At 32.7% G+C, this 144,179-nt stretch overlaps 1 protein-coding gene across 1 annotated transcript; it reads right to left on the bottom strand.

Moving 5' to 3' along the window:
- Positions 1–67,012: 67,012 nt before the first annotated feature.
- Positions 67,013–124,793, bottom strand: LOC143388537 (cadherin-10-like). Its single transcript, XM_077107902.1, is given in 12 exon segments — positions 67,013–67,503; positions 71,286–71,421; positions 71,424–71,539; positions 74,535–74,643; positions 79,477–79,598; positions 92,464–92,600; positions 96,242–96,495; positions 98,342–98,529; positions 116,883–117,050; positions 117,439–117,558; positions 119,817–120,111; positions 124,638–124,793. Coding segments are annotated over 12 exon segments (2,292 nt in total).
- Between the last annotated feature and the right edge of the window lie 19,386 nt (positions 124,794–144,179).

Here is a 144,179-nt window from a genome sequence, read left to right as displayed (position 1 = left end):
TACTTATTTATTTTAAAGCCAATTATTAAATTATTAATATATTCAATGGCAGTTATCATTTCTTATGTAAAATACTTACCTTTCAATTTAGTGTTCATTGTTGTTTCTAGATGCATAATATCTATAAAAAACCTTTTAAAATTGAAGATAAGCATGCACATGTAGATCTAGATAGATTTATGTTAATAGTTTTTCTAAATACATCATTATAAGACCAAACGTAGGCAAAAAGGAAGATAAATACACTTGGTTTTTCCCTTTGACACCTATTCATTATATTTTATTGAACTTACTTAAAAGTATATATTAAGGCTGACCCAAAATATGAAATTGATTGGTTAATCTGATTTTCACTTTAAGCATTAAAAATATCACAATACACAGTACTCATATTTAAACGACAGTTCAAATCACTGTAAGCATGTGATTCTAACTTAGAGAATTCTGACATATTTTAAGTTATTATCTGTGTATTTAAAATAGACTGTGAGGGAGGAATACACTGACAAAATATTCATTAGCTATATTAAATGTAATAGTAAACACACATATTTTGATTGGAAAAATATATTCCTAAAATTCTACAGAAGAATATAAAAAGTATTAACATGTCATTTCTTGCTACACTGTATAATATAAGAGTGGGGAAGAGTTAATTAATTAGGTTCATCTAGTAAAATCTGTATTTTTAGATTATTTATAGAGCTAAATAGTTAACTTTCAAAGCAAGAGGCTAATTTTGGAGTTGCTGATATGCTCATGGTTGTATCATACTATATCTATGCTTGCACTTGTAACTTGAGATGGCCTGGATGAAGTAACTATGTGTTGGGACCTTTTACCTCCCTTGGGACCCTGGCCATTATTGGGTGTTGGCTGAGGTGGCCTCATGGGTTCTTCCAGAGCATTTTCAGATATGTGACCTGACTGGATTGGCGCATGCGGACTAAAAGCCCCGCCTAATGGTTTAATCTGAAATCTGCCTAGGCCCCTTAGTGATAGTGACATACCTGCTCCTCATTGGTTCTTGCTACTGTCTCTTCTTACTCCCTCCTTTTATCACTGTATAACCTTTTCCCTGACACAATAAAGTGGAGATTGTTGCACCTTCACAGTTGACTCATCTCCCAACTCTTGTGATTGTGGGCCAGGTTGGGTGGCAGGCCAGGTTGGGATACTTACCCTCTCACTCAGCCCAGGAGACACTAGCTGGTCTAGTGCACTTCACTAGGAGGGCGGTTCTGACAGCTGGTGCCTAGGAGATGGCAGGTTGGTCTCCCACATACCCTTCTTGCAGGGAGCGACAACTATGCTCCTTTTTCTATTATATCATCTCCAACCCCTGACAGGATTATGAAAATGTGGAAAATTCACTATCATCTGTGCATAAAGGAGCAATTACAGAACAAAACAGTTAGGAACAAGATTGGTAACATGTAAAGCGGAACTTTAAGATGTCATCATTGAGCCTACACATATTTTCTCTACTTCATCTGCACTTTTGCTTAATATGCCACTGATGGTATATTACTAACTTTACTTGAAAACTTGCCTATATCTAATGATTGATCAGTGAGCAGATATAGATTAGCGTTCTTTTTACTTAGTTTTATCCTCTACTTATAATGTAGTGTCTAGTCTATAATTAATATATCAATTTACCCCTTGTTAATTAATTCAGAATATGGGTAAGTAAAGAAATCCATGGGTATTTCTTCAAGCCAAATAGAAATCTTATTTATGGAATGATTCTTAAAATGAGTTTCTATGTTATTTCATTATCAAGTGTTTGTTACTTATAGAAATGTTTTTTCTTTATTTCATAGTTAACAAATAAAAATTAACTTTAGAGTAACTAATAAAATATGCCATGTAAGTCATTAGTTTTAGAAAAATCTTGACACCAGGATTATCTATTTTTCTAATTTTTTTTCACATTTTTTGTAGAGTTGGAACAAAATTAGAAATATATACATGCTGAATTTACGTTTGCCTTTGACAATTTTAACTCTATTTGCAAATTTTATAATAAATAATCAAACTCACTGGGAGTTCAAACAACATACTGTCTTAGTCCTTTTGGTACTGTTTTAACAGAACACTGTAGTCTAGGTTATTTATAAAGAAACAAAATTTATGTCTCACAATCCAGGAGATAAAGAAGTCCAAGATTGAGTTTCCTGTATTTAGTCTGGTGAGAACATTATTGCTTTGTGCTTAATGGCAGAAAGAAGTGCAAGGTAGCCAAATTCTTTCTGAATTGTCTTTTCTAAATGCTGTAATTCCATTAGAAGCTCTCATAATCTAATAAATGATAACACAACTAAATTTTAAAAGCATTGCATTGACACAACCTGAATTTTGGAGGGAACTCATTCAAATCATAGAACATACCACAAGGACACATACTTCACGCTGCAATGTGTAAAATGAACAATATAATAACTTGAAAGATGGTTACATGTTGGAAAATGTGATGACTGTTCAACATTAAAACAAATTACTTATTTTTAAGTCGAGGCTATCTGGTGTTATCAGTACAATAAGTGTCTTTTAAAGACATGTACTTGAACTCTTATATTTACATTATAACTTCCTATATTTTTTCTAAATTACTGCTAACTTCTAAGAAATCATTATTTAAACAAATTGCTGTCCTATAATAGTTATCTTTTCAATCAAAAGAATTTTAGACTATATGATCTATAGTTGATCACATAATGATAACTCCATTAACAGATAAATTCACAATGCTCTCAAGTATAACATATGCAAATAAGCAAGTAAAAAATAGTAAAGTCTTCAAATTAAAAATATGACTGACAAAATCTGTTATGTCTCTCAGTCAATGTGTAAGATGTCTTCATATAGATCATTAGCCCAAATTTGTGTTTTAGCATATCTTCATTATATAGATTAAAAGCTGCCTAATTTGCCTATATATGCAAAAACATTGAATTTGCTGACTGCATCTGCTTAAAGTTTGGGACATCTCAAAGATTTCAGATTTTTTAATGAGTATAAGGGGAAAAATCCCTAAGAGCTACTATAAATTTATAAGAGTGGATAAAGCCAAATATAGAGGACTCAAAAACCCAAGGTAGCATAATATGGTAAATAAATTAATAAATACAAAAACTGATAGGAATATTGAATAAGTGGTTCCTGGGAGGGAGGAAATCAACCCCTAAAGAAACAAAAATTAGAAAGAGAGTGTTTTTTGGCAGAGACTGCACAACTATGAAGAGACAGGATTAAAATATTCTGTGTTAGAGAATTCTGAACAAACAGCAAAAGCAACAACCAAACCCAGAATTCCACATATAGTGAGACCATCCTTTAAGGATAAAGGAAACATAAAGACATTCTGTATCTTCAGCTTAAATCTCCTGAATTAAGATAGTAGTAGTTCATGTATTTCAATGGAAGTCCAGTATGAAGAATTGCACAATATCATAATTTGACCTCAGAAATCACTTATGGAAGGAAAGAGATACCTAAGATGGAAATCAAGCTGGAAGAGCAGAGGAAGAGAGGTAAGAAAAATAATATAACATATAAATCTTGAGTAAATTGATGGGTGGCATATAAAAAGAGAATGGAGGAGGTTGGAAAAAATATTTTTGTCTATTTAATTTTTGTGATGTTTGAAAGAATTTATCATAGGTGAATAAAAAATGAGAGAAACACCTTTGTAAATACACTCATTTTTCATATATCTTTAGTATTAATTGGCTTTAAAACAGCATAGCATCATTTAGGAAAGAGTAGATAATTTGAGTAACCTGAGACCAACTATGATTGGTGAAAACTTAAAAGGAGCCTTTTCATCATAGAGGAATTCTACGTAATGACAAAACATTTAACTCAAAGTAAGACTTAACAGAGCTTCACATGCTTAATTAAATAGCCTCAATAAAAATAAAGAAAATGTTAGCAAACCGCACATGGAAACTATAAACCCACAAAGTAGAATATTATACTAAATCTCCCTCAACTATTGATTGGGAAAACACAGAAGTCAGTGAAGATACAGAAATTTAACAAACTTGTCCTATGGATTACGCTATTAAATACTAAAGAATCTGTACTGTAAACCACATTTTCTAATGACAATAAGATTATGAAAATAATCTTCCATATATTTAAAAGTAAATTATCAATTCACATACAAACATGTAGCTATATTCTTCTAAATAATATATTAATTGAGGCAGAATACCAGAGAAAAATTTTAAATTACTGAGATAAATAATTTTTAAAAATACTAAATATCAAAACTCACTGGAAACCATGCGTAAGATAAATAGCAAGAAGTTTTATAGCAATACTGAATATTAGAAAAGAATAAATATAAAAAGTTAATAAGTTTCAACTTAAGAGAAATGAATATGAAAATGTTGAAAAATCAAAGAAGGTAAGGAAAATACAGAACCTGATGTATCAAATTAGGCCTAATTTAATCCTTTGAAAAATAATAAGGGCTGCAGCTCTAGCTCAGTGGCAGAGCATTTGCCTAGCAAGTATGAGACACTGGGTTCAATCCTCAGCACCACATAAAAAAATAAAGAAATCAAAGAGAGGCATACTGTCCATCTAAAACTATATAAAGGATTTAAAAAATAATAATAATATACTAAAAACTGAGAATATTAAAAGGAAAAAATATATGTCACAACTAAATAATAGCAAAAAATATGTCACAACTAAATAGTAGCTCCATATTTTGCAGAAATAAAATTAAACATAATAAAAAATTAATATACTTGAAAATTTAGATGAAATAACATAGAGAAAAAGTTATATCTTACCTAAATAAATCTGAGACAAGTAAAATGATGTAGTATTTTTACTACTAAAGATAATCAAACAAATTTAAAATCAACTCAAAATAAAAAGACCAATATGAATATATTATAGGTTCTTTTTTCAAAATTTCAAGAAAAAAATTGTTCCAATTTTATTTTTTCTTCAAAGAGAGAAAGCCCAAATGTTTTTACCTCATTATAATAAACAAATATATGAATTATATGTACATATAATATGCATATTATATATGGAATGTCTGAGATAATATATTATGAAGTAGGGTCCTAATCAGAAATAGAATATCAGTATATCTGTAGAAAATATCACACACACACACAAATATGTATGTACATTATATGTACACACATGCCCGCATATACACAGCCAACTCATAGCTCAAGAAAGAGTATTTGATAAAATTCCAGAGCCACTCCACTTAAGGTGTCTTATTCTGAGGAAATGATAATTAGTCTATATGTGCAAAGGACATATATACCAGGAAAATGTTCAAAGTATTAATTGTAAAAATAAGATACAATTAATAAATTTAAAATAAATGTGTATACAAGTAAATTTAGTGTTATTTTTTTGTGCATGGTTGATAATTCCAAGAAAAGTGAAGACATAAGTTCATGAACTATGGAAACAATAAAAAAAATTTGCAAATGTTATATATATATATATATATATATATATATATATATATATATATATATATATATATATTCTTTAATATTTATTTTTTAGTTGTAGTTGGACACAATACCTTTATTTTATTTATTTCTTTCTATGTGGTGCTGAGGATCAAACCCAAGGTCTTGCACATGCTAGGTGAGCACTCTACTGCTGAGCTACAATCCCAGCCCCTCAAATAATATATTTTTTAAAGAAAATATTTTAAAGTTTATGTAAGGGATTTATTAAAATTATTAAGAGAGTTTAGTGAGAAACTATTCCTTGGATCTATACTGTCTTAAGTACAATTTTTTCTTCAAAACTTCCAACAATGCAAAAATGTCAATTTAATCTCACAAGTTCAAATTGATGACTACAGGAAAGAGATACCTAGAAAGAAATTTATTGAAGTGTAATTGATACCTCTAACAATATACTGTAAACCTTAATTGTATAAGGTTAACTGAGACAATTTAACAGAGGCATAGAAAGTCAATGACCAAAAAAAAAAAAAAAATAGTCTACCATTATATTGCTATCTCCCTCAGATTGTTTCAGGATTTGTTATTTAGCCTAAGACAATTATGAAGTAAATTTATTAGCTTTTAAGACATTATATTAACAACCAAAACTTCAAAATAATATGCATCCTTATTATAAACATGACTAAAGAAAAATTGTACTGCCAGATTACAAAATTTTAATAAACCTACAGAAAATAAGTCAGTAATGTATTAATAGGTAGATAATCAATTGACCAATAGGGCATATTAGAAATCCTACAGAATCATACACACACACACACACACACACACACACAGAGACACCTCTATTTCACATGTATAAAATGTAGAATTACCACATAATAAGCTTTGCAAATCACTGGAGAAAGGAGGACCCCATTTCCTCATCCTTGTCCCACCCCCACCCCATTTTCAAGACCTTCTCAACTTACATAGATTTGATAGCACCTTCACTGTAAAGTCACCAACTTAACTCTTTTGAATATATATATGTGTACCTGTTGTTTTGGGACTAATGGACACAGTGAGAAATTATTTATTATTTCATAAGATTTGATAACTTTCATGGCAATTTATAAATATTATTTTATATATGTAATATATATTATTAAATATCTCCTTTATCTGAAGTGTTGTCACAGTGAAGAACTTTTCATGAAGTCTCAACATGTTTTCAACTTACATTTTCTTATGTTTTCTCTTGCTTAAAAAAAAATCCAAGATTTCAGCTAAGTTCAAGAAACTACAACAGTTGTTTCATGTGCTTACATGTTGAAATGATGCTGTATAAAAAACAGCTCCAGGGATCACAAGACAGCCTGTTCAAGCCATTAGCATCATTCGATGGGGAAACAAATGTCTGTATGTTTCCCTGTCCCGAGTTGTCCATGCATCTCATGTGAATTTCATCCCATGTGAATTTCTTCCTAAGAAACTCAGGGTGTGACAGGAGGATTAACTAAAATCCCCAGTAATGTATGGATAGAATACTTTCCAGTATCATGGTGCTATAAAAAGAAAAAAAGAAGAAAAAGAAAAAAAAATGCATGTTCTTTGAAGCTTAGGGGGCATTCTTGCATGCCACTGAAAAAGCCTAAAGAACTCCTGTGAAATTCTCGGTGGCCAGAGCAAAGAGGAAATGCTGAAGAAATAGAGCCTGCACTTACAGAATTTGTTCTCAACAAATATTTCAAGTTTTTCTATTATTGAAATAGATTCCACAAAGAATGCATATAAGGTATTCTGAAACAACTGAATGCTGAAATGATTTTGTAAAAGCTAAAAGAAGTAAGGTGGGTATATCATTAATACAAGAACATTCACGAAAGGTCAAGTTTGAAAAAGTCAGCTAGATATCAATATTGATAACATAAATCAAAACACTCAGAAATGCTTCAAGAAAGGAAAGCCAGCATTTTTATCACATAAAGAACTAATGCTACATAGCATCAGCATTCAAGTAAAGCCTGGGAATTCTCCTTTTACTAGTTGAAAAACCATGTATATGAAGCAGTTTGGGGAGAAATTAGAATGGTAAGTGGAAGATGCAAGTGGATTTATCAAAGAGAATATAGCATCTGCCTTCCTTATTACTGGAACCTAAATTCTCCAAGGAATAATGCTAAATTGCTAATGTTAAGTGAGTGCATACTATATGTCAAACAATCTCCACATATTAAATACTTAATCTTTGCAATAACTCCATAGGCAACATTATTACTATAATTGTAGAATTAAGGAAACTAGGGCACATGGAGGTTGAATTAACTTTCCCATAGTTACTTTAAGCAACTGTTATAGCTGCTTTTCAATTTCGGATATTTTCCAGAGTATGTCCTCTTAGCCTTTATTTGAAAGTACATTCAGTTGTAAAACAATCTTTATTTATATTAAGGGACAAGATGCTTTCAGCAACAATCAGTGACTGCAATAGCCATTAGAATTTCCAAAGAAACAATCAATAAGCAGGACAGAAGATTCAACTAAGTTTATTCAGTACAATATTGAGAAAAATTGAAAATTGGTTTTGCCTGTTAGTATGTAACCTAATCCAAGCATTTTATAAGCCCAATTCCCTATTAAATATCAATTCCCTATTAAAATATTTTATCAAAGCCAATGTAAATCTGTGCAACCATATTAAAGTTTAAGTAGAATGTTGACAATTATACTGAAGTCAAGCTTACAGAGATCTATTTCCCCTAAGAGAGTATGTTATTTGCAACCTAGTGTTTCTTCTTAAGGAGATAAGCCAATTTTGTTTATTAATCCTAAAGGTTGCATCAGGAGGAGAAAGGGGACAGAATCCTTGAAAAATATTAAAACTAGATTTGATTCTTTTCAGAATGCAAGAATCCTTTTAAATTCTGGTAGATTTCTGACAATTCTTATTAATTCAATGACATGCTCATAAGGCTCATGATTAATTAAAATTCAAAAGAATTATGTTATTGCAATTTTATATTCATTATTAAAAAATAAAAAGCATCTGTGAAGATTTCTTCTATGCACTCGAAGTAAGATTTTGAGGATTCCAGTTTTGCTGTGGTCACAGTTCCTACAAAGCATGAATTTGCTCACATATGGAAAAGTGAGCAAGAGGATGAGGCATTATAATATTAATTTATTTATCTGACAATGTCAGATAACATTAGAGGACAAAAAAGTTATTTTAAAAAATAGTGTAATAAGCATGTTGTAAAGAATACAAACCTTCTTTTTGACAGGAGATATCACAAATATAAAGGAATCAGACAAATGGGTGAATATAGTTAGGAAAAAAATATGGTTCTTTTTTGTTATAGTCTCAGCAGCTTGATTTCCTGAGTATTTGCTTTTCTGAAAAACTAGATTGGACCCATAGATCTTCCAATCTCTCAAGCTAAAAAGGTAAATTTTTTATTTGCTGAAGTAGTCAGCAAACGTCAATGTGTCCATAAGACAGAGGAAAGCAGAAATGATGCAATTCTACTTAAAAAGTTTCACTTCTGAATTTTAATGAAAAATAAGTATTCCACAAATGTTAGATAGCCCTGGCATTTACCCTAGGATAAGGACAACTGTTTCTGATAACCATCACATAGGTAGAGCTTTTGAGTCAGTGGAGAGTCCTTCAAGGCAGAACAGCAGTGAAAGATGTCTAGACTCTCACAGTGGGAATCACAAAGCACATAAATTATGTTTCATGCCTCACAGCTGGAAATGTTTAAACAATTCAAGAAAAGTGAACTTTACTATATTTACAGAAATGAAAACCAAAATGGACAGGCTATTCTTGGATGGATTTTGCGTACTACTATATTGATATAACCAGATATATAAGTGCAGAGGCAGGCAATGTTTGTTTTGACTTAAGTTTATCACCTTATTCCTCTGAAGTATTTAAAGTACTCAAAGTTGCTTGTGTAATTCTTACAGAAAGTCAAAATAACATTGAGAAGAAATCTTCAGTTGTTCTTTTGTTTATTAAACCTGCCTTGTTCCAAATGGAATTTGAGGAAATATTGTTTTGCTTACTTACTAGTATTTCAAGTTATAAATGATAGGTTAATTGCCCAAGAGTTTATACTAACAGTAAACTAAGAAATGGGTTGGTAAGGATTTTTCTCTGTACATGCACCTGTAAATTATTATGTGTAATCCACTTAGAAGTGATAAAGTAAAATGGACACTTTTATAGAGAAAAAAAAGCAGTTCTATTTTTATTTTAAACATTGATTATAACTTTTTAAATATCACCTGTATATATGACTAAAAAATTTGAGTCAGAAGTATATGAAATATATATTGGCACAGTTTTCAATAGTGTTTAAATGCAGCAAATTTTGAGCACTATAAATACTTTCTGAACAACTATAAAAAGATAAATAAATATTTTACTATGATGGATATCATACAAAATGAATTCCTTAAACCTTTATATTTTTCTAACATCCTATTTTTTAAAAAATATATTTTATTTAATTCAATGCTTTTCTCACAAATATAAAACTACTATTTTATCTCTTTAACTTGTTGTAATATACTTACTAACAAGATGCAATTTTAATTTTTTTCATACTATACTAATGTTAGTGTTTTAACATCTAGTTGGCTTTAAAATTTCAGACAGTCAGTTTTTAATTTGTTTGGCCAGGACTTAATATTCTCTAGAGGAAGCAAATTTGACTAGTGAACTGAATTTGAGACTGATTTATATGACAAAATTACAATTTTAAATTTTAACATGTTGTATCATCTGACCATTAGAATGGAGAAGTAGTAAATGTATTATATCAAAATATAGAATAAATGAAATATATTTTATTCATAGAAGAAGAAACAAATGTAATTCACTTAAGACCAGTTTCTACTCAACTTCACCTGGCAAATGTGTCTTCTCAAGTTTAGGGATATAACTTTCTTAAAGATGTAACCTCTCGTTAAATGTCGGAGTATTTCTATCTGAGACATATGACCAATATATGATTTTTAAACTTCCTTTTTCTGATACATTTTGCTCTGTGTAGGGAAAAAAAGCATATTTATATGTTCAGGATTATATATTATTTTGCCTGGGTGTTACATTCAGATGTTATAATTCTATTTTAGGAAAGCATCCCCACTAACTAGAAAAATAATCACATTTAAACTATAGTTAAAGATGTGTCAATTTTGAAAACACCCTTGCATTACCATTTTAAAAAGAAATTGATGTTAAAAAGAGTGACAATCTCTAAATTTCTATTCATACTGTGGATTTTTGCAATATTTGAAGTTTAAAACCAAATATGATTTTACTGCACACACTTACTTGTTCTTTTAAATATGGATGAGATTATTCTTAAATTAAAAATACATCTTATTTGTTAATTTTTGGGCACATAGATTGCCTTAATTTGTATTTGGTATTTTAATTGTTAAGATTTAAATTTCTGTAAGATAGCAAGTCAATGAATTAAACCTTTAAGATAAGCAAAATTATGAAAAGTAATCAACACTGTTTCTCATCAGTTTCTATCAGTGTTTACTTTTCTTAATTTTTTTTCAGAAATAAAAACTGAAACAAGATGGGTTTATTGAATCCTTAAGTAAGACATATTTGTTAAGCAAACATATAAATAACTGATATTCCATTTATAATTCCTCCACTAAATTGTAATTCCTCTACTCTCTGACATTGGCATAACTCATTCCCTTACCAAGGTAGATTATCTCCTATGTACAATTTTCAGACTTTTTGAGGAGATTAAATCACTTACTAAAGTTCAAAAAGTAAAATTACTATCAGAATCATTACATATTAATTTTAAATAATTCATTTTAATGAAGACTAATTATGGAAAATTGAAGTTTAATACTTTAATTTCAAATGCTATATTGCTGGGAAAATATAATAGTTTAACTTTGGACTAAAGAAAGAAAGAGGAATTAATTATTTTTGTTATACTTCTATGTATACTGTATTGTATTCTGAAGTAGGACTTTAAAAATAATCTTGAAACTTCTTAGACTATTAGCTATACACTAAAAATAATACTATAACTGCTGTCATACTTTTCTGGTGTATAATTTAAATATAAAATTATTTTTAGCAAAGATTATTCACAACTATGCTGAATGAGCAGTGGTTGCTTAATTCTTAACCATAAAACACCTATGCAATGTTGATGTCATTACCTTTATTCTTTCTGTTGTATGAAATCATAAAACTCTGAGTAGACAACCTATCCACCATACTCACAGGTTCCTGCTGGACCTCCAACATCAATAATCCTGATAGCTAGGATACTCCCATATTATCTTTCCCATAAAGTGTGTTCCCATTTTAACTTTGAATACACAAGCCATGATCACAAAATTTCTAGGTGTCTCCTGGAATCATTAACCTTGCTTTTAATCAATATGGGGATTTATGCTATCCTTGACCTTTCCATGACTTCTGCCAATGGATACCTGATCTAGTCAGCTTATGTAAACACACACTGATTTCCAAAGTAATAAAAGTAACCAGCATTATTATTATTATTATTATTATTATTATTATTATTACTACTACTACTACTAATAATAATAATAATAATAATAATAATAATAATGATTTTTTTTGAGATGAGGTCTTTTTTACATTGCCCAGGCTGGCCTTGGATTACTGGATTCAATCTGTCATCCTACCTCATCATCCTGAGTAGCTGAAACTCATCATATCCCACTGAACCTGGCTAAGAAGCATGTTCATTTAGAGCAAACATCAAGAGGAGTCCTGAAGAAAAGATCAGAAAATGTCAGACTAGTGGCATCTGAAACATACTGGCTACACCCTGAGATTGAATCAAATCCACCATTGTACAGCTGCACAATTAGGGAAGCAGTGGGAAATAGGTGGATTCCAACTCAGGAGTGAGCAAACAGGTGGAAATCAGAAATAGCTGTTTTTCTTTACTTTTTTAATATAAAATAAAGTTAGAAAAAGAATAAAAAATTTACTACATCAGCAGAAGGTGAATGGTTGCTTAGTTGAGGAAGAGAAGATCCCTTCTGGAGAGCTAGAAAAAGGAATTATGAAGACTTAAAGAAATGCAGCCTGCATTACCAGGGAAAGTATGCAGTCTGAACTGAAAATAGATTTAAATACTTCATGGGGAAAAAGGATGGGATAAGAACATACCTCAACTTGCTGAGCTTCCCTGCATATTCAGTGAGAGCTGGGAAGTAAACCAACTTCAAAGAAACTTGTTTTAGGCTGTATTAATGGGAGATTGGAAACCTCTGTTTTTATTTATTTGTTTACTTTTTTGTATCCTATATTAGTCCAGCTTTTTGTCATTGTGAACAAACTACCTGATGAGAACAACTTAGAAGAGAAAAAGTTGATTTTGACTCAGAGTTTCAAAATTTCAGTCCATGGTCAGCTGGCTCTACCACACTGGACCCAAGATGAGAGAGAACATCATAGCAGAAGACATAGCAGAGGAGATATGCTTATCTCACCACTACCAAAATGCACACAGACAGGAGAAGTGACCAGGAGAGACATGATAAAATTCCCAAGGGCATGACCCAGTGACCTACTTTGCCCAACCATACCCCATCTTTCTACATTTACCACCCAGCTCTGTAGACCTTTAAAATTATTAATGCATCAAATGCATTGACCAGGTTATGGATCTCATAATTTAATCATTTCTCTTCTGGCATTAACACAAACCATAACATATCTCCAAAGCCCAACAGACACATTTTTAATTTCTTGCCATTTCTTTGGTGCGTATTCAGACTAAAACACAACCCAGGCTCAGGAGTGAGACTGTTTAGGAGCTCTGGACTATAGGAGGTTAATGGCAGTTCCTTTGGGAATTTGTAGTCGATAACTACATGGCATGGGTATACACACACACACACACACACACACCTGTCAAAGTCTGTCACAGTTTTATCTATATACATAGAGGGATTACAAATACTAGGATTTATCACAGAACTTTCAGGGTCACTTTTGCTGCCCTAAAAAAAATGGCAAGATAAAGTCTCTATTAATGGTCCCTAGGACAAGGAGTTTCCCAGAGGGAACACAAAGCCACAGTTCCAGCCAGGAAAAAATCTGACCATAAGTCTGCTGGCAATCAGGGCAGGCTTTTTAGACCTTTTTGAGAGCTTTTAGGTGCCAAGAAATGCCACAGAAATGCTGAAGCTGCCAAGTTCACATAATAGGTAGGTAAGTTACTATGAACAGGCACATTAACTTGAATTCTGAGCATCTTTTAAAGCTGAAGGCTAGAGGTATGAATAACTAAACATACAGCTCAGTAACCAACATGAAGATGGCAAGTATGATCTCTACTTCTGACCTGGAGACTAAAGAGACCATATAATAGATTACTGGACATTATTCTACCTCTAAATATCTAGTCAAATTCAAAGCTGAAAGCCCCTGTAAATACCTCTCTCTGCAAGGAGTAATTTTAGACCCCTTAATGCTAACTTATTTTATTTCAATGGTATTGTCTTCTGTGTTGATTTGATAGCTTATCCCATTATTTGACATTGTAGACATTAATTCAAATTTATGTGTTTTTATAACATTGTAATGAGTTAATTGGAGTTACTCACCCCATCATCATTCTTTTATCCTTTTTTATCCCTATTATTTTTTTTCTCTTCCCTCCTCCTTCGTTTTTATTGTTTTAGTGTGTTAATTTATTTGTTCCATTTATTAATTCTCTTTTATATGCTCTAAAGTATATTTTTTCTCTCCTTGATTTTCTTCTGTTTTCTTTCTCTCCCTTTTCCCCTTTTTACTGCTTGTTCCTCTTTTATTTTCTTGCCCTATATAATTTAGTACCATTTTTACTGTATTTAAAGTAATCTTCACTAGGAAAGAATAGGGTTACCTTAAACTAGGTAGAGGGAATTGATGGGATGGGAGGGGAAGGGATGTGGGGATAGGAAAGATAGTTGAAGGAAACAGACATTATTACTGTATGTATAAATGTGACTACATGAACAATATGATTTTGCAACATGCACACCCAGAAAAATGAGAAATTATAACCTAGCTATGTATGATACATTAAAGTGCATAAATGCATTTTATTGTCATATATAACTAATTAAAACAGATTTAAAAATAAAAAATAAAATAATCACATAGCCCAATATTTGAGCTATTATAGGCTATTGCTCCCCTTTTCAACTTCTGAACTAGTTTAGCAGTAGAGGTTACCTTTGATCATTATCTCACCTCAAAATGATGGTAAGGATTGACAATAGTACTGTGAATACATTGAGTGGGTACTTTTACACTAATATATACACTCATCCATGACAAATAAATAAATAAATAGAAAGGAGAAAGAAAGAAAGAAAGAAAGAAAGAAAGAAAGATTGACTAAAAAACACAAAAGGTATTCATTCCAGCAGATGTACAATTCCCAAATAAGAAACACAATAAATATGAGAAAACATGTTAATAAGATGCTTCCAAATATTCATAACTCTCCAATAAAGGAACAGATATGTCCCAATAAAATATCAGTCAGTGATTTTAATGCACCATTCTTACTAACAGGTCATCCAGACAGAAAATCAACAGAGGCTCTACTGTTCAACAATACTCATGATCATATAGACTTTACAGAGTTATAAATAATATTTCATTCAACAACTACTGGATATACTTTATTTTAGACAGAGCATGGCATTTTCTTCATAATATATTGTATATTAGGCCATGAAAAAAGACTTAGAAAATTAAAAATGGGGAATTCTTTCATCTTATCAGACAATAATTGAGTGAATTTACAAAACAACAGTAACACAAACCACTGAAACTCAATCACCTCATAGAGATTTTAAAATACATATCTGATTGCTGAGTTTCTCATCAAAGAAATCAGGGGAGAAGTTAAAAATCTTATAATAAAATAAAAATTTAAATATAACAAAACCTGTGGAATACAGTAACTGCAATTCTAAGAGGAAAATGATAGTTGTGAATGCCTACATTAAAAAAAAAAAAGATCTGAGATATATAACCTAGTGTTGTATCTCAATGTCTTAAGAAAACAAAAAATCTACAAAACCAATAGAAGAAAAGAAATAATTAAGATCAAGCTAAAATTAATTAAAAGGTGAATTTAAAAATACAAAGGATCAATTAAATGAAGATTAGGTTCTCCAATAGATAAACAAATTGATAAACCCATGTCAAAATTAACTAAAGTAAAGAGAAGATCCAAGTTAATACAGTTAGAGAAGAAAAAGATATTATAATTGATATTACTGAAATCCAGAAGACCATTATTGAGTATTGCTAAGAGCCACAGCCAATTAATATGATGCATGGCATTTTTGATTGAAAGGTGATGCCAGCTTGCCATTGAGATGATATGATTATGTTAAAAATTACATTCATATGGATATCGGACTCCTGATGTTCACCTCGGCCTGCTGCGGGACTCCTGGAGAGTTCCCATTGGTTGGGAAAGTGCAGTAGGAGGGAATTCCGGGGGAGGAACTTGCTCTGGGGTCCGGGAGGAGACTGGGAGAACACCGCGTGTGTGGATCGGGAATCTTCCCGGGCGCGTACGGGGTAGTGGCGGCTTTTTCAAAAATAAAATTTGTTCCTGTTTGAGTGGCTCGTGATCTTGTGCCCAGCCAGACTGCGGCAATTGGTGGCCTGTATGGGGAACGCCTGAAGCTTGGAGGTGAGTAAAATTGCTTGCCCCTGAGGGAAGGCAACAGAATGGGTGACCATTTCAAAAAACAATGTGTTGTTGTTTTGATTTATTTTGTTTTTGTTTCAAGCTGCCTATCCCTAGAATTTTCTCAGGCAAACTGGGAAAAATGGTTGACTCAAGGTTTGAAGTTGTTCAGCCCTGAGAAAGAGAAAATTGATACAACTATTCTTTGCTTCGTTTTTGTTTCATTCTGTTTCGGTTTTGTTTTATGTTATCTTATTGGGTTGTGTTACCTTTATAGTAGATTAGAAACTAGTAAAAAACAAACCGAAAGACTGTTAAGTAAATTATTACAGGTCCAGACTGTGGTAGAAAACATGTCAGGTCTAGCAAAAGAGAAGGTCTCTCGAGCTAGTCAGACAGAGGAACAACCATCAGGCGGGGAATTACAACAGGAGGCTGCTACTAACTCCATTCTATCACCAGAGGGCATAATTCAACCAACAGCTCCACCTACAGCTGAGCGGCCCTCAACTCCTGTAGTTGATGGACAAAATCCTGAGGCAGGAACCAAAAGATTAGCATGCCCTGTACTTGAGCAGGCAGAAGGGCAACGAATTCACCATGCTTTAGATTTCAAAACAGTGAAGCAATTAAAGGAGGCTGTAACAATCTATGGCCCGCAAGCACACTTCACCATAAGTATGGTCGAATCTATTACCAACTTGGACATGACACCAGCAGATTGGGCTAACATGTGTCGATCTGTGCTAAATGGAGGACAATATTTGTTATGGAAGGTTGCCAATGAGGAATTTTGCACGGAGACAGCTAGGCGAAATGCAGCAGCCGGTTACCCTTAAAGAAATCTAGAAATGTTGTTAGGAAAGGGACCTTATGAGGGTCAATGGCAACAAATTGAATATGATCCTGGTGTATACGCATAAATTGTTGTAGATGCGGTTAGGGCATGGAAAACTTTACAGGAGCATGGAGATTTACAAGGACAGTTATCTAAGGTAATACAAGGAACTAATGAACCTTACGCTGAATTTGTAGATAGGCTTATTCAGACAGCTTCTAGAATATTTGGAGATACAGAACAGGCAATGCCATTTATAAAACAACTGGCCTATGACCAAGCAAATCGTTGCTGCAGAGAGGTCATTAGACCATGGAAACATGAAGATTTAAACACATATATTAAATTATGTAGAGACATTAATGAACAAGGGCAAGTCTTAGCAGCAGTACAACAGGCTTTAGATGCCTGGCCAGAAACATGCTATAATTGTGATCAAACAGGACATTTTAAAAGGAGTTGCCCCATAGGAGGAGGGTTTAACAAAGCTATGTATCAAAGGAATAGAATACCAGGTATTTGCCCACGATGCCGTAGAGGGAGACATTGGGCTAATGAATGCCATTCTCAAACCACCATAGAGGGCACTCCGTTATCAAAAAACGGACAAGGACCAAGTGTTTACCCAGGATATCATGGAGAAAGGCATCAGGCTCCATTGCCAAAAAACGGACTGGAGGGCCCAATGCTCCGGGGCCCAAAACCACAAATATATGGGGCAATGGAGGAACCCAGCAGCACCATCAAGATAGTGCCCAGGACACATTATCCATTAAATCCCTCATCAGACAAACTAGTGGGAGCGCAGGGTTGGACATCTGCGCCTCTGCAAGAGCAGTTCTAACTTAAGAGATGGGACTTCAAATCATTCCTACAGGAGTAAAAGGACCTCTTCCCCAAGAAACAATAGGCTTATTATTGGGATGCAGTTCTTCTACACTAAAAGGACTCATGATAAGTCCTGGTGTAATTGATCCCGATTATGAAGGTGAAATAAAAATTATAGCTAGTTCTCCAAGAGGTATATCAGTAATTTCACCAGGAGATAGAATAGCACAGTTATTAATAGTACCCAGCCTACATGATAAATTTTCCAGTTGTACTGTAGAAAGAGGTACCAGGGGATTGGGCTCCACAGGTGTAGATTGGGCTATGCTGTCTTTAAATTTAGATTCTCGCCCCATGCTAAAACTAAATATTCTAGGACATGAATTTAATGGGCTGCTGGACACAGGTGCTGACCTCAGCATCATATCTCGTCAAGAATGGCCAAAACATTGGCCATTACAACAAGCCACTCAAACGCTTCGAGGCTTAGGAGTGGCGACTAATCCCCATAGAAGTGCAATGGTATTAGATTGGAAGGATCCTGAAGGATGTGAAGGAACTGTACAGCCCTATGTATTGGATCATCTTCCTATAAATTTATGGGGACGAGATGTCATAGATCAATTAGGTTTGACATTAACAAATAACATCAGTCCTAACGTGCCACTACTAGGGCTAGACAAGGCTTTAGGAGAGAAAAAAGATTAAGAGAACAAGAACAAGGTATGACAGCACCAATTCAAATAGATCAAGAAATAAATAGACATGGATTGGGTTTTCAAAAAGGGCCACTGAGACAATCAAAATTACTTGGAAATCAGACAGACCAGTGTGGGTTCCTCAGTGGCCCCTGACTAAAGAAAAGATACAAGTAGCCCATGACCTGGTCAAACAACAATTAGCGGAGGGACATATACACCCTTCCATATCTCCCCATAATACTCCCATTTTTGTCATTAAAAAGAAATCTGGTAAATGGAGATTATTACAAGATTTAAGAGCCATTAATAATTAGATGGTTATTATGGGACCTGCTCAATCAGGGATTCCCCAATTGTCTGCTTTACCAAAAACCTGGTATGTTTTAGCTATAGATATTAAAGATTGTTTTTTTTTTTTTTCAATTCCAATTCATCCTGAGGATAGTCCACATTTTGCATTTACTATCCCTGCACTAAATCATGAAGGTCCTTATCAAAGATATGAATGGAAAGTACTCCCTCAGGGGATGGCTACTAGTCCAACTATGTGTCAAATTTATGTTAACAAAGCAATCCAACCACTTAGAAATCAAAATCCTGAACTACAAATATTTCACTATATGGATGATATGTTAATGGCACATAAAGATAAAAACACATTGCTAGAATGTTATGCCACACTTACAAATTTATTAAAAAGTTATAATCTAGAGATAGCAATAGATAAATTCAATTAAATTTTCCAATTAATTATTTAGGAGTTCTGTTATCCTCAACCATGGTCCATCCACCAAAAATTCAAATACGAGTAGATCAACTCCAATCACTTAATGACTTTCAAAAGTTTTTGGGAGACATAAATTGGATAAAGCCTTATCTAGGCATACCAACAGGAGAGCTAGGACCTTTATTTGATATCCTAAAAGGTCCATCAGATCCAAATTCACCCCGAATGTTAACACCTGAAGCAAGAAAGGCATTAAAAATTATTGAAACATATATGGAAAATATGCACTTGGATAGAATTGATATAAGTTTTCCTTTATTACTTATTGTACTACCAACAAAAAATATTCCTACAGGAGTATTTTGGCAAGAAGGTCCATTATTATGGATACATTTATCTTATTCTCCTAATACTATTCTTACTAGATATCCTGAGGCTGTAGGACAATTAATACTCAAAAGAATAAAAGCAGCACAGGTAGTGTTTGGGATTTCTCCCAATAAAATTATTACTCCATATACTATGGATCAAATTGATGAGTTAGCTAATGAGTTAAATACTTGGGCAATAATCATGTGTAAATTTAATGTTTCTTTTGATAATCACTTACCATCTAATCCTTTGTTGTCTTTTTGGCCTAAACATCCTGTTTTTTCCAAAAATGACAAGAAAGACCCCTATCATGAATGCACCAAATATATTCACTGATGGGTCAAATAATGGTACAGCAACAGTAGTTACCCCTGATCAAACTTTTACATTTTTAGTACCCAAACAATCAGCTCAAAAGGTAGAGCTTAATGCAGTATTACAAGCTTTTATGATGTTTAAAGATTCTGTATTTAATTTATTTTCTGATAGTCAGTATGTAGTTAATGCTATAGTATCCCTTGAAGATGCTGGTAGGATTTCCCCTTCTTCTACTGTTTTCTCTTTGTTTTCCACTATACAAAGTCTAATCTGGGACAGAAAAGATCCATTCTTTATAGGACATATCAGGGCACATACAGGGATTGCCTGGAACCCTTAGTTTGGGCAATGAATTAGCAGATAAATCTACACATGACATACATATTTTCTCCACAATAGAAGAAGCTATAAATTTTCATAAAAGGTTCCATGTCAATGCTAATACTTTACAAAAGTGTTTTAAAATAACTAAAGAACAAGCCAGACATATAATAAAACAATGTCAAAATTTTGTGACATTTTTACCACAAGTTAATCTTGGAGTCAATCCTAGAGGACTGATACCTAACCATATTTGGCAGACGGACGTCACACACTTGCCAGAATTTGGAAAATTAAAATATTTGCATGTTACAGTTGATACTTCTTCTGGATTTTTGATGGGCTCCCTTCATGCTGGAGAAAAAACTAAAGATGTTATGGCTCATTGCTTACAAAATTTTGCCACTGTGGGCGTTCCAAAACAGTTAAAAACAGATAATGGTCCTGGTTATGCTTCTACCTCTTTTAAACAATTTTGCTCATCATTTGGCATTACACACATAACAGGAATTCCATACAATCAACTGGGACAAGGCATAGTTGAAAGAGCTCATCAAACTATTAAAATGTACTTATTAAAACAAAAGGAGGGAATTAGAAAAGGGTATATATCCCCCAAAGATAAACTTAAAAAAACCCTCTTTACTCTAAACTTTTTAAATTTGGATTCATCAGGGCTTAGTGCTGTGGAAAGACATTTGAATCCAAAAAATGTACATAAGCCTAAGGTACTTTGGAAGGATATTCTAACAGGACAATGGAAAGGTCCTGACCCAGTGATTGTCTGGAGTCGGGGCTCTGTTTGTGTTTTTCCACAGGGAGAACAGCAGCTGATTTGGATTCCAGAGAGGTTAACTAAAACAATTTCTACAAACCAAAAAGAAGATGATTTGACTGCAATCCATAACAGCTGATATCCAGAACTCCAGCTTGGCTATTCTTACATCTGCGACAGTGATTAACCAGGATGTTTTTTTCAATATTTATATTATTATTGCTTTTTCCCACATCATAAATTTCTATTTTATTTTTGAGCTCATACAGACCTAGGTTAATGTTTTTCTGATCAGTTTTATTTTTTGACTGTGGAGTTTTTAACATTGCAATGGAGATTTCACCTAGATAAAGCTACAAGGCCTTTACTATTGTCTTATGTGTTGTATGTTACGTGTGCATACTTCTGTTTTGTGTTGTATGTCTGTATGTGCATATGTCCATATATCATATATGAGGAGTGCTCCTGAATAAATGGATCCAAATTTTTTTATTATTCACGTGATTTTAATGGTTTAATTTGAATTCGGTAAACAGCTGTTGAAGATTGTTTTAATATGTGTACAAATAAGCAGGTTAACAGATCTGATTGTTTACTTTCACCTTTCCTTTTCATTATAATTAATAATTCTGTTCAGGATAATGTAAGTTGTTCTAAAAAATGTTTTCTTAGTACCTGTTGAAATGTTACATTTTTTTTTAACACCATTGTCAAAATTCCTATTTTCATCCCAGTGCCGGTGAAGACAAAAATGAAACCAAACTACAACTTCTTCGATAATTATCACAACAAACTGTATAAACTGATACATCAATGAATAATAACTCAACAAGTAATGCACAATCAATGAGTCGATTTATCTTTGGAGGAAATGGACTTATTGATAGATTCCTCCGCTTTGAACTGCTTACAGAACTTGCCTGGACTATGTATCACTTGTATGCACTGTGATCTATCTGTTGATGCAGCGAATTATGGCAATGCTGGCGTATCTTTTCTGAAGTGTCACCAGTGATGCAATTTTTCCTAAGGAGCCGTCAATTGATTTGGTGTTGTGGCATTTCTGTATCCTCCTCCATTCTAATAGTGATGGTCTAATTTTGGGGGCCAAAAGAGGTGAGGCAAAGAACCTCACCCCCCCCACTGGTGCATAGGCCTATCCACAAGTATGGCTATATACTGGACCAGTAGTCAGTGACGGGTATGATCCAATTGCAGTGGTATCAACCTAAGACAGGAGGCTGACGCCTAAAGGTCAGTTTTCCGATGACGGGTAAGGACCATATGTTGAATTGGACAAACCTAACAGGCATGGTCCCTAGCCACATTGCTTGTTGCTTAATTAAACAGAAGCGGGGAGATGCTAAGAGCCACAGCCAATTAATATAATGCATGGCATTTTTGATTGAAAGGTGATGCCAGCTTGCCATTGAGATGATATGATTATGTTAAAAATTACATTCATATGGATATCGGACTCCTGCTGTTCACCTCGGCCTGCTGCGGGACTCCTGGAGAGTTCCCATTGGTTGGGAAAGTGCAGTAGGAGGAAATTCCGGGGGAGGAATTTGCTCTGGGGTCCGGGAGGAGACCGGGAGAACACTGCGTGTGTGGATCGGGAATCTTCCTGGGCGCGTACGGGGTATTGGCGGCTTTTTCAAAAATAAAATTTGTTCCTGTTTGAGTGGCTCGTGATCTTGTGCCCAGCCAGACTGTGGCAGAGTATTATGAAAGTCAATGTCTAAATAAATGAGAAAATGTAGAAGAAATTCATACATTTCTAGGCACATATGATTTACCAAAGAATCAAATGTATATAGAAAATTTAAACAGACCAATGTAAAAATCTAAACAAATCACTGCTTAGTGGAATTGCAACAGCAATATAAGAAAAAGAAAAAAAAAAGATATCCCCAATAAAGAAAAACCCAGGACCTTATGGACTCAAAACTGAATTTTACCAGATCTTTAAATTACTAGCATGAATGTTTTTAAATTATTTCTATTTCTATTTCATTAGAAAAGAAGAGAATTCTTTCAAAACGATCCTACAAAGCCAGCTTCACACTGATTCCAAAACAGATGAGGGTACTGAAGAATAGAAAATTACAGATCAATATTCTTTATAAGGACTGATGTAAAAAATCTGTAAATACAATACTTGAAAATCAAATTTAGCAACACATCAAAGACATCATGCAACATGAGCAAGTTGGTTTCATCCTAAAGATAGAAGGATAGTTCAACATTCAGAAATCAATTAACATAATATATCATATAAATAGAATCAAGGACAAAAATCACATGAGTATCTTAATGGATACAGAAACAAAAAAACTTTGACAAAATTAAACACCACTTCATGATAAAAATCTGAAGAAACTACAAATAAAAGAAACTTACGTAGGGATTGGGGTTTTGGCTCAGTGGTAAAGCGCTCACCTAGTGCAGGTGAGGTACTGAGTTTGATCCTCACACTACATAAAAATATATAAATAAAACAAAGGTATTTTCTACAACTACAACTAAAAAATAAATATTAAAAAGAAGAAACTTATCTAAACATAAAGTCTACATATTACAAACTCAAACTGACTTATACAAAATGGAAAAAAAACTGTTTTCCCTAAAATCAGAATCAAAACATGAATGTCTACTTTTGCCTCTCCTATTTAATATAGTACTTGAAGTTTTAGCCAGAACAATTGAACAAGTAAATGAAAGAAAAGAATACAAGTTGGAAAGGAAAGTCAAATATATTATCTCTGTTTGCAGTGGATGTGATCCTATACTTTGAAAATCTGTTAAGGTCTGTAAACAAGTCAGGATGGCACCTGTTATTTTGCCAGAGAAATTTTAGAGTCTGTAAACAAGTCTGCACGGTGCCTGGCATAATGCCAGAGGGAGTGGTTTGTGAAGTAACAAAAGCGAGCCATTAAGTGTGGAGATTCCTTATTGGTTGACTGCTGTATCTATTTTATGCTAATTAGATAGGCTGTGTAAAATGTATAAATACCACTCTTATTCTACAATAAACGGCTTCCACTCCTGCTGTATCAACGTACACAAGTTATTCGTCACCCCCCGGTTATTCTGCTGCAGCCAGACTGCGACAAAAATCTTACCAGATTACTTCTAAATATGATTAAAAGCATTCAGCAAAGTAGCAAAGTACAAAACCAACATAAAAGAAATCAAGAGCTTTTATATACAAAAATAACGAACCCACTGAGGAACAAATCAAAATAGCAATTCCACTCATAATAGCTTCAAACCAAGTAAAAGAAAATACTCAAAAATAAATTTAACCAAGGAGGTGAGGACTCTCTACAAGGGAAGTTACAGAACACTGACAAAAGTAATAGAAGACATTAGACGATATAAAGACCATCTGTGTTCATGGACAGGCAGACTCACTATTGTTAGGATGGCCATATTATCATAAGTGGATTACAGATTCACCAATCACAAAAATCCATCATAAAATTAAGATGAAATAAAAATAACAAAAAAAAAAACCCAGAATATCAAAGCAATACTTAGAAAAATAGAAATACTGGAGATACAGATAGCACCATGTTCAATTTCAAGTTATAATACAGAGTCATAGTAACAGAAACAGCATAGTATAAGAAACACACACACACACACACACACACACACACCAATGGAATATAATAGAAGACAAAGAAACAAAACCATACAAATACAATCATCTGATTCTTGACAAACCAAAAATATATGTTAGGGAAAAGACAACCTTTTAAGCATATTGTGTTACGTGAAATGCATATCTATATATAGAACCATGGAACAAGATCCCTATCCGTCACCCTAAACAAAAGTCAACTCAAAATGTGTTATACCTAGAAAGGGGGCCAGAAACTTTGCAATTACTTCAAGAAAATATAGGGGAAAGACTCCAACTTACAGGCACAGGAAATAGTTTTCAAAATAGGATTCCTATAGCTCAGGAAATAATACCAAGAATCAATAAATGGGATGGTACCAGTTTTAAAAGACTTCTGAATAGTAAAGGAAACAACATTGAAAGTTCTTACCAAATGGGGTAAAATCTATGCTTCCAAGAGAGGATTAATATTCTGAATACATAAATAACATGAAAAACTCAACATCAAAAAAATGATCATCCATTTAATAAATTAACTGAAAATAAAATTATTAAAAGAAGAAACACAATTGACCAGAAATTATATAAAAAATTCAACATTTTTTTCCTCTTAAAAATGCAAATCAAAACTACTGAAGTTCCATTTCATTCCAGTCATAATGAATAGAAATCATTAACCATAAAAACAACAATTAATGCTGATGAGGATTCGAAAGAAAAGGAGCCAGTATATAACTTTGGTGTACAACAATATTATAACAATGCACAATAAATATGTATATTATTTATGCACCCATAAAAAAGAGGATTCTAGAGAAAATGAATTGATTAATTCATACATGTTCCTCCTTGCTCATTTTATTCTTAATTTTAGCTATGGACATTATATCTTTCTCTATATTTTTTAAATAGGAGAAGTTTTTACAAGGTAGGCAAACAATATAATGTGACAAACATTATTGCGATTGACATTGACATGATCTCTTCTGGATTTAAGATTTTTCTGTGTAGGAAAAGAGTGATCCAAGATCTCTGTTTTAGGTAAATTTGTTCTCTTTTCTGACATCTTTTGGGGAAAAAAATAGGGATCAGGCAGGAAAATTAATGCACAGAAGGACAAATTGGGCTAATATTTCTTATAGAAAAGACATTTAATTTCCCTTAATGTGACTAACTTTGGTGTTGTCTCTCTTTATCTTTGAGTCAATTATGTTGTAACAACCAAGACCAGCATGTACACTAGGAGACAAATTCAAGATGGCCACTGGACTTGCAGTGGTTAGGCTTGCTTCCAGGACACCAAGAGGAGTGTTCCTGATTATAAATGATCTAGGGTATTCGTTAGGAATAAAATTTTTACTGTTTGAGATCATAATCCAAAGTTATCAGTTTATACATTATTCCACTGCCTAGAATGTCATCTGCTTACCTGGTGACCATGAGAGATCACAGAATGAGGACTCAACATTTTGGAGGACTCAACATTCTTTTCATTACTGAACTGCTAAGCAAGATTCTTTAAAGCATAGGAAAAAAAGCCAGTGTTATTTTTGAATAATGGGTCATACACTGTGGAGATCAGTGAAAAAATAAATAGAAGACTTTTCTCACTTATATTGGCAGCTATACAAAGTATTGCCTTCCTGGATAAATCAAGTCAAAATTGCATCAGAATAGAATATATTATTGACATTTTATAGTCATTTGCACAGCAGTATCTATCTAAGTAATCATTCTGGAAATTGCAAAAAAAATTGAATATGGAATTTCATATATGATAATGCTGAATTCTCAAATAAGCATAAAACATATGATGCTTTACGTAAGTGATTCTGGAATAGGTATAGTGTCTTATAGAGTCATGTGGAGAAGGTTAAAATTGGATCCGCTCCTCAAATATCAGGATAGATATTTCAAGTGGAATTAGATTTAAGCATAAAAATAAAGATAGAAAAGTGAAAAACAAAAACCTTGGTGACACACTCATAGATAAGTTGGGAGTATATGATATTATTAAACTCTTATGTGTTTAATGAGAAAATAGTGACAAATTTGATCATATACATTCATGTTAAAAATCATCACATCGGATTAAAAATACAAACCACATACAGAGAAAAGGACGCACTAAACACTTAACAGCACTTTTTTTATGCTAAGAATGTGCTATACCACTGAGATATCCCCACATCCCAAATAAGATCTTTTTAAATATAGAATAAAAGATCAACAGAAAGAAAATGTGCATAAGCTATGGGCAAACACTGCATAGAAAAATATATTGCAAATAATATGTTCATATGTGTAGCATTTGCACTCAAAATACAAGTTTTAAAAATTTAAATCCTAAAAGAAGAGTGCAAATAATTTTATTTTCTGAAAAAAAAAAAGAATTTTAGAGTTTTGAACCCTAACCACAATGGGTACAAGTGATCATAGAATTCTGAAATTTTGAATATCTTTAACAAAGTCTACAAAAGCAATTTCAATTATCTTCCCATCAATGAAATTAAATAGAAAATGAATTAATTTTAGATAAACATGTCCATATAATGAACATTTCAGTGAAAAAGAATTGGAGATATTTAAGAATGCATTTTAAAAAATTTTTGCTATCATAAAATTTAAAATAAAATATTGGCAATAACATTATTTTTAATTTAAAAATAATCTAAGAAATGACCACATTTATGATGAAAATAGTTATTATTAAGACAATATTCATATAAAATATGATATATGTTTATTAGAAAGAGAAGTAGGGCCTTACCTCTTTTACTTCGAATTCTATTTCAATTTTTATTTTATTGTCAAGAAGGGTTTTAAAAATAATTTGCATGCTGGGCTGGGGTCATGGCTCAGTGATAGTAGTATCCTCAATATTAAATAGAGTTTGATGTTATATTGAGGAGACTACTACCTTAATATTCATTCTCCTTCTCAAAACTTTATACTTATTTAGTGATATTTCATGCAAAGTACAACATGTGAAATCACAAAAAATTTGAGAAGCTACCATTGTCACAACCAGCAAGACAATTCATTCAGGGGTAACCAAACCTGTTGATGAAGGAATGGAGAAAAGACAGACATAGAGAAAAATCTGGGGCTTGGTGGTTCAGCCAGCCTCTGATGGAGGAAGACTGACCATGAGGAAGCTCAGTACATTTATTATATAAGTTTAACATTAAAAGGCTTATTGTGGGAAAGTTAATTCAAAGCAAGCTAAAGCATTAAGGTCATGAGTTTGAGCAACCCGGTTATTAGTGTCAGATTACACACATAACTTTTTACCCCTGAGCAGCTGTCATCTGAAACTCAAGGTTAAGAACTGAATAGCTCTGTGCTGGGCACAGAACCCCCATTGATCAGGGCATCACCATAACAACTGGGCTATCTTTTCTTCACCTTCACCCCAAAAGTTCTCCAGGGGGGCATGGCCTCTGTCACAGGACAGTTTAATACCCACAGTTCAGTCACTGCTCCTAACATACCATAGTATTTATGATAATAGGAGTCAACTGTCCATTGAGCACACATCCTGGGAATGTTTTTGTTACTTGGAAATAAAGCAAATAGCACAGCCCACATCAAAATGAAAGTGTTAAGAGTGAGAACTCTTGCTCTATTTTTTTTCAATTTTAACTACAAATGATTTATTCATACCTATATTGTTCTTACATTTTTAAATTTATTCAAACCTATACTGTTCTAACAATTTTTTTTATTCTAAAATGGCAAATGTGAATCTTCCTTCTTTTATCTATTGGTATATATTTAAATACATATTAAACCAATATCCTAAAAGTCAGTGGTCTAATCAAAGATCCACTCTCATTTTCTTTTGTGAAACACAATCTGCATTTAAAAAAATCTCCTCTGCAATTCATATATCAAAGAAAGTCAATGAAGGACTTATCTTAGAATTAATGACAAAAACACCATAATATTAGTTCTGACATCAATTGCTGCCTTTAGCAGTGAATTTCAAGTCAGTCAACCATTACTTCTATTTAATGAAAATAATTACCTCTGCAAATCTCAAATCCTCCAACTGAATGAAAAGAAAACAAAACTGGATTTAGGGGGAAAGAAATCTTGTGCTTAAAAAAATTAAAACATAAATCCCATTATGCCTCAGCTTCCCATAGATAGGATGTCCTAACATCCCACCTAAATTAGGTGTCCTATATATGGGACACTGGGATATAATGAGTAAAAAACGTAAGGAAGAAAATGTATATATATTTAGTGTACATGCAGCAACTTGGTATTTTCTCAAGATGCCATGCTTGATTGATTATATTTACATTCTAAACACTTCTCCTATCCTCCTAATGTTCTTTTTTTTTGAATCATAAACAGTAGTTGTTCTTAGCTATGATTTTCCTTTCCACAGTTTGAGTTACATTAGGTCAATCATGTCTCACACATATTAAATGGAAATTCTAGATATAAACAATTTATAAATTTGAAGTGTTATAACAATTTTTTATTTTATTCTTCTTGTTCTTAATCACTTTAATAATTTATAAATTAAAATTTATAACATGAATGCATGAATAGGAAGAAACAGTATATTAGACTTTAGTACTGTCTGAGGTTTCACACATCCATTTTGTGTCTTGGAGTGCACATTCCATGGATAAGATGGGACTACTAGAATTTAATTAAAAAGAATCTCAATATTTATCTGTAAAAGTGAGGAATCATAAAAACATATCCCAAAAAACTATTAATAACCTAAAATAAAAAGCATATTATTTTAAATTATTAAGACCCACTATACTAATACCCATCAGTTTATTCAATGAATAAATTATGCATAGAGTTATCCATGTTCCAAACATTTTTTTTTTTTTCTGATTGCATCATTGTAGAATTGTTAAATAATAGCTCTGTCTTCTGCAGCTTTCTTCTGGGGTCCTATATCTTCTCAACACTTAGATGGACTATGGGCTTAATTAATGACCTAGTTATCCCCAACTTCCACAGTCACAAATTCCTATTGATGCTCTATGTTGTGACACATTATCTGAAGCTATGTTCCCCCCTCCATGACATGGGCAGCACACCCAGCTGTGTGTGTGCTTCAAAGTTTTTAGAAGACTCATTCTAAGGCTGGCTTTTTAGATAGTTTCTAAGTCCTTTCTGGAAAATCCAGAGGAACACCAAATGTAACTACCTAGCTTTTTAAAATCTGCCCTCTCTGAGCGTCTACATTTATTTGGATCTGACCATCTCAGGTTTATACGAAGATTTTCAAATGGGGGTTGAACCTCATTGTGCTCTTCTCTGGGTTTGCTTCATAAGACCCTTACATGTCATCTTCTAAGAATTGTTGCAACTGAAGGAGAAACTTCAGAACACAAAAGTCTAAAAGCTTTTTTTATTATTATTAAGGACATTTTTCTCCCTTTGTGAACTTTTCTTATAGAAATGAATGATTTATAGGACCAAAGACACCAAATCAATTCCCGAAGTTAAATATGATAAGATAATGTAATCCTCAATGAAATGCCATTTACTTTTGCTTTGGGGATTGACACAATGATTTTAATATTTTTATGAAAGAATATTTTCTGAGAGTATTTGTAAATGCATGGAAGATAAAAGCAGGCCTATTTCAAATAGGCCAAATGCTGAACACATATTGTATGCTAATAAGGAGATTTCAGCACTGACTCAGGAACAAACAAGTACACCAATGGAAAATAATACAATACTTAAAGCATCTACTAATATATAAGGTATTTCTGTTTGGCAATATGTGTTTTATTGCTTTTCCCATATGAAGAAGAAATTTTAAATGTGACTGCATTCTTACTCCATCTATTCCAGGAGATTAAAATTTGAATGCAAAACTGAAAAACAATGTAACACTTATCAATAATTTAGAAAAAAATTTGCATACATTATACAGATAAGATGTTTTATAAGCAAACCAGAAAATTCAAATTTATAATAATATAGTCATATTAGAGACCACAAAAATTACATATTCCATAGTCCAGTGTTATCTATTAGAATTTTTTTGAGTCAAGGAAATATTCTACATCTGAGCTTTCAATATAATAACCAGTAGTCACATGTTAAGCCCTTGAGTTGACAGTCTGACTGAAATACCAAATCTGGAAAATGGCTTTTTTTTTGGAAAATGCCCTTATATGCATGATACCAGTGTGTTAACTTTTAAAAAATGGCATGTTATTCATCTAAAATCAATAATTGCTCATTTAAATTGGTAACTGATTGATTTTACAACAAAATATTAAAAATAAAAATCATTCAAAAACACATTTGACATCTAAGTACGGTGGCACACACCTGTAATTCCAGTGCTCAGAAGGCTGAGGCAGAAGGACCTCAAGTTCAAAGCCAGTTTCAGCAGCTTAGCAAGACTCTGACCAATGTAGTGAGACCCTGTCTCAAAATAAAAAGAAAAAGGGATGGGGACTTGGCTCAGCAGTTAAGAACCCCTGGCTTCAATTTCAGATACAAAAAAGAAAGCATTCATAGAAGAGCACACCTATCTTAAAAGTAAATGGGGAAATGCAGGGAGCATCAACCTTCATAGGATTCAAAAGTATCAATGTGAAATACTTATTAATTTCTCATTCATCAAACTGAGGAAACAATACAATAAAATCCATGTTAATATACAACCAGTAGGGATTAGAAGGAGATATGTATTGGCAGTCATTTATTTCCTACACAATATTCATTACAACTTAAAAGCAATGTGTTATTAGGTGTTAACATGAACTTGAAGGTAACCTTGATTCAGAAAGTGCAACAATCCCACTTCCAAAAATTCATCTCAAAAAGAAAAGCACAACTTATAGTGGCAAATATGCAAAGCTATCTCCGGTACTAAGAAATAAAATAAAAGTAAAATAACATTTGAAAGAGTGAATATTTATTATTACCAAATTTACTGAATTAATTGTAGGGACATTGATGTAATTGAAATCTGAGATTAATTGGAATGAAACTCATTAAGGAATGAGTTGAAGAAATAAGTAATGGTCAGGAAATTATATTTACTACTTTCCTATTTTTATGAAACAATGACAAAAATTGCTGCCTGTGGCTATTTGTAATCTAGCTTCCACTGAAATATTTAAAAAGTAAATCTTACTCCCAGAGATTGATTTGCTTCTAGTAGAACTGACTCTCTCTCTCTCAACCATCCCCTGCTCAAAGCTCCTCCTTCACCATTACTAGATTCTGAATGGCCATTTTTGAAATAAGCTTAGTCATCAGATATTTTTTTCTAAAAAGCCACCAGAAAATATCTCATTATGCCCTAAACATTCTTGCTTCCCTCAATCACTGAAGAATTTTTAGCTCTCACAGTACAACACATTTAATTCGAAACCTCTTCATCACATTTATTTGCATATCTCTTATCCCTTCCCTAAAGCTCCATACTCAGGATTGCCCTTGATCTCTTAAATTCGAGGTCTATAATTGGAGAAAACCACCTGTTCCAAACTCTTCCTTTAAAACTGTCAATACTTTCTTGCTATAAATGTTGCTATTAAATGTTTTTTTAAGTGGTGTCTGTTGTATGTGTGTGTGCACACACATAAGTTATGCACACACACGTAACTTGATACATCCACATGCCACTAAATCTGGAGTTGGTATTAACATTTTTAACCTATTTATTTATTTATTTATTCTAATTTGTTACACATGACAGTGGAATGCACTGTGACCATGATATATAAATGGAGTATAACTACTCATCCCTCTGGTTGTACATGATATAGAATCGCACCCATCATGTAATTATATATGTACTTAATAGTGTCTGATTCATTCCACTATTCCTCCTACCCCCATTCCCACTCTCTCCCTTCACTCTTCTCTGCCTAAAGTGCCTCTATAATTCACTATCCCTCCCCACCCCCACTGTAACTATGAATTGCATCTACAAATCAAGAAAGTATTTGGCCTTTGTTCTTTTTTTGGGGGGGTGAATTGGCTTATTTCACTTAGCATATTCTCTAGTTCAATGCATTTACCTGCAAATGCAATAATTTAATTCTTCTTTAAGGCTGAGTAATATTCCATTGTTTATATATACCACATTTTCTTTATCCATTCATCTGTTAAAGGGCATCATAATTTAGCTGTTGTGAGTTGAGCTGCTATAAATATTGAGGTTGCTCTGTCATTGTAGTATACTGATTTTAATACCTTTGGGTACAAACCCAGGAATGGGATAACACGGTCAAATGATGTTTCCTCTTCAAGTTTTCTGTGAAATCTCCAAACAGCTTTCCATAAGATTTGGACAAATTTGAGTCTTACCAGGAATGAATGAGTGGATTTTCCCACACATCCTTGCCAACACTTATTATTGCTTGTATTTTGGTAATTGCCATTCTGACTGGAGTGAGATGAAAACTTAGAGTAGTTTTGATTTGCATTTCTCTAATCACTAGAGATGATGAACATTTTTTTAATATATTTGTTGATAGATTTTATTTCTTTTTCTATGAAGTGACTGCTCAGTTTTTAACCCCATTTACTGATTGGGTTGTGTGTTTGTTTGTTTTGCTGTTATGTTTTTAAGTTTTTATATATCCTGGACATCAGTGCTCTAGCTGAGGTGCATATGGTAAAGGCTTTTTACCATTCTGTAAGGATCTCTCTTCACATTATGATTGTTTTCTTTGCTGAGAAGAAGCTTTTTAGTTTGAATCCATCCCATTTATTGATTCTTGATTTTACATCATGTGCTTTAGGAGTCTTTTAAGGAAGTCAGATAATACACCAACATGGGTGTTGATTTAATGTCCTGCTCCTTCCTGGATTCATTTATTATTTCTAGAAGTTTTCTGGTGTATTTTTTGAAACTTCTAAATATAGAACCATGTCATAAGCAAAGAGTGATAGTTTGAGTTCTTCTTTTCCTGGTCATATCCCTTTAATTTCATTCTCCTGTCTAACTGTTCTGGCTAGAGTTTAAAGAACCATTTTCAATAGTAGTGGTAAAAGAGGGCATCCTTGTCTTGTTTCAGTTCATAGAGGAAATACTTTCAATTTTTCTCCATTTAGAATTATGTTGGCCTCAGGTTGAGCATAGACAGCTTTTAAAATATTGATGTATGTTCCTACTATGCCTAGTTTTTTTCTAGTGTTTTTGAAAATGGGGGGGATGGTTTCCTGAATTTGGTCTAATTTTTTTTTTCTGTCTCTATTGAGATGTTCATATGATTTTTAAAATTATTTTAGTCTATTTATGTGATGAATTATGTTTATTGATTTCCGTATATTCATCCAACCTTTCATCCCTGGGATGAATCATGGTGCATTATCTTTTTAATATCATTTTGCAGGTGATTTGTTAGAATTTTGTTGAGAATTTTTGCATGTATGTTCATGAGGGATACTGGTCTGAAGTTTTTTTTCTTTGATGTGTCTTTTCTTATTTTTGGTATCAGGGGGATATTAACTTCATAGAATGAGTTTGGAAGGTCTTCCTCCTTTTCTATTTTATGGAATAAATGGAATAGCATTGGTGTTAATTCTTCTTGTTTCTTTTAGAAGGTCTTTAGAAATTGACTGAGAATATGTCTGGTCCTTGGCTTTTCTTGGTTGGTGGGCTTTTGATGGTGTCTTTTATTTCATTGCTTGAAATGTATCTGTTTAAATCTTGTTTGTCCCCATGATTCAGTTTGGGTAGTTTATATGTCTCTAGAAATTTTTCAATGTTTTTCTATTTTATTGGAGTATAAATTTTCAAAATTATTTATGATAATTATTATATTTTGTAATTATTATTTCTAATAATTATCTTCTGTATTTCAATGGTGTCCATTTTGAACAAATAGGGGTTTCCATCCTCATATCAGATAAAGTGGACTTCAAACCAAAGTTAATTAAAATGGAAAAAGAAGGGCATTTCATAGTGATTAATGGAACCATTCATCAATAAGACATAGCAATTATAGCAATGGAGCATCTATGTACATCAAGCAAACCTATCTCAAATTGAAGAATCCAATAGAACACCACACAATAATACTCAGTGACTTTAATACATCTCTCTCATTACTGGATAGATCTTTCAGACAAAAATTAAATAAAGAAACTATAGAACTGAATAATACATTCAATAATTTAGACATAAGAGACATATATGTTTATATAATACTTCATTCATCAACAAGCAAATACACTTTATTCTCAGCAGCACATGGATCTTTCTCTAAAATAGACCATATTTTATGTCATAAAGCAACTCTTACTAAATACAAAAAAATGGAGATAAGCCTTGCATTCTATCAGATCCTAATGTAATAAAATTAGAAATCAATGATAAAATAAAAAATAGAAGCTATATAACACCTTGAGACTAAATAATATACTATTTAATGATGAATAAATAGGAGAAGAAATCAATAATGAAATAAAAAAATACTTAGAGGTAAATGAGACTACTCATATAATAGATCTAAATATCTGGGACACTATGAAGGCAGTACTAAGATGAAAGTTCATTGCATTTAGCTCATTCATTAAATGAATAAAAAGTCAATGAGCAAATGACCTAACATTGTATCTCAAAGCCTTGGAAAAATGAACTAAACAATACAAAAAAATAGAAAGCTGGAAATATTTAGAATCAGAGCTAAAATCAATGAAGTTGAAACAAAAGAAACAATTCAAAAAATTGACCAAAAAAAAGTCATGTCTTTGAAAAAATAAATAAAATTGATAAATACTTAGCAATGCAAATGAATAGAAAGAAAGAAAAAATCTTTTATTTATTTATTTATTCATTTATTTATTTATTTATTTATGGGTGGTGCTCAGGATTGAACCCAGTGTCTCACACATGCTAGGCAAGTGTTTTATCACTGAGCTACAACCCGCAACCCTAAACTTTTTATTTTGCTCCCAAATTGTCAAAGGACTTGCTATGTAACTATATTTACATATCTACAGGTATGTAGACATTTATGTGTTTGTATATATGTGTATATATATATGTCTGTGTATATATTGGGGGTGGGGCATTTCTAGTCTTTTCATTTATTTTATTGTATTCAAGCTACTACCTAGGATCATTTCCTTACTCAAAAACAGTTTTGCTCTTATCCACATCCTCTGTGATTTTATTTGCAAATATATTACATTTCCACATTTTATAAGACTGATAATATAGTTTTACTTACAATTTCTCTTTAAGCAGTCAAGAGAAGAAAGAATTAAAAATGTGCATTTGGGCTTTAGTTGTGGCTCTGTGGTGGAGTGCTTACCTAGAATGTGTGAGGCACTGGTTTTATCCTCAGTTCCACATAATAAATAGATAAAATGAAGGTATTGTGTTCATCTATTATTTAAAAAATTTAAAAACTAAATATGCATTCATGCTGTTTATTATAATAGATAATAATCTTAACTGATTCTGTTTTTGCTCTAATTACCATCTCACCTTGTTGAATTTTAATCTTAAAGAACTTTCTTCAGAATTTTTAGAAGATGTGTATTCTTAAAAGAATTCTCTCATCTATTTACTTATATTAGAATATATCAATTCACTTTTTGTTTTATTTTTATTTATTTATTTATTTGTTCTTTAGTTTATACATGTAAAATATATTTTGACATTATATATATGAAGTACAACTTCCTGTTTTTCTGGCTATACATGATGTGGAATTACATTGTTCATGAATTCATACATGAACATAGGAAAATAATGTCTGATTCATTCTACTATCTTTCCTATTTCAATTGATTATTAACAGATAATTATAATGTATTTTCATTTTTGGTTGATGATTTTTTTTTATTTTTTCAATAATAATTTGAATAAGTCATCCACTAAGAATGTAATATATTTGCAAATAAAATCACAGAGGACATAATGAGAAATGTAGAATATATAAAGAAAAAGTAGAATATAAAAAGGAAAAGAAAAATAAAGTGAAAGAGAGGTATATCTGACATATCTTTAGGATTTAAGTTAACATAAATCATGAACATATACAGCCAGTACACTGAAGTAGTTACCTGATACTTGAATCTTTATTGAACGAATATAAAATTGTAGGTACATGTCAAAGTTAGATTTGGCTATGAATTTCTACTATTTGGCGTGATAAAATCCAGAATGTGAAAGTATAGATTGTGTCATTATAAATATTAAAGAAACAATTTGAACAGCATTTCTACTGGTGAAAAGTGTTTAATTTCCATATTTCTAGTACCAGATTTCTAGTTCCAGATTTCTAGTACCAGAATGTAGGCATACTACATTCTCCTCCTGTCCTTAAAATTTAACAAAACATATTAAAATAATTAAATAAATACTTATAAAGAGTCTCTGAAAGGTGGAAAGAAGAAAATAAACTGGTTACGTTTCTTTAACTTGAAGAAGAATGTCATGAAAAATTTCACTAAGGAACTAGTTAAAGAATACATAATGGTCAGAAATTTATATTTAATACATTTCTATTTTTTGAAGCAATGACAAAAATTGCTGCTTAAGACTATTATAGTCTAGTCTTAGTACTGCCACTATAAGATTTAAATGAAGGTCTCACCCCCAAAGACAGATTTTCTTCTTGCAGAACTATCTATTTACCATCCCCTGCCCAAAGCCTGCTTTTTGAATTTGTTGATGTTTACTCTTATTCCCTACAACCCAACCCCAGTATGCACATTGGGCAGATCTGACAACTAGCATTAGAGAATTGAAAATACACACACACACAAACACACACACACACACACACACACACACACACACACACAACACAACACACAGACACCAGTCAATCTCTGGACAAACTGCTATGAAAGGGGAAGATCAAAAGACATCTAAAAAAGGGACTCATCCATCAAACTATATTCAATGGTAATGACAGCACCAGTGAATGTCACAGTGCTGGGAGCCATCAGCCAAGTAGGTATGACAATTTCCTTGCCAGTGTACTCCCATGCTGTCTAGTGGAAGGACTTCTGAAAGGTGACCTTGCTCAAGGACCAGGGCGGATCCGTGTTTAGGGTTTCCCCGGTTTAGCATAATAGAAGATTAGGGTGTTCCCCGTTTAGAATAGGGTGTATCCTGCTGCCTGAGTTCCTCTTGAGTTCTTAGGGTCAGACAGTATATTTGAGAGAGAGAAGCCCAGTGAAGGTGTGGATTTGGGCAGAGAACGTGGATTTCCCCAGAACGTGTTTGTAGACGGCAGGTGTGAGTTCGGGAATAAAGAATTGCTGTTTGAATCTACAAGCTGTGTGGAGGCTCCTGATTTGTGCCCAGCCGGAGACTGCGGCATCACAGAGTGGCACATCTATCACCCAACATCTCTGTATATGACAAAATCCCAGTTCCCATAGGTCCAGTATTGCCTCTTTTTCTTCCACCCAACAGCCAAAGGTAAACTCCTAGTTCTCACTGAGGGGTTGTTGGCTGACCAGGTAAGTGATACCTTCCCCCAATAGAACCAGCAAAGGTAAACTTGGTGTTCATGGTACTGGGTGTGTGAACAAGAGGCCAGAGGAAACACTTTCCACCCAGTACCCGATATTGTCTAGCTAGAAACATAGGGGAATCCTAGAGTAGTACCTTCTGTCTCAGTAACCAGGACCCACTGACTGCAGAAGGAAGTTTCCAGGAGCCAGAACAAGAAAGATGAGCAGAACAGGCTTTCAAGTTGTGAGCCATTAGGTGGTGAAGCGTATAGAATAAAGGAAATGTTGATCAAAAAATACAAAGTATCTTTGCAAAAGAAGAATAAATCTTAGTGATCTATTCCATGGTGACTATGTTTAATAATAATCTATTGTATATTTCAAAATTACTAAAGTCATAGATTTTAAATGTTCTCACTATAAAAAAAATATGAAATATATGAGCTGATGGATATATTAATTAGCTTGTATGGTAATATCATACTGTATTTCATAAATATATACAACAATTACATTAATTAAATTAAGAGAAGGCTGAGTGTGAAAGATTAAAGAAAAAAATCAATAATCTTCTAATTTAACATCCAAACAGCAATCAAAGATCACAGGTTAATATCAAGAACTAGAAAAGACAATGAAAATAAAGTGATAGCAAGTCAGATGAATCTAGATTTTGGACTTATCTAACAAAGATTTTAAAGCAATCATCATAACAATGTTTCAAAAAACTAGTTCATTTCAGTTTGTATGAGCACCTCTTTGAAAATACAAACCTGTTTTGTTGTTGTAGTTGTTGTTTCACTTACAGAAGAATTGGTATTTTGCAATGACCTTGATTCCTACATGCTAGTATTGAGGAGCTCAAAAGAACTTTAGTCCACAGATAACGTCCCTTTGAGTTTGAAAGACAACCAGAAAATCTTTATATCTGGAAAGTTGTAATATCAAATATCTACAATAGCTACTTGGTTTGAATTTTAAGAATCATCAAATCTTTTCAAACCTAATTTATCTAGTGAGACTTTAATATAATATAAATACCTGGATCTTCCTCAGATGAATTAGATAATATGGTAGTCTGGATCAATATTTTTTTTAAGATCATCCATGTGATCTGACATCTAGTTATGATAAAAAAAAATAAAGTATTAAATCACCAATAAGGCAGAAAGAACATCTGGTTCTTTCTACATCTCAATTCATGGAAAATCTAGACAACAAAGCTGACTACATAAAACTTAAGAATATTTTAGCAAAGCACTTTTTAAATCTGCCATTGCTAAAAGGTAAGAATATTTTAGCAAAGTGCTTTTGATCTGCTTGAATAAAAAAACAAGAATGCTTTCACAAGAATGCTTTCTTAGTCTTCTAACTACCATGATAAAAATTTGGTGCAAAAATTTAAACAATCATATATGGATTGAAACATAACAATATTCTCTGATATAACCCTGATTTTCTCCATGATAATTGTTTTTAGAAAAAATAAAAAGTGAAAAAGCACCAGGTGCAGTGGCCTGTAATCCCAGCAGCTTGGGAGTCTGAAGCAGGAGATCACAAATTCAAAGCCAGCTTCAGCAAAGGCAGGGGCTAAGCAACTCATTGAGACCCTGTCTCTAAATAAAATACAAAATAGGACTGGGAATGTGACTCAGTAGTTGAGTGCCTCTAAGTTCAATCCCTGGTATGAAAAAAAAAATGAGAAAGCAAGAAAGAGAATGTCTGTCATTCTCTTTGTCTCTCCATCCACCTTTCTAGCATACAGAGGACAACTAGGGCTGGAGCACAGAAAATAGCATTTCAAATTTATTACTTTTTTTAAAATTAACTATAAAGATTTTTATGTAAGTTTTATAAGCTAAAATTTATCTGAATTTTATTATTTTGCTATTTTTGACATACCATTTTTGAAACTTATGATTTAATCTATTGATACCAAAGAATATTCACCAATTACTTAATAAGAGGAGAACTGGTTGTAGTGGAAATGAGCTTCCAACTTTTATCCTATTTATCTTTGTAATTTCTTACTTTATAAATATCTTATCATTCTTGTCCCTGTTTGTGAAAAATGAGAATGACTTGCATCATTTTAAAAAATCCTAAAAGAAAATTGAAGTTTAAAAGATTGTAAGATTTGGTATATTAAACATATGTCTCCATAGCAACTTTATTGTGAAATGTAATTTGTTTTCTTTCATCTGGAATCTCCTATTTTAAATGATGTCATACAGAAAGTGGACTACTTATAATATTGATAGTAATGTAAAGTACTGAATGTTATTAATATGTAATATTTTATAATTTATTTTCTTGTATATTCAAGTTATATAATGTTATCTTCTTAGAAAATTCAATTGTGATTTGCTCATTTTTAGTATTTGTCTATTTATTTATTTATTTTTATTTTTTTTTTCAGTTTCTATTTTCTACTTAGAGCATAGTCTAAGATGAATAACGAAACTTAACAAGCACAGTGAACAGTACTGGTTCATCTTTTTGACATTAATGGAATTCTTATCTCCATGATGTGACTGTGAATTTATTCTATTTCAAGCAATAGAAATCTATGAAGTATTCCTTCTATTTTTAGGTTTATAAGTCTTTATGTAGGAATAGACTTTGAAATTTAATCAATGATTTTGTCATGTACTGAGAATAATATGTGGAGCTGAAAATTGAATAGCTGTAACAAACTAAGTACTCAGCTGGATATGATTTTCTGATACTTTATGTAGAACTTTTCACTTTTATTCATAAGGAAGATCAAAGGTGGAAATCATGTCTTTTCATTATTTGTCCTTTTAATTATACAAAGATATGTAAATGTTGGGGGAGTGATCTATCACTGAGTATATGCTAAAACTATGCATATGAAAGAACATAACTTTAATGTCTTTTCATTCCTGTGATATAATTTTGAATAATTCAAATTTGTGTTACTTATTGAATCAATTTCATCAAACTATATTTTCTTAAAGTCATTAAATTTATCTCATATTTTAAATACATTGCTATATGTATGAGTGCATAAATGCATTAAAAATACTCAGTATGTATAATTATATTAATTGTGAATAGGTTAATTTGTACCTTCCTTAAATAACCCTGTAATAGTCTTTCCAAGGTTCATAGTATTTTTATAGTTTCCAAAGTATATGTTTAATGATTAAATTTGATATTTTTCTATTTCTAACATTTTATTTATTTATTTAGCATATTGGATTATTACCCTGATACAATTATCTACTGTTCCCTATAACTTATAAATAAGTAAAGTTTTGGTAGAATCTAAATAATATGTAAAACTATATCTATTTAATAAATATATTAAGAGGTATGGGCCCTAACTATACTGATATAGACCTATAAAAATTCCACTAAACCCTCTTTGTATTGGGATGTATTATTTTTTTAAATATTACTATTTTATATATTACATATTAGTAGTATATAGCTTAACATGTAGTATAAATATACTTCCATTTATCTTACTCTCATTCTTTTTGTGCATTTCATATATATTTTATACCCAGGAAAAACTTTTCAATTCTTTTTTTTTTTGTACTAATTTAGCCGACTTATTAAAAAAGAAAAAAAAAAGGGACAGGATAAATAATGAAAATAATTCCAAATATAAAACAAACAAATAAATTATGTTTCTCTCATGTATTTGTAAAATTGAAATGACCAGCTATTCAAGACCAGCTGCTAAATACTTTTAATGGTAGTAGAAATTACTCCTTAAGAATTTGTATTAATCAAAGTATTTTTCTAACACACACAAAAAATGATTGCTACAAAAATGTATGCTCCCATGTTGTCCAGAAAACACAAGAGAGGAAAAACAGCTTATTGAGAGATAAAGAGATTAGAGAAAATGGAATAATAATGAATTGAAGAAATCAAGTGAAAAATAGTAAATTTAAAGACTAAGTTCTTTATTTAATAGACAAAACAGGATCAAAGCATATAAAGTCATTTTAGCAAATAAAATAGTGATAAATCAAAGCTTGAAATGCAGAAAAAATAATGTCAGCTAGTTTAGAAGAGAATTCATGTTGAGATAGGTTAAAAATACTGCCATTCAAAATACACTTTTAAAAGAGAAGAAAGTTTAATACTTTATATAATTCAAACCTACAAAGATATATGAATACATCAGGAGAATCTATCTTAAACTCAATTTCTCATCTAATCATGAAATGGAAAATGTCCTTTTGTATGAAATGGTCATCACTCAGTATACCAAGATTTTATAGAAGCTAAAAGCAAAAATATTTAAGAGATTATGGTAATAACATTTGAAATAGCATAAAGAAATGATAGGATTGTCATGAATAAAAAATGTCATGAACTATACTTAATTTTATCTCATATTTCATGTGAATGTTTTATGATAGCAAAGTACACTTTTAAAAGAAATATTTGAGGGCTGCACTTGATTGGAATTGTAACACAAAAATTTTGACAGATTCTGTTTTTGAGTACTGATTTCTTCCATTTACAGTTATATTTATGCATGTAATATTCTTTCAAAACTATTCCTTAGCTGTCAATCAAGCAACTCTTTTTGTATATTATAGCAATCCCAAATGATTGGGATAAAAATCAAATATGGTATATAAATACATAAAGAAACCAAATTAGGCTGTGTCCATGTTTGTTATCAAGAAAACAGACTAAGATTTTAAAGTAAATTGAAGCAGCTCATTATACTCTTTTCTAAGTGTATGCAGTGTGTTGTGGGGCAGTGTGTTCTGGGGCAGGAAAACACACCCAAGTCCCTGTTTTGTCCAAATTGAAGAGCCTTTATTTAGCGAGCTGGCTGGTGATGAATCCCCACAGGACCCATGACTGTCTCTGCAAGGAACAGCCCTGAGCCAGAGCTTTTTAGGATATTTAAAAGCAAACACTGCAAAAAACACATCAGGGTTGATGTAGCTGCAAGCAAGCAGGTACAGAAGCTGAATTGGGCAGTTAGTGAGAAAATGCAATGGGTACATTGGTATTTCCCCACAGGATTTCCCATGTTGGCATAGTGGCAAGCAAGCAGAAGGAAAGTGGGTCAAAATGACCTTAGTTCCTTAAAATTTAGAGATTGGTTACTAACGTCTAGACAATCTATTTCTGACAAGGTACATTGCCCAAGAAAGATGGAAACCAAAGGGAACAATTTTACATTGTATAAGAATTACTATTTTGTGTTGGCAAGTATGCTATGCTAGGTAACTATTAATGGGTACAGAGGTGGGACTTTCTTACGGGAGAAGCATTTCTTACATGATATGGAGTCTCGGGGTAAAATGGAGTCTGTTTGGCCATTGCCCATATAGTGTGGGCCATAACATGTGTTATGTGTGTATAATCATTTTGAAATAAATGTATGATTAAAAATGTCATACAGGGGTTGGGGTTGTGGCTCAGTGGTAGAGTGCTCATTTGAGATCCTGGGTTCGATCCTCAGCACCACATAAAAATAAATGAACAAAATAAAGATATTGTGCCCATGTATAACTTAAAAATATCAAAAAAGTAATACATTTTACATTGACATGTCTTAATACTTCATACAATATTGTCTAAAAGTAAAGAATTAACCCTTTTAGTACTATTTAGTGTGATCCCCATTTTTTTGCTTTTTGGTGGTTGTTTTACAGAGGAACCAGGTAAATTATTAAAATTTGTAAATTCTAATTTATAACTACTAAAAAATTTCTCTCACTTTCAGGCAGGAGGATTCATCCATAATAACAAATTATCTCTGATCTAAAGAAAAACATAAATAATATCATTTTTAAAAAAAGTGTGTCTCTTTTAAGCAAAAAATGTAAGCAAAGATCTATTTTATATATAGTTTATTGAAAATATGAATGTCCTTTCTTCATAAAAAAGTCAACATTTTTAGAATTTTTAGAGTTTAATAATTTTTTAAACTTCTTAAAGCTTTCAAATTTCTGTCTTAAGATAAATCTCCATTAGGGAGCTAAAATAATGTGTAGTAAATATAGTTGAAACATGTAAAACATGCACAATACATACATTTTTTTAATGTTCTAAAATATGCATCCCTTAAACACCAGACACAATAGTCTTTGATGAGGAAACTCAAATAAATAAAAAATCACTTGCCTTCACATATTTTATGTAGGAGTTGTAAACCTATACTGCATACATGAAAGAATGCTTAAAAGTATTTAACAAATATGTGACAAACTGATCACAAGCCCAAAAATTATCAATGAAGGTTGGAACATGAAATGTCTACCACATCACAGACCAGATCCATATATAACATAAAAGTGGAAAATAGAGTATGAAACTAGAACAGGTCACTATAGAGATTTATTTTAGATTTTAATCTTTCAAATATTTCACAATTTCTTACTGAAAAGAAATATCAACATCACAATTCTTTATATTTTTAATAAGAAATGTTCAGGTTATGGCTCAGTGGTAGAGCACTTGCCTAGCACATGTGCATCACTGGGTTAAATCTTCAGCACTACATGAAAAAAATAAACAAATAAACATATTTTAAAAAAGAAATGTTCAGGGAGGGAAGATGACAGATTAGAGTAAGGGTGTACTCTTCTGTTGCTCCTTAGGTTGAGATTTAAACAGCAAGAATATGGCTTCTCAGGGAGGTGGGTGATTTAGGGAATCCATTGGAATTCAACATTGGAGAGCAAACTAATCATAGAGACACAGAAAGTTAGAAACATTGAACATAAAATAAGGAATAATATATTAGAGACATGCCAATTTAGTTTTTGGTGGTGGTTTTGGAATGGGTAACACAGAGTTATGGTTTAGATATGAGGTGTCCCCCAGAAGCTCATGTGTGAGACAATGCAAGCAATGCAAGATGGTTCAGTGGGGAGAGGATTTGGTTGTGAGAACCTTTACCCAATCAGTGAATTAATCACCTGATGTGCTGCAGTCCAGCTGCAGCAAAATAACGGGGGTGGAGGGGGGTGTGACATGTGACGAACAACTTGTGTACATTGATACAGCAGGAGAGGGAGCCGTTTATTGTAGGACAGGAGTGGTATTTATACATTCCACACAGCTTATCTTAATTAGCATAAACTAGATACATCAGTCAACCAATAAGGAATCTCTACACTTAATGGCTCTCTTCACAAACCACTCCCTCTGGCATTTTGCCAGGCGCCATCCAGACTTGTTTACAGACTCTAACTTTTCTCTGGCAAAATGCCAGGCGCCATCCTGACTTGTTAACAACTCTAACACTGATAGGATAAATTGAATGGTAATTAAAGGCAGGTAGGGTGAGGCTGGAAGAAGTGGGGCATTTGGAGCATAGCTTTAGGGTATATATTTATACCTGGCAAGTGGAGTCTCTCTCTCTCTCTCTCTCTCTCTCTCTCTCTCTCTCTCTCTCTCACTCTCACTCACTGCTTTCTGATCATTTGACCTACTTCCCAACCTCATAGTCTTCCACCATGAGGTTCTGCCTCATCTGGAGCGCTGAGGAATGGAACCTACTCTCCATGGACTGAGACCTCTGAATCTGTGAGCCCTCCCCAAAAAACTTTTCCTCTGCTACAGTTGTTCTGTTTGGGAAAAAGCTGAAAAATGCTGACTAAAACAGATAGACAGAAACAGAGAAAAGCACTTTGAATAAATTTTGCTTGGAAGAACCTGTAGAATAGAGTGATATATGTACCAGAAATATATGGGATTATTGGCTGATGATTATATTAATTAACATGTGTGTTGGATAAAAGACTATAAGCAATATGTCCATGATCTAATGTGAACTGCAAAACTTAAGTAAACTGCAGAACTTAGATAGACTTAGTGATGTAAGTGTCTACACCCTGGGAATACACTTCAAACCTCACACAGCTGCAAGCACAACTGAACTAGGACTTAAAAATCCAGACTTTTGGGGGCCAGCAGGACTAAGAGGACCCAAAGAGACAAGACCTCCATCACTATTGCCCCAGTGATCCAGACTCCTCTGGCCCAGATCGAGTCCCAACAACACAGACTTAAGACATGTTGGGTATAGACTTGGTAAAAACTTAGAATTAGGATGTGTATCTGAAGTGCGATGGACATTAATGAAATAGATTTGGTTGAATCAAACTGTGCCTCAGACTGAGTCTATAGAAACAACTCATGACAGCAAGGCAGACTGATCTTAACTAATCCAGGGGCAATGGGGCAAGTTGAAGAGTGAAAAGTGGTCAGAATCTCTGAGGCTTAACAGAAATCATATACAAGTGGCATATAGCAATGAAGCAGGAGACTGTGAACTCATAAAGGGTGTTGCCAGTCTGTCCCTAAAGTTGCCAGTAATGAGGTTCAACCTGTGCCTAGACCATTGTGATTGAAAGAGAAATAGAGGATTTTTGACCAGGTTGATCCGGTCTGGAGATGCTGAGAAGAGAGAATCAAGTTCCTTTATTGCTGTGGTACCCTTGCAAGTAGCTGGGAAGAGGCCAGAAATGAGAGGTGCAGGTGCACTCCAGAAATGATCTTCACAAACTCCCATCACTGGCAGTAAAATATGTGAGACTTGTGAAGGGTTAGATTCCTTACTTCAAGTGTGAAATTCAGGGGAGGCCCATGAGACTCAGAGGTCTGCCGCAGTCCGACTGCAGCAAACTAACGGGGGGGGGGGGGGCAGGGGGGAGTAACGAACAACTTGTATAGATTGATAGAGCAGGAGTGGAAGCCGTTTATTGTATAATAGGAGTGGTATATATACATTTCACACACCTTGTCTAATTAACATAAACTAGATACAGCAGTCAACCAATAAGAAATCTCCACACTCACTGGCGTTACTTCACAAACCACTCCCTCTGGCAAAATGCCAGGCGCCATGCCATCCAGACTTGTTTACAGACTTAACGTTTCCCCCTTTTGTTTAATTTAAATTACGACCATAGTGGATTTTACAGAAACACCATAAATAATCTGCTACAAGCAGAAGGGGAGGATACAAAATGCCACAATACCTAGCCAATTGATGGCTCCATGCAAGAAGCTCTTGGAAAAATTATACCAGATGACACCATTAGCAAAAATACCAAGTTACAATTTGTTGTAGATTACAGTTTGTTGTCTCAGTCCAGGTAAAGCAGTGTCTCGATAGATTAACTCACAGTCCAGGTAAGTCACAGTCCAGGTAAGTTCTGCAGGCAGTTAGCTTAAATCACAGTCCAGGTAAATTCTGCAGGCAGGTAGCTTAAATCACAGTTCAGGTAAGTTCTGCAGGCAGCTAGCTTAAATCATAGTCCAGGTAAGTTCTGCAGGCAGCTAGCTTGATCCGAAGTCTCATCCTTTTCTCAGTGGAAGTCTAGTCCAGTTTTCAGCAACACTGGAAATTCTTCCACCTTGGTCTTTACCGGCACTGGGATGAAGGCAGGAACTCCGGATGGCTAAAGAAAATCCTGTACCATTCTACTAAGAAAACAACCTTCTGAACAAGGTTTTTTACATTTGAAATAAGCATTAATAGTGCTCATTACTCATTAGCTTCCAGGTGTGGGAGAACCATTGTAGTTACTGGCCTTGGAAATGCTCAAACTTCAGGGACGCCATGTGCGTCCTCCTACCGGCTGCAGCAACCTCGGGCAGACCAGGAGTGTCCGGGGACTCAAACTGCCATCAGGCATAGGGAGCAAGAGCCCGGAGACTGTGCCTCTGGGTCAGGTTTGGACTTGGGCTCGCGGCAGTGGCGTCCTGCTCCCTGGCAGGGGGGCGGGGTAGAGCCGGCAACTGCCGCTTGGAAAATCCTTGCTGTGTCATGACCAGCTTGCGCACATGGTAGCCGTCACGCTAATTTATGCACCCTCTGGTAATGAAAAGTATTCAGTAATAGCCTTTTGCTGCAACTTTTTTTTTCTGATAATCCTTGTTTTTCTGAACTTTCTTCTTTCTGACTAGAGTTCTTGGGCTTCCATCAACACATGCTCTAACTATTTTTGGTTCTTTCCCTTAGTAATTTACTCTTTCCCTTAGTAATTTACTTCTCACCCCTTCCATATTTTCATCATAAAGACAATACACTACACTGAGACAAAACAAGACATAAACATGCTGTATCAATCCTCTCTATTTTCTCAAAATGGCCATTTTTCCTCTCACCCTATCTGCCTAGGGATGAGAAGATTTGCTCCCGTCCTATCTATGGACAGGCAGCTTTTTTTTTCCCGTCACTTATCCCTGAGTGTCCCGGGGCTCCCCGTAAGGGGCCACCATCAGCTGCAGTCCAGCTGCAGCAGAATAACGGGGGGGGGGGGGTCACGAGCAACTTGTGTAGACTGATACAGCAGGAGTGGGAGCCCTTTATTGCAGGATAGGAGTGGTATATATACATTCCACACAGCTTATCTAATTAACATAAACTAGATACAGCAGTCAACCAATGAGAAATCTCCACACTTAATGGCTTGCTGGTGTTACTTCACAAACCACTCCCTCTGGCAAAATGCCAGGAGCCATCCAGACTTGTTTACAGACCCTAACAGAGGTCCAGCAGAGATTTGCATCTACCCAGCAACAAGATATAAGGATCTAATTACAAACTTACAAAAGGCAGTCAAAACTAAAACCCCAACTGCAGAAACTTCCCATTTAAAGCCCTGTATCAGTTGTGCTCTGGAGTTTGATTGACCTAGTCTGTCCAGAGATAACTCCAATTGTCATTGCTCCCCAAACTATCCTACCTTATAATAATGTGAGATTGGAAGCTCAGGGCTACTACAACCATCTGAAGTTCCAGGCCACACTTGCTGGCATCTTGGTGAGAAACACAAAGATTTAACAATCCCCCAACCCTTGATCCAACTGGTTCACAGCCCAAAATGAAACTCAGAGAATGGTCCAAGAGCATAAGCAAAAAATATCCATCTTTGCCAACAGTTTTGACCACCTCATTGGGTATATGCCCTTCATTTTTCATTAAGAATTGCTTTCCTGCAGGGTACAGTGGTGCATGCCTGTAATCCCAGCAGCTCCGGAAGCTGATAGGAGCATCATGAGTTCAAAGACAGTCGCAGCAACAGCAAAGCACTAAGCAACTCTGTGAAACATTATATCTAAGTAAAATACAAAATAGGGATGGGGATGTGACTCATTGATCAAGTGTACCTGAGTTCAATCCCTGGTTAAACCCCCCATCCCAGGAAAATCAGAATTGTTTTTCTATTTTCTTACCTTCAGTTTTTTTTTTTTTTTAACTTTTTCCATATTGTGTGTTTCTGAGAGTGTGTGTTTGTGTGTGTGTGTGTGTGTGTGTGTGTGTGTGTGTGTGTAGGTTCTCATTGAATGTAATAAGTTTGAGAATACATAAATATTTTATATTATATATTAATATATAATTGTAATATATGCATGTACTTAATTATATATTATATAATTATAACATATATTATAATTATATATATTATATATAAATAATTTTCTTTCATTTTAATTGCTTTTTTCTTTACCCATTTATTATTGAGCCTTTTCTTGAATAAGAGGTGTAGCATTTTCAATGGATTTGTTTTTAGTTTTTTTTTTATATTTTGAATTTATCTGTCTTATCTGTATTGTTGTTCCTCTTGCTACTCCTTCTTCTCTTTCTTCCACATGTAGTAGCCAAAAAGTCCTGTTACCTCTTCCTCTCTTTATTACTCTTAGTTATTTTTTACTTCTCACTCAATACAGCCATTACTTTTACCTGCTACTTTCCTTCTGCTTTCCCTATATTTACTTTTTAAATATTTCAAAGTTTTTCTTTCTGTTCTACATCATTTTTCTTCATTTAAAGAACTGTAATTTCAATATCTGTTAGGTATATTTAACTTATATAACTTCCACCCTCCACTATTCATATGAATGTGGTCATCATATGGTAAATAGCAGAGCTGGCATGTGCTATTTAATGTTAGATCTTGTTCATGACTGTTTATTCCTGACAATTAGGAATAAGTAAATAAAAATTTCATAGAGATTACACCTCACTGTAGTTACAATGGCAATCATCATGAATACAAATAATAATAAATGTTGGTGCAGATATGGGAGAAGTACACTTATACATTGTTTATAGGATACAAACTACCATATTCACTTTGGAAAGCAATATAGAGATTCTTCAAAATGCTAGAAATGGAACCATTAATGATCCTGATGTCCCAACAATAAAACACAAGGGGAGGATTCTGGGTCTCTAATGATGATGTTCTTAACCTACCAACCAAACCCTAACAGTGCCTATTTCTAGATGACAAGTCAACTAGCTGTAAACCGTTTTTGAAAAGAATAATATCTAACTGATATTTAGTGCCATTCAATGGTTATATTTCAGGGTTAGTTCCTAATGAATTTGGATAAGAACTCATTCAGAAACGACCATAAGTTAAAAATAAAAAAAAAAATCTGATATAAAATTAAAAATTTGTTCTTCAATAGAAAAAGAAAACCAATGGCTTCATAGAATAAATTCTGAACTAGGAGGTTTAAATAGTGTACAAGTTGCAAATTAGCACACTTTTGCTTGTGTGGAAGAAAATTAACTCACTTTTGTATATCACCAAATTAATTTTCAGCATATTATCGTGATTGGTTTATTTGTACATTTTAAGAATCCTGCTTTTAATTGCTAAAAATACATGTTTTTCTATTTCTTAATTTAAGACAGTATACTATTTTCTTGTCATGGATAAAGTTTTCTGTCAAAAAATATGTTTTTGAAATCAGATTTTTATTCACCTGTTCATATCTTCCCTTCATTTTAAATATTATTCGCTTAATTGGATCCCTTGTTTGTTTTGAGGATTTTGTTTCAGTTTGATGCCTAAAATCTCAGAAATTCTTCTCAAATAATAGATCAATTTCAACTGCATCTTTACACTTACAAAATGTACTCAATGGTGTTCAGTATTTTCAAATGAAAATTTTTGCAAATATAAAACTGCTGTCAACAAGAGAATGCAGGTGATTATTATAAAATTCTTGGTCATGGTGATTCACACCCAAGTATCTATTCTGCATCTATAGAGAAGTTGTCTGCAGGTACACAGATCTCTGTCTATCATAGAATTTCAGAGCAACTTAATGGTATTGTTCTGTTTGTATTGTTCTATTTATTTCTCTTGTGATAAACTCCCTAGAGTATAGTCTCCCTTCAACATAACATCTCTACAGCTTTGTGTTATAAAACAGCTCTTTCATTTTAAAGGATTTTATTTTAGAGAAAGTGCTGCAGTCATTTAACCTGCTAGCTTGGAAGAGATATGTATTCTATATTTTCAGTGCTAATCATTTCTCTAATTTCTACTAATTGATCCTGATCTAAAAATCTTCCTGCCTCTAATAATTGAAAAAATCTGTGCTTCTTAAAAAATACATTGTTTAATGTTATTGAGTTACTATACTGAGTCCTAATTCCCTCAATTTTGTTATGTTTTCTCATTAATCAATGCCATCCATTTTAATCCTTCTAGAAATATTGGAATATCTGTAGTCTGCAATGGCATCTTTCCTAGTAGCAGGTGACACTGCTAAGGAATTATTCATCTGTAATGTGTTCTCTCATTCCCATGTCAGTTCATCAGAGAGGAAAGGTATTAGAAATTGTACATTTATTTCTCACTACACTCATATGTATAAGGCTTCCTTCCTAAGTCATAGTATCCAGAGATGAAGCTTTAAGCTAATTATAGCTCATCTTAGAAGATCACGTGAAGATGTTCAGAGGAATGAGAAGAATTACTGATGCAGATGTTGAAGACTTCTGATGTTGAGTAAAAAAGGTCCAGCTACCATCTGATGAAACTGATTACTGGAGGACAGTGACAGGGAGTGAAGGTGCTTTTTTGGCAACAAGATGGCAAATTGAAAGATTGGGTCTCTCATTCTTAGAAAATAAAAAAAAAAAAATCAAAAAAAAATCTTGCCTTTCCTCATGGTCACTAGTTTATATAGAGGTTTGGGGATGTCTTGGACAAGGTAGAGGGGTGGTCAAAATTCTGCAGTTATTTGCTTTTCTGACACACATGCTGCTGTTATTTGAAGGTCACCTGACCTTCTGGGTTCTTTGACTATGTACAAAAAATACTTATTAGGAATATGTTTTTTCTTAGAAACAGCTACACTTGCAATTGTTCATTAACCTACAGAACACAGGGGAAGAGAACAAAAAGGGAACTTTCTCAGGAGAACTGTTTTTAAACTATGAGGAGGCTTCGGTGAGAGGTTTCATAGTCAAGTAAATGGAGACTACTAACATTGATATATGATGTTCAAAATCTGTGATTTTTAAACTCAACTAACATTAATTGAAGCTAAGGGGTTCATTTAGGAATTCCCCCAGTTACTCTGTATTATCAAGAAAATAAGAGAAAGATTTTCCATAGGGTAGAATTAAGGAAATCACCCCCAAAGGAAAAAGGAAGGCAAAGTTTAGTGAAAGCCCAGTGGTTTGGAGGCTGAGGCAGGAGGATTGCAAGTTCAGAGCCAGCCTCAGCAACTCTGTGAGTCCCTAAGAAACTCAGTGAGACTCTCTGTAAATAAAAAACAAAAAAAAAAAGACTGAGTATGTAGCTCAGTGGCTAAGCGGATAACCCTAGGTTCAATCCCTGGTACCAAAAAACAACATCACCACCACCACCACCACCACCACCACCAACAACAACAACAACAACAAATCTTTCCCACAGGAATCAGAAGAGGACAGTTGTAACAAGGAGGATTGTCTATGTTATAAGAATTTATAGAGAGGGTAAGTACGATAGAAAATTAATGGTTTTGGAAATGAAAATTTGAGTGACTTAGTTTGGACCCAATCCAAAAGTAAATAAGAAATAAGAATGAATTTGTATTATAATAACCATCTCCAAGAATTTTATCTATGAGGCCAAATTTGGATGGAATTAGGACAATAACTCACTCTTGTTGTAAAAATAAAAGGAGGACTCAATTTTCTGTTCATTATATGATAAAAAGAGTGTCAATAAAAGTATATGATAATTCAGCAGATTGAGAGATCTGATCTATCCTAAAGATGGTCAGCTTTTTATTTTTTAAATGTGAAGCGTCTGTGAGAGTTAAGTGCCATCAAGCAAGAAGGCCAGGTCATGAAATTTCCCATCCAGAGATGGCTAAGAAGAAAATGATTTACAAAGCAATGTGAGCTTCTTGGCATAAAATCTTCTGAAGGACCCTGTTGAAATGCAAATGACTTTATTATGTTGAATCTCATTAAACTTCATAAATAGTACAATGCACATAAATCCCATGAAAACTGTTTGTGCAGAGAAAATAAAATGAATTAATATGAGAACATGCATATATTAGGTAGTACCTATAAAGCAGCACTATGGAGATATTGCATTTTGTCATTTAATGTTTATATTTTCCAAGATTTTATAAAGCAATCCATTCTAGGGACATGAATTTGCAGATGCTTGAAGGTGAATATTGCATGTGATTAGAAATGTGAAGATGATAGAGATAAGTAGCCTTAGTAAGTAAGCAATACCAGACAAAATATTTGTTCCTTTATTCACTCGATGTATTCATATTTTCAGTATCACTAATATTCAGAAAAATGTTTTCTCATTAAGAATTGATTCAATTAAATATATGAAACAATCAAAATATTTATGCAAATAATATTTTTATGGTTTATAAAATATAAAGAGCCCAAATTATGTTATTAATCTGGAAAATTATAAGTAAATTGTCAACTATAAAGCTAATGAACTGTGATAAACTTTTCTCTTACTTTTGTGAAAGAATACAACATGAAGATGGTGTTTATAAATGACTTACATTGGTTAACATAACAGTGTAGACAAAGGTGGCCAGGAATACACCTCTAATAAAAAGCCTGAGTTTATTGTTGCACTGAAGGGAAACACACCATGAGATATTGTGGAATGATTCAGTAGGTGAGTTTTAGAGAAGACTTCTTACAGGATGTGCACTTCTGGGAGGTTGGTGATTTTGGGGATGATTTAGCTTAGTGAAAGACCTTGGGTTGGATGTTGTCAGAGAGTAAATATAATTATATGATTGAGAATTTTAATATCTTTAGAAGAAAGGAAAACCAAGGCAAATACTTATTATAATTAGCAAAGAATCAACACTCAATCATATCAGAAAGAGAGATTGTGAGTGTTTGGTATTTTGTGGCATGAACATGGTTGATCTGACTTTAGACATGATGAGGAAGAATTTCTGTATTTGTCTTGTTCAATAGTGGTTAGAGTGGCCCTGTATGATGTTGATGTTCTGTTAAAATGCCTGTGATCAACAAGAGGCAACCAAAATTTACCTGAGAGCCAGACCAGCTCCTAGGACTGATATAGTCAGTTTAGCTCAGGAGTATTTCTTTTCTTTTTACATAAAGAGTGGAAGGTGACTACTCATAACTTTTTTTCTTCTACATATCTTATAATGTATGTGTAAAGATAGATGAGATTAACAGGAAAATAAGGTTAGGAGATTGATTCTATAAAATTAGCCCATTATGCTGACACCCCACGTTCTTTCTTTGCAAAAAAAAAAAAAAAAAAAAGCAATCTGCCTTCACCTCCAACTGAGTGGACAGGATATGTCACATTCTGTAGCAAACTGAGGCAGGGGCAAAGGTCAGGCAGTCAGTGTAGGTAAGGAATGATGGTGGTCCAGAGAAGAGGATGACTGTTTATCATTTGTTATCAAACAGAGAGGACAATGGATTGTTAAACTCTGTGATCTTACTTCTGGGCACTTTAGGTAACTAAAAATTAATCTCCATATTCCTACTGTAGGCACATACACAAAGAGAAAGCAATAATAAAAGAAGGGTGCTGGGGTCTATAAAAGAGCAAGATGCAATCCCTCCTTGGATACCCAGATCTGGGTCCCCTTTTCTTCAAAGAAACCTATTGATATCACTTTCTTAAATAAAACTTGCTTTCTATGTTTGTCCCGGCATTTCTCAGGTATTTAATCTTCAACACCAGTGAACAAGGACTGGCTCCTTATCTTCAAGACTATTATCAATAACATGATAAAATGGTACATAAGCTGAAAATGATCAATTCCACAATAATATTGATCAACAGTAAAGGTTGTCAGCAAAGTAAGAAAAATGCAATAACTTGAAATCAGAAAGAATGGGAAATGAAAATGTTAAAAGTCACCAAAACAAAAAACTTTAACAGAGAGGCACAAAAATAAAAGGCAACTTTAGAACTACTGAGGGAATTACCAGGATAATTGATTGAAGAATCACATTGTGGTAAATTGATGAGCTAATTTTAATTTTTGAATATTAAAAAGAAATACAAAAGCAGGAATTACTATGAAGATTAATAAACTATAACAACCTTGAAAAGGAAAAATCCACAGTGTGTGTGTGTGTGTGTGTGTGTGTGTGTGTGTGTATGTATGTATGTGTGTGTGTGTGTGTGTATGTATATGAATAATTATCTATAAACTATAATAAAAAAAACAAGGTTTTAGAACAGAATACAAAAGTAGTTAAACAGAAGAGAATCTGGTGATAATATCACTTGTAATTATTGCACTGTAATGCAATGTGGAGAGGAAGGTCATTTCCTAGATGTCACTGGACCAACTGGGAAAAAAAATATATATATATCATGTATATATTATATATATATTTAAATATTCACTTACAACACAATTTTCACAAAAACAAATTTAAGTTCGTAACACAAATTTTAGTTCTAATATAAATAAAAATATGAACTATAAGCAAAATAAACAGATGTTATAACAAAGGGAAACACCCTTAATATCTTGATTATAAAAGGCATAGAAATAAAACAGTTGAAATTTTATAATATAATAAAATTATTAACATTTCATACACTGCTGATTGGAATTTAAGTTTTGAAACCATGTTGGATAACTGAAAGTGTCTGTGGAAGCTGGATTTGTAAATACTCTGAAAAAAAGCCATTCCATTTTTGGAATAAAGTCAAGAAATATGTATATATTTCCCCCAAACATGTGTGCTAATAGTCATTAGAGTTCCTTTTATAGCAGCTATAAAACAAAACAAAAAAAATGCAATGATGCATTTCCTTCAAAATGGATACAAGATGCACTGATACATTCACCCACCAAATGTGGCAGGCAGCATCTAAGATGGCCCCTAAGATTCTTGACTCCTTGTATTTGCATATTATGTAGTCACCTCCCTTTCAGTGGACTGATCCTAATGACTCATTTCTAACTCATAGAATATATGAAAAGGGATAAGATTTTACTTCTGAGATTAAGTAATAAAGATATTGTGGTTTTTTCTTGAGTGTTTTCTCTCATTTCCTCTCTTACTCTGAAGGGAAACCAGCACTAATGTGAGATGCTCTATGAAGATCCTCACAAGGCAGGTAACCAGCACCTCTGGCTATCTAGTGAGCACATTTGATTATTAGCTATCCAGTGAGCACATTAAATGGCTTGGAATCAGAAATCCCTCTTTAGGGGCTTGGGTTGTAGTTCAGTGTGTGAGGCATGTGTGAGGCATTGGTTCAATTCTCAGCACCACATATAAATAAAATAAAGGTCCATCAACAACTATTATATATATATATATATATATATATATATATATATATATATATATATATATATATATATATACACTGTCTGTCTTTAAAGCTTGAAAAGATGGCCACCCTAGACTGTGGGCTAATGGAGACCTGGGCCAGACTCACTTAACTGAATTCTGTGGCCTAATGGAGACCTGGGCCAGACTCACTTAACTGAATTCTGCAGGGATCCCTGACCCTCAGAAACTGTGAGAGAATAAATGTTTATTGTTTTAAATTCAATGTTTGAGATAACTTACAGCAATAAAATAGTGGGATATGAGAAAGAGAGAGAGCTATGAGAACAAATGAATAATAATTATGTGAAAGAACTTGCATAAATATTATAAACAAAAATTGAAGCAAAAAATACAAACACAAAACAGTACGTGTTATTTGATTTCATCTACCAATAGAGCATATAGAGATAAAACTGGTCTATGGCAAAGAAAATTAAAATAATAGCAGTCTTAGAGAAATATACTGTCTAGTAGTTATCATAAGAGGAAGCTGTAGGTCTCTTGCTTCAACATTTGAAAATGTATAAAGTTGTTTTCTTTTGATTTTCATACTTTTCTGAATGTATGTTTTACTCAGATAATGATCACATTAAAACAACTTCTATAGTTTATTCTTTTATTATTGGACCTGATTTGGTCCATAATTTCATTGCTAAGTTTCTGTCTTTTGTTTTTTAATGTTTTTTTAATCAAAATATGGATTTTTTTTAACTTTTAACCAATTGTTTTAAACCTTTGCATTTATTGTATTTAGTAATGACTTAATATTTGTTTCTTCCATCTTTTTGTTTGTTTGCTAATAATCATATTGTATTTTGCTTGTCATTTTTAAAGCTATAACTTAATGTTGGTCCCTGAAATTAACTCTCCGAACACTATAAATAGTTATGGCTCATATCTATGGTTCTGCAAATGAGCAGGACTAACCCATTAGAGATGTCTTTCCTATACATTTGTCAAAGAAAAGAGAAAGATATATTCAAATTTTTAAAATCCAAAATTACTATTTTATAGACTACATGTTGGTCAAGAAAATCTTGTGGACATTAATCTAGCTTTCATCCATCTATCTGTCTGACAGAATTGTTGACAATTTTTCCTGTGTACAAAAGTAAGAGAAAGTAGCCAAGGATCAAGCATTTGAATAACTTGACTTGAAGTTCTATAAAAGATTTCACTGTGCAGTTATCACTTCCATTTGCCCTGATAATGGGTTTGCACCCCATGCAATGACAATTTAAAGAGAAAAGTCATTTCCAAATGAAGTAAAGAGCTCTTAGAAATGTAGCCACATGTGGTAGAGCCAAAATCTATTAGGGGGAAATCTGTAGATGATTTTAGAACTAAAAGGAGAAATAAAATTGGCCATAAAACATACTAAAATGTTCAAGTTCTAATAGTGTTTTTAAAAATAAATATCCTTAATTATCTATTAAACTGAACAAACAGCTCTAAAAACAACCAAGTTCACAAGTGCAGCAGAAACAACAAACAAACCAATGAGCCAGTTTAATATTACTTAGGGTACAGAAGAGAAAATAAAAGGTAATTACCTGAATGTTTTCAAAATTTCATCAGAGAAACTTCAGACAGTTGTGCCACACTGAGAAGAAAATCTGGTAGACTTAGATTTATCATTCTGAAATCACCTTCCAGTTGACAAATTATACCATACACTCACTCTTTTTAATGATAAAGAAAATGAAGGAAGATGAACTTAAGACTGCAATTTGGATGCAGAAATGGACAGTTTAATAGAATTGTCCTGGGTACCAAATACTCTCCAAGGAGTTATTACAACAAACCACAAAAAAAACTAAAAGTAGAAAATTATTTTGTTTTGCATAAATGCATGCTTAAAAACCTCTAGAGGTGCTTTGGACCAATTTAAATTTACTCTCTGTGTTAATGTTATCAATATTAAAAGCATTCTGTTCCTTTCCCATTTCTTCTACCAGCAAAGAGAAAAACAATTTTCTTCTGTAAAATGAGAAGTTTTTCAATTTTAAGTCTTGTAAGTTTATGACTTTAGATTTAAAGTTTACCATAACCAAATTTTTTTTTGTTATTCTTGAGCTTTTAAAAAATTATAAAAGCATGTCATTTTATATATTAAGGTATATGATAAATATACAAGACACATATGTTCTTATTTAATGACAAAACAAATATATATGATTAAATGTGCTTTGTTTTGTCATTAAATAAGAACATATGTGTCTTGTATATTTATCATTAAATATACATATATTTATTGTGTGTTTTATTTTAAAAAGTATGTATGTAAACCAATATGTGGGTGTTTGAGTACTACACCATCTTACATTTCTTTTAGGTGTTGTTTCTATTACTTAGTTGGTCAACATCACTCTACTACTTTCTGTTCTTGTTGGTTATAATGTTTTTTGAGTGTTTGGCAAGTAATGTCTGAGAAGGATTTCATCTTAGAAAATTTCATAGTTTGATTATCCTTCAATCAGAAACATTTTATAGCCTGCCTCTTTTCAAAGTAGGTCATGGAGTCAAAAAAGGATTGCCTATATTTTTTAATATTTCTGTGTCCAAAACGTGATCACTTTCCTCAAATCTCCATATATAATCCCTGCTTACTTTATTGTTTTAGCACTCATTTTTAATATCCTTTTAAAATAAAAGAAATCATTTTTGGCAAAAATCTGGAATTCTTGAAATAATTTAACATATTAGTCAAATCCAATAACCTGTTAAAATAATTATTAAAAGCAATTTTTTAACCATACGAACTTTTTAGTTTTACATATGTGGCTAGACCCAGTAACTTTGGGAATCTGTCCAGCTCAAACTCTTTATAAAGGGTGGCAGTCATTTTTGTAACATGAAGATTAAGAATAATGATGGTCATAGTAAGAAGAAATACATAGAAAAGTACGCATAGCACCACCACGTGGCATATATGTGTTATATGCTTTTCCACATATTGACTCATTTAAACATGACAACAAAATTTAGAGAAGGTATGGAGAACAGAAAAAGCTGGCATTATTCATCTCATAAGTAACAGAATAAGGAATCAAACCCAAGCAAATTTGTTCCATAATACACAGTCTTAAGTTCTTGTTCTTTCACATTATTGGATGGTGTCAATCCCAAATATCCTGCCTCTACTCAAATACTGTAAATAGCATAGAAAACGCTACACCACCTACCAAGATTTTAATATAAATTAACACACTATGTTTATCAACATTTTGTATATTTTAGGTTTGAACTTTTATCACTAAATCTGATGGGACATAAATATGCAAATATATATGTGTGTGTGAGTGTGTGTAAGAACTAGATATGAAATAATATTACAGAAAATTCTGTATTTCATCAACTAGTAGAGTATAAATTAAATTAATAATTCATTCCTTTTTTATATGCCCTTAGTAATGCAAATCATAATTATTATCATAAAAATTACATGATCATCACTCTTACATTATTAATCTACATAATACAAATATAATTTGTACTTCACATTCAACTTGAAATTATTTTCCAGAAATAAGGGTGTTTTTTATCAATAAATACTTATGAAAAAAACAAATTTATGATGAATCTTTTTTAGTGACATTAACTTAATGCATGTTTATAATTATCAATATGGAAATACTTTTAAAATAGAAAACAAATTAAATTTTAAGATAGGCTTAGTTTGAATGCTCAGTATATGATTAATAACCATGTACCCATTACACGATGTAGTTGCTTATCAACATACATCCACATTTTTAAAAATACATGTACATTATTATCTAGCTACCTACCAAAATATAGCTATCTAATTATCATATATATTTTTAAGCACATAAAAATGCATAAGCCTTCTGTGAAAACACAGGTAGAAATATTAATAATTGAGAAAGTGTTTGTCTACTTTGAGATCCTAAATGTCATTTAATTAACCTCATTTTTCACTGTCTGAAGGACAAATGGAAATTAAACCAAAAGAAAGAGAGAGAGAGAGAGAGAAGAGAGAAACATGGATAAATATGGTGCTTTAATTATGAGATCATGTGACTATAATCTCTGTTAATGAAAAAATTTTGTAGGCAGATTAGCATACTGAAATATAAATTAGAAGAGTGTAGTTATTTGAATGGTAGGTTATGAAGCAAACTGTAAAAAGCTTTTGTACAAAATACTTTCAAATTGATGCTGGTTTCTAATGGCAGGGGACTGACCTAATTAAGATGCTTAATTAGATTGAGTGACTATGTATTTCCAGTCTGAGTTCTCAAAATGATTTCATGTCCTGGCAGTTAGGAAAATATAGAGACCACAGGGGGATTGATCTTGTGACCTCAGCTTCATTAGTTGCATACACTTAATGAATGGAGTTAGCAGGGTCCCAGAAATGGCTGGGACACGTGTCATCATTACTCATCTGTCTGTGTGTAGATATTTCACTGTAATGAAAGTAAAAACTACCTCAGTGATTTTGTCCTTGTGTATAAAAAGGACAGCTTAACTCTGCCTCTTTTGCTTTATTTTTAGCAGTGTATAAAACTTCACCAATACTCTTTTGGTCTTTTCTCAGCTTGTTCTCATCTCATTATTTCATAAATCACAAATGTGCAGCTTTTAATGACTCATATAATAGAGTATAGACATTAGAGTGTTTAATCAGTTCTTTCAGCATACTTTCTTTATATGATATCTTGTTATATATGACACACTGTGCTCATTTTGATATCCAGGAATCAAGATTGATGTGCACTATCATGAAAATATTATCAACAATAAATTCAAATTATTCTATAAAGTGTCATTATCAGATATACTCCCAAATACTGTAGGAAAATTCCTAATCCTTTAACCACTTCTCATCAAACAATTAGAAGTAGTAATGAAACACAGTAAATTGAGTATTGACAATTTAGAATTTCAAATGCCTTCTTGAATGTGAGGACAAAAATCAGCTATATAATATTAACTGAGAATTAGCAAAGTATAGGCTCAAGATCACACTAAAACTTCTTGACTGGTTACATTCAATTTTCCAATGAACTTTTAGAATAGCTTTAATAAAAGTCAAATACTGCAATGTCACATATTTTCCAAACAGTCAGTGTCAGTCTCTCTCTCTCTCTCTCTCTCTCTCTCTCTCTCTCTCTCATCTCTGATGTACAGTTGCAACAAACTTCTCCTTGCTAGTGAGGATCAATCTCCTCCTCAAGTAAGTGACTCCCTTCTTTTCCGGGGTGTTCAAATTGTATTTCAGATGAAACACTTTTAATTTCCCTAGTGGGAGATTCTTTCTTTTACAACAAAGCCCAATAGATCAATGAAGCCTAACAAATGGGGGCAGAAAACAAATAATTTGTTCCATGTTATTTGATCATTAGAAATAATAGTGACAGAAACCCATGTAATACCCAAGTCTAACTAGAGTTCTAAGTTCTACAAATGTGCTTTCCTTTATGAGGTAGACATACATTTTGACATCACTAGGCTTTGTTCCCTTGGATTGGATGAGTTAAGACAAATATGGAAACTCCCAGAGGGAAGGAGTCTAGTCCCTAAAGGATAAAAAGTAGCACATTGCCATTGGAATGATTAGAGTTGCTGAGCTCTTGCTATATTGCTTTTTACTCAAGGAAAATGTCTCTCCCTTAATCTGAATTATTTAGATATATACAGTAGGTGAGAATTTCTACTCAGGATACCAAAAAGTAGTCACTACAAGCTATGGCAGAAACTTATCTCCAACAGCTAATTGATTTATTCTTGCTGAATCAATTTTATCCCTTCAGATTTGAAAGTTGAGGATTGGACTGGCAACTTTTCTTTTGTATTACTAGACATCCTCCTTTGTAATGTCACAGCTATTTATGAAAAAGTATCATATCACTTCAGCTCCATGGATTGTTAGAGTCTGTAAACAAGTCAGGATGGCGCCTTGCATTTTGCCAGGGGGAGTGGTTTGTGAAGTAATGCCAGCAAGCCATTAAACGTGGAGATTCCTTATTGGTTGACTGCTGTATCTATTTTATGTTAATTAAGATAAGATGTGTGGAATATATAAATACCTCTGTTGTCCTACAATAACCGGCTCCCACTCCTGCTGTATCAATCTACACAAGTTGTTCGTCACCCCTGGTTATTTTGCTGCAGCCGAACTGTGGCAATTGATAAGTGGATAACTTTGTCACTTCACAGAGACAAATGTAATACTAGAGAGACAAATGTAATAATGGTGGCATGATGAAAGGTAATTAGTTCTTCAGTTTCCTGGAGTATAAGAACAGGAGCTAGGGTGGACATGGAAGTTTCCAGGCAATTAGAGTTACTATAATCAGCCACATGAGACTTGTGATAGTCTGAAAGAGGTCCATATTGTTCTTATTTCCAAAACAGATATTTGGAAACAGCTTGTCAAAGATAACGTGAATCCACAGTCATAGGTCACAGTACAGAACCTCAGCTGATCCTAGCAAAAAGGATGAAAGAAAAAAAAATTAAAGACCTTTTCAAGACAGGTGTAGAGAAGATGCTTTACTATTGGCCTGTTCATAAGAGTCTGAAGTAATACTATGTAATACTAAAGCAAAAACCCTGGGTAGATTTTCATTGTCCTATCCCAATTGGGGGAAGAAGGTAATGTTCCTAATGAAATTGGCACTCTCTCTGATGGTGCCCTTGAAGACTGTTCTTCCTTCCAGTAAGACTTTGTGTATGATTGTGATTCTTTCTCTTCAGCTCCAAATTTTTAGAGCATCCTCCTTGTGCTTTATGTCTGTATTGAATTTACTGGGGATCCAAGTAGCTTTGCAGGTGGGATAGATAATAGGACTCTCCTGTCCCAGTTCACAGGGTCAATCCTCTGGTTCTCATCATTTAGCTCACATCAGTTCATGATGTAAGAATCTCTGTCATTTCTAGATATTTTCACAGTTGATCAGATAGCTGGGTATGCCAAAAGTCTTCTGCCACTCTCAAATTGCAGAGCTCAGAAAGCTCATCATCATCATTCTTACCAGCAGTTAGAATTTGAAGTGATCCTCCAAAACCTCCTGCTTTTTCAGTAGGTCATTGTGGTGACTCTGTGTGCCCATGGGAAAGTGATTCACTGTTATCTGCCCATCTCCAAGTGGTTTTATCACTTCTATGGCCAATTAATAGAGATCACCTGAACTCTTCATGGTGCCTAGCACCTCTCTTCCTGCCAAGAATGACCTAGGCTTATTTTGGATTTTTGTTTTTCTGACTTTTCTTTATTTACTTCCTTTTCTTCTGTCACCACACACTTTCATTGTAGACCCTTTCACATATGCATTTAAGCACAACTATTCATTCAAGAACCTACTGCTTTATATCTTAAAGCATAGGACCATGTACAATGCAAATATTTTTTCAGAAAACTGACTAGCTGTAAATGCTACATATAAAAGAATGTATAAGGAGATTAATATTTTGGGAAGAAAATTAAGATTTATATTTTCAGTTTTGCTTTACGATATTTATTATTAACAATTATATTTTTAAATAAGATGTACTTATAATATTCAATGATGTTGGGCTGGGGTTATGGTTCAGTGGTAGAGCACTTGCCTAGTAAGTGTGAGGCACTGGGTTCAATTTTCAGCACCACATATAAATCAATCAATCAATCAATCAATAAAGGTCCATTAGCAACTAAAAAAGTATTTTTAAAAATATTCAATGATTTTAATTTTTTGGAATATAAAATTTAATATCCTGTAAATGATAAATGTCCATTTGTCCATAATCCTAAAATGTCATTGTTGGGATGAACTATTTTTAATACATAATAACCACGTTTTATATTGTGGCTTATTTTCATCATGCCATGTAACATGCACTATTTTGTGAGTCTGTTCTTTCAGAGGATCTTCATTCTTGTTAGTTTTCAAGGATTTCCAGGTTCATAGGAGCTGAGTTTTTACTATAAATTTTATGACTCTAAAACCATGAACATCAATGCTACTTTAAATTGGTTTTCTGGAGAAAATGTAATATGTTTGATGAATTAAAATAAAAAGAGGAAAGCATAACAGCATATTGGATTACTTGTTAATTTTTCTTTCTCAAATGTTTTATATTGAAGAGGATTGATTTGTGAAGTACATTTTCAAGCCAATTTCACCTTTGTTTCTAGAAAAACTACATTTTGTCCTAGAATGCTATTGATATTTCATCAGAGGAAATAGATTCAGAATTGCTGCCCAGTAAAATCTATCTTAGCAATAGTTCTCTATCTTTCAGCAAAGACAATGCAATTGACCTTGGGTCAGAGGATAAAAAGCTGCCATTATGAAGTGACAGAATAACTAGTTGTCTTTCTCTGCTAAGTTCTTTTGCCATCACAGAGTTCTTTGAGTCATGCCTTCATATAGAAGAGGAACATATCCAATAACTACAAAAACCTGAATTATACAACTGCTTCATCTTTCTCAATTTAAATGGATAGGTTTATCAAAAATAAAAATAGAACATCAAACACATTCAGAGATCATAAACATGAATGAAATGGGAGTTTAAAGTGTATTGCCATCTAAAAACATCACAAGTCAATTTCATATAGCCAAAATTGTTTATCTTTGTGCCTTGCCTCATTTAAGCTTGCAAAGATAGAATCCATTTGTGTAATCCAATTAATAAAATAAGACCATTAATTTTCTCTTCCTCAATAATTATTTGAAATAAACCTCTTATATAGAAAACATTTGACGTCAAGTAACCATTTAATTCCCTTAACAAGGTTAAACCTATTGTTTGAAATGCAATTATTTCCATCATTGTATTATATTAAATGATAAGGATCATTCTACTATCCTGAAAGTTCTTTTAAAAGAGTTCTCCTGGTCCTCATTTCTACTCAGTCTCTGATCAGTTATTTCTCTGAATCTTTTCTTTTTATTCATTATACTGGGGGAGTTTATTCTCTACAAGAGCCTTCTAGTTGATATACAATTATTTATTTTATGGTTATCATTAAAAGTAATCTCCATTGAAAGCATAAAACTTTACATAAATTTGAGAAATTATATCACTTGAATAACCATGTAAAAAATTCTCTGAAATTAATTGCTATGGTTTGGATATGAGGTGACCCCTAAAAACTCCTGTGTTAATGGGGGAGATTAAATGATTAGATTATGAATGATGAATTATGAATTCACCTAATGGGTGAATTAATCCATTTGTTGGATCAATAATCTGAATGGATTACTGGATGGTAACTGTAGGCAGGTGGGGCATGACTGGAGGAAATAGATGTGGGGGAGATTGCCTTGAAGATGATATATTTGGTCCCTAGCTCCTTGCACTCTCTCTGCTTCCTGGCTACCATACATTGAGCAATTTTGCTCTACTATGCCATTCTATGCAAATGTTTAGCTTCACCTCAGACCCAGAGCAATAAAGCTGAGGTTCATGGACAGTACCTTTGAAACCTTGAGCCAAAATACTCATTTCCTCTTCTAATTTGCTCTTGTCTGTATTTTTGGCACAGCAATGAAAAGCTGAATATGAAAGAATAAATATCAATATTTGATTTATTAAAGTGTTTCACATCAGAGACTCCACTGATGCTTGTAGACAGCAGTTAGAGGTGGAAGCATTTTAAAACTATACCTTGTGTCTTTTTTCTTCAATTAGATGGCTTAGTATATTGTGGTAGGCAGAAAAATAGTGATCCAGAATGCCCACATCCTATTCTGAGCAAATGCATTATCTTATATGTTGAAAGACCTTGCAGATGTAACTTAAGGCTCTAGAGATGTGGAGATATCATGGGACTTTGATAAACAAGTGTCATTATAAGGGAATGAGAGAAGCAGCAGTGTTCGATGAGAAGGGGTAATTGCTACAGTGATGTCATTAAATAAGTGAGAGAGTTTGAGATCTATAGCATAACTAAGAAATAGCTTAAAACATCTTTCCAAAAATTACAAAAGACAAGAAAGATCAGATGAGTATATTTAGAGATGGGTATATGCAATTGTGGAAAAATTTCTACATTTATTTTGGTTCCTAAATGAAATAGCGAAAAGGGTGAGCTGAGACAAAAACAAAGAGCTCTTGAAGGTGAGCAGAGGATATTTGAAATAGCCATCAAGAAAGTAAAAAGTGAGAAGTAAAGAGATGGTTTTGTTTCACAAAACCAAAGATCACATGATATTAGGACGTGTTTTCAAAGCCATCTCATTCATCACCTGTATATGTGAAAAGTAAGTGTAAAGTTGGAGTTTTCCAAGGGTGGACTTTTTGGTAAATCCAGGTTAGGAGTCTTTGTCACTGTCCCCACCACCATACATAACCGTGAGCTTGTTAAACCTGGGGCCCCACTCCCGGAGGTAATCATAATTCCGGTCTCCTTCGGTGGTGCCTGACTCCAGGGAGCTCAGCGACTCAGCCACCGAGTCGTTGCCCTCATAGGCGTACGTGGCCAGGGAGTGGTAGGGTGGTGCGGTGGGGTCCAGGTCGTGTTCCTTGAGCCTCTCCGCGATGGAATCCCGCACATCCTTGTTGTCAGGCGCAGTGGGAGTCCTGCGGGGGATAAAGAGCGCTTCTGGCATGATGTCTCTCCTCAGCTTCTTTTCCTCGATTGCTGCAGGATTCCTCAGGGTGCCAATGTCAAAGGCCTGGGTGTTCTCCTCGCCACCACCTTCGTCATTATAGCTCAGGATGTTGTCCCTGATGTCCTCCTTGGATAAGATCAGAGGTTCCTTCTTCCGCTGTCTCTTTAGAGCTGCAAACAGTACTACTATAACTTGAAAAAAAAAGGAGAGACATAAGAAGCCCATTCAGAATGCTATCAAGCAAGTGGGAGCAGGAAAAAGGAGCATGCATTATTTAGATATTTTTTTTTACTTCCCCATTTTTTCTTGCACGTTCCTTTTTTTTCCTTTTTTTTTTTTTTTTTTTTTTGGTTGGGGGAAGCAGAAAAGGGTTTAGTCAAGGTAGGTGATGTTCAAAAGTGGTGTTTCTGACTTATTGTTAAGGTACTGTGGAATCTTCCTTAATTACAGTGCATATTTTTTTCTGTTTTTCTAAGAAGTGTTAGTTTCTGGTTGTTCAGAATATATGAGTCTTGTGTAATAAATAGTAAGACAGATGTCATACAAACATTAGAGAAGTTGAACTAATCTTCATGTAAGATCCAAGTGGCTAAAATATGCCTGTATTTTCACATCCTTACCATTCTTAATAAGGTATAGAATATTGATTCTGTTAAATAACTGTGTTGATTGATTTATATAGCTTTTTTTCTTACTTTATTAAAAGAAGGCCTACATTATAGGAAATAAGACCCAGATGTTTAGACATAACATGGGTTTAGAGGTTTATGATGCTTTCCTTAGTAATATATATCTTATAAGAGAACTCCCCCAATTTGTTAGATGACAGTACAACAAGTATATTCAAGTCACTACACTGGATTAACTCCAAATTAATGCAGGGACCTTGGCCAGATACATTTTTATTTATTTTAATTTTATTTTATTTTGGTGCTGGGTATGGACCTCAGGGCCTTGTGCTTGCAAGGCAAGAACTCTACCAACTGAGCTATATCCCCAGCCCAAGATACATTTTTAAAAATGTGTATACATAAGTTGAAATGTGTATTGCTCACAAAGGACAGTTCTCCACTTTGATGAGACAGTAACAATAAGTATAAAAATAATACTGTTAATAACCAAAATAATGTTAATAACATGAACTCTAAGAGGAAGTTAACATCAAATTCTTCTGATTGCATTTAAATTTCCCACTATTATTTGCTGTTCCCAAACATTTAGATTCTGGTCCATTAAATTGATTTACAGAAACAGATGGAAATTCAATTACATAGGTAAAAGAAGGGGAGAAATCTTTCTCTTTTATATATCTGTCCTTAGCCTCTTTTAGAAGAATGTCTAAAGGATGGGGGAATTATGATATTTTTGTATCAAGATATTCTAAGTTCTGTTTCCTTATTTATTAACATGGAATTCTCAGACTATTGGTCTTCAAATCTGTGACAGGGCAAAAAAAAAATTTTTCTAATTCTACCAAAAGGAGTTTTAACCCACTGTTAAGTAATCTTGGCCTTAAAATGATAAAAAAAAAAAAAATAGCCCTTGATGAAGACAGAAAGCTGTTTATTATTCAGGTCTTTGGGAAAAATAAATTTTATTTTGCTTAAACTCATGTATTCATGCATCCATAAAATGTATGAAGTAAAGTTTTGAAACTCAGATTGATTATTATGAACAAAATGATTTTACTGAGTCAAAAAGCTTCTAATAACAAAAATTTAGTAATATTGATTCCAACTCCAAGTTTATTTCCTCGCTTCTTGGAATGTCAGATATAGTGTTTTCAATAAGGGTCAGAGGGATACCCAAAACAATAGTTTGAAGCTAATGCATCTGGAGAGTAAATTTAATCTCATTCTTAACTCAAAAGCAGTTAAAAAGCAATTTACTCTAGGTTATAAAATCAAGAATCATTACTTTAGAGACAAGTAAATCAAATAAAGGGAGAGTTTTAACATTTTTTCAGTGAACACATAAGACAGTGAGGCCTCAACCCAGCCATTATGAGGAAAAAAAAACATGGACAAAAACTCCAAATTTCACTGGAAAATTGTACACACAATCACCAAGAAGCAAGGTGCTTTGGTTCAACCTCTCACAAATTGATGGCCTTGGAGAATGCTTTAAATATTTCAAACATTCATCTTTATTGCATATAAAGTGAAGATAACCATACATACTGCATACATTGTTTCATCAAATGAAAGATAAAAGTGTTTTTCATTATATTATTGTTTACACTGTTTGATAAAATCAACTTAATAAAAGCTTGCTACTCTTGATGTTATTCTTACTGGAGATTTTATATTTAATACATTTTTCAGCAGAATGACTGAATATAATTTACATATAAATTATAAAGTCCTCAAATAAGTAGATTATTCATATTTGAACTTTTTGATTTAATTAGTATAAAGTCTGTTTCTTGACTTCTCTTAATATGTTTAGTAATACAGAAAAGTCAAATTATAAAAATAAACTTTTATCAATTCTCCCATATTCTGTTAAGTGAAATCATTTATTATTTTTGTTATATATGAAAATACCTCATAACTAAATATATTAAAAAACAGACTTATTGTTATTATTATTATTTTTTTTGGCATCGGGGATTGGACCTAAGGTTGTTTTTTATCACTGAGTTACATCCCCAATCCTTTTCCTTTTCTATTTTGAGACAGGCTCTCACTAAGTTGCCAAGCTTCTCCTTAAAATGCTTAGACTGTCCTGGAATTGTGATTTTATGCTCAACCTTCTTAATTGTTGGAATTATAGGAATGCACCACCATTCCAGTCAATAATACATATTTTTAAAGGTACACATTTTCATTTCCTAAACTACATGTAAATCGAATGTAAAGTCTAATGTGATGGTACACACCAATAATCCCGGTAAGACACTCAAGACTTAGTGAGAACCTGTCTGGGAGGGTGGGGAGAAGCGGGGGATGCGAGGAATGGATCTCATTGTTAGAACACTCCTGGCATCAATTGCCAGTAAAAAACAAAACTAAAAAAAAAGGAAAGAAAGTTATGTAGAATTGATCATTCCATTAATTTAGTGATTTATTTCATATGTATAATTTACCTTTGAGATATTTAATCACAGAGCTCTTGTATATACTTGAAAAAATGGAAAAAAATGAATCTTCTATGAGGGATTAGCTATATTATGGAATTAACACATATTTTTAATATTCTTTGTGGTTGCAATGTCTTTGTTATTGGTCCTAACTTCACATATAAAGGTGCTGTCTTTTTATAACAGTAAAAATTGTTAAAATAAATTATTGTAAAGATTATTTTAGAATTTGAAATGAAGGCTTAATTATTAAATTAACTTTAATGTAAGTATGAAAAATTGATAATGAGTATAGTTATGCTGGTGAGAAGTCCTATACTAGATCAAATTTGTGAATTGTGTTTCTAACAGAATGTATCTTAAACCTTATCAATGTTGTTTTACCCTTACTGAGATTTGCTGATATCTAACTTTTAGAGTTGAGGTTAAAATCTTATCATACTCTTCCAGCTTCTACCCTCCTCCTGAATTAGAGTTTGGCAGATCATCCAAGATGAAACAACGCCATAGAGTTACTACAGGGCTCAGGAGAGCAGTGATGGGCCCGCTATAAACTAATTGGAGGTACCAATCATTGATGTTTTTTTCAAGAATTGCAATCACCTACCTCTCAACTTTCTAAAATCTAACACAACCATTCTGCCCTCAAGCCTTCTTGCTTTCTCATTACTTATTTCATATATTGTAATGACAGTATGAAAGCTGCTTTTTTACATTTTGATTCACATCTGAATGATGAAAAGTCTTATTGCTTCTATATTCTGGCTGGATATCCTAAAACTTTTGTGTAAGTTTGGGCAAGGGACTATTCTGATAGCAATATTCCTTGTTTAAAATTATACTACAGTAAGTGTCCTAGAAGATGATTCAATTTTCTATAAAGTTTCTTACCCAGCAGAATAATGATGCAGAGGAGAATGGCGATCAAGGCCCCAGTGCTGAGACCAGCAAGGAGGAGCAGGGCTTCAGCATTGCAGGACTGCATGTTGCCTTGGCTGTCACAGGCACATACTCTGATGGTCAGCGTGTGCCTGTGCTGCTCTGAATTGGGTAATCATTGTCTGAGATCACCACAGGCAAGAGATAGGTACTTATTTCATGTCTATTGAAGCCATTTTTTCGAGTTAAAATTCTGGCAGTGTTATCTAAAATAAATTTTAAAACATTACAAATGTTTGTTTCACATAGTAAAATGATAACTCATGGTGATAATGAGGATTGTATATATAAATAAAACTCTCTTCATAAAAAATATAAAACATTATAAAGTTTTCTATTACATATGTACAATGCCATTAAACAAGACAAATAAGATAGTTCAAAGAATCTAACATTATGGATTGAGTACTAACTTCAAAAATTATCCCATAGTATTTTCAAAATGGTGAGTTTGTATAAGTAAATATCAAGTTTACATAGATGAGAAGTTTTTTTTACTGTTTTCTGAAAATCTGCTTTGTAGACCAAAAGAAAATATTATTTTCTTTCATTTATTCATTTACACACAAACAGCATATCTCAATCCAATATTCATGAAGAAAATAGGATTGGATACATTGTAAGCATTGTTACATTGTTTAAAGCAATAAAATAGTCAAAATCCATGAAGAATCTCAATATATACCCAGCAGCATGCAAATTATTTGACATTTCTGAGCATTGATTTCCACTCATTCAAACAAACTCATAACTTAAAGGATGTATTTAACTGAAAGTAATAACAGAAAGCCTGGGCTAACTCTTAGAAGTGCCTAATAAAGTTCCAGACTGAAGTAAAGATTTAATAAAGACAAATATCCCACTACCTAGCATATTATACTACTGACTTTTTCTTTACATGTTAATTGACCTAGTATTCTCACATGGAATTTGTGGGGTTAAAATGAAAAAAGACTTCTATCCCCAAACAGGTAGTATTTAAAAAATAATTGGTATGATAGTTTCTATCCCAGTTATTTGCCCAGAGAAGTTAGTTTTGTTTAGTCAGCCCTGCAGAGTTGTTTAAAATGCCAATATAGGGAGGGAGTCAGTGAGCTGTTAAATCAAACAAACAGGAGAGAAAAAAATAGAGGTAATCTGTTGCAGGTACAGTGTTTGAATACAAAATAATTTATTCCTTAATTTTGAGTTGGAACATAATGATACCAGTTAACTACATAAGCTGGGAAAGCAGACTAACAAAATAACATGCACATAAACAAATTTTAAAATTTATCTTTCAATAACTATTTTTCCCCTGAAATATCCTAAGATAATATGAGCATATATATATGGTACTTTTAGAATCTTGCTTGTCTAATTTTTAATTTTTTAACAAATGTTTGAACCTTAGTTTTGTAATAGTTTGGACAGGTTGAGGGACCAAATGAAGTTTGACTCATTTCAAATTACTTTATGGAATATTTAGAAATTCATGATATAATTTTTGACCTATGATAGAATAAACAAAATTAATTTTAAACAGGAATAACCTAGAAATAAGGGAGTTTAAGGCAAATATTAATTAGTACAAGGCTAGAAAATTAACACTAAGGTAGTATATATGCTATTTCAATTTTTTAAAAAAACTTCACCCAGTATCACAGCATCATTAATTTTATATGATTAGGTTAAATATTCTGGTTTATATTCTGTGGGCTTATTTCCTGCTTTGAGTACTGTATATAGATTAAAGAACTCTTGGTAATAATTGTCAAAAATTAATTAAGGCTGGTCTTGAATGATTTCCCCAATAACTTTGAAATGCCATGCTAAGACAATACTATTTCATGTCTACATCACTTTTTAATGACCAGTGCTCAGTTTCACTGGAGCAGGGAGAAAATTAAAATACAACTAGAAGCAGGTACTGTCAATTCAATACTGTAAATTCAGTACTAGGGACAGCTCCAGTCTAAATTCAATGTTTAATTACTGTCATGTATAACAACAACAACAACAAAACTCAATGCATCTGTTGCCAGGTTCAGCAAATTAAAAAGTAGTATGTTGTTTATCTCTAATTCAGACTTAATCTCTAATTCATATTTCATATGAATGTCTACAACTCATGTTTAAAAATTAAATATTCATTCTGCATTTTGACTGGCACCTTCATGTTAATTTTTTTTCAACTTGATAACTTTAGGTGTTTGGAGTGATAGAAAACATGAACATTTTAATAAATTCATATTTAATAAAAAACAGATGTTTACAATAGATACTCCCCCTTTCAAGTTGGTTTTTGCTAAGATTCTACCAGATGAAATAGCTTGAATAAAGGTTGGCACAATGTAAAATGACCTATTATGTTAAATTATTTGCTGGTACTTTGAAAAGTACCTAGATTCTGATTCTGCCAACACACATCATGCATTGTGAAGAAAGCACTTACACACATGCCAATGTGGTTATGAGGCTTATTTAAAAATACACAAATCTGCAGCCATTCTAAAACTCATGTCTTTTTAAAAAACATAAGCTTGCATAGTTAGCTTAACATAACATACAATAAGTCGAGTAGAGATCTGACAACATAATTTTGTTTAACTAGAATGACTCCAATGACATATTTATCAGGGAACAGAGCTGTTCAACTTTTAAACAATCATAACTATTCTGTAAAATGTGTTTTATTTTTGTGAGACTATGAGAAAAATTAATTTCTGAAAAATAAAATTTGTATACTATAAGGACAACAGCATATCTTGCAATGCCTTTGCACCATATTTTCTAAGGGGCTAGTGAGGCTACATCACATTCTTACTCTTCCTTTATGCCTACTTGACTTCAATAAACCTGCTGCTATTCAATCTCATCAGAGTTTGCATAACACTTTCACTGAGTTACTTATTTCTCCATTCATATTTTCTATACCTTTTCTTAGGCAAAGTGATTATTTCTAGCCTTTCTAATCATTTCAACATCAATCTCATTGTTCATATCTACACAGACACTTCTCTCATATAGTTTATTAAATGAAAGAGAGCTAACATTTTCAAACAAGACATTATCATGAAATATCATTAACTATCAGATAAAAACAAAATTTCATAATGCAGATCAATAAATTGACAGATCATGTATATTATAATAGTTACTTTAGAAGAAATTTCCAGTTAATGTCATATTATATTATAATGAACAAATTCTAAAACTTACCTTCATTATCCTGTACTGTGAAGTTTGGATTGACAGCAGCTAAACTGAAGAAAAATTTCTGACCACCTAAAGGGTCATCTTTGTCTACTGCACTTATAGTCTGTATTAGCTGTAGGAGAGAGAAATATTATATAGTCATCAAACATACACATGTATAATCTGCTTTTGTAATACATAATTTTAAAAAATTTGCTTTGTAGAAAAATTTAAAAGAATTTATTTTGTTCATGGTGAATAAATCTTAATGATCATTTTCTTTTTAATGATATTTCTCTTCTACCACTCAGTCCCACTTATTTCTCTCTCATAAATATTGTCTTTTCCTTCAAAATGGTGAATTGTAAGATATTATATTTTTTGAGGGTTTCTATATTTAAATGTAGAACCAGTATGTTATTTCACATAAATCTAAACATTGATTGGGAAGAGTTTATCTGATGTAGGAAAAATTGTGGAAATAAAAATATTGCTTTGCTCCTCTCCAAAGTTAGCTGAAACATAATAAAAGAAAATAGATACTTCATACATAATGTTGAATATAAATTTTACAAAGAAAAGTTTATATATTATTTTCTACTGTAATAGCAATAGTTTGCTTCACTTGCACTTTAAATACAAGTATATATTTTTAAATTCAAGATATGTATTATATGGGGAAATGGTAATTGGTTTTAAAATAAGAGTTAATAGAAACTGTCTGATAATAGTGGAAAATTTAACGGTTTATACATAATCAGATCATTGTTTTTGATAGAGTATATGATTGATACTATATAAATATATAATATATGTAACAGTTATGTATTTAGGTCGGTATATGATTTCTTTATCCTTTAAGTTACATATGAAATAATTTTTTTGTTTTAAAAAAATATTTAAATTATTATCAGGGCTTCCAAAGTTGCTTCTTATGCATATTGATGTCTATTTATGCCTGTAAAAATCATCAAATATGCTTAATTAAAAGGAATATGCTTTTTAATGCATCAATTCAATTTAACTTTGTGTGAATAGTTGGTGGAAATATTTGTTGCTGAGGTTTTCTTGATTTAATTAGGGATTTCAAGTTTAAAACATTATACAAAACAAGAAATAAATGAAGAGATCATTATAACCATTCTTATTTTCTTTCAAAGTTTGCTACATCATCAGAAATGTGAAAAATTTCAAGTATTAACTTTTAAAATTATAATTTTACTCATTTATCAAAAATGACACAAGAATTTAATTAAGACATGCAAAAATATGTTTTTATGTAGAAATAAGCATCAAAAATTATTTAAAACTAACTTAGTTTAAAACAATTTAAAAATATATTTGACTAAATCTTATTTATAATAAGATTAAATAGAAGCCAGACTTATAAAATATAAAAATGGTATGGGAGTTAAAGATAAAAACATAAAAAAGGTATTTAAACTACTCAGGAATTATTAATTCATTTACCAAAGAATTTCTTAACTGATTTGTATCAATCAAATATACTTAAAAGATTTATTTTTAAAATTTTGATTCATAAGAGTATATTGAAGAGAAATAAATGAAGTAACATATCTTGAAAGACAGTAGAGTAGTTCAAATTCCTAGTCACAAAGATTTCTATATGAATATAACTATAAACACAAGAAAGAGTTAATTTCTTTAGAATAAAAACTACAATGTCTCAAAATAAACATATGATTGTAACTGTTATTACAAATAACAATTGCAGTTCATTTTTATCCTCAAAATAATACAATAATACATTTCTGAGGACATATGTCCACATCTTTATATATATGTAAACCATAAAGTTTTATATAAAATGCTCAATGATATTTTAATGAAAAAGTCGATTCATTGATTTAAATGTCAGTGGTTAATTGATATACTTTGTTATGAAAGAAGTAATTCCAATTCATATTAAAGTTACAAAAAACAGAATGGCAATTTGCAGAATCCCTATCATTTTAAAATAAATTTTATGACTCTAAGACTTCTCTGTTGCAAATAGAGGTACTGCTTCATAAGATTTTTTTTGGGGGGTGGCATACTTGGCTTTAGTGTTTAACCCCTTTATTTCCAAAATTTACCTTTCAATTTAACCTTACTTTCTATTCCAATCATACATTCAAAATCACAAAACTATTGTAACTGTGCCATAAAGACTTGCAATCAATACCAGAAGTTCACAACAAGAAATAGATAAAAGTTTTCTGCTGGCTTCCTATATGAACACTCAATATTTTATTTCTACTGGAGACAAATCATTTTAATCCGATTGCAATGAAACAATTTATCACACTTAGGAAACAAATGAACACAAGCTGGTGATATCCAATATTCATTTTGAGCTATGGAAAAGAGATATAGGTAACTCTTTCTTAGCTTTTCTTCTTGGCAATAATATAATTGTTTATATTATCATTGTATTTTTATATTTGATATAAGCATTAAGAATGTTTCAGTGATCATACTACAACCAAATGTGAAATAATGAGTGGATTTTAATGTATTTAAAATTAAACAAATAGTTATTATGCTTAATGTTTTAGCTAGGAGTTTTTGTTGATGAAAAAAAAAACTTTCTTTTATTCTGGAAAACTTCAATCTTTTAGCTGTTAGGAAGTAACTAAATTTTGTCCTATGAAAACTATGTGAAACGATTTTTGGTTTGATAAAGTCTTGGTTGCCATCTGGTTTGATATTTGCTGTCAGTGGTATTAGCTTTAATAAGGTGCTTAGTGAACAGTAAATATAAACAGCAACCCTCCCTAGAGAGATTCCTTGGGAAAGGTTCTTTGTGATTAACATGGTATTTTCTTCATCTAGACTTGGAAAATTATTAAATACATTTTACCGACTGCAGGAGTGAAGGTAAGTGAGGGAAACCAAAGGGAAGTAAAAGACCTATTGTTCCTTCCTTCAAGGTCCTGTCTCTCTGAAGTAGAAAGGTGAGAATTTAAGTAACCCTGTTAGGCAGGAGAGGACTGACTTCTAATACTTCATCAGTTGCAAACTGCATCCTATCTGAGAAAGTCTTGTATGCTTAGATCAAGGAAGAGCTAAGGCCAGGAAATAAGGAGGAGGAGGGAGTAGCAATTAGTTTTATTTCTGTCTTATCAATTTGTCTGCATGCCAAATGAATGGAATTATTCCCCATGTTGCTTTCTAAGTGCTACTTAAAGAGCACTTAATTTGCAGGAGTATTGGGTGGACTGAGATTTCTATAAATAACTGCAGCATTCCCAGACATCCTGATCTTCCTTTCCTAGGAGGAGGGGAGGCCAAACTAATGAGTGATTATCATAAAAGGCACAGAGAAGAAGTTTATCAAATAATCACTTTAAGTTTGCAAGCTTGGATGTCAGAACCTAGAATTCTATCATTTATTATAACATTTTTGTATAAGCAGAACTAGTTTTCAGCCAATGAGAACACGGTGGCATTTCACAAACTGGTCATATTAACAATAACTAGTGTGGAAGACTTGTCCATGCAGTCAATTAAACAAGAATTATTAATCATGTCCTTTCTATCACGATAGTCAAGGTAGGCTAACTGCTTTTTATTAAAATCATCTTTCATTGGATTATTTTTCTTCATTATGCCAACTAGGTTTTACACGTACAGAAATTCTGGAGCATTACTGAGACAACTATAGTTAAAAAGAGAAAAGGCACTGGAAAATAAACACAATTCTTTATTCTGTATATTTTGAATACATTTGTAAGTCTGCATTATATAATAATTGAAATGCTTTGAAAAGATATCTCTTGAAAATCAAATAGAATAATCATAGAGGGAGCAATGAATGCAGTAGTAGTAATTTATCTCTTAGAGAAAATATTTTAACTTATCTCATGCTGAGCCTGCCAAGCAGAGGACTATTTTGAATGGTATTTTAGGGTGGACACTGTTTCATTAAGAAGTTGGAAGTAGCTAAGTCATTTAAATATTCCCAATTAAACACTTCTATAATATTTTCAAGTTAAAAAAAAAAGGAATCCAATTGCAGCCATTTTACTATTTCTCACAATAGATAGGCTATTGAATCCCTGTTTGTATATTCAAAAGAAAGTATTCGAGTTATTCCACAATATAATTTGCATAAAAATGTAACAAGGACATTGATGTTTATAAAAGCATCAAATGGTGTCAAAACACAATACAGCTTCATGATGGCTTCTCTTTCTCTAATAAAATACATTGGATTCCCAATTATTATTTATAACATGCAGCTTCCTTCTGTGAAGACAGCACTCAAAGCAATTAAGAACACTCTTTTCAGCCATATATTCTGGAGCTTTTTAAACAACAAAATGTGTCCACTGAGGAAAAGATTTAAATAATTATAAACAAAGCTGATGTAGGGAGAATGCTTTAAAGGACTAAAACTGAGTCATTAAGCACTTTACATGTTGGTGTAATGATGAAAACCAATGTATAAGCAAATTCTGCTGCCCTACTTCAAAATGTATTTGCACATTTATCTGAATATTGATGGAATGCTTCAAAGATTCCATGCATTTGTTGCTGGGTTTTCACCAACTTTCATTCCCATTTCTCTAGCAATTTCAATATTTACCTAATGGTACAGCAGAGGATTCTAGTTTGCTCATGTTTTCGAGGGCTTTAAATGTTGAAGTTGTGGGGCTGGGGATGTGGCTTAAGCGGTAGCGCGCTCACCTGGCAGGTGCAGGGTGTTGAAGTTGTTTCTATACATTTGTGTGCAAATGATAATGTCTTTTCTTTTACACCAGAACTTTAGGAAGGAATTAAGAAACCTGGTACACTGCTATTTTAGATACTCTCAATTTTAGAAACATGTCACCGTTTTGAAAATGTTGCAGGGAGTATATGTGAATGTTCCTATCACTTTTTCATTCATTCCTGTCAAGTTTGTGAAAATAAAACATTTAATACAGAACTGCCCTGTGTTTTCAATCTTCCAGTTGCTCACCTGTCCTGGTCTGACATTTTCACATACAAAAGTGTCATAGAACACAGCAAATTGTGGGGCATTGTCATTAACATCCAAAATTCTCACAGAAACAGCTACATGAGTTGTCTCTTTGGGATTGTCTAGAAAAAATAAAGGAGAAATTTTGTTTAGGAATGCATGTTTGTGCACCAGATTTAATTTATATAGGCATCTTATGGATATTTAAGTGCTCACATACTAATAAACATTTCATTCATTCTCTTAACATAATGAGCAAATGCAATGAAGAAATTTACTGCAGGGCCTAATTAAGTAGTCATGAATTCTGTTAATATTGAGCACAATGGGATTATTTTTACTTTGTAAAAAAATTAACAGTAAAACCTAGTATAATTGAGATCATATCTGTGTCTTTCCTGTCCAAATATACAAGATGTGAATAAATGTTTATTACATAATTTTCACATATAACTTATTTAATCTTTAACATTTTTTGAGATGAAGAACTATTTTTAAATAAATTAGTTACTTATCCAAGACCAATAAATCCTTGTTCTTCTAAAAACCTATTTTTTGACTATGATAATTAAAATGTATTCTAATAGTAACATTCAAATTGCTTCTTGGAAATTATAATATATGGCTACTAATTCTACAATGTGATAGAATATTTACCCTGAGACATAAAGTTCCAGACATTTTATTTATATAGTCATGAATGATACCATTTCAACAGCCATGACTTGATTTTGCATAACAATTTATTGATTCTAAATTATCTCTACAAACAAATGGCAAGCTAATAATGATGTCTTTACTACAAAGGCTAAAATAAAGAGCATCAAAATTTTCAAATAAAGTGATGCAGTTAAAATATTTTGATTTGTAAAGGAAATAAAAAATGTTCCTTATTTACCTTAGCTTGAGTAACAAACCTATAATAGTCACAATTGCATCATCTTCATTGTAGATTTTTCTAAGCAGTTTTCTTGATATCTGAGTGTTTTAACATTTTAAAATCATGTTATAATTATTCAGAATTAAATACAAATATCACAATCTTTAGATAAAATCCAACTTCTTTGAAAACTTTGACAAAGTAGAGGAACAATATTAGAAAATAGATAGAAATGTTGAAGAAACGTCTGCAATTCCATATCCCTTCCAGCACCACTGAAAACAGTAAAGAAGTTGATACAACCTAAGTGTCCATCAACTGATTAATGGATAAAGAAAATGTGGTCCATATACACAATGGAATATTATTTGATTCTGAAAAAGAATCAATTGCTGTCTTTGGCAACAATCTGGAAGTAACTGGAGATTGTTGCATTAAGTAAATAAGCCAGACACAAAAAGACAAGTACTTCATAATTTCACTCATATGTTAAATCTCAAAAAGTGGAATGCATAAAAGTTGAGAGTAGAATGCTGGTTACCAGAGGCTGTAAAAAGTAGAGAAGTGAGAAAAAATAAGAAAAGGTTGATCAATGGATACAAAGTTATAGTTACAAAGTAGTAAGAAATTCTGGTGTGTTTATGCTCAGGAGGGGAAATACAGATAACAACAATGTGCTATATATTTTAGAACTCAGAAGAAAGGATTTTGGAAGTTTCCATCATAAAGAAATTATAAATATTTGAGGAGAAGCTTTTGTTTAACCTGATTAATCACCATGCCATATGTGTGTGTATAAGAATATGTATATATTTTAATATAAAATATTAAGTGGAATCCCACTAATATGTACATTTTTTGTTTTTAATGTATAAGTTAAAACTAAATTTAAAAGAATAAAAGGGAAGTTTAGCTTTATAAAAGCCCAAAGAGTATATTTAACAATCTTATTAAGTGATATAAACCAAAAAGTGCTATGGATATTATCATTTGCCCTTACAAAATTTATCTGACTTGCTAATTTTAACTAAATAATTTTCAGATACAAAAAAATACTGTCATATACAAATAGAGTATATATTACTGCTGAAAAGAATTCTTCTTCCAGCTATGTGTAATTGTATTGTTATTAATATAATAATTTCAGCTTTTTAAAAATAATGTGTAAGAACTGATTTCTTAGCAGGCATATTTAAAGTCTGAAGTAGTAAAAAGGAAGGCAAATAGGATTCTAAATCTATCTGAAGTATATTCAACTTCTGTTCCTCTTTCCAAGAGGGAATTTAAAATGCATCTCCTTGACACTCCTCTTAAGTCTTAGCTCTGACTTCTTAATCCACATATATTCTGTTGACAGGTTCTAATTTCCTGTTTGTAATGTATGGCTGCATGCCCTCCACCTTTTCCTGCATCAGGTGGCTGAGAGTTCATACCCTGGAGGTAAAGTGAGCTTCTTTTATATCCAAGTCCACTCATGTTCACGCATTGTGACTTTGCCCAATGCCTTATTACTCAGTATGTGTAAAAACACAGGGCTTCTGATCTCACATAGTTATTTGGAAAATTAGGTGTGATAAATCAGGAAAAGTTCTTGTCAGAGCATCAGTTTGATGACTAGTACTTCAAACATGTTAAATGTTATGAACATCATTTTTGTTACCAATATCATGTATTCATGGCTATTTTATAAGTGTTTGTGCAATCTTTCTCCATGTAATGCATTCACCCATTAAAAACCTGTTAACAAGCTTTCTCACAATTCATGTTGGTCTGAAGAGGTGCCCATTGGGAAGAAGAAGAGAGAAAAGGAAAATAAACAGAAAAATATTTTCCATTGTATCTGCACCTTTATCTGTCTCATTCTATTCTTAAGACCCAGAGGTAGAGTACTCACCAAAAATGGACCCCTGACTCTCAAGTTTCCTGTTGCTATGAAGAAGAGTGGAAATGCACACTTCTTCCATTTCTCTAGAACTTGCTCTTTAATCTACTGCTATAGTAAGTGGACATAAACAAAATGTGTATTTTCAATATAAAGTGTGACATAAAAGTAACTTTTGTTGGTAGCAATTCAATCACTAGCTATGTCACAGAAAACAAGAAGAAAAAGGAAAGTTTCAAGCCTCAAAAATGGCTTTGTTAGACTTTGCCCTAACACAATATGTAGATTCTTTAGCCTCTTTCCAAATAGCCCAAGGATCTTCAAAAGCTAAAGTCACAGGGATGATTGTCTTTGTAAAGCATTGGGTCTGGCATCACCTATTAAAAAAGCAATGTGTGTGTGTGTGATATATGTATGTGTGTGAATAAATAAATATATATATTCACACACATTTGTTGGCAAATGCCATGGCTTATGTATAAATAAACAAACAAGCATTCTGAGAATGCAGAATCATACAGAAGAGCTGTTGGCATATATTTACCACTTGAGTCTCCCTCAGAGTCCTTCAGGAAAGCAGGAGAGTAGCACAATGTACCAGCAACAAAGGATCTTAAAATGTGTGTGCTGAGGTGAGACTATGACTAGAATTCCAAAAGCTTTTGCAATTATCTAAATAGAAGTCTTCAATTATTGTCTAGATACCCCAGATTTTCAAAAAATAGAACTGTATGTTGCACATGCTTAGGACACAACTTTTTTTTTACTAATATGTAATGGAGTCCTTTCTTCCTATACCAAGCTCCATTGTCCTCAGAGTGTATTGAAATGATTATAGCTAAATTTTCTTGAAGGAACTCTTTGGCCACTACAATAAATGTGTTCTGAAACTTCAAGTTTATTATTAAGACCCTGATTATGTCCTTAATTTTAGATTTTTTTCATTCTCTGCATGGCATGTTAAAATATTTTTTAAAGACGAAAAGGGGAATTATGCCATGGAATAATGCACTAAATAATTACTTGCAGTAGATAGCACTTGCCACATGATATGATACATTGCATTGGAATGCAGAATTAAACTGTTTGAGGCAGGGCCTGGAAACACATTGGTAAGAAGTACATTTTATGTCATTCTGTCCTGCTCCAGGCGAGGTGTGTGACATGCTTAGCATAAAACCAGTGTTTAAAGTCTTGTAAAAATAATTCCCTATATGCAGTTTCCCTTTCATTCTCATTGCTTAATTTAATTCTTAGAATAGCATAATGGGACCCTGACTGGTGTTGGTTTGGCAGGTAGGTAATTCCAACAGTTGTGCCACAGATTGAATTCAGTTAGTGGCAAAAAAATAGGTTCAGTTCTTAGAAGAGGTAATTGGCTTAGCTTTTCACTGAATCATAATTACTTCAACTAGCTTTAGAAGTTAAATTTCTCACAGTATCTGAAATGGAAAGTGCAATTCCAAGCTCATTGGACCTGAGAAAGTATCTTGAAATGAGCAGAGCACAAACAACCTTACTTTTGGAATGAGGAGAATCATGTTGGACACAATCAACTCTTAGGATGAAGACAGAGAAGTGACAGCTTTCATAAAAGAAAACTCCAACAATTGTTAGTATTAACAGGTACCACTGTTTATATCTCATTGTGATGAAACTGGATTTTTTTAGGGTTGGTCTGTATTTCAGAGCCAAATTAGAAAGATAAACTAAATCTATTAATATAGCTTGAAGCTTTGAATGATTGCTGATGATCTGCCTAGACTCGTTACATTCTTCAGAGGCACTTGGTGATTCAGACCTGATGTTTTGCCTTCCAAAGTCTGGAATGGTTACTTCAAATAACTTGACCTTGATACCTATTTGAGGATTCAGCTTAGTATTTCAGATATGGAAATTACCAGCTTGCTATCTGACCATGACTTAACTCCTGATGAATATTTATTTTTAAAGCAGTTTGAATTGCACTGCTTCATGTTTGTCTCAGTATGTAATCAGAAATGGAGCAGGTTTGTGAGACCTGAACATGTGATTTCACCTGTTGACCAGGACCGCCCATCTTAAAGAACCCCACACTAGACTGAAGAAGCTACTGTTAAATTTCTTAATACTTTTTGAATAGGCCATCTCTCATTTCAACTTGAAAACGAGTTCCATAAATGATGCTGGCCATCCTGTGTTCAGGCAACACCTTTTGCAACTAAAGAAAGAGGGGGTTTGAATCCTTGATCTCTGTTTAGAGTTTGAAGAAATTTTGTAAATTATGTGTAGAATTATTAGAGCTAGAACTGGAATAACCTGTTATAAGTCCCAATTTAATACCTCTAGCATTATTTCAGAAAGTTTCAAAAATCTCCAGATTTTTAGTTTTAGTTTCTTCTCATTTAAATGAGGCTAATTTAATATATTAGCAAGATTAAATGTAATTTAAAATTCTTAGAATCATAACCCATACCTGGTTTATCACAGATTCACAATAATAGTGTTGATGTAAAAATTTAATAGCTCAGTTGTTTCCTCAAAAGAGAAAATTTGCAGTATCCATTCTATTTGAATGTTATTAGTTAATAATAAATGTTAGATTTACAGATACTTTAGAGTAGCAGAATATGCTAACACAAAATATATCATTTTGCTATAAGGATTACGTTGACCCAAAGACATTAAGAAAAAAAGAAAAAAAGTAAGAAAGAAAGAAAAAGAGAAAATCAAGGTTGAGGATATAGCTCAGGGGTAGAGCACTTGCCTAGCATGTGAAAGGCCCTGGATTCAATCCCCAGGACTGTAATATAAGATAACATAAAATACAATAGTATAAATAGAATGTACAAGAAGGATACTCTGAACCTTTCCTTTTTTTTTCCTGAAAGCAGAAGAAAAAACTCTTATATGAAAAGTATTCTTACATATCATGAAGACAGTGACATTCTTAATATTAAGGAGGACAGGCAATTGAAACAGAGAAAATTATCTACAAAAACAAACAAAAATTAACATTCTGTAAATATTTAGTTATTTTTTCACTATTGCCTCTTTTTGTTCATCTTAGTTCAAAAGTATTCAGGCTTTGCAACTTTTTTTGGTTCCTCATTTCCTTAAGAATGCTCCTTATTACATTAATCTTAAATAAATGTGTGTGCCTTTCTCCTCTTAATCTGCCATAATATCAATTTAATTTTCAGACGTGGTAAAAAATTCTAAACTAGCATAAATGCAATTTTGCTTCTTTTACAATACCTATAGTCATTCCTCAGCATATATCTAAAAGAAATACTGAAAAAAAATAGGTTTTTGAGGAATCAATTTAAGATTTCAACTAAAACTATAATTCATAGACCTGCCTGTGTGGAACTCAGGCTCACAGGGAAGCCAGTCTATGCCTCCCTTGCAAGGCAGACACTCACAAGAGCCTAGCCTCTGACTTAGGACTGACTCTTCCCACCAGCAGACTAGTGTGCCTCAGGCACAGGACCGCCCCTTCCAACCAGCTGACTACCATGGGAGGCCAAGCCTAGTTGCCCAGATCCACCCACACCAGTCTTTGAGAGACCCAGGCTCACAGCAGGCCTGGTAACTCCCCCACCCCGACCCCCACCTTCCAGGCGGGGCCAGACACCTACCAGAGACTAGCCTATGACGCAGGAACTCCCCTTCTGACAAGTAGACTACTAAGGAGGTTAAGCCCAGAGGCCCAGATTCAACCACTCTAACTTGCACAGATCCAGGATGCAGTAGTATGCATTTAGGGACACCAGCAGGGTCTGGAAGCCCAACATCAAGGTGAGGTACAGATAATCTGCATAGGTACTAAAAGAATATAGGAAAGAAATTGTAATATCTCATATCCACACTGCAAGAAAGGAAAACACAGAGACAACATGAAAAAACAAGTGAGGAAAGTGCCTCGAACAAACCAGGACATAATAACAGAACCAATGGACAGCGAAATTGATGAAATGTCAGAGAAGGAGTTCAGAAGATTCATAGTTAAAATATCTGTCAATTAAAGAATAACTTAAATGAGAAAATACAGGAAAAAAAATTGATCATTCCAACAATGAGATAAGAGAGCAAATACAGGTAGCAAAAGATTACTTCAAGAGAAAGATTCGGGAAAAAAAAGAAGTCAAAAATCCTTGAAATAAAGGATACAATAAATCAAATAAAAAACTCAGTAGAAAGCATAGCCAACAGACTAAATCACTTGGAAGAAAGAATACAGACAATGGAGACAAATTATACAATCCAGAAAATAAAGTTGATCACTCATTAAAGATAGTTAGAAACCATAAACAGAACATCCAATAATTATGGGACAGCATGAAAAGACCAAATCTAAGAGTTATTGGGAAAGAGGAAGGCACAGAGTTTCAAACCAAAGGAAAGCACAATCTCGTCAATGAGATAATATCAGAAAATTTTCCAAGCATGAAGAGCGAGTTGATAAAAACAAATACAAGATCCTTACAGGACACCAAATGTACAAAATCACAATCAATCTACACCAGGATACATTATAATGAAAATACCTAGGATACAAAATAAGGATAGAATCTTAAAAGCTGCAAGAGAGAGGAATCAGATCACACATAGTGGGAGACAAATTCAAATATCAGCAGATTTTTGAACCCAGACCCTCAAGGCCAGGAGATCATGGAACAACATATACCAAGCTCCGAAAGAAAATGGATGCCAACCAAGAATCTTATATCCAACAGAACTAGGCTTTAGATTTGATGATGAAATAAAAATCTTCCATGATAAACTAAAAGTTAAAAGAGTTTACAACTAGAAAGCCTGCACTACAGAACATCTGCAGCAAAATATTCCAAGAAGAGAAAATGAAAAACAATGTTGAAAATCAGCAGAGAGAGGGATTACACTAAAGGAAAATCTAATCAGAGGAGATTCCAAGTCACATTAAATACCAAAAATAAACAAGAACAAAAATTTTTGGGAATACAAATCATGTCTCAATAATAATACTGAATGTTAATGGCCTAAACTCACCAATCAAAAGACATAGATTTGCAGATTGGATTAAAAAAAGAAAAAGAAAGACCCAACAATATGCTGCCTCCAAGACACTCATCTCCTAGAAAAAGACATCCACAGACTGAAATTAAATGGTTGGGAAAAATCATAACAGTTATATGGACTGCGGAAGCAAGCAGGGGTTTTCATCCTCATATCAAATAAAGTAAACTTCAAACTAAAGTCAATCAAAAAGGATAAAGAAGGACACTATATACTGCTCACAGGAACCATACACCAACAAGAATTAACAATTATAAATATATATGCCCCAAACAATGGAGCATCAACATTCATCAAACAAAATTTTCTCAAGTTTAAAAGTCAACTAGACCACAAGACAATAATTTTGGGTGACTTTAACACACCTCTTTCATCACTAGATAGATCTTCCAAACAAAAGCTGAACAAATAAACTATGGAACTCAATAATACAATCAGTAACTTAGACTTAACTGACATATATAGAATATTTCATCCTTCAAAGAGAGAATACACTTCTTCCCAGCAGCACATGAATCATCTCTAAACTAGACCATATACTATGCTACAAAGTAATTCTTAGCAAATATATAAAAGTAGAGCTACTACCCTGCATTTCGTCAGATCATAATGGAATGAAATTAGAAATCAATGATAAAATAAGAAATAAAATCCACTCCAACACCTGGTGACTAAATAACATGCTACTGAATGAACAGTGGGCTACAGAAGACACCAAGGAGGAGATTTAAAAAATTTTAGAGGTGAATGAGAACACAGATATAACATATCAAAATCTCTGGGACACTATGAAAGCAGTTCTAAGAGGAAAGCTCATTGCATAGAGTTCGTTTCTTAAAATAAGAAAACGTCAACAAATAAATGACTTAACATATATCTCAAAGCCCTAGAAAAAGAAGAACAAATCAACACCAAAAGCAGCAGAAGATAGGAAATCATTAAAATCAGAGCTTACATACAATCAATCAACAAGTACATGAAAAATTGCTCACCATCTCTAGCAGTCAGAGAAATGCAAATCAAAACCACCCTAAGATACCATCTCACTCCAGTAAGATTGGCAGCCATTAGGAAGTCAAACAACAACAAGTGCTGGTGAGGATGTGGGGAAAAGGGTACTCTTGTACATTGCTGGTGGGACTGCAAATTGGTGCGGCCAATTTGGAAAGCAGTATGGAGATTTCTTGGAAAGCTCGGAATGGAACCACCATTTGATCCAGCTATTCCCCTACTTGGTCTATTCCCTAAAGACCTAAAAAGAGCACACTATAGGGTCACTGCTACATCCATGTTCATAGCAGCACAATTCTCAATAGCAAGACTGTGGAACCAACCTAGATGCCCTTCAATAGACGAATGGATAAAAAAAATGTGGCATTTATACACGATGGAGTATTACTCTGCATTAAGAAATGACAAAATCATAGAATTTGCAGGGAAATGGATGGCATTAGAGCAGATTATGGTAAGTGAAGCTAGCCAATCTCTTAAAAACAAATGCCAAATGTCTTCTCTGATATAAGGAGAGTAACTAAGAACAGAGTAGGGACAAAGAGCATGAGAAGAAGATTAACATTAAACAGGGATTAGAGGTGGGAGGGAAAGGGAGAGAGAAGGGAAATTGCATGAAAATGGAAGGAGACCCTCAGGGGTATACAAAATTACATACAAGAGGAAGTGAGGGGAAAGAAGGAAAAATATAAGGGGGAGAAATGAATTACAGTAGAGGGGGTAGAGAGAGAAGAGGGGAGGGGAGGGGGGAGGGGGGATAGTAGAGGATAGGAAAGGCAGCAGAATACAACAGACACCAGAATGGCAATATGTAAATCAATGGTTGTGCAACTGATGTGATTCTGCAATCTGTATATGGGGTAAAAATGGGAGCTCATATCCCACTTGAATCAAAGTGTGAAATATGATATATCAAGAACTATGTAATGTTTTGAACAACCTACAATAAAAATTAATTTTAAAAAAAATCAGAGCTGAAATGAATGAAATTGAAACAAAATAAACAAATGAAAAAATTGACAAGAACAAAATGTTGGTTGTTTGAAAAAATAAATAAAACTGATAGACCCTTAGCCATGCTAACAAAGAGAAAAAGAGAGAAAACCCAAATGACTAACATTCATGATGAAAAAGAAAATATCACAACAGACACTACAGAAATATAGAAGACAATTAGAAATTATTTTGAAAACTTGCACTTCAATAAAATAGAAAATATTGAAGGCATTGACAAATTTCTAGAGTTATATAATTTGCCCAAAGTGAATCAGGATGATACACAGAATTTAAACAGCTCAATTTCAAGTGATAAAATAGCAGACATCATCACAAGTCTACCAATCAAGAAAAGCCCAAGACTGGACAGATACACAGCCAAGTTCTACATAAGACCTTTAAAGAAAAACTAATACCAATACTCTTCAATTCATTTGAGGAAATAGAAAAAGAGGCAGCACTTCAAAACTCATTGTATGATGCCAATATCACTCTGATTCCAAAACCAGGCAAAGACACATCAACAAAAGAAAACTTCAGACCAATATCTCTAATGAATACAGATGCAAAAATTCTAAATAAAATTCTGGCAAATCGAATTCAAAAACATATCAAAAAGATCATGCACGACGATCAAGTAGGATTCATCCAGGGATGCAAGGTTAGTTCAACACATGAAAATCAATAAATATAATTCATCACATCAATAGAATGAAAGATAAGAATCATATGATCATCTCAATTGACTCAGAAAAAGCATTTGACAAAATATAGCACACATTTTTGTTCAAAACAGTGGAAAAACTAGGTATAACAAGAACATATCTCTATGTCCTAAAGGCTATCTATGCTAAGCCCCAGGCCAACATCATTCTAAATGAAGAGAAATTGAAGTCATTCCCTCTAAAAACTGGAACAAGACAGGGATGCCCACTTTCATCCCTTCTATTTAACATAGTTCTTGAAACACTGGCCAGAGGAATTAAACAGATGAAAGAAATTAAAGGATACACATAGGAAAAGAAGAACTCAAATTGGCACTCTTTGCTGATGATGTGATTCTGTACTTAGAAGACCCTAAAAGTTCCACCAGAAAACTTCTAGAATCAGTAAATGAATTCAACAAAGTATCAGGATATAAAATCAATGCCCATAAATCAAAGACATTTCTGTATATCAGTGACAAATCCTCAGAAAGGGAAATGAAGAAAACTACCCCATTCTCAGTAGCCTCAAAAAATTTGGAATGAATTTAATGAAGGAGGTAAAAGATCCATATAATGAAAATTACAGAACCCTAAAGAATGAAGTCAAAGAAGACCTTAGAAGATGAAAAGATCTACCTTGCTCTTAGATAGACAGACTTAATATTATCAAGATGACCATACTTCCAAAAGCACTCTACAGATTTAATGCAATTCTGATCAAAATCCCCAAGACATTCTTCATAGAAATAGAAAAAGCAGTTATAAAATTCATCTGGAAAAATAAAAAGCCCAGAATAGCTAAAGCAATCCTTAACAGGAAGAGTGAAGCAGGTAGCATAACTATACCAGACCTTAAACTATATAGGATAGAGAAATAGTAACAAAAACAGGATAGTATTGGCACCAAAACAGACTGGTAGACAAATGGTACAGAATAGAGGACACAGAGATTAACCCACAAAATTACAATTCTCTTATATTAGACAAAGGTGCCAACAACATGCATTGGAGAAAAGATAGCCTGTTGAACAAATGGTACTAGGAAAACTGAAAATCCATATGCAACAAAATGAAATTAAACCCCTATCTCACACCATGCATGAAACTCAAGTCAAAATGGATCAAGGACTTTGGAATACAACCAGAGACTCTGCATATAATATAAGAAAAAGTAGGCCCTAATCTCCATGATGTGGGATTAGGCCCCAACTTCCTTAATAATACTCTGGTGGCACAAGAATTAAAATCAAGAATCAATAAATGGGATGGACTCAAACTAAAAAGTTTCTTCTCAGCAAAAGAAACAATCTGTGAGGTGAATACAGAGCCTACATCCTGAGAGCAAATCTTTATCCCTCACACATCAGATCACTAATCTCTAGGGTATATAAAGAACTCAAAAAGTGAAACATCAAAAAAACCCAAATAACCCTATCAATAAATGGTCCAAGGACCTGAACAGACACTTCTCAGAAGAAGATATACAATCAATCAACAAATATATGAAAAATGTTCATTATCTCTAGCAATTAGAGAAATGCAAATAAAAACCAGTTTAAGATTTCATCTCACTCCAGTCAGAATGGCAGCTATTATGAAGACACACAACAATAAGTTCTGGCGAGGATGTGGAAAAAAATGTATACTCATACACTGCTGGTGAGACTGCAAATTGGGACAGCCAATATGGAAAGCAGTACTGAGAATCTTTGGACAATTGGAAATGTACCCTCTATTTGACCCAGCTATCCCTCTCCTTGGTCTGTATCCAAAGGACTTAAAAACAGCATACTATAGGGACACAGCCACATCAATGTTTATAGCAGCACAATTCACAATAGCTAAACTGTGGAATCAACTAGATGCCCTTTAATAGATGAATGGATAAAAATGGTATATTATTCATCAATAAAAGTGAATAAAATCATGGCATTTTCAAGTAAATTGATGGAATTAGAGAAGATAATGCTAAGTGAAATTTGCCAATCCCAAACCATCAAACACTGAAAGTTTTATTTGATACAAGGAGGCTGATTCATAGTGGGGTAGGAAGAGGGAGCATGGGAGGTACAGACAAACTCTAGATAGGGCAGAGGGGTTGAAAGGGAAGGGAGGGGGCATGGGGTTATAAATGATGGTGCAATGTGATGATCATTATTATCCAAAGTAACATGTATGAAGACATGAATTGTTGTGAATATACTTTGTATACAACCAGAGATATAAAAAATTGTACTCTATATGTTTAATAAGAATTATAATGCATTCTGCTGTCATATATAAATAAATTTTAAATATAAATAAAATAAATATAAATTTCTTAGAACAAAAACTATAATTTGTATAATTTGTATAAGCAATGAATGAATTATTTTAGTATATAATTAAATCTATAAATATATGTTAAATATACAAAACTAAAATATACAGAATTATAAACATAAATATGTATTATAGACATAAAGTCATCTTACTGATTTCAGCAGCTATGACAGTAAGATTGTGCCATTGAGATAGTTCACGGTCAAGTGGTTTTGATGTGTAAAGCGATCCATTTCCAGAATGTATGTTAAAGATCCGATCAAGGTCAGTATGGCGATCCAAAGAAAATCTGAACATAGAGGCCAAAGAAAAGCACATGGCAGTGTTATTGAAGTGTTACAGGAGAAAATGGTAAAATTAAAAGACACACATATTACTAATAATTATCAGAAGAAACACAGTACTGATCTAGAATGTAGAGTTTCATGAGTTAATCACAGAAATACACTCTCTCCAAGTACTTGGTTCTGTATTGAAATGCTAGTCTTCTAAAATCTCTGCTCTTAAAATCATTGTCTATTTTCATGTGAACTAATATTGATATATTTGACCACAACATAGTATGCATTACATGTGATTACAGAATGATGACATAAATACATTATTTAGTAGTGGAGAATTACTGCAGTAATCCATTGCAACAGATCAATCCCAGAAGCTCAGATTTTCCTTAATGACAAAATTGGAGATAACAGTAGGTTCATCAAACTGGTTGGGCATCAACTAATGGTGTTTTGGAGCTTCAGAGTATGATATATACATAGCTTCAGTTTCTAACCACATGTATTATAAAATGTATAACTTTAAAATAGTATAATTCCAGATGAGAAATCTTCATACATCTGTATTAAAATAGGCAGCAATTGGTTATTGTGGCATTGTATTGTATATCATTCTGAAACCTAATACCAGGTTTTTCAATCTTAATGATGTCATTGGGATAAATCCCATTTAAAAAAAAACACACTACATGTTTTAGCCTTCACAAATAAAGCAAATAATTTTATCCCTATATCTAAAATAATTCCCAACTTTCACCCCAGATTGACAAAATTAGTTTACTACTGAAAGACCCAACATACATTTTATCTCCTCCTTATAGTCTTCCAAGATCACCTAAATTTCAAGAATCTATCTGCTTCCTACCTAAAGTAACTGTACAACTATATCTGTCATTTCTCATGTATTTGAAATTTGTTTCATTCCAAATCTAAAACAGGAATTTAAACTTGAAAACAATGTGCCTACTGACCACTATCATAATATATCTACTACTGTAACTTTAGTAGGCAGTTAGTGAATATTATTTGATTCTCATATTCTTCTCCAATGGAATGAAAACTCCTTGAATAATATGTTAATATCTGATATGGTTATCTACAAATATTTATCCAATGTAAGAAAGAATGACAGAATTATTAGGAATTTTGGCAAATAGAAGTTCCCTTATTTATATAGAAATGTGATGTGAAGTTGAAATATGTACATTAATAGAAAGCTTTTATTATCATGTATCATGATTTTGCCAAACACAGTTTTTGTGTTTTTCTTAATTAGTTATTTGCAGTTCAGTTTAAAGAAGCAATAATAAGATTTAGAGTATTATGTGATATTATCTTGAAGATGTAGAGAAACTACAGCCCTTCTTTTTCAAATATTATTCAAAATATAATTTTATTTTCTGATTCTTAATCACCAAATTATATGTTAACTTTCATTTTTCTTTTAAAATCTTTTCCAAGATACATGTTTTCAGTAAAACTTTTTGATTACTGCATTACCATTAAGGATATATGACATAATTTGTAACATGTCCAGAATGATGACATAAACACATTAAACTTGCAGGGATATTTTATTTTTTTGAATATATAAAATTGTCCTTTTATATCCACTGGGGATTAGAACCAATGCACATTCTCCTTTAAATCATTTCTAGATTGTTTATAATACCTAATATAAGATAAATGCCATACCCTACACAAGTAATTATTGTGCTATACTATTTGGGAAATAATGACAAGAAAAATGTCTTCATTCATTCAGTACAAACAATATCTTTCCAAAAACTTTCCATTGATTTTGTTTGAATTGGTATATGCAGAACCTGTAGAATATATAAATTTACTACATATATGTGCATACTTATCCACAATATTTATATTTATTTGATTATATACATAGTATAGTACATCACATGTATACATTGTATCTGCTTGTTCTACAAAAATAATAAGATATAAGAGTATGCCTTCCTACTTTCTACAACAAGGTGACACAAAGCCATACCTATTGGCATTGTATATTCTATGCATGAATGGACTCTTCCTGGTCCTTTGATTTGTGTTTTCATTAAATATTATATTTATTGTGTTTTTAAGTAACTACATATAGATTTTAATATAAAATAGCCATCAATCTATGTGAGGATGGAATGTATATTTCACTTTGTGGAGATATATATTTATATCAGGACTTAATACTAGTCAACTTGATTTTGTATCATCAAAACTCTGATGTATCATTTTTTAAAAGGACCATTTTGAAATCAGGGACCCAGAAGAGAGACGGCTGATGTTAGTTAGAATTTCTGCCAAGAAAATGCTTGGTAAGTATTTAAGGGGTAAAATGAACATGTATATTAGTTATTTTAAAGCTTAAAGAAAAATTCAGGGAATGCAGCCACTTAGATGAAGACAAGTGGACTGGAGGGGTGATATTCATAGGGAAGTCCTGCTGGCAGTTGGGAGTAATGTGTGAATATTATGTACAGTTTTCTTCTGCAGCATGTAAACTGTGATGCTGCACATCAATCCAAGAAATAGTATTTATGCATAATTATATAATTAAATAAAACCATACATACATTTGTCACTGTATATAGTATGACTTCACTTGAAAGTTGGCAGAATTTATAGAATTTTCAAAGTAAGTCTGACCACAGTCAGGTGAATGAGTCATGAGTACATACAGAAATTGTACAGCAAACCTTTAAACTAATACTTTACTAGCTCATGTGGAAGCAAAATCAACCTGCTGAGAATTAAAGAAACAAATGAAATCCAGAACACATGATGGAAAAACAGACTAAAGTAAGCGCTCACTTTGATGATGAATATTAGGTATATCTGTGTTTCCTTGCTATATCAGTGCAAATATCAATGCAAACTTTGAGTCTTTCTCATTTTTATGTGAATATCACATCTCACGTGTTTTGATTGCCATAATAAAGAAAAATGTTGAGTGACTGATATTGCATTTTTTGAGACAGCTAAACAACAACAACAACAACAAAGCCAAAAACCAAAAACAATGCAAAAATTCCCTTCTTTGATGACTAGAGTATAAGTACAATTTGTAAAAATTATGAGAAAACTGAATTATAACACAATCACATTATTTTTAACCGTTTATATTTATCTCACATACAAATATCATGGCTTGGTTGCAGCGTGAATGTACATCTAAAAAAGTATTCTTGAGCCCAGGCACAGTGATGTACATTTGTAATCCTAGTGGGAGGTTGACACAGGAAGAGTTCAAAGCCAGCTTCAGCAACTCATTGAGACCCTGTCTCTAAATAAAATACAAAATAGGCTGGGGATATGGCAGTGGTTGAGTGCCTCTGAGTACAATCCCCAGTACCTCGTTTCCCCCAGAAAACAACAAACACTTTAAGGAGACAAACAGATGATACAAGCCAGACTTCAGTCTATAGAATGTGATAAGAATAAGCTATAACCCTTGTGCACACCTTCTCCCAGATATTTAAAGCCAATTTACCTTAAACACTGGGCTCACCAAATTTATGTATAACTTACAGAAAAACTCCTGTAGTATTTTACAGCATTAAATGTTTCAAATAGAATTTCATAATCTCTATGTGAATTTCAATTTCTTCTGTTTCATCTCAAACACAGGCATAATTACCTAATGGGGCTGGAAGCAGAGTCTGGATCCCTTGCCATTACAGTCCCGATTATTGTGCCCACTTCAATATCTTCATGAACCTCAAAGAGGTAGGAGGACCTGCTGAAAACAGGAGGTTCATCTATATCTTCTATAGAGATTTTCACAATTGTGGTATCTTTGAATGGTCCTAGATAATAAAAACGTGGGTCCACATGGGTATTTTCTGCTTCAACCTACAGCGTGTAAAGTCTCCGGCTCTCATAGTCAAGTGGCTGTAAAAAGACAAATGTCATTCAATTAAAGTGAGGGGAATTGTATGACATGCTCATTTCAAGTTAGAGAATGATTTTTAAAATCCAGGTTGAATGCATTTGATTTGCTTATTAATAAGTTTAGAAAGTAGCACAGATAATTATATAATCCTGAAATATTGTTTAGGATTCAATTTTTACTTTTTATATATTCAAAATGTAACACTTTGGAACTTAAGAAAATGAGATTTTAAACCTTGCAAAAAAATGGGCTAGATGTTCAAACCTATCTCATAGGTGGTGATTCCCTACAAAAAAAAATGGACTGGCAGATTATGTATATGTTGGCATGCACACAAGTGTGTTTTGAGGTATTGGGTACTACTAAATTTTTCTAAGCAAAAAAAGTGAAGCTGGGTGTGGTGACATACACCTCTAATCCCAGCAGCTTAGGAGGCTGAGGCAGGAGGACTGTGAGTTCAAAGTCAGCCTCAGCAAAAGTCAGGTGCTAAGCAACTCAGTGATACCTTATCTCTAAATAAAATACCAAATAAGGCTGGGAGGGGCTGTGGATATAGCTCAGTTAGTGGAGTGCTTACTTTGCATGTGTAAGGCCGTGGGTTTAATCCCCAGCATCAAAAAAAAAAAAAAAGCGCTAGGGTTTTGGCTCAGTGGCTGAGTACTCCTGAGTTCAATCCCCCTTACCAAAATTTTTTTTTAAATTTTAAATTTACAAAATCTTGGTGATAAATTTCCATACTTGCTTGAAAGAGTCAAAATAAAGAAAATCTCAGGAATAAGAAAGGACAATATCCTGTACAACCACAAGAATGAGAAGTTATACTTCATGTATATATAACATGCCAAAATACATTCTACTGTCACGTATAAGTAAAAATAACACATAAAAAAGAGAGCACAGATTTAATAGCAAGTTGGCATGAGGATGCATTAATAAACAAAAAAGGGGCTTTAAATATCAATATAGTTTAACTGTCACAAATAAAGAACTATTCTCTCACCTCACATTCACTCTGAAAGATAAGGTTTATTAACAGAGAAGACATTGCTGAATCAGACTTCCTCCATTTTCTTTTTCATTTTTAGATGCACAAGATTCTGTTTGGATGAGTGATACATTCTGGTCATGGAAAATAATAAAGCTGCTTTGCCCTTTGCTGGTCACTGTTTAATGAAGGTTGAGTACCTCCTGCCTTGCCATGCACTGTCAGGATAGTTTTCTTATTAACCAGTGCCTCAGTGGTTACTTGATGGTTGGCATTTCATTAGAAATTATTGTTTTTTTTAAAATTTTCCCTGCATTTTCTCATAAGATGGTACTGATCCTACAATAACGTAACTGGTTACCTTAAAATTGTATCACTGAACATATGTTAGCAGAAAAGTTTAATTTACATAGCATAAGGGGAAATGTGAACAATTGAATTATGTTCCAATCCATTCTGTTTTTATTAGCATCTCTAGTTATTGCTTCATGAATCTGGATGGTGTACTACATTTTATGCTTCCAACTATAATGATATATTGATCTTATTAGATATTAAGCATTTTCTTAAGAAAATAATGTTATTATCGTGGCCTTTTATTAATATGACTTGAAAATATAATCACACATACATTAACTTTTTAAATTTTGTAAAATCTCAAGACTCATGTTTCAATCAATAGAAACACAGTGAACATGTCTAAGAAGCTTTTGGCTTTATATCCTTCTTAAGTAAACTATGAATTACATTCAAGCATGGCAGTGATATATCTTTTAATGGATAATGCATGAGTGAAAAGTACATAATAAAACCTCAACTCTCTAAACACACGATGCTTTTTTTCTGCTGATGCAGAGCACCTTTTTCACGGTTATGATGCCTTCCTGGGTGTCCTTCTCAGTTATAATGTCAAACATATCAGTCCCATCACCATCAATAATTCGGTATTCTACTTCAGCATTTTTTCCAGTGTCGGCATCGGTTGCTTTTACACTTCCAACAGCTGTGCCGACTGGGGAAGATTCAAGAACCCGAAGATGAATGGTGTCTGCAGAGAATAAGAAGAGATGAATAGAGAGATTTCTGAACAGAATTTTCAGAAGTAAAATGTATATGAGAATCCTGTAAATCTTAAACTCTACATTAGATGAAGATTGATTCATTCTTTGAGCATACCAATTATGGTTAACATTCTATTAAAGTCTAGGAGCATGAGGGCTTTGACTTGTGTGTGTGTGTGTGTTAAAATGAATACTGAGAACCAACCTCTAATAGTATCAGGAGTTCTGGTTTTGAAAATAAGCATGTTGTCTTTTTTTTCGTTTGCTTTGAGTGCAGTTATATATCTATGTGTGTTTATACAATCACAATAAATCACAGGATACACAGTGACTATTTCTATTTAATTAATTTTGCTATGCTGTATTTGGTAATTTTCTTCTCTTCCTTTAGCTGCAAGACAGAACATTCCAAAATTCCAGTGAAATCAGCTGTAACAGGTAGGAATCTTATTTCTATTTTTGACAACAAAAAACAAAGGAAAGTCTATGGCAGAAATATCAAGATGCCCTTCTCAGAGTCAGAGAAAAAAAAAAAACACTAAAATCTGACAAACTCGCTTTCCTTCCAGAGCAAAACAAGAATTTATCTAAGCCCTTGGTGTACCTGGATGTGCTTCCAGCTTGAACAACCTCTACTGCTAATGAGATTTATGTTTAGCACCTGGTCATAAACTACATATTTCTGACAGGTTAATCGACTGGAAGCACAGTTCTGATTATTGTGCTTTCTTGCTCATAAACCTTAAGTAATTCTCCTTAATATACATCATAAAGTTCAGACCTCTTGTCTAGCCATGTTATTGCCTACATATATCGTTCCTAACATATTTGGCTTTTGTTCACTTTCATGAAAGATTTGCATCGAACAAGACCATTTAGTTTTTTCTGACCCCTACTTTCTTTCCAACATCATTCTATGTATTTTTCTCATGCTATTTCCCTCAAGTAAAATCCTCTCCCCATTACCCAAATATATTTAAAATGCAGTTTGTCAGAAGAAAATAGCACTTTCATGGGTGAAGCGCTTCAGGAATGGTGTTATGCCAAGGGGTCGGGGGCAGGGGGCGGCTCAGAAGAAATAAACCTGCTGACAGCATGATTTTAGAAATCTAGCCTCTAGAACTGTGAGACGATAAATTTCCTTTTCTTTAGGCTACCTAGCCTATGGAATTTCTGTGGCAGATGTAAGAACCTAATACAGGCAAATACATTCATTCAGTTTTAAAAGTAATTTTCTAGGAGAACATTGTGAGAACTCAGTTTTCATCACATACCAGTCGGTCTCAGAGGGTATTTTCTTACCTTTTTCTCTGTCTCTGGTATCACACTATGGAAAGTCAGTTAACTCATTTCGTGACTACTCTCCTACTGCCTCTCCTGGCCTTTTTCATCACTTCACTTTGGAACACCTGAGCCCTGGGTATTTGGATGGTTCCCTTGATCACCTCCTTCAAGTACTTGCCCAACTATGACCTTCTCAGAAACATTCCATCAGTAACCTAATTGCAAATAGACTGTTCAGAAGTAGTAATCCCAGTCGTGCTTCTTACCTCTTTCCATTGCCAGGCACTATACTATCTACATACCTATTTATGTATGCCACAAGGACATAAAACATAGGCTGGTTGCATTTTTTCACCAAGGTTTTCCCTCTGAATATTATAAGCACTATATGATGATTGCTCCCATTTTACTTAAGGTACAACAAAAGATCCATAGGCTGACTTTTCCTAATTTTGCTCTTTCATTCTCTCCCTTAATTTATACTTAGGAGTAACATCTTTCTCCTTGAGGTTTTCCTACATGTTTTTCTTATTTCCGTTTAATACATTTTTCCCTCCTCATAAAAAATTACCCATTTAAATCTATAGAACTGCTTATTATTTGTTTGATATATGCCTGTATCATCAATCTTCTAGTGCAGAACTAGAACTCTAGCCTTCTTACTTCAAGAACTTTCTTTAAAAAATTAAATGTCATACAGTCAACAAATCAATCTATTAAAATACAGAAAAATGTCCTTTGTGAAATGCAAAAATGATCACAATACAGAAAGAATACAAAAATGATCACTACAATACAGAAAGAACTCATTATGAAGGTGAACAGTTTAACTTCATTTATTTTAGAAAGCCTAAAATCTGATCTCTGCTAAAAACCTTAGTATTTTTATTATGTATTTTCAAATCTACAGTACATAAGAAATGCAGCCAAGCTAATGTGTTCTCAACTAAGTATCAGGTAACCATCCCCAAAATTACAAATATATGATATGTTTGGAAAACAAATATAAATAATATGAATGATTTGATTTATATGTACATAAAACTGAATGATATCCATTTTGAGATTGCATATTTTTTTAAGCAGATAGCATTTATTGCAATATGATCAAGGACTAGTTTATGAGGCAAGTTTGAGTAAATTTTTTAAAACAGTATTTATTAAACTCTTTGACTATGCCACAAGCTAAACATTAGCACAAAATGGTAAATTAAAATCTTTATATTCTTGAAAAAACTTGAAAGAAAAATATCAAAATTAACTTATAAATGTTCAAATTAAGAAGAAAAAACAAGTTGAGGGGAAAATCCTACAATTGAAGAAGTAATGAAGTAAAATGTGGTGCACAGAAAATACTACCAAAAAAAGATAATTTATCAATTTGTATACTTATAAAAAATAAAGACAAGATGAAATTAAATTAATAGTTTAAGCCTGAAACATAGGAAAATGACATAAACACAAAGCTAAAGAAATAGGAGATAGTAAAAAATATAGAAACTAATAAAGTTGATACATATAAAAGGAAGAGATTAAAAATATAAAACATTGGGCTGGGGATGTGGCTCAAGTGGTAGTTCGCTCGCCTGGCATTCGTGCGGCCCGGGTTCGATCTTCAACACCACATACAAACAAAGATGTTGTGTCCGCCGAAAACTAAAAAATAAATATTAAAAAAATTCTCTCTCTCTCTCTCTCTCTCTCTCTCTCTCTCTCTCTCTCTCTCCCTCTCTCACTCTCTCTTTAAAAAATATAAAACATTGTTTCTTATATTAAAGACCTTACAAAACAATCAAATGTCTGGAAACGTTTCTTATGGAAAAGGAAGAAAAAGAAAACCTATTATTAAAAATTTTACAGAAAAAGACTACAACTGCAGAAGATTGGAAAATTAGAAAATATTAGAAATATTGTATGTTGAAAAATGAATACAAATAATTTAAACTATACCAAACCCTACTAATGAAGAAGTAAAGGATGATTTTAAAATCATCTACCATTCAGACACAAATAGCTCATTTTTCAAAGAACAGAAAATTCATGGACCAGAAAATTCTAGTTTTATGCAAAGTCTTCCAGAGAACAGAATAGAAAGACTGTTTTCTAACTCACTATATGAGAGCAGTATAACCCTGGTAAAGAAAGCAAATGATAAGTGTTTGGAGGGTAATATAGTATGGTCAAATTTTCAAGTCTACCACATGTAAATACTCAGTCCATTTTTTATATTTCATAATCTCAATTGTAAAGTTCAGTTTATGCCAAATATTTTTCTAATCACTTTTCTATTGTTATGAAGATTTGTGGGACCCCAATAGACCTTCAGGAGCTGAATCCGATGCAATCACACAAAAGTCTTTATCTCAAGCCTGGACTCACAACTGTTCCCTATGCAGTGTTCTAGGGAGTGAGTCCTGGTCCTTTGTTCAGTGAGATTTTATAGATTTTGGGGGGATACTCTATGTGTCACAACATCACACAGCAAATCATTCCATACTTTGGGAAAATCAAACAACAACTCTTAACATTGATAGCACATTCAATGGTGGGAACAAATTGGGTAGGGGTGACTGGTTAGTACAATAGGGGGATTCATTTGAACTGATTGGTTTAGGCCATGAGGGGTATATGTGCTAAACTACCTGGTTTCCCAACATGTTATCAACCACCATAAACTACTTGGGGGTCATCTGGCATTCCAAGTATTTTCCCTGTCTCATGCTGATTGGAGGTTGCTAGGGGGTTGCTATGGGTCCTCACCTATCCTAACTGAATCAGGGACACCTGGCACCAGGGACCTCTCCTGTTATTTACAGACAAACAACACAGCAGGGTGGGTATGTGCCTAGGAGTGCTCTGTGGGTTTTTCCAAGGACAAGAATCATGCCCCCTCCTTGGACAGGCTTTTCTCTGAGGTAGAGTCCAGTTTCTCAAAAGTGGAGTCACATTAGTTTCTCACTATCAAATTTCTTACTCTTTGAATTTCATCATCTTTTCCATTAGTCTTTAGGAGATCTCATTTTGCTTTTGGTTATCATCTTCTTACTGACTTCCAGTGTGTGAGTTCAGGCTTTGTTTTCACTCCATTGATACTTTACAGGAACACTAGTCAGTTCTTTCAGAGTATCTTCAAATTGGGTTTGTCTGATATTTTCTCATGAGTAGATTAAGGCTATGCACCTTTGTGAGATATATCCAAAAGGGATGTGTTCTCCGTATGTCATAACTTGTCAGGGAGTACATGCTGTCAATTTTTCTTAGGACTGATGAAGTTAACCTTGGTCACCTGGCTAAAGTGTTTCTGCCAGGTAATTAATGTCATCAAAATTGATGATAAAATTATTTTTAACCATGACTACTTACTCTAGCCTCTATGTTTTCTTTTACTTTTTCATGTTAGCTTGGACTTCTTTGTATTCTTAGACACAACCTTAGATTCTGAAAGTTGGTCTGCTGTGAACTTGCTATTATAGCTCTGGTGAAGTATCAAAAATTATTTATCATTTTATTTAATTTCTTGATTTGTACAGGACAATATCCATTACAAGGTGTATATTTCATTTTCATTATAATTAGTGATATTCCTTTTAATTTCTAGTACCTTCTGAGACTTAAATAGGATATTGTTCATGCTCCATTGGTTCACACTAAGGGGAACCCAAGTTTTAGAAATGTATTGTTATAATTGCAATGATGATCTCTCAGTATTCTTCCTCAGTTATTTGTTGGAAAGTATATATGTGGATAAAGGTGTATGCATATTTGCAAATACATATATTTGTTTTTTCCTAAGATATTAATTAAAATATTTTCAAGGTGTTCTGTACTTTTCTGAAAAACTACAATTGAGATGGAGCCTTCATCAAAATAAAAACTTTGGTCTTCTGTCAAATAATCTAAATAGATTTATTAAAAGTACATATGTTGCTGAGCACAGTGGCACAAGCCTATAATCTCAGTAGCTCAGGAGTTTGAGGCAGAAGGATCACAAGCCAGCCTCAGCAATTTAACAAGGCCATAAGCAACTTAATGAGATCCTGTCTGAAAATAAATAATAAAATGGCTCCAGATGTAGCACAGTGGTTAACTACTCATGGGTTCAATTCCCAGTACCAAAAAAAAAAAAAAAATGTTGTACACATATCACAGTTGGTTTCATGGCACGTCAATTTCAGTAGTTAATTCATTCAAAATACTTTTATTCAGGGTCCTACATGTATACTTTAATAATGCTTCTTTTTCAGAATTACTCGGAAACCATTCTTAGGGCAAGATTTATTGAGTATTTTTCAAATTTAAAAACTGTTTCTCTACATTTTAAACACAGGGAAGAATGATTTATTCATACTTTATTTATTTGCATGTCCTGTGTGTTGAATACAAGTATCTCAGTTTGTCAAATTCACTGAAATTGATTTAATTGAGAGCCAGTCTGTTCTCCCTACAAGAGCATTTACCACATAGGGCATGCAGCAGAGGAGAGCTGGAAAAGGTGCAAAGATTGTTACTTACACAGTGACTAAGGCAAAGGAGCACCTGTCACCCATCTTAAGTTTAATTTCTCTTTAAAGACATCTATTTGCATGCTTCTTAATTTTTTATCTTACAGTTGATGGTTCTTTAATTATGTGGTATGCTTTTCTATCAATTCCAAGTTATTGTTGTTTTAAATTCATTCTCAGGTGTCAGATTGAATCATCTGCTTCTCTTTTAAAGTTGAGGGCAGATAAATAATTCTTCCTGGTAAGTATGCTTTGGCCAAGGCAAGAATGTGAGGAGACAGGTAATTGCAATTTCTGTAAAGCATACAAAGAATTGTAATAAGCAAGTGAAAATCTAGACAGTGATGTTGCAGAGAAGGTTCCCTGAAAACTGAACAAAATATATGGCTACTTAAATAAATATGCTTTTGCACAGCACCTGAATTGTCATTATTAAAGATTTCAAAAGATTTTGAGTTATTTCTGTGTGGTTATTGTTGTTTTCTGCTTCTGACATTTGAGACTGATATTTCAAGTCACTTGTTCTACCATACATTTGATCAATAGGACTTTTCACTAGAATATTAAAAACATTACAGATTTGTGCACCAGAATTGAAATCATCGATACCTCAATGTGGGTAAGAAACATTGGAGGACAGACATAAGACAGGCAAAGTAAGAAATGTGACACAGACTTCCCTAATAGCCACACAAGAAGTGGCAGAAATCAGCTAGAGGGGAAGCCAGGCAAATTTTCACCTTCAGTTTTGGAATTTAGCCCCAAATAGCTACTGTTTTGTTTTGTTGATTCAAAAACAATGAGGTTCAAAGAGCTGTAATTTGTCTTTATCCTTTGTTCCCTGCCCTTGTTGGTATTCACATTTACATAAGAGTGCTCTGCTTTTCCAGAGTTGAGATAAAAAAGCACCACACATGTGAATCAACAAAATAATTTAACATTAGTTTAATTTTTTATTTGCTTTGTGTGCATTCTTATGGTAACATCTCTATGCTGCATAATAATCTCAAACAATACTTGCTTCAAGAAAAATAAAACAATTATGCATGTTTATAAAACATTCCATTGTATAATGTTTAAAAGATGTTTTTTTAATGAGCTTAACAGGAAGAAATTAAAAACTAGATAAAGCTCCTTGGAGGCAACTGCAGAGTAGTTAAGGAAATTACACAATGCTAAGTGGGCATTTAGGAGAAAGCAGAGGAGAATTGAAAGTCACACTAGAGACTGAGGAAGTGGTAAGACTTTGGAATTGAAGATACTCATCAGAGGAAAGAGAGAAACCTATATTTGTGAACCCTGGAGACCTTATCAAAAACTTAGCTTTGGGCATTTAAGTTAAATTGGAGCAAACAGAGATTCTTCCTAATATCTTAGTTTCCTGTTTATGCCATTGAGGAAAGTAGCATGACAAAGCTTTCAGAGAGGCTGCCAGTGATCCCCATAGTTTTTAGAATTTATTTTTATACATTTCTTTGAAATTGTCTCTGCGTTAATTGGCATCAACAGTTATGCAGAATTGCAATGTGTACAAACATAAAAAGTATATAGGTTTGGGGAAGGTTATGATAAACCTTAAGTTAATCATTCGTAGATATAGTACTATTCAGTCTCCTGACAGACAATATGTCTCACCTGAAATTTTAAGTTCATTAAAAATTCTTAAACAACAGCCTAATTTTGCATACCTCATTTTTTTAAACACACAGACACACCACACACAAACACACACAAACACACACACACACCACACAAACACACACACACACACACACACACATACACAAGTTTTTTCTAGAGAGTATCATGATACAGAAGGACTTTGAATCCCATTACACAAAATGCCAAGTTGATTGGTGTAGGTCAAGTTTCCTTTAGAATAACTGGAATATTGCAAGTGAGTTTTTACATATTTCTGTATATCTGATTTCTCTTGGACTCATATGATTTTATCACATGTGGGAAATAGTATATTTTCCCACTTTCGGTCACCCTAAACCTTTAGCCAAGATTGGTCACGTCTGTGTTCACTTGTGTGTCACATACATAGCTTCGATAGTCATTTTTTACTAGTCATAGATATTTATAACCCACTGTCTTTCTTTAGCTCTCTCAATTCAAAATGTTCAAATTGAATTGAAATCTCTTTCTCTTCAAAGAGACTTGTCTGGCAGAAAGCGTGAAAGTATCTTTGTATTGATATTTTACCTTTTATCCCACAAATCTTTTATCGACCTGGTTTCTAAGTCCTGTGGATCACCTCCTTAAATACACTATAATCTCAAATCCCTCCTCTCCTCAACATTAGTTCAGACTCTCATCAATTCTTGCCTTTCCTGCCCAAGTAGCGTGCTTCACTTCTACCAAAACAATTAGTCAAAAAGAAGAGCTATGCCTGATGCTTTGAAAATAGTAAGGATCTCTTAGATAATACATGCAGTGCTTTATATTCAACCCTTCTCCTGATACTAACACTGCTTGCACTTCATTTCTTTCACAATCACTGCTTTGAACCCTGGGCCCCCACCATGCTAAATCATACACCTTTCACTGAATACCAATGGTGTTCACTCTGTTCTAGCAACAAAACAAAACAAAACAAAAAAATGCTCTTTGCCTCAATGCCAATATTTTTGTTGTTGTTGTTGTTTATTTTAGAGGGAGTTTTAGATAATTTTCTCTTTACTGATGGTTTTACATGTGAGAGGGCACATCATTTGTGTTACAGCAGTCTTTGATAGCTGTAGCACTGATCTTCATAGATAATCTCTACTTACATGTTCATTCATGTTTTGTATATATATGTGGTGTATACATTTGTATTTTCACTTATACACATGATATATATTTATACACACAATATATGCATGCAAAAGCATCAAGATTGTAAGATAAATTACAAAGTGACATCATAAACTCTGTGTGTGTGTGTGTGTAAGAGAGAGAGAGAGAGAGAGCGAGAGAGAATCAATCTCTATACTTTATCCAAATGCAGATTATTGTGGGTCTACCCTGCTTCTTAATACTTGCTTTATGATTATTATAAACTATTATTATTTCCCAGCATAGTTCTTGACACACACTAGGAATTTAATCAATGTTTATTAAATCGACAAATTCTTAATAATATTATTTCTGTGTAATTCTTGCAAACTGTAGGCATTGGGGCGAAGAGGGAAAAAATCCAACAATTATTTGACATTATTTTCATGGTCGCAGTAAAAATCACACTATATCTAACTAAATAAATTATAGAACAGTGCTGTGAAACATGAGTATATTTATTTTTTCTAGAAAATAAGAAGGGGAAAAGAGACATTTTAAATTTCATTTTCTTTTCAAGCTGAAGCATCTTCCTTGGGACACACCTGACAGTTACTCTAGTTGAAAAGTGCTTGCTAACTTTAAAATGTGCAGATCAGCCTGGGGCCTACATTATCTTTGGATCCCCAGTTGAGGGGAGGTTGACTCTATTTACAAAGAGAAAACCAGCAGTTATTAAATCAAATCTCTTTGGTACCAGGCAGGGATTATGGTAGTCTCAGATCTCCCTAAATATACATGCCTTAAATTCCTATGCATATCATATAAAATTTCCTTGAAAGACCTTGTCTAGTGAAAACTTGATTATGCATCTGCCCAAGCAGTATAGAGAACTCACGAAAAGGACCAGTCATGTTTGGTCTTTAAGTATCACAAAAGCACCCACCTATGAAGGTATGATTTCATGCTCTTGTACCAAAATGCTTAGATGTTGAAGAATTCAGTGTGTCCTCCTTGAAGCTGACCATATAATCCAGATGTGTAAGGTGAATCATATAATTAACTAAAAGTGGAATGCAAGAAGGAGGAACGATTTTTTAATGTACTATTTTCTTTATATACTGCTTAGAAGTACCGAATTGAGAGCCAAATTATGTCAGTCTTCAGGCTGATCCTTCTATTCCAACTGCATAATTATGAATACTGACTTCAGTTTATAAATTTCTATTGTTTTAACTAATAAAAGGAGGGAGAAAATTATAATAGTCTTCCTCATACACATGTTGTGAAGATTAAATGAGAATGTTTGTGTTATATTTTATACTATTTAGCACATGCTATAAAAATACCTATTATTTTATAATATTGTTCTATCTTGTTTATTTTGAGCAAAACATATAATCTATACTTACAAGAAATTAATGGGATAATATAAGTCATCAATCAAGAACATCAACATCATACTAAATGGAAAAACTAAAAGCATTTCCTCTAAAATCAAGAACAAGACAATGCTGTCCACTCTCACCATTCCTATTCAATATAGTTCTTGAAATATTAGCCAGAGCATGCAAAAAAGAAAAGGAAATCTTAGGGATAAAACTAAATAAGAAGTCAAACGATCTATGTTTGCCAATGATATGATTCTATAAGATTCAAAAAACTGTACCAGAAGACTTTTACAGTTTATAAATGAGGTTAGCAACATAGCAGGATATAAGATCAATACCCATAAGTCAATAGCTCCCCTATACTCCAATACTGATTGAGTTGAATAAGACATCAGAAAAACCATCTCATTCACAATGACAGAAAAAAAAAAAAAAAGTTAATACTTGGGAATTAACCTAACCAAGGAGAAAAAATAGCTCTACAATGAAAATTATAGAACACTGAAGAAAGAAAATGAAGACAATTTTAGAAGATAAAGACATCCCATGTTTTTGAATAGGCAGGGGCATTATTGTCAAAGTGGACATTCTGCCAAAAGCATTGTATAGCTTTAATTCAATCCCCATCAATATACCACTGATATTCTTCACAGAATTAGAAGAGACAATTCTTAAATTCATTTGGAAGAATAAGAGATCCAGAATAGCCAAAGCAATACTAAACAGGAAAAGAGAAGCAAGAGGAATCACAATATCTGATCAATTTCTACTCTGAAACATACTACAAAGAGGTAGTAACAAAAACAGCATGGTATTGCCATCAAAATAAACATAAAGACCAATAGAATAGAATAGAAGACACAGAGACAAATCTACATACCAATAGGTCATCTAATATTTGACCAAGGTGCCAAAAATATATCTTGGAGAAAAGATAGCTTTTTTAACAAATGGTGGTGGGAAAACTGGATAGTTATATGTAGAAAAATAAAACTAGACACTGCAAAAAACTCAGATTGAAATGTATTAGATTAAGAAAATAGTCTGGAAGCTTTAAAACTACTAGAAGAAAATATAAGGGTCAACACTCCACCATATTGGTGCTGACACCTATCCCCAAAGTGTAAGAAATAAAACCAAGAATCAATAAGTGGGATGTCATTAAACTGAAAAGCTTTTCCACAGCAAAGGAAATGATTAATAGTATGAAGAGGGATACTATAGAGTGGGGGAAAATCTTGGCCAGCTACTCCTCCTCCAGTAGAGGATTAATATCCAGCATATACAATGAACTAAAAAAATGACCCAATCAATAAATGCGCAAAAAAAAAAAAAAAAAAAAACTAAACAGAAACTTCTCAAAAGAAGAAACACAAATAGCCAACAAATACATGAAAAAATGTTTAAGATCTGTAGCAATCAGGGAAATGCATACTAAAAGTGCATTAATATTTTGCATCATTCCAGTCAGAATGGCAATAATCAAGACTACAGATAATAAAAAATGCTGATAAGATTGTGGGGGAAAAGATACACTTATACATTGTGGGTGGGACTGCAGACTAGTACAACCATTCTGGAAAGTAGTATGGACGATCCTTAAAAAATTAGGGATGGAGCCACTATGTGGGACCCAGCTATCCCACTCCTTTGTATTGCCCCCAAAGGTCTAACATTGATATACTGTAGCAAATCAGCCACCTCAATATTCATAGCAGCACAATTCACAATCGCTAATTTATGAAATCAACCCAGATGCCCATCAATAGATGAATGGAATAAGAAATTATTACACACACACACACAAACACACACACACACACACACACACACGGTTTTTTTTCCAGCATAGAAAATAATGAAATTATGTCATTTGCTGCTAAATGGATGGAAATGGAGACTATCAGGCAAAGTGAAATAAGCCAAAATCAGAAACTGAAAATTGAATGTTCTCTCTCATATGTGAAAGCTAGAGTAAAATAAAGGAAAGAGGGAAGGAAGGACAGGATATTATATAGAACCAATCAAATACAAATTTATACACAAACAAAAGGAAGTCAAGCAGAGAAAGATGAGTCAGAGCAGGGAGAGAAAATGGGAGGGCAAAAGAGGAGGAAAAAAGTGGGGGATCATAACTGAAATTGATTTCCATGCATTGATAAGTTTGTCAGGATAACCCCAACTGCTATGTATAACTATAAAGCTGTAATAAAAAAGAACATCCAAATAAAAAGAACAAAAAGCATATATAAATATGAAATTGTTTCCAGACCTCAGTGATTCTGAATTGTTTTTTATTTTTTCTTTTAAATAGTTATAGTTGTGTATAATCTTTAGTCATAATCGAAGGGAAATATGAAGAGACAGCGTTTTCTTTTTTTTTGTTGTTGTTTTATTGGGTACCAGGGATTGAACTCAGAGGCACTTTGACCACTGAGCCAACTCCCCAACCTTATTTTGTATTTTATTTTGAGACAGGGTCTCGCTAAAGTTGCTCAGGACCTCACTAAGTTGCAGAGGCTGGCTTTGAACTTGCACTCCTCCTGCCTCAGCCTGCCAAGCTGATTACAGGCACATGATACTGTGCCCAGCTAAGGGATGGTTTTGAAATATGCAGAAGATGAGTCTTGTTAAATTAATGTTCAATTACAAAGCTCATCCATCACCTATAATTTATTTTAACAAAAACTTTCCTGTGAGAAATTTTGCATTAGTTCTCAGGTCATTAATAAATGGTGGACAACAACTGATTTTTGTTACTATTCTCAATAGTTCATGGGAAAAAAAATATAACAGACAGTAATAAATTCACTATTCTGAGTACACTTTGGATAAATCTGGATGCTATATAATAAATACCATATCAGATTCTCATTAATTTGACATGTATCTTATATATATATATATATATATATATATATATATATATATATATATTTATATATATTTATATATATTATATTTATATATATTATATATATATATAAATAATATATCATATTAATTTGACATATATCTAATATACCACAAATGAGGGTTTTTCATTCATTGCATGATCTTTGGTTTATAATTTAAAAGTTTTCCCTTCGTAAAATCTCAGCTAACCTGACGTTACATAAATTTACTTGCTATTGGTTTATGATTTCTCAACCTCAGTTGTACGAAATAAGTTCTGTGAGTAAATGCTAGGACAGCAGACACATCCTTAGCTAGAATGTAAAGTAATCTGTTCCCTTTGTATTTTGTTTCAGTGTTGTGTAGATAGCTGTAGCCTCTGAAAATTTTGCAAGGGTTTGCATCCCATTTGTGGGTCAGGTCTGTTTGTTTTGCCTGAGTCTCAGATGCTAGTCTTGTATACCAAATCAAGTCTCTTGAGTCCTATTGCTTTCTTGACACTTGCAGTTCCTTCAAAAACTGGAGCCAAATCTTAGACTCTAACTAGGTGAATGAAAACCTGACCACCGGTTTAACTGCTTTTGCAAACTCTTTTTCTCTAGAAGAGGGGCTTCCTTTCTGGTGTTTTTGTTTTGTTTTGCTTGAAAGAAATTGAGAGTAGAGTTCTGCAGCTGTTCTCTGCAACATTTAAGTAAGGAAGCTGGGCCTAGCATGCTCACTATAGATGAGATATCCCTCATATAAGCCTTGATATTTACCCTTTTCCTTCTCAAGACTCTTGACTAAAATTGAATTATTTTTCCAGGGATGTTTTTATTAAAAATAAATAAATAAAATGTAATTTTGAAAAAAATCCTGTTGTCCAGTTGCTTTTGCCAAAATACTATGATCTAGTTACAGTAATTTAATATTTGCTTAGATTATTTCCATAAAGCCTATTTGGTTTTATTATGATTTTAGGAAATTCATACAGGAAGTGAACAAAAGTAGATGGATAGGCCTAAAATATTCAAATTGGGATGCATTACAGATATATTTAAGGTATGGACATATAATATCTTTCTAACTTTTGCAAAATGAAATAGCAAATCTCATGGAACATTGAATATTTGACTAATTTGCCCTGTAGTCCTCATTAAAGATAGTGTTAAGCAGTTATTTATGAGACAAGCACATTTAGTTTATTGTGAAACTCATGATTATATATCTTTCCAGGTTTGAGGTGTTTTTATTTAATATTTGACCATTAATAAATGGCAGCTTGGCATCAGAACAAGAAAAACACTAAAATTTGAAAACTGAGATATAATCCTTGATATTTACCCTTTTCCTTCTCAAGAGAAAATCCATGTATTGAAATACTATTATATGCTATGAGAATTACTGAAGCCATTTTATTTATCTGACCTTATTGATTATTTGCAACATTATTATGAGTAACAAGTGATTTATATACAGGGATTGAGGTTCAAGAAAATCAAATTGCCTAATTTTATGCACTTTCAGTTTTTAAACTTATTGAGGCAACCTTAGAAAAAATATTTTGAGTCACATGAATTAATTGTTATTCATTTAACATATTTTAAAATGTCAACCTAAATATTATTGATATGTTGGCTTAAATAATTGTCTTTTTTATTATAAGGATTCTTAGCAGCCTCCCCAGCATCCATCCACTAGATGTCAGTAGGACCCACCAGGTAACACAAAAAAATATGTCAAGATATCAACAATTGACATCTTGCAGGCAAAATTGCCCTAAACTGAGAACCACTGTTATAAATTTACACAATAAAATAAACAAATGAGTCAGGACATCTTAGCTTGCATGGGTCCCTGTCCCTTCCAAATGACAGAAGTATTTATGCATCATATTGAGAAATATTAAATTTGGATGATTCAACTTTATTGAAAGCTTAAGTTTTGACTCTACTTTTATAATATTTAAAGATGAAGATGCTAAAAGAGCAGCACTTGCACAGATCAACATTATTGGACACTAAATAAATAAACTAAGTGCTAGACAGTGAGTCAATGCCTCAGAGAGTTATTTATTTAGTCGTACATCAGGCCACAAAGTATATACTAGTGTCCAGTGTAACTAATGACACTGGAAAATAGAAAGTGCAGTTTAGTTCATCAAGGTGAAAATGCTCTTAGAAGTACAAGACCACTGAGTCTCATGCAGGTTGATCGCAGGATCTGCTCCTGAACTGCAAATATGGCAGGTTACAATCAAATCACTCAAACTCTTGTGCAAAGGCAGCAGAATACAACAGACTCCAGAATGGCAATATGTAAATCAATGTGCAACTGATGTGATTCTGCAATCTGTATATGGGGTAAAAATGGGAGTTCATATCCCACTTGAATCAAAGTGTGAATTATGATATATCAAAAACTATGTAATGTTTTGAACAACCTACAATAAAAATTAATTAAAAAAAAAAAAAAGAAAATGCAGTTCATCTGAATTAAAATTTGATGACAGTGGAATATATTTGACCCAAGTATAAGACTTGGAGGGGAAAAAGAATGGAAAACTATCTAACTGTGTCCTATACTGATGACATATATAAAGGACAATACTGGGTTAAAAAATATATAATTAGGGCTGGGATTGTGGCTCAGCAGGAGAATGCTCGCCTAGCACAGGTGGGACCCAGGCTCGATCCTCAGCACCACATACAAATAAAATGTGTTGTGTCCATACACACCAAAAATAAATTTTTTAAAAAAATACATGTATATAATTAAAATAAATTCCTCCTGTCTCCCTTATTTTTTTTAACATGGCTGATAGAAAATTTACACTTACACATGTAGCAAACATTCTAAATACATTATATTGTTAGTAGACAGCATTGGTTTTCTCTTTATTATACCCACTCTTAGTTTCAAAGTTAGTATGAGATTTCTATGATACATTGCACATGAAAGATTAAATAAACAGAACTAACTTTGTGTATCTAATAAAATGATATTAGAAATTAAAATCAAGTTTCTTGAATGTTAGATGATTTAGGCTATCAAATGACATTCTAATTGCCATGACTGAGTGTTCCCAACAGTCAGATACAGTTGCAAATGTTTGTAATATAAAAGATAATTTAGCAAATAAAAATCACTAAATTATGTTTCCATCCATATTTTAAAATAATGAGTCAGGAAGCAGGATGTGCTAAAATCCCTTTAAATATATTGTGCTTCACATTTAGAATTGAACATTGATGTCAACACATCTCTGTCATAACTATCACTTTGGCCTTAACATCTTTAACCACTCATTTTCTTCTCATTTATATAATTGAGATCATAACACTCATCTGAATGAGTTGTTCTGATTAAATAAGGTAGGTCAATAAATAATATGGCACAGTGACCTATAAAAATGCCATTTAGAAAATGCAAAAATTATTGCAGTTTCTTCCTTTCATTATTATTAGCATCTTAATGATTATTATTGCCACTGTTACTACAGCAGGGTTTATATATTGTGCCTAAGAGATGGCAATCAAAAATTTCAAGTTAATAAAATAAAAAGAAATATTTATTAAATGAATGAATAAAGGACTCACAGCAATTGAAAACAAAATCAAGTGTATTTTCATTGATCATTACTGCCTATAAAATGTCTAATTTTCTTAATTTAATTAGAATCGATATATTTGTTTATCAAATGTGCTATTAGTGAATGGACTGCATTTTAGACTACTGAGAATTTAAGAATATAGTACTAATCCAAACGATTATTAACTACTGATAAAATACATTTTTTTTCCAAAATACTTTGCTCATTGTACATTGTGAAATTAATTAGTTATGGCTTATTCTCTTCAATTTGCATGTTCATTCTCCCAGGAATACATTTGTAATCTAAAATTTGTTTTATTTAATTTTTAATTGGTGCATATTTATTATACAGAATTGTGGGTTTTAATATGATATGTTCATACATACTTTAAAACAAAATATGATCAATTTAACTCAATACCTTACTCGCCCTACCCTCCTCCCTACCTCAGTCCTTCTTTCTCCATCTTAATGATCTTGTATATTTACAGTGTTCTTTTTTTTTCCTGTTATGAAATTTCTTTTAAATTGTTTATATCTTTAAACCTGTTTTATGGAATTATGTGTATTTATTATCAGTTTGCTTTTTATTGTAAATTGTCAAAGATAATGTGAAGATGAAACCTGATTTCTTGAAAATAGAGTACATGGATGCCATCCTTCCTCATTGTCCTGGGCTCAACCTTATGTGTGATGGGCACTTGCATCAAACACCCAGCAAGCAGTCTCCATGGGTACAGAGGCAGGCCATTGGTCCTCTGAAGAAGGTTCTATCTGAACTTAACATTCCTTCACATAAGTAATTGTAGGCAATATAATTTAAAAAATACACTACTAATCATCACATTTTGATTAAAAAACAGAGAAAAGAATAAAATGCTTTCAAATCATCCAACAGTGCTGGGGCTATAGCTCAGTAAATAAATAAAATAAAGGCATGCTGTCCATCTAGAACTACAAAAGTAAATAAATAAATAGCAAAAAAAAAGAAAGAAAAAAAGAAACCCACAGTGAATTCTTACACTATCATTCATTCTGAGTAATAGTCTTCAAAGATACAAATATCACAAAAAAGCCATTGCATTTTATATTTTAATATTTTATAGGAAAATATTTAAACCAAAACACTAACTGAAATGGAGATATATTTAGAAGTAAATATTCAGCAAATGATGAGAAATTAGATTATCACTAGAATTTGATTTTTATGTCTCATTTCTAACAACATTAAATTCCATCTTGAAGTATAGGCTCTTTTAGAATAGAAAAAAATTGATTTGGTCTTGGGTGTGTCCACTGAGACTCATTATCATTCTCTGTATGTACAATTAGGCATGTAGTCACACAAATTTGTACAAGAAAAAAAAGAATAAATGTATGTATTATAAGGGCAGAAGCTAGGGGGTCTTAATATATTCTGAATTTATTTTGAGGATTTGAAGTGTTAACAGTTGACATTAAATACACAGTGATTGGAAATATTTCTCAGGTTTAGAAGATTTTTCTATATAGCCCTTTCTGATGAAGTATTTATAATTAGTCAAATTATATTTTGTATCATAAAAATTTACCTTTAAGCTAGCGTCCTTTTATTAAGTTCTAAATAGAGAGGAGTGAATTGTTAATTATAACAGTGCATTTTCAGTAAAATATTAAACTAAATGTATAAATATAAAGATGTTTGTTAATCACAGCTCCTGTCTGAATAAAATATGCCTGAAATATTTCATTTTATTTTGAATAACAGTGAACTCATCAACATATAGTTTTAGTTCATTTGTTTAGCACATTTTCAAGTGTTTCAAATAAAATTGATAGTTCCTTTTTTATTTCTTCTTTTAACTCTATTTTGTTTTATTTTTCTAAAACTTAAAAAAAAAATTCTAAAACTTTCTTTAGAATGAGCATAAATTACCATTAAAGGCCACTTACTCTTTGGGAAGCGAGGTGGATTGTCATTGATGTCTGTCAGTGTGATGTTCACTGTGGTGGTCCCAGACAAACCTCCCATCTAGCCACCCATGCCTTTGGCTTGGATGACCACCTGGTATTGTTCTCTGTTTTCTCTGTTCATATTTGGTAAAGCAGTTCTGATGATACCTGAAGAAAATACAAATACTTTCATTATTCTAACTGGATTTTCAGTTATTATTTGATTCAGCTCACAAGTAGTATTTTTAGACTAGTGAATTTTTAAAAGATATTCTTTTGATATTGATTTCTATTAATTGTAAAAATAATTCCAGATAAATATATTCTGGCAGTTCCCAGTGTATTCTAGAGTCACCTGAATCCATGTATAAAAACACGAAAACAATTACATTTCCATTAGCATATTTGATATTTTAACATTGAGTTTTGTCATCTTTAATTGTGGCATCCTCAGACTTTCATGAGTATTAATGCTTTGTTCTCATTCTCCCCTCTCTGTACTAATAAAGATGACAAAGATGGTTAAATGAATGAACACCGATTCATTATTCCTGACCTGTTTCCGGCTCCACAGAGAAATAGGGCTGCCCTTGAAGTATGCTGTAAATGACTCTGGTGCTGTTCCCATAGGAAGGGTCATCGGCATCTGTAGCTGTGACTTGCACCACAGAAGTACCTGAAGTATCCAAACTCAGCTTAGTTCTGCACAGTACCAGAAGGAGGAGCAAAAGCTCCATTGAAGACTTCATTGATGTTTGTCTTTAATAATGGCCACTTAATAAAACTTTTACATATAATTTGGATGATAATCAATTATATGTGTGTGTGTGTGTGTGTGTGTGTGTATTTCATGAACTACTAAAATAAAGTTCATATTTATAAGGGCTTTATAGTAAGATGATAAAGTATAAATATTTGATTTTTATATTTATATAGTGTTACTGCAGTTCAACTTTAAGTTCAACTGCATAATCTATATTTAATCAACAGTATTTTATGTATAAAATAGATAATGCTGCAGTTTTTCAAATGTTAACAAATATGATCATTTTTTCAAATTCTCAGGTTTGATATTTAAATTTATTTTTATATAATAGATTTGTTTTTTTTAAAGGCATATCTAAGCACAAAGTAATAAATCTGTTCTCTTCCTCACCCCTGCACTAATTAACTCTAAAAATAATTAACATCTGATCTAGAATACATCTTTATGAATATATTAAATTCTAAACTTAGAAACAATCTAAGATGATCCTAATTTTTATGAACTACTAAAATCTAATAAAGTTCATGATATTTATAAGGGCTTTAGAGTTAGGTGATTGTCCCAAGCCCTTGGAATTTAGTAAGTAAACATTAAATAACAATCCAGACCAAATCTTTTGAGAATTGCAGTTTAAAACATTACTATTTAAATTGTTACATGTTAAAAAAAAAGTCATCATAGCGGTCACATCAGTTTAAAAAATGTACATACATTTGAAAAGTGTGTATTTGTATTAAATTCAAATGTGTGTCTCTCTAAAAATATTATCTGAATTTCTTGGTGCATTTAATTCTTTGTCATCCTCTATCTAATTAAAAATGACAGTATTAGCATTATTCTACTACAAATATGTTTATTTTTATTTAAATTGAAAAAGTAAACTCCACTTTCTTGAATTTTACCCTTTTCATGACTTCTGTTTTATAAGTTTCAAAATTCAGCCTTGTAATTCTCTACCAGCAAATGATTAATTGTGTGTTTTCAACTGGAGGTTTATTTCAATTTGAGATTCATATCAGCAGGTTTAAATATATTGTATATTTTTATATACATGTATATTTTATATATACAAATACATCTATGTATGTGTATGTATACATATATGTGTTATAATAAATGAGTATCTTAATACATAATAAGAAATAAATCAGTAATTGAATTCCATCATTTGGTATATATAGATAAGCTAAATAAACTCTTTTGGTAATTTGTAACTAATACACATAGCTAAAATTCTATATTGCATTAATAGTAATATTTTTCTTGTGTGTATGTGGTACTGTAATTAAACCCAAGGCCTCTTGAATGCTAGCCAAATGGTCTTCCACTGTGCATAAACCCCAATCTTTCTATTTATTTGAGACAGGTTCTCAGTAAGCTACTCAGGCTGGCCTCAGGATTAGAATTCTCTTGCCTCCATCTCTCCAGTGACTGGCTTTACATGTGTGAACCACTGCAACAGGCAATACTATTCTTAAAATCATTGGCCACCTATATCTGCAGGTTCTTTATTTTAGGACTCAATTTTCCTAGGTTCAAAAATATTTTTTAAAAATGTAAATTTACTGAATATGAGTAGAAGTTTTTCCTGTAATAGTCTCTATCCAATGTAGCATAGCTACTATTTCTATAGCATTTTTATTGCAGTAGGTATTATAAATAATCTAGAAATGATTTAAAATACATGTGTGGATGGGTATTCATTGTATGCAAATACTGTGTGATTTTATATGAGGAAATTGAGCATCCAAGAATTTCAGTATCTGTGGGCAGCCCTGAACCAGCCTTTGTGGAAAGAAAGAGATGACTATAATTATATCCTAGGACAGAATTTTACACATCTTTTAAACAAATCTATGTGACATAAAATTAATATTCTCACATTTTTCTATTGAAAGTCAATTTTTAATTAATTTTTAAAAGAAGATCTATCATATATATATATATATATATATATATATATATATATATATATGTTTTACAAATTCACAAGCACTGTGAAATGAATTAATTTCTTTTTTCCTTATTTCCTAACTAAAATAATGTTAAATATGTAGTCTTGATAAGGAATATAAAAAATGTTTTCAGTTAATTTATCCTAATATTTTAAGTATTCCTTGAAATTTTTCATGTTTTAAATATCTTCATAATGCTGTAAATAAACTTACCTACAACAGACATTTCAGGAACACTAGCTGTGTAAATTTCTTCTGTAAATGTTGGTTCATTGTCATTGATATCATGGATTTTTATCACAAATTCAGATTCTGGCTCCACTAGCCGCAGAGTTCTTCTGTTAATTGCTTGCGCACGTAGAGTGTAAAAGGCCATTTCCTCCCTATCAATTCTTCTTGTGGCATGAATATCACCTGTTTTTTCATCAATAATAAAAAGAGTTCCAGCTCCATCTCCAGATAAAATATATTTGAGTGATCCATCTCCTTTATCTTGGTCTAAATGAAGCTATGGGAAATAAAAATGAGCATATCCATGATAACGTTTAAAGGCGAATAATGCTGAAAGAATTCAAAGAAGGTCCTTCAAATCCCATAACAGAATAATGGGGTCAGTAATCTTACTTCTGGAAATGAGAGTTGAATAGGTTTGATAACGCTCATTTATATGCTTTAAGCACCAGGAATAGTCTTTTATGTATCATTGTGATTTTTTTCTTATAAATGGGAAAAAGTAATAAAATGAACCAAATCCCTTCTTCCCTTTACTTGGTAAATAACCATTTTCATGGGCAAATAAATCTGATTGAGACAGCAACCATCAGTCTTGATGTGTTGTTGTAAAGAGTTCTCTCAATCTTTTGCTGTATGGAAAAGTCTTTAACTCTCATATTTTGCAGGAATTTCACCTTCTACAAACTTATTATTAGTCATTGTATTTCTATCGGGGAATTAGAAATATTTTAGGATTTGTAAGATAGACAAAGCTGAAAAGCATAGTGTATACTTTAGGAAAAATATACACCATTTTTGGTTCAAAGAAAAGACAGAGACTACCTCATAAATGTTTGTAGGTCTCATAGCACAAGTTCAGATAGAAATCTACAAAAAAACACACAATATATATGTCGTAAGTCAAATTAAAAATTATTTGATACTTATTACTGAAAAAAATAGGAAACTATAAAATAAAAAATGTTCTGGCTTCTTGCCTTATCAAATCTATCTTCTTAAAATCCTTAAATGGCAAGACAATGCAGGGCAAGTCTTTTTCTTTCTTCCTTGCTTGTGTCCAAAGAAAACCACACTCAATCTTTCAAAATTAATTCACATCAAAGAGCTTTGCATGCATCCACATGGACATCCCATTCCAGTACCATCAGAGTGAGTACAAATGCAAACCCAGGAATCTGTGTGTCATGGGAAAGTTCCGTATATTCTGCCTGTCACCAGATACCCACCTATAAGGTCAGCCCCCAGACTTATGGATACAGGTATCAGTGAGTGAATTTGGTCTTAAGAAGACTTGGAGAAGAGATACCCATAGAACCTAAAGGAAGCCCAAGGATGTTTGAGCAGGTAGTAATGTGTCCCTCATGCATTGTGGATTATAAAAATGGATATAGATTCTAGTGAGTGTATCTCTTGCCTTCCACTGGATTTGTGTCCTTAAGGAATGAGGTTGGCCATAGGAAGCACGAAGTTTGGCTTTGAAAACCACAAGGATTGTAAGGTTTTCTTCACTTGTAGCACACAACCAGTAAACATTTTTATGTTAGGATTACAGTTTTATTATTTGAAACAAAATATTACACTTCAAATTTTTATTATTTGCCTTAAGATATATTTAATAAATTGTAGATTTTTCTTAATTTCTAATATTAGCACTATCAACAAAAGTAGTTTGATTTTTAATGATTATCAGTAATTTGTATTTACCTATCAACTCTTGAAAAATATTTTTATTTCTCTTATTTCAGGATTGATAACTCATTATTACAAATATAATGCAAGACAGAAAACCCAAAAGGCATATTCACTTTAGAGACAAAGATAAAGAAATTAGAGAACAAAATTTTAAATACATTTTTAGCTATTCATAAACAGTAAGGTAGGGGTGGAAAACTCAGGAAATATCTACTTTTAACTGAAAAGCTCTTAGAAGTAACATATGATTGTGTTGTCCAGGGAACCACTCTCAAAAAGTCACAAGATTGATGCTTTTTAGTAAATGAAAATGCACATAGTTGCTGGGAAACTTTCCAATTATATGCATGTACCACACAGTGGTAATTTTCCATATGGCAGATCTAGGCATTGCACATTTCTTTCTGCCTGGGAATCAAAATAATTCAAGAAAAGAGCATTGATAATATCAATATCCATCATTTGAACAGATGACTTTATGGTTTGCAATAGACAGTTCTGATTTTTTTTATTCATTCAGTAATTTGAATGGATAAATATTTGTTTATTATCAGAAGAGTCAGGTACAACTAAGTGAAATCAAAAATTTCATTCTAGTTCAATGAAAGATTCAAACAAAGTGTGGATGGATATTCACAGGACAGCTACCAAACTAGCCTACAGGAATAATGGAGGGTTTGTTAAGTATACACAACCAAACTACCCAATTAAGAATAAGAAGACATTTGAACTAGGAAAAGTTTTCCATTTTACAAATTTTACATCTTAGAAAAGAGGATGAATATAGAACATAGATTTTGGTCAAGGATATAAAGCAAGATATGAAACTGATTAAAATCAGTTCAACTATTCTAATCAATAAAACATATTTATAAAGCTGCTCATATGGTGAGATATTAATTTCTATAATGCTGAATTTTAGAATATAAATCACAGCAGGATTTTTACCTATACTTACATTATACTACAGAGAGTAAAAATTAGATCCTATAATTGGATCACATACTGTGGGAGTTTCCATTGGATTAGAAAATTGTACATGTAGCAGGGAATCAAAGAGATGAGAATTGTAAGTCAGACTGTGACATTAAAAATTGGAAAATGAAGGATGTCTACTTTCTCCAACAGAAATATAACTAAGAGAATAAAATAGTTATAATTCTAACCATCGCATTAGTTTTCTCTATGTATTTGTGTTTTATTGTTAAGAAACTATAGACAATAATTTTTTGAACTATACAATATTGAAGTAATGATAATTTGTATTTAAAGAAAACTTTGCTTACAGAGGGCCACAAGTAAACTCTATTATATTAGTTAAGAGTAATAAATAAATAAATATATTTTTTTTAAAAAGAGTAAAACATGAAGCTGGATGTTGTGATGCACAGCTGTAATCCCAGCTACCAGGGAAGTTAAGGCAGGAAGATTTGCAATTTGAGACCACCTTTAACAACTTAGTCAGACACTGTCTCAAAATAAAAATTAAAAAGGGCTGGGGATGTAAATCACTGAAGAGTGTCCCTGCATTAAATTTCAAGTACTGCAAAAAAAAAAAAAAAAGACAGTAAGCAAAGGAATTTTAAAAAAAAAAGGAACAAAGAAAAGAAAAAGAAAAACAAATGTTGGAACTGAGCACGTAGCTCAGTGGTAGAGATTTTGGCTAGCATGTCATGTGTGAGGCACTGGGTTCAAATATCAGCACCACCTAAAAATAAATAAATAAAATAAATGTATTGTGTCCATTTACAACTAAAAACAAACAAAAAGAAAACAAAGATTAAAATGACCTTATTTACTGTCTTGATATTAACCTCTGTTTAATGATAGAAGGGTTTTTAAAAAATTGAGAAATGTATAAGTAAAAAACTAAAATTGATATCTGTCATACTAAATGAGTCAGAGAGATGAATTCCTATACTCTCGAGATTGGAGAAAATGCCTCTTCCCGAAGATAAAACCCATGGTTGTTAAAGGCAGCTCCTTGCAGGGACACCGAATGCTGATGCTTTCCTAGCAGACATAGGAAGAGACAAATGGGCAATCCTTCTCCTCTATTTTTACATATCTCCTTAGTTTTCCAATCATCTTTTCTGAGCATACTCTATTCACATGTGCACTGGCATTGTTTCCTTCCGTCATTCTGTGTATGTGTGATACAGTTTATTTCTTGTTCTGCCTCATTTACTAAGTTCAGACAATAATTAATTATTATGATTGCAACCCTCTAATTACTCTTCCTTTTTTTATTTGGATATGAGGAGTCAGTGCTTGAATTTGTTAAACATTTAATTGAATAAGATCACTTATTTTTGTTGCAGAGAAGAGGCATCAATGGAACATGTGTTAAAAAACTTATCGCATCTATTTACAGAGAAATAACTTTCATAAGAACTTGTCTTGTGCTATTTTATTATATGAGACTAAGTTTTCTTTAAACAGGGAAAAAATATTAGATTATTATGGCTTTAGTTTCTCACTAACACCTGTTTTGCGGTGTGAAACATTTGTGCCACAAATCTTTAAGAAGAAATTTATGATAATACTGACCTTTTCTTTCCTTGAGGAAAGCCTATTAAAAATTCACAACCTGCTGTGTTACTTGTAAATTCACAAGCAGATAAAGGACATGGCAAGATACATGACAACTAATGAAAATAGAACAACTGGTACTGTACTGCACATTTAAAAGTCATCTTCCTATGCCTTAACTTTATTCAGATATGTTTAATTATAACATCATTACGTTTGTTTATATTGACTAGTTGTAATATTTAAAACTAAGCAATCCATTTATATTAAAGAATTATTTGAAATATAAATGATTAATAAATGCCTGGTAATTTGAAATGTAGCACATATCTGATATTTTTATAGAATTTCTAATAAAGCAGTTATTTGAGATATTTACATAAAATAAAGCTTATAAGCTAAAAGGAACTCTGGATTACCCAGCTTAGGAACTAGAGAGTCAATTGTTTATTACATGGAAGTTAAATCAAGAGTAAACTCCAGGATGGGTTCATGTTGGAGGATCCTTGTTTCACAGTGTTCAGTCTGCTATAATCAGCTCTACAGACACATAGTTTCTATACAACAGAAATTTACATTCACAGTTCTGGAGGCTGGAAAGTCCAAGAACAATGTGTCAGCAGATTCAGGGTCTGCTGACACCTTCTCTTCCGTACCTTCTGGCTGTGCCCTCCATGGCAGAAGGAACCAGGGGTCTGCCTGAGGCTTCTTATATAAGGGCACTGTACCCATCTTATTCCTGAAGGTTTTTTAACCTGCACATCCTATCCACCACCCAAAGGCCCATCTAATACCATCACCTTGGAGGATAGGGATTCAAAATGTGAATTTAGGGTGAAACATATATTCAGACCATAGCAAATCTTTTACCTCTTGATAGCAGTTCATTTTTTTCTGTTCATTCATAAAATAAGAAAATATCACTAAAACAATAAAAGAATCTATCTTCAGAGTACATAGACGTTTAACATGTTACTGAAAGAATCCATAAAGGCTTTTACCTCATTTTTCCACTTTTGGCTAGAAAAAAATATTGAAAAAATTTAAAAGTGAAAATAAATACCAAGCCAGTCATAGTGGCACATGCCAGGGGTTTAGGAGGCTGTGGCAGGAGGATCACAGGTTCAAAGCCAGCCCAATCAGTTTAGAGATGCTGTAAGCAACCTGGTTAAACCCTGTATCAAAAATAAAAGGGGATGAGGATATGGCACAGTGATTAAGTGCCTTTGGGTTCAATTCTTGGTAGGAAAGAAACTAAAGAAAAGAAAAGAAAAGAAAAGGAAAGGAAAGAAAGAGAGAGAGAGAGAGAGAGAGAGAGAGAGAGAGAGAGAGAGATGGGGCGGTGGGGGAGGAAGGGAGGGAGAGGGATAAGGAAAGGAAAAAAAAAATACTAGTACTTCCTGTAAAAGTCAGATGACTAGTTCTGAGAAACTTCTTCTATTGTTTATATTGTGAGATTCTTTCTTATTCAGAATATTAAGACCATTTTAGATATTGGTAATTGTTAGTATTTGACTCCAGTCCAAAATCTGAGAAATAATTGTATAGATAAGTAGAATCACATTTGTAGTGTTTATAGTTCTCTGAAAGATGAATTTTGATAAAAGAATCAAGAGAACTATAACATACATTCTCTGAATTTAACAATTTCAGTTCATTTTCATGTTCATTGTTGTAAAAATATCAGATATTGTTGAATAGTTTCTGACATACAACGAGCATTTTATGATTGATTTTCTTTCAAATAGCTTAGATATTTTATTGTTGCTGAAAAGAAATCTAGAATGTAACAGATATCCTTTGCGATTCTGGTGGTATCAACATTAACATACTGCTCTTACTGGTCCAGTGAATTATATCTTATGAAAAGTAAGGCAATGACTCAAATAACCAAATTCAATAAAATATACCAGTGAAGGTAGCCTAGCATCAGAAATCAGCTGAGAGCACATTAATGCCAGCAAACACAATCTGGTCAGAAATAAATAAATAGTTAATCTTTTGGGGGGGCTGGGGAAGTAAAATATGGACAGGGTGGTTGGCCTTGCAATTATGAGCCCCTGACTGGTGACCCTAATCTGGATTGTCAAGGAAGTTTGGGAGTTCTTTCTGAAGCCATTAAGAATTCCTCAAGACTCTTCAAGAAATCAGTTTTCATATCAGTGAGTGCTGTACAATTCTAGAAGGTACCACCTTTTAGAAAATCAGTTAACTAGCCAGGGATGACGGTGTATACCTGTAATCCCAGCAACTTGGGAGGATGAAGAAGGAGTTATCACAAGTTCAAAGTCAGCCTTAGCAACTTAGGGAGGCTCTAAGCAACTTAGCAAGACCTTGTCTCAAAATAAAAAAAATTGAAAGGGCTGGGATGTGGCTCAGTGGTTAAATAAAACTGAGGTAAATCCCCAGTACCAAAGAAAAGAAAGTTTAGTAAACTTACATCTTGAAGCATATCAATTAGGGTTTTTTTTCTAGTACAGAAAAACAGGGAGAAAACATCAAAAGCATTGATTTTTTTTCATAGACATGCTTTTATAGGCATTATCTACTTCAGAGGCCCACAATTAAAAAAGAAAAAAAAAACACCATTCTATATGGCAAGAACATCAGTGTCATGTATAATATACAGTAGACATAATATTTCTAACTTGGGAGATTATCCTTTGTAAATAGAGTTACAAAGAAAATATTTTAGAGAAAGTTTATATTATTTAATAAGTTAGTATCTTCCTTCTTATAGTTTTGAAAATGAGTAAATTCTGCAAACTATTCCTTTGTGGTCCAAAAAAAAAAAGGTGGACATTGATACCTTATTTTCCCACAGTTTAGAAAAGTCTTAACAATTGTGGATTTACAATACATACATAAAATATGTATATATTCAAATATATATGAATTTTTTTGTGTGTGGGGGGGATACTGGGGAATTAACCCTGAGGCACTTTACAACTGAGCTGCAAGCCCAGATTTTTTTTTTTTTTTTGAGACAGGAGCTCACTAAGTTATTCAAGGCCTTGTTAAGTTGCTGAGGCTGTCCTCAAACCTGCAATCCTCCTGTCTCAGCCTCCCAGGACACTGGGATTACAGATGTGTGTCACCATGCCTGACTTCATTTTTTATTAATTATGTGAAAAGAGATTGAAGAATAATTAGTAAAGGAAGATCATGTCAATACTATGAACTGTGAAAGCAACTGAGAATATTTCTGTCCACCTCTTCACCAAAAAAATGTGTGATAACAGATGCTATGAAAGGAAAGTGAGGGCTAGGAATAAATACCAATGGAAGGAGTTTATTTAAATATTTCTTGAACTGAAATGTACTACACCAAATTGAAGATAATGGTGAAAATTCTGCACGTGGTGTTTTATGATTTCAAGAGAATTTAAGACTAGGCTACAAAGGGTGATTTGAAGGGGTTGCTAAGCCCATAGAGGTCCTTTGTGTAGGGAGGAGAACTAGAAAGAGGAGTTTGGATGTTTATATTCATACGTTTAAAATAATTATTAAAATGAGAATTGTTTTAAGATGCAATAAATGTTATTGTATAAAAAACTTAATTATATGTATGTGGTATGTATGTGTGAAAAATACAAAAACAATACTGAATGCAGTATCTGATAGATGCACAGATCCTCTGAAATATAGGGCATTAGGTTAAAATGGAAAAACTTATTCTAGGTTAACTTTCTGTGTTTTCCTAATCAAAAGAATAGAGAGATCAAGATATGAGGCTGTCATCAATAAAGCAGGCTGCTTCTCTGGCTGAGACATCTGCACCTTTATCAGATAGAAAGACAAGTTCCCCAGAAGTACTAGATGTCATGCATCCATAACTTCTCCCCTTATCCATTGTGCAAAATTCTTACTCCGCCTTCAAGGTCATAACTGTGATCCTACATAAATTGATTTCTAAAGTACATTTAAAACTTGTGTCTCTTTCCTTCTGCCTGAATTATAATTTTAGTATATGAATATATAAATTCTCTATATTTTATTTATAAGTACGTATATAAATTATGTGTATACATATATGTATATAAATACGTGTATAAATTTTCAAAACACATGTGACAATTTTGAAATATTATTTCTGTAAGTCATCCTGAAAGAAAATATGTATTTATTTTTAGGACAGGAACCAAGCCTTCTATTCTTTTGGACTCTTAATAATAAATACAGTATATAGAACGTCATTAACTATTACTAGAAGGAAATGAACATTGCAGTCAAATGCCACTATAAGGGCCCATTTTGTGTAGGGTTCGTTCGTTAGTTTGTTTTTTGTACTGTGACTTGAACTCCAAGGTGCTTTACCCTTGAGCTACATCATCAGTCCTTTTAAATTTTATTTGGAAGCAGCATCTTACTAGGTTGCTTAGTTAGGATCATGCTAAATGTCTGAGGCTGGCCTTGACTTCTCCTGCCTCAGCTTCAGGTGCCACTGGGATTAGAGGTGTGCACAAATACACCTAGCCCATTTCTTAAAAATCCTCAATATTTTGGATGAGTGGAAAAGTTAAAGTTAGATGATGAAAACTGGGGATCAACAACTGCTTAAGAAAATCTTATTCTTCATATTGAAGAATACTGAGGTTAAAAGTTAAGACAGGAGCTCAAATCAACTATGAATATTAATCAAAGGGAATATGATGCATACATGGATTACCAAGAAACATATTTAATTTTTGTAGGAATAAGAATGCAAATATAGGGTTGGGAATATAGCTCAGTTGATAGAGTGCTTGCCTTGAATGAATAAGGCCCTTGGTTCGATCCCCAGCACCACCAAAAAAAAAAAAAAAAAAAAAAAAAAAAAAAAAAAAAAAAAAAAAAAGAATGCAAATCTAGCCAGGTGTAGTGGTTCACAACTGTAGTAATCCCAGTAGCTTGCGAGGCTGAGGCAGAAAGATTCAGAGTTCGAAGCCAGCCTCAACAAAAACAAGGTGCAAAGCAACTGAGAGAAACCCTGTCTCTAAACAAAATACAAAAATAGGGCTCTGGATGTTGATCAGTGATTTATTGCCCCTGAGTTCAATCCTCAGATGCCACTCCCCACACCAAAAGGATGCAAATTTAAACTTTCTCTGAAATTGTCAGGGTATCATACACCTCTCTAATTTATCTTAGGAACAGCATTACTCAGGTTAGTAATAGCAGGCTCACTTTCCCATTGGTGGCATGTACAATAACCAGATTGATTAAGAAACAATCCTATTGCTATGGCCCCATCACTGTATATACAACAAGAACCAGAACGTGAGAGAAGAAATGTGTGCAGAGGTAACTAATGACCAGCAACAGTTTTCTCCCCTGAAAAACTGGCCATTCTTGCTATAGGTTTGAAGTGAAGACCTGTGGTTGACCAAAGAAGAGGGTATTTCTGGGAATTAGAGACCCAGAGCTCACATAGCATCAAAGGGCAAACACTGTTGAAGCAAGGGACTTCAAGCACATTATCATTCTTCAGCAAAAGACTTAAGATGTGTTGAATTATGAGTCTGGAGGGAGGCTTAAGGATAAGGCTGAAAGCTTCAGAAAGCAGAACACAACTGTCCATATTGGTAGAGACTAATGGCTATTAGGTTCAAAACAAAAAATCATATAAAAGTAGGAAATAGGTGAGAGTGGAGAGTCCTCCAAGGAATGGTAAATTGAACTGACGATTCATATGTTTTTCTCTAAAGGCATTCAATCTCAGTGCTTCTTAAAGTTTAAAAATACAGACCTGGTCCCTTGGCGAACGTGCACTGCCAGGAAGAGAAAGCAGGAGATACATTCTTCATGCAAAGCTGAAATGGCAAAACAGACAGCCGATCTACTTTTGGAGAATTTGTCAATCATTGATGAAAATGGGAGAGAGAGAGAGAGAGAGAGAGAGAGAGAGAGAGAGAAATTGGTTCATGCAATTGTGGGGACAGGCAATTTTGAGATCTGTAAGGAAGGATGGAATTTTTAAAATTCTAGTAAGACTTGATGTTGAAATCTCAAGTCAAAAACCCATATGACAGAGTAGCAAGATGAAAACTCAAGCTGCATTTCTGTTAGAATCTTGAGAAGTCTTCTTTGGGATCCCTCTGTCTTTGATTTTAAGCCCTTTAACTAATTGGATGAGTCCCAGACACATTGTGGAGGTTAATCTATATATGTAATATTTACTGATTAAAATTGTTAATCATATTTAAACATATCTTAACAGCAATAGTAAGACAAATATTTGACCACACAATTGGGCACCCTATCTTTATCAAGATGGCACATAAAATTGATGATCACAGGTGATAAGCAAATAATATGAGAAGAACCTTCTCAGTGATAGTACTAACCCTTGTCCTAAAACAAGTGCATCATTTTCATCCTCTGAACAAATCATGGCTCTCCAATTCAGTTAACTGTGATTATCAAGCTACTCATTCAACCAAAAACCTAGGCTGGGGACATATACCAGTTGGTAGAGCACTTGTCTCACATGCACAAAGCCTTGGGTGGGTTCCATCCCAGAATCGCCCCCACTCCCCCCCAAAAAAAAAGTCTAAGCAAAGTGAAATCCTAGGAGTCACTGACTCTTCCCCCTTGCTCTACCCTTTTATTCCATAAGTAAAACCCTTCTGGCTTCAAGATATATCTTCAGTTGCTTCTCATAATCTCTACTGTTGCTATTTGAATGCCAGTCTCCATAGTTTGCCACTGAAGCTCTTGAAGCTGGTCACTCCACTTTGATTTTTGTCCTTCCAGGATTACTCTCTACCTTCTAGCCAAAGAGATCATCTTTCAGTGTAAAACAGTGCATGCCACTACTTTGCTCAAAATCCATCAGTGGATTCCCCATGTACTTAGAACTTTATCTAAAGCCCATAACTTAATTTATAATTAATTATAAGTAACTTAAAATTATTTATAATTAATTCATAATGATGTAGCCTCTGCCTGTCACTTTGACTTCATACTCCTTTCAACCAACTATACTCAAACTGGCCTGTTTTTTGAATATACCCTTGCTATTTTTATGAATGAGATCACCCCTTCACTTATTTTTTTGTACATTATTCATTTTTCCTCTGTTGTGCATTCATATCTTTCTTCCCTCTCTGTTCTTCTTGATCTGCTTGACATATTCTCAATTTTAAGGGTTTCTTTATACATTCTGATTTGACAATTTATAGTTATGTCATTAGAAATGACTTCTTCAAGTTTGAGATTTTTATTTTATCATTGATAATAGTTTCCTTTGTTCTAGGGAAATGTTTAATTTTAATATAGTCAAATTTATCAATCATTTATTATATGATTATTATTCTCTGTATCTCTTTAAAGAAATATTTTTCTAACTCAAAATCATATATTTTGAGCCATAAAATTCTCTCTTTTAATATTTTATAAGTTTTCCTTTTGACATTGGATTCACTTTTACCATCTGAATGTGTGTGTGGATGTATGTCTATGATGCTATACATATCACAAAGGCCTATTTTTATTTCTAATCAGCATTCAAAAAAGATTGTTCTTAAGCCATTAATTCTTAACTGTAACTAGATCATCAATGTATTTTTGTCTGTTTTAGATCCTTCCATTTTGCTCCATTTGTCCATTGGCACTGCTGTGGTTTGAATGTGTCTCCCCTTACACTCCAATAAGTATTTGGTGAGAGCTGAATCACCAGTGCAGCAGTCTTGGCATATGAGGACAATGAGGGAAGGTTAGGCCATTAGAGCTCTGCCTTAATGAGAAAGTTAATGCTGTTGTTACAAGAGTGGCTTCCTTATCATGGAAATAGGTTTAAATAAAATGACAAGTTTGGTCCTCTCTTGCTTTCTCATCCTCTCATCTTCCACTATGAGGTAATGCAGCAAAATTGTTCTTGTCAGATGCCAACTGTTTGTCACTGACCTTAGCATTCTCCAGATACGTGAGAAATGTTTTTTTTTTTTTTTCCTTACTCAGTTTCTGGTATTTTGATAAAGCAGCACAAAACAAAATAATTATGACAGGCATGATTATTTCATTAAAAACACTCTCAATTTGTTGTAATAATTATTGATATCTGTTCAAATAAATAATAATTCCTATCTATTTTTTAAAAATGTCTTGACATTCTTGGTTTATACCATATAGATTTTTTAATTAGTATGTAACATTCTGATATAATAGCAAAACAATCACTATAGAATAATAGAATTATTGCTTACAATTACACTCAATCACAGGCTTTTCTATAACTGCCTATGTTTTTGCCTAGACAGTGAGGTCAACCAGGTTTCATCTTTTTCAAGACACATCCCCCAGAGTCTGCTGATATGATCCAAAAGGGAATTTATGAGATTCAAACTGTGTTTATCTCTGTCACCCTGTGATAGTTCTTCACCAGTGCCCTGTGTCTTTCCAACTCCAGTATGTTATACCCTTATTTTTTTTTTCATTTTGATGTGATAAATACTGAGTATATGTGCACTTATTCTCTTGGGCAGAAAGAGAAGCCTGGATATTGTTTTTCTTGAATGGACAACTTCTTTATCTTCATTTTCACATTACAGTAAAAAAATAAGCTATAGTTACCAGGCGCATAGGCGCATGCCTGTACTCCCAGTGGCTCAGGAGGCTGAGACGGAAAGATCGCAAGTTCAAAGCCAGCCTCAACAAAAGCAAGGCACTAAGCAACTGAGTAAGAACCTGTCTCTAAACAAAATACAAAATAGGGCTGGGGATGTGGTTCAGTGTTTGAGTGCCCCTGAGATCAATCCCCTGTACCAAAAAAAAAATGTTATACTTATTCTGACTTCTGATCTTTTGTATAAAACCCATGGGTTTATTTCCTTCAAAAGTTTGCAGAAATTTTTGTTTATCCAGATTTCCGAAAGTTTATAGTATTAAAACTGCAACACACTCACCAAGTCCTTTCAGTCAGCAGCCTCATACCATTCAGTTATGGGACATTCTAATAAAATTTTTTATTAGTGCCCCTCTCCTCTATTTTAACATTAAACATTTTTGGACATCCTATTTATTCAGACATCAATCCTCATCATTTTTTCTTTAATTCCATTATCCCTTAGCTTCTATTTTTTTCTTTGTCTTCATGTTTTATTCCCTTGACTGTGTTTGTTACATTTCTCTCCAAGTCATATATTGAGAATTTTATTTCCAAAGGCATATTCTTCATCTATGATACTTCATTTTTAATTACTTATATGTAATGCACAGTATTTTCCATAGGGGTATCCAACAGTCTTTTCATCATATAACCTCTTTTAGTAACTTATCACTCCCTAATCAAGAGAAAGAATTTTATATCCTTTCTATGGTTTCCACATCAAGAACACAATTCCTCTCCCCCTGAATCTCTTGTAATGAACAGAATATACCTAAGGGGAAGCTTAAAGACTTCTCATGCTGGATGAGAAAAGATGGAGAACCTGTTGCCTTGTGAACTGGGTTTCTTGCAGTATTGCACTGAGCAGTTATTATGTGATTATTTGAGTTGCTCTGATGTCAGCATGCTATGAGGAGCACCAACTAGCTCTGACTTAATCCATATAAGGACAGGGAGCAAAAGCAAGAATGAAGGGGAGAAAAAGAAAAAGAGATAGGTACCCAGTTATCTGTCAGATACTCCAGCTGCTAGGCCACTCACGGAGTGCACCTTCATGAAAAACTCAGGTTGAATCGTCCAGTCAAGTTTTTACTTTTGTCCTGAATCATAGGCATCATGACAGCTACTTAAATTACTATTGTTGTGCTAAATCATTAAATTTAGAGGGGTTAGTCAACAAACATATATAGTACTTACATTGAATATTTTCATACATGTGGAATTGACCTTTTAATTTTTTTTTTGCGTATTCTCTAATTCCTTCAAATTATTTTTCCCCATTTGTTTCCTTTCTTTGGCTTTTTGGAATGGTTTTTCTTTAAAAGTTTTGGTTGATAGTTTCACTAAGGTAAACAAAGCAATGTTCAAAATTTTATCTTATAAAATTTTAGAAATTATTCCAATTTATTCTTTTCTTTCTTCTCATTTTGTGTACTGAGTATTTTACTTCTTTTTTTTTAAGTATTACACATTTTTTAAACGTTCTATTGTCGTTGTTTATTTTTTAAAGATTAGGTTCAACAGTAGGTAGTCACACTTACTATATCACCTCCAGGGAAATATATGATTGCCTATTTTGTTTATGTCATTAGTAGATTTGGAAAGCTGGGGAGATAGGGATGCAAACACAATCAATACAGTTGATGACTGTGGAGAAAGTAAATTCAATAAACATTGAGTTCAAATTAAAGGTGAAAATAATGCCACTTCAGCCTCAGCATTCTTCTGTAGTGCACTTCTGCTGAAGTGATGGGGGTGGCTAGCATGGTGACCCTGTATTAATTCCCAATAAATTCTTCATAATTTTTGTCTGGTATCATATGTTCCTTGTGCTTCTAATGTATACTTATATTATTTTCTTCTTTTGTAAATAAGAAAGAAAGAGTTAAGAGTAATTAGGCAACCATGTTAAAACATACCCTTTTGAGAAAACATAGTGCAATTGTTCTAAGTTAAATTGAATTGTAGTGTATAATTGCCCAAAAAATAATTGTGATTTGATATACAGTAATAAATAATATATAACTATGTTCATTTTTATATTTCACTGTTGAAACTCCAAAACCTATAAAATATAGTTATTCTACATATTAGTCCCACAAGGTCTTTTTATAAGAATTAATTAAATCAACATTATAGTCTAAGTTCCATCCTTCCTGAAAAATTCATTACATGTCCTTTTACCACTAATGATCAGACAAAATTTTTGATTGAACTAACCATTATGTGTAATTACTTGGAAGTTTTTGTAAAAAATTTAGTGACTAGAAAATTACAAGAATTAATACAATTTAATTAAATATTTAATATAACTATTAAAAATTAGCCCATGTCTTTATTGATACTGCCATTATGTAAGAAAGAAAAATTAATTGAGCATAATTTATTTATAACACTGTGGTAACACATATTCACTTAGACACTAGAGTTGTTCAGAAATATTTTTACATATACTACCAATCAATTGAAATAATTCAAACCAAATAATTAAATTATGTTCTGAAGATTATTTTCAAAGTTTTTATTTAAAAAATAATGAGAAAATGAATTTGAAAATATTCTTCTTTTCAAGATTTCCTAAACAATATCACTTCATCTGCCTAAATTCTATGAAAGATGGCTTTCTATTGTTATACCATATTCTGCAACTTTGATCAAAAGTAAAAAGATTATTAAAATTCATTGCTTTTTTATTTTGCATTTACTTCCAATTCTTTAGACTTTTTTATTTACATCTGACATTACTATAAAATTTTCTAGTTGAAATTTTCTGGGTTTTATTTCCATTACTTATAGTTTACTTTTTTTGCCAGTTAAGAAAGTTGTATTGTTTTTCTTTATTTTCATGCTCTTAATTTAAATAATCATCGTTCTTTCCTACTGATTACATTTTCCTATGTTTTTAGTAAAACAGAACCAATTGCTAGCTGAAAAAAAGAGTTCAATGCATTTCCATATAATTTCATGCATAATTTGATTGGTGATTCCCAGCCCCTTGCACATAAAAATAAAGACAACACACCATTAAAATTACATAGCTTAATTTCATTTTCAGCTCAATTGTTTGCTTGTATACTTTAGTCATAGTCAAGGGAACAAAAATGATATGAATTCATAGTGCTTATTTCTAGTCATTGAAAAAAAGGCCTGAGGTTAACAATAAGTATCTCTGTCTAATATGAGAACAAATAATTCATTTAGCATCTGTGACAATCAATGCTGTTCCAATGAAATCCTCCCTGATGAATTTAATAATTATTTAAAAATTGGTATAGTCACTTAACAAAATAAGATGAATGGAATGGATTAAAGATGGAAGTAATGGTGCATATATATCAGTTCTCTCAAGCAAGAACTAAATTTAATTGTTTTTAGCCCCTTTGAGTTATCATCCCAACAATTTTATATTCTGCATAAAACTTTTAACAGACCCCAGAATTAAAGTTTTTTGAAATGAGAGAAAAAGGAAAAACGTAAAATGTTTTTTTGTGTCTGTTATAAATTTATGTGACAGTAAGTAAAATAGGAATAGGAAAAAATGAAAAAGATGAACTCTATTTTTAAATTGAGTGTAACAGAGTAAGTACAGTGTGCATCAAAGATCATTTAAATGCTGAAAACTTGTAAAACTCTAAGTAGTGTTAAAATTTATTTATATTTCTGGGCAAACTTTCTGTAATTAAGGGCATTTAATGCAATCACTATATTTCTCATTTCAGGATGTTTGTCTATAAAAAATTAATTGTCCATTATTACAAACTACAATCAAGATTCTCAATTTTCTAGGATATTCATAAACTTAAATATTCTTAATCTCTCATTTAGGATAAGAAGCAATCCCATGAATAAAAAGGATTTATAAGCTATTAAAATAATAATATCAATTAGGATAACAATTATTAAAGATAATTATTACATTAGTTACTAGAATTAGTTATTTTAGAAAACAAGTTTTATTTAGATAACCATACTTTTTTTACTACACTCTGTTAAACTGACAAAGGACAAGGATGTATGTATATACTGGAAAGGCAAAAATTTCATTACCCACTAATGCAAATCAAAAATGTCAGAGTTAAGAAAAGGAGATGTATGACTAAAAATCAAAGATAAAAAGAAACACAGAAGGTCAGGTAAACACACACACCCATATGTATATAATAATAAAGAATAACATCTATCTAGATTATTACAACGTATATTAAGTCTTGATCAACTGAAACATAAGCTAGGTAAGAATCAGCATATTTCACCTTGTGAAGTCTTACTGTCATTTCACATTGACTGCCACTATGAATTCTTGCATCTAAAGTCAAAACTTTAATGTGGGTTGGGGTTGTGGCTCAGTAGTAGAGCGTTTGCCTCCCATGTGTGAAGCACTGGGTTCAATTCTCAGCAACACATATAAATAAATGAATAAAATAAAGGTTTAACAAAAACTAAAAAAACAACAATTAAAAAAACATAAATGTGCTTCATAAGCCAGATTATTTTCACAAGAGTCTTATCCAATCTCATTCAGCATACTACTTTAATTTTTTTATATATTCAGTGACTTTAAAAATCTTATTCTTAAACTCAAACATTTTCCTTGGGTAATGTAATGGTAGTGGGTGGATGTGTAGTTTGAATTATTTATTTTAATGTATCTTTTCAGTAGTATATAATTCTTATCAAAATATGCACTATATTTTGTGTATTTTAAATTAGCACATACAGATAAATATGCTGTTCAAAAATAAGTACCATAGGAATTAATAGGATGCTAACATTTTACTCTTTTAGCAAATGAATCATCCCACCTTTCGTTTTTAGACAACATGCCACAGCCAATTTTAGCCATGTTGAAATTTTAGCATATCTTAAAATTTAATACTTATTTCGGACATTAAATCTGTGCAAGCAATGTATATCTAGACACATGGAGAAACATTCTAAATTAATTATCTTTGTTTTTATAAAATAAAAATGTAGTTACAATATGTGTAAGTTGAACTTAGATCAATATTCATCAACAGCACTTTGTTCAGACAGTGTATTATTGCACTCATTCACATGGAAGGACCCATTTCATCTTGAGAAATCTTTATTTGAAAAGAAAATTCAAAAGTTTTCTGACCACTTGAAAATATATCATGGGCAGGAAAGAGAAAAATAGGCTATTCCAATACAGTGAAGTTTTGGTTAAAATATTATTATCCAAAGTAGCCAGGCTCAGCCCATGCCTATGATCACATGGATTGGGGAGGCTGAAGAAGGAGATTTCCTAGGTTGAAGCTAGCCTGTGTAACTTAGTGAGACCCTGTCTCAAATAAAACAAAAGAGCATGGGACATAGCTCAGTAGTAAAGTACCCCCTGGTTCAATCACTAGTACCACCCCCCCCCAAAAAATAAATGAATAATTACACAAAACATGCATTTTTGCAAGGCAATAAAAAAGTGGTATTAGTAACTGATAACTGTGTTATAAAAAAAAGTGCTTTCCGAATTTATACTTTAAAATCTAAGTCTAGTTATCATAAGAAAGAAATGTTACAGTCTAGTTACCCTATTCAATAAATGGTAAATGAGCATTTTCACTTGGAAATGTTTAACTGATTAAAGTTCCAAATAAAATCAGTTTAGTACACAGGCCAGATTCCAGTTGCTATGTATTTCTACTGGCTAGAAAACAAATTAAATGTGTGGTCATACTTTCTGTACTTCAATGTGGTACTATTTAATATTTACTACTTTTATACCACTGCATTTGAGTAACATCAGTTTTCAATATTTCATCTCTAAATCTGTGAATATCTCAATATTTTTGTCTTGCTTTTAACTTTAAAAACTTTAGGTAACGTGTCTTTAGCTTTTTTGATTAAATCAAAATGAACTAATGATATTTTGTTCAGAAATATTTCCAGTTCCTTGCATGTGTGTATGTTTTTCAATATTCTATCCATTTCCTTCATTTTGCATATTTCTGGCATATTAAAGATGCTGGCAGGAAAAATATGCTTGGGAAGAAAATCAACCACCAACATAGTACATGCCCAACATATAATTATCACTAATGCTGCCACTTCCAATTCTGACTATGTTTTTAGATTCTTCTTTTCATTTATATAATTAAAATTGCATTTAATTAAATATTCTGTTTGATAATAATTGTTGTATTTTCTCATGGAAGTTTTAATAGGGCTGCAAATTTGGGTAGGGCTTGATAAATTCTAAAGAGTTCACATATTGATCACCTAATTTTGATTTCTGGAATTATGATTTGCATGAATGGATACCATTATTTCATTTATAAACATGGAAACTGAGACTCTGAAAGATTAGGTAATGTTTTCAAGAAATTCCATGCTGAAGTTAAAACTCCAGGGTTTTTTTTCCCCTATAAATGTCTGTCTGTACATTTTTTGAGTAAAACAATTTCAATCTGAGAAATTGCTGCTGATGGATTTTTGTACTCAATCAGAACCCTGCCCACAAAACAAAACAAAATAATGCAGTAACTCTGTGATGCTTTGCACATAAGTATTAATATGCTCTTACACTATAGAGGCATATATAATCCAGGTTTCTAAATTATGTAGTTTTTTATTTGATTCCTAGCTGTGTTGTTTATTAACTAAATGGCTAGATATGATAACTGACTTTCCTAAGTTAGTTTCCTCCTGTGGAATGACAATATCTATCTTGCAATAGTGTTGAGAAGATTTAAACACAGCACCTAAATAGTAACTGGCACAGATGAAGGGAACAGAATGTGGTCCCTGGTATTATTTTAATTATGTTATAAAATATCACATATTTTATTTTTAAGTATAATTCTCAAATATCAATGTGTATTATACATAGAAAAAAATGTGAATGGTACAGCATATGTATGAGGTTTGAAAGCAATAATATCTAGGAGATTAACAGAAATTTTATATAATGTATTAATTACTGCAGAAACATGCTTGGTATGAATTTTAAATTATTTCATAATCAAGATAAATAAAAAAATTAAAAACAATCCTACGAGGATATGACTATACACATTTCTAACTGTGTTACGATTAAACTACTCTGGACTTAATTCAAAGGTCATTTTCCTTGTGATTAGCTCAAAATGAGCCATCATTTGTGACTCATTTGCATTCATCCATTCCCTTATCACTCTCTGTAGTAACTCCACAAGTCTCCTCCAAACTTCAGAAGTACTCAATTTCCCACAGTTAGGTGAACATTAAAGGCTATGCCTATGCTCTTAAAGAAAATGTCCCTGTAGTGTATAAGAACAGATGCCATAAAATGATTAAAAAATACCACATTTTAAGATTAAATGTATATTATTTGGAATCATGAGAATTAAAATAAACACAAAAAGACAGCATAAAGCAATAGTAAAATCAGATCATTTCCAAGACATTCTGAAAAAGCTAAAGCTTGGAGAAAACCCACAATTTTATAAAGGAGCCATGAGACAATGATCCCAGTAATTAATTAGAGATAGCAATTCATAATGTTAGATAAGGCCACCCCCTATTTCTATTCCAATGTGGATCATGCAAAGAAACTAAAATTATAAAGCAAAAATCAAATGGTCCTGGTCTAACATATCAGAATCTTTCTAAGTAGAGACAATGATATATATATATATATATATATATATATATATATATATATATATATATATATATACACACACACACACACACACACACACACACACACACATTAGCACCAGTACTAATCCAATGTTATAAGAAGAGGAAATGGGAAACAGAAACCCAGAAGAGATCATGTGAGGACATGACAAAAACTAGCTACCTGTACGCCAATGAGAGATCACAGAAAAATCCAATCCTTCTGACAGACATCCTGATCTTGGACTTGTGGCCATCAGAACTGGGAGAAACAAAGTTCTGTTCTTTAAGCCTCCCCATCTGTTGTATTTTGTTATGGCAGCCCTAGAAAACTCACACAATGAGAACACAATTCTCTATAAAATGCTCTGACCCAGGAAAGATGCTACATGCAAATACAACCTTAGGGAATTTTTGATGGCTTTGTCTATCTCAAGTCATCTCATCTCAGTTACTGAAAAAAATGCATTCATAATATGCATCTATAGTTTTATCCAATCCCAACTCCTCCATAATACCAATCATAATGCACTCTTAAACACATTTTCCTTTGCTAGAGAAATCATCAAGATCTGGTGCCATTCTCTGTCATTTCAACTTTAATATTTCCAGGACCATATGCTACAAACCATATCCTGGGGCTCCGGTGTAGATGGAAAACTTAAAATACCAATGGTTTCCTCAAAATTTCTTCACAAAGTGATATTTTGGCATTCTTTTTTGAATCTTTTTTTTTTTTAGTTGTTGATAGACTTTTATTTTATTTATTTATATGCAGTGCTGAGAGTCGAATTCAGTGCCTCATGCCAGACAACAGAGCTACTGCTGAGCCCCAGGCCTAACCCCAGCCCTTTTTGGTATTCTTATAATTATGATCAATCTAAAGTCAAAGTTTCACTACTGTAGGTCTCTGAAGACACCATGAAGCTTAGAAGTTTTACAGATGATCAGAAGGTGATGCATGAAAGCAATCACCTTCTGATCATCTGTAAAACTTCTAATAATCATTTGAAAATCAAAAGAAGCTTTACCTCCTCCATGAAGTATTTTGAAAAACATTTTCACCCCTAATGTTGACTGGCTCACAATGCTGTAATTATTTACAAAAGCATCTGTCTCCTTCATTAGACTATAATGTTCTGATACCAGGATTTGTACTCATATTTGAACTGCAAATTTGCCCTTGCAGAGCCCCCAGTATATGATATTTGAAAATGTATACTGAATAAAGGAATGCCACCAGTAAATCCATGTGCTATAAATCAGTTATTACTATGGGTCACTCCTGGAACTGTAACTAAATAATCAGTGCTCCCCAAAAATTTGAATGAATCTCACAGACAATACATTTGCACATATGAATATGTAACAATGGGGCTGGGGTAGAACACTTGCAAGTGTGAGGTGCTGGGTTTGATCCTCAGCACCACATATAAATAAGTAAATTAAATAAAGGTATTGTGTCCATCTACAACTAATTTTTAAAATGTAACAATGAATTTTAATGTTGTATAAAACCATAATATACCAATAAAAATTTTAAAAAAAACTAAAAGAAACTACGATATTATAGTTGATAAAAAGTAGAGCAAGATTAATGAAAACTTAGAAAAAAGAGAAAAAAAACAAGAAAATACAATACATAGAAGTTAAAAAAATATGCTTACCAAACTATATTCACAAATTTTATATAACCATGATAAATGCAAATTATCATTCCATAATTTGAAAACACTGCTCTTTAGATACTGATTTACAAAATTTAAATAGAGATTCATAATCATTCAGTCTGATGCTAATTAACTTCTATATAGCTTATGTTTTTCATTCTTTATTTTTGTCATCTATGTTAGTATCATTTTGGAAGATGACCACCATTTGACCCAGTTATCCCACTCCTTGGTATATACCTAATGGATTTGAAATTAGAATACAATAGTGAAACAGCCACATCAAGTTTTATAACAGCACAATTCACAATTGCTAAGCTATGGAACCATCATAAGTGTCCTTCAAATGATGAATGGATAAATAAATTACGTTATATATAAAAAATGAAATATTACTCATCCATTAAAAAAAGAATGACTTTGTGATATTTTCCAGTAAATGGATAGATCTGGAAACTGTCATGCTAATGAAATAAGCCAGTCTGAAAAACTAAAGGCTGAATGTTCACTCTGATATGTGGATGCTAAACCCAACAAGGTCAGGGAGGGGAAGAATAGAAGTAAAGGGGATTAGACAAAGGGGAAGGAAGGGAAAGGAAAAGGGTAGGAATAAGAAAGACGGTACAATGTATCTGATATAACTTTCTTATGTACATATATAAATATACTACAGTGAAACTCCATGTTATATACAACTATAAGAATGGGATCCTAATTAGAATAAGTTACACTCCATGTGTATATGTTAAAATACACTCTATGTGTGTATCTAAAAAAGAACAAATAAAAAAGAAAAAAATGGCAGAAGTAATGATGTTTTTAATTTAATCTTATCCAAATGCTCCATTTGATTCATGACCAAACCAGAAACCAAAGAAATTAAATGATTTTCCCATTTCCATACATATAATTGGTGGCAGAGAATGGCATGCAAGAGTGTCATTATATAACTCACAAAAAAAGTATTTGCAAGGGTGTTGTACTTGTATATTTTTAAGCAATTTTAAAACATGAGTTTGCATTTATTCTATAAAGATTTCTGTAGTTAACATCATATATGATTTAGGAAGACAAAAGGGGTTTCCTCCACACTCAAAATCAAAGCCAAAAGACAGACTCATCCATCTCACCATTTCCTTTAACACAGTTGCCCAAATACTCATACTTTCAATGAGTACATACAAATATATTAGCAAGTGTACTAACTGAAAAGGAAAAAAAAAAAGAAAATCTTTTAAAAGATATTTGAAAGTCAAAATAATAGGATGTTGGAATGAAGTAAGAACACATTTTATCCTAAACGATTTGACTCTCAAATAACCTGCCCATTTAGTTGGTATGTTTGTTTAGGATATTTGAGTCTGGAACTGTTTGTCAGTATTCCTTAATGAAGATTTAGACAATCATAGTAATTACAGATGAGCTGAACTTCAAGATCTGCCTTGATTTAGTTTTCGTGTTTTCTTATATTTAAATATAGGGTAGGCATTTTGGTGGGATTATCACAAAAGTGGTACTATGTTCTTTTTTCACCTTGATAATGAGCACTAAATATCATTTTCTGTTTTTACATATTATATTCATTTTGTTCAACATAAATCTTCTCTACTGGAAAGTTTGGTGTCTTCCCCTTGTAATTAATACATATTTTCATAAGAAACAACAATGTAAGCATTGTACTTCTTATTTTTTATTCCATCAATGAATCAATAATTTATATCTTCATGAGTTGTTTCTTATCTTCTTCAATGGGTTATGATTCATGACTAATATTATTTATTTTGATGTTCAAACACTATAGAGTTGCTTTTAAGTACAAGTTGCCTTCATTCTTTGACAATCTATTTGCTTTCTGATAAAAGATGAATGAGATTTGTATAAACCCTGATCTTCTTGTGGACTCATCCTCAAAAATCAAGCTACTAGGGACACTCTCATTAAATAGAACTAAGGTTTATTTTTGTGTACATATACCATACATGGGTATTATATATATGTTTGTATATATATATATATATATATATATATATATATATATATGTATATATATATATATATATGTACATATGTTAAAATGAATTCATTCTAGTGCCTCTAATTGTTGTTCAATAACACAGTTTTATTCATTTCCTTACTTCTGTGACAGAAAGAATATTTGCTGAAATGATCCTTACATAGTGTATTTACTTTTTAATTAGTCCTCCTTTCTATCACAAATATCCCCTCTCTGCCACCATCATC

The sequence above is a fragment of the Callospermophilus lateralis genome (genome assembly GCF_048772815.1).
Source record: "Callospermophilus lateralis isolate mCalLat2 chromosome 11 unlocalized genomic scaffold, mCalLat2.hap1 SUPER_11_unloc_2, whole genome shotgun sequence".
Taxonomy (NCBI): domain Eukaryota; kingdom Metazoa; phylum Chordata; class Mammalia; order Rodentia; family Sciuridae; genus Callospermophilus; species Callospermophilus lateralis.
Note: the sequence above shows the minus strand (reverse complement) of the source record. Positions and strands in the feature narration are given on the sequence as shown.